The 144,179-nt window shown below is 33.7% G+C and overlaps 11 protein-coding genes and 4 long non-coding RNA genes across 18 annotated transcripts in view; 5 read left to right on the plus strand and 10 right to left on the minus strand.

Moving 5' to 3' along the window:
• Nucleotides 1-8,486: 8,486 nt before the first annotated feature.
• Nucleotides 8,487-9,448, minus strand: LOC115957110 (zinc finger protein ZAT11-like). Its single transcript, XM_031075339.1, has 2 exons — nucleotides 9,190-9,448; nucleotides 8,487-8,683 (listed from the first exon to the last, which is right to left on the minus strand). The coding sequence occupies exons 1-2, from the start codon at nucleotides 9,446-9,448 to the stop codon at nucleotides 8,487-8,489; spliced, it is 456 nt and encodes a 151-aa protein (XP_030931199.1).
• Nucleotides 9,449-27,375: 17,927 nt separating this feature from the next.
• Nucleotides 27,376-28,007, plus strand: LOC115955160. Its single transcript, XR_004084056.1, has 2 exons — nucleotides 27,376-27,590; nucleotides 27,691-28,007. It is a non-coding gene; the product is annotated as an uncharacterized LOC115955160 (long non-coding RNA).
• Nucleotides 28,008-28,763: 756 nt separating this feature from the next.
• Nucleotides 28,764-33,472, minus strand: LOC115955159. 2 transcript variants are annotated; one of them, XM_031073213.1, is made up of 9 exons: nucleotides 33,212-33,472; nucleotides 32,256-32,396; nucleotides 31,948-32,139; nucleotides 31,564-31,827; nucleotides 31,088-31,122; nucleotides 30,915-31,007; nucleotides 30,487-30,661; nucleotides 29,840-30,393; nucleotides 28,764-29,717 (listed from the first exon to the last, which is right to left on the minus strand). In XM_031073213.1, exons 1-9 carry the CDS (start codon nucleotides 33,249-33,251, stop codon nucleotides 29,037-29,039), a joined length of 2,175 nt encoding a protein of 724 aa, XP_030929073.1. In that variant the 5' UTR covers nucleotides 33,252-33,472; the 3' UTR covers nucleotides 28,764-29,036. The 2 variants fall into 2 exon arrangements, with proteins under 2 accessions (XP_030929073.1, XP_030929072.1); XM_031073212.1 differs by having other exon boundaries at nucleotides 32,256-32,399.
• Nucleotides 33,473-35,785: 2,313 nt separating this feature from the next.
• Nucleotides 35,786-42,204, minus strand: LOC115958165. Its single transcript, XM_031076553.1, has 3 exons — nucleotides 42,058-42,204; nucleotides 36,968-41,850; nucleotides 35,786-36,124 (listed from the first exon to the last, which is right to left on the minus strand). The coding sequence occupies exon 2, from the start codon at nucleotides 41,837-41,839 to the stop codon at nucleotides 36,977-36,979; it is 4,863 nt and encodes a 1,620-aa protein (XP_030932413.1). The 5' UTR covers nucleotides 41,840-41,850; nucleotides 42,058-42,204; the 3' UTR covers nucleotides 35,786-36,124; nucleotides 36,968-36,976.
• Nucleotides 42,205-49,191: 6,987 nt separating this feature from the next.
• On the minus strand, nucleotides 49,192-52,620 carry LOC115954679 (probable RNA-binding protein ARP1). 2 transcript variants are annotated; one of them, XM_031072598.1, is made up of 6 exons: nucleotides 52,078-52,620; nucleotides 51,789-51,948; nucleotides 51,122-51,254; nucleotides 50,853-50,895; nucleotides 50,409-50,637; nucleotides 49,192-49,542 (listed from the first exon to the last, which is right to left on the minus strand). In XM_031072598.1, exons 1-6 carry the CDS (start codon nucleotides 52,261-52,263, stop codon nucleotides 49,502-49,504), a joined length of 792 nt encoding a protein of 263 aa, XP_030928458.1. In that variant the 5' UTR covers nucleotides 52,264-52,620; the 3' UTR covers nucleotides 49,192-49,501. The 2 variants fall into 2 exon arrangements, with proteins under 2 accessions (XP_030928458.1, XP_030928459.1); XM_031072599.1 differs by having other exon boundaries at nucleotides 49,192-49,562.
• A 12,220-nt stretch (nucleotides 52,621-64,840) lies between these two features.
• LOC115958488 (nuclear transcription factor Y subunit B-1-like) lies at nucleotides 64,841-74,586 on the minus strand. Its single transcript, XM_031076899.1, has 8 exons — nucleotides 74,404-74,586; nucleotides 73,954-74,218; nucleotides 73,696-73,825; nucleotides 73,414-73,419; nucleotides 73,209-73,292; nucleotides 73,037-73,075; nucleotides 66,193-66,266; nucleotides 64,841-65,189 (listed from the first exon to the last, which is right to left on the minus strand). Exons 2-7 carry the CDS (start codon nucleotides 74,175-74,177, stop codon nucleotides 66,246-66,248), a joined length of 504 nt encoding a protein of 167 aa, XP_030932759.1. The 5' UTR covers nucleotides 74,178-74,218; nucleotides 74,404-74,586; the 3' UTR covers nucleotides 64,841-65,189; nucleotides 66,193-66,245.
• A 15,530-nt stretch (nucleotides 74,587-90,116) lies between these two features.
• LOC115958408 lies at nucleotides 90,117-90,641 on the minus strand. The gene is made up of 2 exons (XR_004084524.1): nucleotides 90,573-90,641; nucleotides 90,117-90,451 (listed from the first exon to the last, which is right to left on the minus strand). It is a non-coding gene; the product is annotated as an uncharacterized LOC115958408 (long non-coding RNA).
• Nucleotides 90,642-93,688: 3,047 nt separating this feature from the next.
• On the plus strand, nucleotides 93,689-95,344 carry LOC115957416. The gene is made up of 2 exons (XR_004084355.1): nucleotides 93,689-93,981; nucleotides 94,891-95,344. It is a non-coding gene; the product is annotated as an uncharacterized LOC115957416 (long non-coding RNA).
• Nucleotides 95,345-96,172: 828 nt separating this feature from the next.
• On the minus strand, nucleotides 96,173-98,557 carry LOC115954546. The gene is made up of 4 exons (XR_004083922.1): nucleotides 97,256-98,557; nucleotides 97,105-97,159; nucleotides 96,539-96,805; nucleotides 96,173-96,438 (listed from the first exon to the last, which is right to left on the minus strand). It is a non-coding gene; the product is annotated as an uncharacterized LOC115954546 (long non-coding RNA).
• Nucleotides 98,558-99,511: 954 nt separating this feature from the next.
• Nucleotides 99,512-104,001, minus strand: LOC115955452. 2 transcript variants are annotated; one of them, XM_031073573.1, is made up of 8 exons: nucleotides 103,828-104,001; nucleotides 103,257-103,734; nucleotides 103,037-103,154; nucleotides 101,919-102,040; nucleotides 101,303-101,388; nucleotides 100,309-100,418; nucleotides 100,182-100,217; nucleotides 99,512-99,960 (listed from the first exon to the last, which is right to left on the minus strand). In XM_031073573.1, the coding sequence occupies exons 1-8, from the start codon at nucleotides 103,919-103,921 to the stop codon at nucleotides 99,904-99,906; spliced, it is 1,101 nt and encodes a 366-aa protein (XP_030929433.1). In that variant the 5' UTR covers nucleotides 103,922-104,001; the 3' UTR covers nucleotides 99,512-99,903. The 2 variants fall into 2 exon arrangements, with proteins under 2 accessions (XP_030929433.1, XP_030929434.1); XM_031073574.1 differs by having other exon boundaries at nucleotides 100,182-100,214; nucleotides 103,828-104,000.
• Nucleotides 104,002-104,069: 68 nt separating this feature from the next.
• On the plus strand, nucleotides 104,070-113,669 carry LOC115955453 (FAD synthetase 2, chloroplastic-like). Its single transcript, XM_031073575.1, has 5 exons — nucleotides 104,070-104,291; nucleotides 104,894-104,946; nucleotides 105,060-105,195; nucleotides 112,852-113,027; nucleotides 113,133-113,669. The coding sequence occupies exons 1-5, from the start codon at nucleotides 104,146-104,148 to the stop codon at nucleotides 113,642-113,644; spliced, it is 1,023 nt and encodes a 340-aa protein (XP_030929435.1). The 5' UTR covers nucleotides 104,070-104,145; the 3' UTR covers nucleotides 113,645-113,669.
• A 2,312-nt stretch (nucleotides 113,670-115,981) lies between these two features.
• On the plus strand, nucleotides 115,982-117,583 carry LOC115957111. Its single transcript, XM_031075340.1, has 2 exons — nucleotides 115,982-117,009; nucleotides 117,331-117,583. The coding sequence occupies exons 1-2, from the start codon at nucleotides 115,982-115,984 to the stop codon at nucleotides 117,581-117,583; spliced, it is 1,281 nt and encodes a 426-aa protein (XP_030931200.1).
• A 2,429-nt stretch (nucleotides 117,584-120,012) lies between these two features.
• On the plus strand, nucleotides 120,013-120,435 carry LOC115957112 (50S ribosomal protein L7/L12-like). The gene has a single exon (XM_031075341.1). The coding sequence runs from the start codon at nucleotides 120,013-120,015 to the stop codon at nucleotides 120,433-120,435; it is 423 nt and encodes a 140-aa protein (XP_030931201.1).
• Nucleotides 120,436-124,878: 4,443 nt separating this feature from the next.
• Nucleotides 124,879-129,652, minus strand: LOC115957356 (protein NRT1/ PTR FAMILY 2.6-like). The gene is made up of 4 exons (XM_031075580.1): nucleotides 129,498-129,652; nucleotides 129,191-129,408; nucleotides 127,027-127,565; nucleotides 124,879-125,790 (listed from the first exon to the last, which is right to left on the minus strand). The coding sequence occupies exons 1-4, from the start codon at nucleotides 129,625-129,627 to the stop codon at nucleotides 124,953-124,955; spliced, it is 1,725 nt and encodes a 574-aa protein (XP_030931440.1). The 5' UTR covers nucleotides 129,628-129,652; the 3' UTR covers nucleotides 124,879-124,952.
• Nucleotides 129,653-140,405: 10,753 nt separating this feature from the next.
• The window catches only part of LOC115957113 (protein NRT1/ PTR FAMILY 2.7-like), a 4,623-nt gene continuing 849 nt past the window's right edge, over nucleotides 140,406-144,179 (minus strand). The window contains exons 3-4 of the mRNA XM_031075342.1: nucleotides 142,130-142,671; nucleotides 140,406-141,304 (exon numbers count right to left, since the gene is read on the minus strand). Coding sequence (XP_030931202.1) covers nucleotides 140,467-141,304; nucleotides 142,130-142,671 — 1,380 coding nt within the window. The 3' untranslated portion in view covers nucleotides 140,406-140,466. The remainder of the gene's footprint in view (nucleotides 141,305-142,129; nucleotides 142,672-144,179) is intronic.

Genomic DNA, 144,179 nt, shown 5'->3' on the forward strand with positions numbered 1-144,179 from the left:
TTGAACAATGCTTTAACGGGGTTAACCTCTTTTAGAGGAAATTGCCTAAAGTTTGGCAATTTTGCTAAAGAGCTTTATGGGGGGCCTTAAAGCTGAAAAGAACTTGGAGACTAAAGTTGAATTTAGGACTTTTAGAAGGAAAAAAAGGTCTATAATTCATTGTTCTTGGTATTTAATTCTCTTTAGAGAACTAAATAGAAATCTAAAGACTACATGTAATGAAAACAACATAACCTTTTTATTAAATTTACAAGCACGCATGAAAATAGTTAAGTTCCTCAACTAAATCAAGAGAATTTCAAAATGATAAGGACACAGATTCTTTTATCTCAACAATATATTTGGCATATGTGCCTATCTACACTCCAATTTCTTCCTGTCAAGTCCAAATGCATAACTTCACATGGCTAGTAGAATATGTATTGGAAAGTAACAATATCTAAAAAAATAAAATAAAATAAAACCCTAAAAACTTAAAACATGAAAGCTTGATTAAAAGGTTACAGATTCATACCTCCTTATGGCTAGTAGAATATGCATTACGAGATAAATTAAAAACAAACCTAGGCTAGGAACATTTATAAGATGGTTATTATTTTGAAAACAATTTATGTATATATATACACACACATGTATATTAGGGATGACAATGGGGCGGGGCGGGGCGGGGCCGAAGGATGGGGTCTTCGCCCCCACCCCGCATTGATTTTTCTTACCCCATCCCTACCCCGCCCCACATGATGGGGAAAATTTCTTGCCCCATCCCCGCCCCTTAAGGCCCCACGAAGCCCTGCCCCACTCCGTAAAACTTTATTTCTTGTTAATTTTTCCTACAACTATTACCATTTTTTCAAATAAAATGACATGTTTCAATAATAAAAATATACTTGAACCCAATAAATGTTATAAATTACTAAGTAGAGTGCATTTTTTTTTTTTTTTTTTTTACTTTGAACATAGAATTATATTGAAAAAAGGGACTGAAGCCCAAAAACTTGCAAAAAGCGAGGATACTAGCAAACAGCAACCCTCCAAAAAATAAAATAAAATAAAATAAACAAATTTTGTCCAAACAAAGAAAAACTATAAGAAGTATTGGTTGTCTTTTTTTCCTACGCATGTTTAAAAACTAGCACACTCAGGTCCTCCCATTTTGTGACTATTTCATAGAGAATGGGACAAAGTCTCAAACATTTACCATATAAGTTATAACAGTCAAATGCCCACACACACACAATGACACAAACACAAATATTTAGAGTCTCATACTCAGGCCCAGACTTGTACCGCATTTAAAAAAAGAAAAATTATGTTCATAATGAAAAGTAAGTTGAGAAAGATGTATGAATCATGAATGAAATCAGTAATTCAATAGTATATAAATTTGTTTCTAATAAAGACAAAAGAAAACGTTAAAATTTGTACCTTATTTCTAGCTTTGCTAGAGAGAAAAAAGAGGTAGAGAGTTACGTTAGGTAGAATAAAATAAGCTGATGATATTTTTGTTTAAACAGTAGGATTTTAAGGTATGAAAAAATTACAATTTAACCCTTATTAATGTAGGGCGGGGCGGGGGGGGGGGTTGGGTGGATCTAAAAAGTGTAAACCCATCCCCACCCTGCCCCAGGGTGTGGGTCTAAAATCTCGCTCCATCCCACCATCTTTGAGGGGCGGGGAAAACCCACACGGGACGAAGCGGGGAGGGGTGGGTCAAAGCGGGGCAGGGCAAAATTGCCATCCCTAATGTATATAAAAGCTTTTTATAACTAAAAACCTAAAAATGGAAAGATTGATCAAAAGGTTGAAGCATTCACTAATTTTCCCATAATATCTTATAGCTCAAAGATTCTAGCACAAACTAATTAGAATTGGCCACATGTATAATGCATAAATACGTATATATTTATATATATATATATATATACTTATATGAGATGAGTTCAAGTGACACCTAGTGTAACTTTTTTAAACCTTCAGATTTAAGTAGATCCAACAGTTAAAAAAAGACCCTCATTATTACTTCCTCCGTCCCACTTTATTTGTCCTTTATTTCATTTTGGGACGTCCCAAAATATTGTCCTGTTTCTAAAAATAAAAGTCATTAATTTACTAATGTTCTTATTATACCCCTATTAATTTACTAGTTCAAATTTTTAATAAATTTATTTAAGAGTAGTTTTGGAAACTTATACATTTTTAAAAGGTAGACAAAATAATAAATGATGTTCCCTTAAAAATTTTGACACTTCAAACAGGACAAACAAAGTAGGACGGAGGGAGTACATATATTCTTATTAGGATCTCATTAATTACCATAATTTATTACATTCTAAACCTATCTCTAAACCCAAAAACATTTGACGTCTGACTCTCTCTCTCTCTCTCTGTCTCCTCCACCATTGCTCCTCCACTATTGTTCCACCTCTATAGTTTGCCCAAAAAAATAAAAAAAAACCATGATTGAAAAAGGAAATCAAAATGAAACAGATAAATATCAAAACAGAAACTAACTATTAATGCTTTAAGGAAATCAAAATTGAAAAAGCTGTCACTTAATTACCTTTATCAGGATTTTCGTGCGTTGTAAACAAAACGAGACAATCTAAAACTGAAAAAGAAAACAAATAATAAACGAAAAGAAGGATGTATGTATTTGAGTGACAACGCATCCAGTTCCAGGTTCAATTTCATTTAATCATGGCTCAAAGTTTTTGGTTAAGACTAATTAAACTGAAAAATAATAAATCAACACATAATCTTGACGAATCAAATAAAGTATATATGATTTAGGATTCTATACAAGGTAAAGTGCTTATCAACTTCCTTCAGAGTTCAAACATAAAAATATTCATTCTTCTTCATTTTCCTCTCTATTCAATATCTAACAATTCTAACAAATTCATATATATATATATATATATATATATAAATAACTCAGCCTTTCTAATCAGTTTGTTACGTATCATCATATATAATCTATGAGAAAAGGCATCCTGTTGTGAAATTTTAAAGTACTTGTAAGTGTATGAACCGTACTGAAGTATAGTCTAACAAGAACGAGATCGAACCCACAGGGACTTGAATGAACGTAAGAAAATTAAACAAATCTTAACCAAATAAATCCTAATCTAGTTTACTAAAAATTGTTTTTTCTAAGATTAAATAAAATAAGCAAATAATTAAACTAAGCAAAGATATAATATAAAGCAGTAAAGAGATGTAAACAATCTAGAAAAAGGAATTAAGGTTTTGGAATCCGCCTTGTAAGTCATATCAACATATATTTATGATTATTAATTTTTCCCAACTTACTACATGATAATCTAGAAGTCAATCTTGCTATCATGGAAAATATTCTCAATAAATCCTTATTTTAAAAATCAAAAGCATGTTCTTCTTCGCTTCTTAAGTATAAAATCAAATCATCAATTGTATCCGTAGTTAAACAAATCACAAGATATATCCAATTCTAAAAATCAAATTATAAATTGTACCTATTGACAGACAAATCACAAGCGATATCAAATTTTATAATCAAGAATTAATAAACCAAACATTCAATTAATTAAGATAAATCCTAAATCATGAGAAAAACATGATTGAACTCATATCTAGAATCTCATCTTAGTCAACTAATATGAAGCAAGAATAATTTAAATCATTAAAGAACAACTATTGTGGGAAAAATCAAATTACATAAATATTACTGATAATCCTTAACAAGATTTCATCTTCAACCCTAATTATAAATTTAGCTACTCATAGTAATTGAAATAAAACATAAGAATAAAATACTAAACATTAAACTAGAAAAATAATTAAAACTAAATGTCACGGAAGAGGTAGCCACAGCCCTCAACCCTCAGCTCTAGCACTAGGCTCCTTGAATTTTGCCCTAAAGAGTCTTTATATAGGCCAAGGAATCTTGTTACAAGTTAAATTCCCGTTTGGAGAAAATTCCAGATTTTTAGGCTTCAATTAACCGACAATTTTGGCCCATTAAACGTCAGAATTCGGATTTTTGGTAAACTATAAAGTTGTAGCCCTTTAAGTTAACTTTCCAGCCCAACTTTAATCATCGTAATTGGACATCTGAGTCGAAAGTTATGCCAAAAATACTAACTGATGTGCAGGCTGGAATCCTAATCCGAATTGGACTTGAATTTGATGCAAATTTCATTTGATTCTTTACTCCAATTGGACTTAAATTTAATTGGTTGGCCTTTTTTAACTTCATCATGGCCCTTGTAAAAGTAAAGTCCATTAGTTTTCTTTTTTGCACAAATCCACTTATTTAATTCCATTCTCCTACAAAAAACAAATTCACGCAATAAGATTTAATTAAGCACAAAATTGATTATTCAACATTATTCCAAAACCAAATATAAAATGCATGAATTAACTCAAAATAAGTATGATAATACTTTCTAATAATGATATATATATGTAAAATTAAGCTATTATCAATACACATCACGTCCTAATAGAGAGTTTTGACTTTGACTGCCATGTATAAAATAAATTTTATGGTTGTACTTGTAGCACGCCCATTATCATTGTTTGGCTTGGGATTTTTTTTTTTTTTTTCCTTGCTGGCAACCCGTAGAGGTGGAACAATGGTGGAGGAGACAAACAGAGAGAGAGTCAGTCATCAAACGTTTTTGGGTTTAGAGATAGGTTTAGAATGTAATAAATGAGAGTAATTAATGAGATCCTATTAAGAATATTTATAATAATGAGTGTCTTGTTTTAACCGTTGGATCTACTTAAATTCAAAGGTTTAAAAAATGTGTAACTTTAAAGAGTTACAATAGGTGTAACTTAAACTCATCTCTCTCTCTCTCTCTCTCTCTCTCTCTCTCTCTCTCTCTCTCTCTATATATATATATATATATATATTTTTTTTTTTTTACATGTTGCTGCTTATTTTTGGGGAAAAATCCTAATCCCCTCTTTATCTATGTGTGAATTAAAATATATAACTACCAAGCAATAGCAATATTATGGGAAAAAAAAAAATTCAGCAAGCACCACATAAACACAACCACACAAGAATACCCAATCTTACGTGGAAAACCCTCCGATGTAGAGGAAAAAACGACAGGATAGTTTCGAAAAATATCTATTATGAAATAGAGATTACAACTATCAAGTTTATACTAAACTTGAATCCACAATAAATTATATATACAACAAATAAATCTCAAAAAGTAAATAAAATCTCACCACAAAGCCACTAGCAAAATCTTCATTTGAATACTCTAATTCTCCATAGTTGTAGCATTCAAAAACTTCATGAAAACTCTACCAATTTATCTTCCTTATGTGTAAGCTGAGCAAAGAAAAATATCTCATTTTTCTTTTTCACTCTCTCACACTCTTATCGTGGTTCTCTCTATCTTTTCAGACTGCACCTCTTAAGTTGAAGCTCTCTCTATTCTGTGTTTCGTGCTCACTCTGAAACTCACACTAAAATGGCCAAATATGGCTCTCTTGCGTCAGCCCTCCACTCAGGCCGAATGAGCCTTGCCTTTTGCTACTTTCTTTTCTTTCTTCCTTCAGCGCGTGTTAGACATGCCTTGCGTCAGCTTTGCATTAAACCATAAGCTGATTTTGTGGGGCTTGAGAAGACATGCTCATGAATGAGCTTTGACAAGAATGGCAAGCAAGTGGGCTGGACCCACTAGATGCCACGGACCCACATATATATATCAATTACCAAACTTTTTTTTTTTTTTTTGATAGAACAAAGTACAATAAATAAAAAACCATGCTCATGATCTGAACAATGAATAAAACTTGGTTCAGCCTTCATGATCAACATATTCAAGCATAATAAATCACATTTCCAATAAAAATACCCATGCTCATGATCTGAACAATGAATAAAACTTGGTTAAGTTCAATTGCTATAGGAACTATACACTTAAAAAAAAAATGGCCATGCTAATGGGTGCTTTTAAAGTATTGGTTAACAATCTAATTAAATAAAGTTTTTATAAGAAAAGAAAAAAATAAATAATATTTTGATAAATTTTTTTATTTTCCATAAAAATGATGTCAAAATTATCTTAACTTAATCAATACTTTAAGAACACTTACATTTTTCATAAAAAAAATAAAAATTAATACCGTGTACTCCACTAATGAACCTCTATCATTTGTTCTCCAAAAAAAACCCATATCATTAAACGCTGTGATAATTTCTAGCATCCATAATTACTGCCTGGTAGTCTGGTAGACAAAAAAATAAAAGAAAGAAAGAGTGCTGGGTCCTTTTGTGCACGTCTTACGAAAGACATGCATACAAGGGCCTAAGAAAAACACTTGGACCAAAATCAAGTGGCTTTGAAGACTTGTCCTAGTCGTGATGAACTAATATTCTGATATTCTCCACGGGATTGAGAGAGACAGGGCGAGAGAGATGGTTTATCAACTACTACTGTCTTTGTGTAATCTATATCTTTGACTTCTTGATTCTCAAAAAAAATATATATTATCTTTGACTTCTTCATTAAGCTTGGCCGATAGTGCGTGGCCTCACTCGCTTTTTTTTTTTTTTGAAGGACGTGGCATCACTCGCTTGTCAGTAAAAGATCTGCCATGTTCGATATTACTGGATACTAAGAGCAACCATAACATCAGTTTATGAATAGTGTTTTAAAATATAAAAAGTACTTAATTTTATATATTTTAATCTAAAAGCCTTTCACATCAGTTTTTGTAAAAATGTCTAAATATGCACAATAATTTTGAAAATAAACAGTAATTGTGTTACGTATATATATACATGGTTACTGTTTAACGTGTAAATGATTTTTTTATTCTTTTCTCTCTCTCCTCTCTTCATCTCACTCTCTTTTCCTTTCTCTCTCCTCTCACGATTACTGTTCACAGTGTTAAAAAAATGAATATTTTATTTGAATAAATATGTATAATAGACAAACTGATATAAGCGTTTTGTAAAAATAGGTGTATAAAATAGAAAAAGTAGGTTCTAGATGTGTAAAATGAAAAAAATTTTGCACATACTGATGTGGATGCTCTAATAACAAGATAAATAAACGAGTATCTACTACAGTAATTGTCATACACAACCTAATATAAAATATAACTTTAATTCCTTTTTTTCATGCCTAATTTACTTTACTCAATTGCAAAATCTACTTCAATACGAGCTCGTTTTATTATGATTGGGTTTCCCCATAATCTTGGTCAACTATAAATATACATTTCATAGCATAAAAAAAAATATATATATATATATATATATATATATATATTACCAATTCATAGTTAATTTAAACATGTAATTTGAATCTTTAAAATAATTTAGAAAAATAAAGCAAATGTAAAAATATTATGAAGTTGTTTACGGCTATACATGAACTCAATGTTATAAATGCTTCTAAAATTTACATGAACTCAATGTTATAAATGCTTCTAAAATTTCATGTGGACATTTTTACTTTTTAAAGTTGTTAAAAATTTGGAAACTTGCTGTTGAGGCACTAAAGTAGGCACATAAACATAGTGTTTTTTTTTTTTTTTTTTTTTTTTTTCGGAGTCCTAAAAATGTACTATTAGGTTGGACTCATTATTATGTAATAAAAGTGTTCCTGTGTGAATATAAAATTGTCTTCTTATTGACAAACTAATAAATATAACAAGTAAAAAATAGAGTGCTTGACAATTTTTGAGAAGGTCAAGGGGGAGGGGCTACTTTTTAATATATATATATATATATATATATATAGTATCATTTTGATCGTTCATAACGTTTGATTAAAAGAAATATTGTCCCCTGACAATGTAAATAAGCCTACTACAATATATATTGATTTTGACGTGACTTCAATTTGTTTGAATTGTTTTGAAAACCATAACAATGTAAAGCATGAGATTTTTACACTTGTTGCATCATCTTTCCCCATTTCCTATACACTTTCTCAGGGGTCAAACATGCATGGGTGTCACTAAAAAGCATAAGTGGGAGAAAAATGTACCATTGATAGAACAAAGAGGGCCGAAACTTTCTGATTTTATAGTATACTCAACTCCCAGTTGCCTTATCACCGAAAAGGTAAAAACACACCCGACCATGCCATTAATAATCATGCTTCAATTTTCTTGATAATCATACCATTAAGATACTCACAAGCATTACATAACAGATCCTTACTCAATTCCCATTTGCTTTGTCACCAAAAAATTAAAAACACACCCAACCGTGCCATTAATAATCATGTTGCAATTTTCTTAATAATCACACCATTAAGATAATCGCAAGCATTACATAACAGGTCCTTTTACTAGGGGTTACAATCTTTTGACGAAGCTAAACAATACACAATGTGAGAGTTTTTTATTCATATAGCCTACGCATAAGTAGAAGAGAAAACCAAACCATAAAACAACCAAAAAAGGCAGTAGTACTATAGTAGTAGACAGATCCCATGCATAGTAATCATTGCCAATATCTATTCCTAAGGAGCAGGCTGATTCAAATCAATCAGCAAAGGAGCAGTAGTGTTTCCATTCCTTACAGCAGCAGGCTCATCGGTTGGAGGAGGATATAGGCCCCGCCATGGACGCTCGGGGTGCTGGTTCATGTGAACACCCAGAGCATTTTTAGAGACGAAACGTTTTCCACAAACCACACAGGCCTCTGGAGCATGATGACCTGGAGAAAACACATTACCATATATCAGTCTGTTTTTTTCATATCAATGTTCTATAACCAACATTCTTCTTCTTCTTTAAAATATCAGTGTACACTAAATGTCATTAGGGTGCGTGTTAACTTTTTTTTTTTTGATGAGGGGTGCGTGTTAACTGAAGATAAAACGAACTGGGTTAAGAATGACAATGATTCCTTAGATATCTGAAAGGATGTGGATGGAGCATGACAAATGACACATTGCTGGGGTATTGGAAACGCAAAATTTTCTACCTTTGTTGAGGTAGTATAGATGATGTACTAATTAATAAAAATGGTGTCAGACTCACAAGAAAATAATGATCTTATCTTAATTACAACTTAGTTGTGGAAAAACTTGAAATTTTTTATGTCTCTAACATTAATTGATCTATTCTTAAAAATATGCTGGTACGGAACACCCATAGTAATTAGTGTTAAATTAATTGGCGAAGAAAGAAAAGCTACAGTGTCTCATGCAAGAGACTCACCGGCTGGAGGAGGATATAGGCCCCGCCATGGACGCTTAGGGTGCTGGTTCATGTGACCACCCAGAGCGTTTTTAGAGACGAAACGTTTTCCACAAACCACACAGTCCCAGGTCTCATCACCGTACCCGCCGGGGCCACCACTGGAAAAACCAGTCTCAGCATAACCAGTAGTAGTCTCAGTGAAGACAGATTCAATAGGCTTATCTTCTTCGTCCTTCTTGTGATGGAAAAGGTGGTGGTGGTGCTTCTCTTCAGCCATGGAATTGGAGATTAAGGTTGAGTTAACAAAACTAGAGTTAAAATTAAGGAGAGAAAACAAAAAGAAAGAAAGAAAAGAGAGATAGTTGATGACGAAGTTTTGGGGTAGGGAGGTTGGTATTAATAATAGGGGAGTAGAGATAGTGGCCACTGGCCAATTGCCACATGTTCATTTGCTAGGAGAGCAGCATCAGTGTCTGTACGTACATGCGTAAGATCGACTGAGTATGAGTCAGAGTGAGATACATACAGAAACAGCGAGCGCGTGAAGATACTCTCTCTGTGCCGTTTTCTTTCTATTTCGTATTTCCCCTTCTTTCTTTCCCTTTTTTTATTTTTTATTTTTTTTCTTCTGTTACCGACTTACCGTCACTGTATTTGACAACTAGAGGTAACGATAAGAATTCCGCCACACATAAATCAAAGCGGTTGTGACATCATTGTTTGATTGTTATTATTTTTTTATTTTTTTTGGTGTAGCTTGTGTCCAGTGGTTGGTGTCGCTGGACAGGAAGCAATTCCCTTTCTTTTTTGGTCTTTTAAGTTTTATAATTTTTTTTTCACTGTCCTTCCATTCATAACTCCATTAATTATTAAAAATTAAAATTTTAAAACTAAAAAATTATTATAAATGTAAAAAAAAAAAAAATACAAATTACAATCTTTTAAGTTTGGTTGATTGTATATTTTAGTAAAAGGACCTGTTATGTAATGCTTGCGATTATCTTAGTGGTATGATTATTAAGAAAATTGCAACATGATTATTAATTGCACGGTTGGGTGTGTTTCTATTTTTTTTTTGGTGACAAAGAAAGTGGGAGTTGGGTATACTCCAAAGTCAGAAAGTTTCACCCCTCTTTGTTCTATCAATGGTACATTTTTTTTTTAAACTATGCTTCTTAGTGACACCCATGTTTGACCCCTGAGAAAGTGTATAGGAAATGGGGAAATATGGTGAAAGTGTAAAAATCTCATGCTTTACATTGTTATGGTTTTCAAAACAATTCGAACAAATTGAACTCACGTCAAAATCAATATATATTGGAGTAGGCCTATTTACATCGTCAAGGGACAATATTTCTTTTAATTGCAAACAATTTCTCAAAAATTCTCAAGCAGTACCACCGGGCCTTGTTGCCCAAGTGGTACCCGGTTTCTCAAGTAATCACTAGCTCAGAGGTTTGATCCCCCGAAATAAACAATTACCAAGCAAAAGAAAAAAAAAATGTAAAGCATGAGATGTAAAGCATGTGCAAGCACTGTAGCGAAAACAATGCACCAAGCAAAAGAAAAAAAAAATGTAAAGCATGAGATGTAAAGCATGTGCAAGCACTGTAGCGAAAACAATGCTTTGGTTTCGTGAGTCTTTTTTTTTTTTTTGTTTGTTTTGTGCTTTTTGTTTTTTTGTCTTTTCTTTCTTCTTTATATACAGTGCTTTTGGTTTAGTTAACCGGCACTAAAGTTGCAATCCCTAAATTTTTTTTTTTTTTTAAATATTTATATAAACTAGTATATATATTGTTATACTGATGCCACAATATTTTCACAATTATTGACTAGCACTATAGCTACAGTGCCTAAAGTTTTTTTTTTTTTTTCCCAATAATCAGTTTGTGTTTTTTTTCTTTTAAATATTTATGTAAGCTGGTATATATACTGTTATACTGACACAACAAATTTCACAATATTTTCACAATTATTGACATGTCAATTTCTTATAAGTCGAAATAAAATATGAGACTGTGACCAACCACAATTAAAAATAAATGTTTTGTGAAAATGTTACAGTACTTATTGTGCAGTGCTTTTGTTTTATCGCAAATGCCCGTATGCACGGTAGCTACAGTGCTTTTGGTTTAATTAACTGGCACGGTAGCTACAACGCCTAAAGTTTTTTTTTTTTTTTTTTCTTCCTAGTAATCGGTTTGTGTGTTTTTAAAAATATATATATTTATGTAAGCTGGTATATATATTTTTGTACTGACACAACAAATTTCACAATATTTTTACAATTATTGACGTGTCAATTTCTTACAAGTCGAAATAAAATAATAAAATATGAGACTGTGACCAACCACAACTAAAAATAAATGTTTTGAGAATATGTTACAACACTTATTGTACAGTGCTTTTGGTTTTCAATTGACATGGTATACAGTGCCTAATTTTTTTTTTTTTTTTTAGTAATTGGTTTGTGTTTGTGTTTTTTTTTTTTTTTAATATTTATGTAAGTTGATATATATATTGTTATATTGACACAACAAATTTCACAATTACTGACGTGTCAATTTCTTACAAGTCGAAATAAAATAATAAAAAATGAGACCATGACCAACAACAACTAAAAATAAATGTTTCGAGAAAATGTTACAACACTTATTGTTATCACAATATTTTCACAATTGTTGAGATCTCAGTTTTTTATAGATCAAATAATTTCTACAGCGCCTAAAATTTTTTTTTTGGTTCCAGTTATCGATTTGTGTTTTTTTTATTATTTTCTTTTAAATATTTATGTAATCTAGCATATCTATTAACTATATAAAAGGAGCCAAAGGCTCATGAATAGTGTTTTATTGGTTTATTCAATTAGTGAGGTGCACTTTTTTTTTTTTTTCCTTCAAGTATGCCAGTTGGTTTGAGCTTTGTTTTTTGTTTTTTTAAGATCTTTATATGTTTACTTTGTACTTGTAATGCAAGTTTTCATTGTAAATACACAAAAGTGGTTAATATTATATATATTTGCACAAAAAATGGTAAATATTGTACAAATTTTGTAAATGTGTACAAAATTTAAAAAATTTTTTGTGCCTACAATATAAATTTATATTGTAATTAAGTACAATGTATACATAAAGATATTGTGAAAATGTTGTGACACATGTGTCAATTCCTTATGAGTCAAAATAAATTAAAATAAAATAATAAAATATCATACCGAGATTTAGCACAACTAAAAATGTCGTAACATATTGTTGTTATTACAATATATTCACAACTAATGAGGTGTAAGTTATAGGTCAAAATAAAATAATAAAATATTGAACTGGGATCCGTCACGATATTATACGAATGAGATTAACTTTTTATGACATAATTATCAAAATTCTTAAAATTAATCTCTCTTTTGATTAATGTAAATCTCTATGTATTTTAAAAATCAAATGATTTATATTTTTATTTTGTGATACAAATAAAATTTAGAATAGATCTTAATCACTACATTTTTTCTGTGGCTGTCTTAACTAGTTTATATAAAAATTAGCTATGCCGCTACAGTGTTTTGGCACTGTGCACTCAGTATGTTTGCACTGTGCAAGCACTGTAGCTGCAACAGTGCATTGGTTTCATGAGTCTTTTTTTTTTTTTTGGGTTTGTTTTGTGCTTTTTGTTTTTTTTGTCTTTTCCTTCTTCTTTATATACAGTGCTTTTGGTTTAGTTAATCGATGCTGGAGCTACAGTCCCTAAAGTTTTTTTTTTTTTTTTTTTTTAATATTTATGTAAGCTGATATATATATATATATATATATATATGTTATACTGACGCAAAAAATTTCACAATTATTGACTGGCAATATAGCTACAGTGCCTAAAGTTTTTTTTTTTCAATAATCGGTTTATTTTTATTTATTTTTTTTTAATATTTATGTTGGTATATATATTGTTATACTGCTACAATTTTTTTTTCTTTTCCAGTAATCAGTTTGTGTGTATTTTCATTTTTATTTTTTTAAATATTTATGTAAGCTGCTACAATTTTTTTTTTCTTTTCCAGTAATCAGTTTGTGTGTTTTTTATTTTTATTTTTTAAAATATTTATGTAAGCTGGTATATATATTGTTATACTGACATAACAAATTTCACAATATTTTCACAATTATTAACTTATGAGAATGCGCTAAAACACTGTAGCTACAGTGCTTTGATTTCGTGAGTCACTTTTTTTCCCAAGTTTTGAACAGTAACTACAGTGCCAAGTGGCACTGTAGCTACATTTTTTTTTTCCCTTAGTAATTGGTTTGTGTTTTTTTTTTTTTTTTTCCTTTTAAATATTTATGTAAGCTGATATATATATTGTTATACTGACACAACAAATTTCACAATATTTTCACAATTATTGATGTGTAAATTTCTTACAAGTCGAAATAAAATAATAAAATATGAAACTGTGACCAGCCACAACTAAAAATAAATGTTTTGAGAAAATGTTACAACACTTATTGTGCAGTGCTTTTGGTTTATTCAACTGGCACGGTAGCTATAGTGTATAAAGTTTTTTTAGAAAATATTACAACACTTATTGTACAGTGCTTTTGGTTTATTCAACTGACACAGTAGTTATGGTGCCTGAAGTTTTTTTTTTTTTTTTTAAATATTTATGTAAGCTGATATATATTGTTATACGTACTGACACAACAAATTTCACAATATTTTCCCAATTATTGACGTGTCAATTTCTTACAAGCCGAAATAAAATAATAAAATATGAAACTGACCAACCACAACTAAAAATAAATGTTTTGAGAAAATGTTACAACACTTATTGTGTAGTGTTTTTGGTTTATTCAACTGGCAAGGTAGCAACATTGCCTAAAGTTTTTTTTTTTTTTTTTTTTTTTTTTTTTTTTTTTTTTTTTTTTTTTTTTTTTTTTTTTTTCCAGTAATTGGTTTGTGTGTTTTTTTTTTAATATTTATGTAAGCTAGTATATATATTGTTATACTGACATAACAAATTTCACAAAATTTTCACAATTATTGATGTGTCAATTTCTTACAAGTTAAAATAAAATAATAAAATATGAGACTGTGACCAACCACAACTAAAAATAAATGTTTTGAGAAAATGTTACAACACTTATTATTATCACAATATTTTCACAATTGTTGAGATCTCAGTTTCTTATAGATCAAATAAAAAAATGTTAAGTCCACAACATTTTAACATTTTTTTCTACAGTGCCTAAAGTTGTTGTTGTTGTTGGTTTTTTTTTTTTTTTTTTTAAATTTTTATTTAAACTGACACATCTATTAACTATATAAAAAGAGCCAAAAGCTTATGAATAGTATTTTTTTGGTTTATTCAATTAGTGAGGTGCACTTTCTCTCTCTCTCTTTTTTTTTTTTTTTTTTTTAAAGATCTTTATATGTTTACTTTGTACTTGCAATGCAACTTTACATTGTAAATACACAAAAGTGATTAATCTTATACACATTTGCACAAAAAATGGTAAATATTGTACAAATTTTGTAAATGTGTACAAAATTTGCCATTTTTTTTTTTTTTTGTGTCTACAATATAAATTTACGTTATAATTAAGTACAATGTATATATAGAGATATTATGAAAATGTTGCGACGCATGTGTCAATTCCTTATGGGGCAAAATAAAATAATAAAATATTATACCGAGATCTAGCACAACTAAAAATATTGTGACATTTTGTTGTTATTACAATACATTCACAACTATTGAGGTGTAAGTTATAGGTCAAAATAAAATAATAAAATATTGAATTGGGATCTATCACGGTCTTATATGAATGAGATTAACTTTTTATGACATAATTATCAAAATTCTTAAAATTAATGTCTCTTTTGATTAATGTAAATCTTTATGTATTTTAAAAATCAAATGATTTATATCTTTATTTTGTGATACAAATAAAATCTAAAATTGACCATAATCACTACTTTTTTTTCCCATGGCTAGCACATGGCTTGCACGTGCTGCCCTGAATAGTCTTATACATAAAAGTGTCAATGCCCCTACAGTGTTTTGCCACTGTGCATCCAACGTTTTTCACTGTTCATATACATTGCAATTTTGGTGAGTCCCTTTATTTTGTCTTTTTGTGAAGCCAAAATGGTTCGTTTGGCTGAAATGTGAAAACCAAATAAAAAAGAAAAGAAAAAGAAGGCAGAGATAGAGGGTGAGAGGGCTAGAGAGTTCTGGAATTTGGAACTCTCTTTGCCTCTCAACCTCTATTTTTCTCTCTTTCTCAATGTTTAGAGAATTTTTGGAACCAGAGAGCAAGCCATGGTTGCCGATGGCTTTTTTTGGACGTCTATGGTGGTATATTGGCCGATCTGAATAGAGCAAAGGGGGATGCGTAGACCGGAGTGAGGGAAGGCTTTGAGTTGAAAGGTATGATCTTTTGCTTTCTTCCTTTTTGCTTCTATATACTTTGATTTTATTTATTTATTTCTTTCTTTCTTCTAGATTTTTGATATGTGTTATGGGTAGGTGTGGAAATGTTTCTCAGAAAAGCACAAACTCTGTGACTCACTATTTACTTATCTTCTTCTTCTCTCTCTTTACACATGAAGATTCAAAAAAAAAAAAAAAGTGGAGCTCAAACGCTGTTTGTGATATCTGGGGATTGGTGGATGTGCGAGAGATAGACAGTTGTAGGTTTGAAACTCTGTTTTATTTACTTATTTTTTGGTTTTTGGTACTACAAAATCATGGTTTCTGGGAAAATTAGGGACTATTGGAATTAAACAGAAGGAAATTGAGGATTTTTGGTTTTCGACTGATTTGAGTTTTTGTATGAAATTTGATTTTTTACTCGGATGGGTCAAAATATTTTGTGTTATATGTAGATTATATGAATGAAAGTTTGGATTTTTTTTTTAGTATGATTGGTTGAATTTGTGTTGTGTTTGCTATACATAGGTGTTCTTTGAATTTATCTTTGCGTGTGGGGTTCACAATTTGGATTTTTACTCAGATTAGATAATTTTGTGTGTTAATATTTGCTATTAGATGTTCTTTTGTCATATCATGTATATAATTATGTATGTATATGAATGAAAGTTTGGGTTTTTTTTTTTTTAATTATTATTTTTTATTTATACTAATATCCAATTAATTTGGTGTATACAAGCGTTCTTTCTGCCGATTAGGATTGGTTTTTCATAAATGAATCACTGTAATCTGTAATCTTCAGTAGAATGCCTTTTTGCTTGTTGGAGATAAAGAGATTAGAGGCTCTATCTCTGATTTGAAAGGGGCCCTCTGGTTTGCCACAAGCTTCAGTTAGTCAGGGTTTTGGCTAACAACCCACTGTGCTCCTTGAGATGGCATTGTGATAAAAAAATTTGTGACCTATTCTTTATATTTTCATGGTTTTGTTGAATGTTATAGGCTTTTGAGGGTTTTAGATTTAGAGGTTTTTGTTTTTGTTCACACTCACTGTCATCAATCTGAGGTTTGTGATTCCCTGCACTAGATTCCTAGGCTTCAACAGAGCAAGATTGAGTTGTAATTTGCATGTTTTCTTTGATTTCAATTTTAAATGCTTAAAAATTTCAATATATGAAGAATGGGCTTAGTTTATTTTTGTTTTGTGTATAACTAATTGTTTAGATTTTATTTGATATGACTAGGCATGACTTTGTGTAATTGAACAATCATCTTGATTCAACCAATGGATGAATTACTGTTGTTTATACCCTTATTTTGATTGATCAGAAACCTCTACCTTAATTTTGGCCAAGTAATATGATCATTGTTTGATGGTTTATCTTTATGGCTTTGTTTAGAATTGTATATCCTTGTTGTTTATACTTTTTACTCTCCATTGTCTCAATTGTTTATTTTATATTTTTGTTATATGACTTAGTGGTTTTATGTGACTCCCTTGTCAGATAAAGGTAAAATACCACTATCATTATCAATTTTTAGGTTCCTTTAACAGATTATACTTCTCCAATGCAAACAAATTAGTTTGCTTACTTGTTCAGTTTGAATATTCTTACTGATTGTTTTTTTTTTTTTTTTTAAATTGCAATGGTTGAACAAATTGTTTAGGAAGAGAAGCAATGGCAGACTGCCTTTTGAAAATGCACATTATAAATTATAGATTTTGCTTTTAGCATTTGCTTGACTAGTTACTCTTTAAAATATATTTGTTTCTCATTTTAAATGATAAAAATGTTAGAATTTAATCAAAGTAAGTCATGATAGAGTCAACGCATCATTTGTTGTGAATATTTGTAATGGTGTTTTTTAGGTGCGTTTGCACATATAGCACAACTATACGCGCTCCTCCAACCACCTCCTTCTGTTTTCCACTCCTTTATTGCCAACTTTCCCTACAACCACAAGTTCTCTCTTACAAAATCTTTTATGTGTATTGTGTACAAATATTTTTCATTTGCCATTTCTTTTCATTTTTTGGTGACAAAGCAACTGGGAGTTGGGTATACTCCAAAGTCAGAAAGTTTCACCCCTCTTTGTTCTATTAATGGTACATTTATTAAATTATGCTTCTTAGTGACACCCATGTTTGACATCTGAGAAAGTGTATAGGAAATGGGGAAATATGGTGAAAGTGTAAAAATCTCATGCAGGCCTATTTACATCGTCAAGGGACAATATTTCTTTTAATCGCGAATAATTTCTCAAAAATTCTCATGCAGTAGTACTAGTAGTACTAAAATGCAGTAGAGTTTATTTGTCCCACTTAACACAAAAGAAAATCTACTTTTTTTCCTTGTTATATATATTAGCTTTTGTCAACAAGAAGACAAGTTTACGTTCTCACAGCAACGCTTTCATTTCATAATAATGGGTCCAGCTTCATTGTACATTTTTTTTTGCACTACTTTGCCAACTAGGACTGGGAAAAAAATGATACTAAATAGGACTTTGAAACCCAAAAAAAAAAAAAAAAAACACTTTAAAGAACTAATGTTTATGTGCCTACTTTAGCGCCTCAAAACAGTTGGTTTACGAATTTTAACAACTTCAAGAAGTAAAAATGACTACATGAAATTTTAGAAGCATTCAAGGCATTGAGTTGCAAATAGCCGTATACAATTTCATGTGTATTTTTATAATCTTAATATTTTTATATTACTTTATTTTAAAGATTCAAATTACATGTCTAAATTGTGTGTATTTAGATTAATCCCTTGATTTAATTGTTATTAGCTATGAATTGATAATTATTATTTTTACTTTAATGCTACGAAATATATATTTATAGTTAATTGAGATTATGGGGAAACCCGTGTTGGGCTTTGAGGAGCCTAGTTATGTTTGATCCGGTTGACGACCCGACCCGACCCGAATAATGTTGCGTGGTTTTTTAATGAGAGATTTTCTAAGACTTAGTCTATGGAGTGGAGGCTTGGGCCGACAAGCTGAATCCTGTGCACAGGATGTAGAAAACATATTTTGGTGATTAGGGTTTTGTTGTTGTAGTTTTTGAGAGAGAAAAAAAAAATTGTACCGCCACACTCTGTATTTTTTTCCTGATAATAGTAAAATCTCTGCAACTCCATGGACGTAGGCAAATTGCTGAACTACATAAATACTATCTTAATTGTGCGTGTGATTATTTTTCTTCAGTGTGTGTTTTCTCTATTTTGTTTCTCACAAATTTGGGAATTTTAGGTTAATTCCCTACAACCCGATCGTATTAACAAGTCCATATCATTTTCTAAACGAGCTCGTATAAAGTTATATTTTATATTAGATTGTGTACGACAATTACTTTAGCCAATAGTCATTTATTTATTTTGTTATCATGTATCAATTAATATTTCTTAGCTTAATTTTATCTTTTAATCTTGCCCCCGACTTGAAATCCTAACTCTACCAATATATATATATATATATAGATCTGCGTTATACATATAATATATATCATCCATATCAAATGAGGTATGCTTGACACCAGCATATTGAAGCACAACATCAATTAATTGCATTCTTTTAATCATTTAGAGTAATGTTCATGGCGCAAAAAGGCAAACCATCAAGATCTAAATGAAGAAAGCTCTTCATCATCAAGAAATACTGAAATTGCTGTCATTTTGTTAGGAACTTGCTTGATATTCTGGAAGTAGACATCAATGGTTCATGTACCTTTAATTTACTTATGAAGGCTTCATCACAAATGATCTTGGCAAAAGGTCCAATAAAGGAGTATTGCCAATGGTGCTATATCATGGTGAAGTGCACGGTTCAAATGGGCAAGAATGTGGAGGCTAATTCTCATAGATGAGTGTGCAGGGTTGACATGTGATTTCCATGGATGGCGTACAAGAGGCCCATGGATGACATGTTGGTAATGGAAGAAGCTCGTAATGGAAGAAGCCCATAATGTAAGGGGAGCAAATAAGACTTTGTCAAAGCCCACATAGAGGCAGAAACACTCGTGAGGGGGAAATTGTTGGGAATATGAGTGTGAGTAAAGTTTCACATTGGATAATAATTAGAATGGAGAGTGGTTAATCTATTAATACTAAATAACCGAAGCCATGGACTTTTTGTTGACTTCATGAAAGCTTGCCACATCAGTTTTGCAAGGATTTGAATGGAAGGGGCATGCCGTGGGAGATAATCCTGGAGTCAGGTTTAAGGTTGTGAAGGTATCCAGTGTGTTTCTGCTTGTTCTCTTTAAGGAGAAAAAGGAAAAGCCAAGGTCTTAGGCTTACTGGGTGGAGGCAGGCTCATCTTTGTCTGCTCTCTCTTCTCACTCCATCTTGTTCTTTATTTAAATGATACTTGTAGGCTGTAGCAGCTATTCAGTAAGATTGAATTTTGTGAGAAAGTCTTTATTAGCTACTGTAGAACCTGGTTCTGTTTGTCCTAAAGAAATGAAATTTTGGAAAGTTAGGGTGGAGATATTTTTAACCGAGGCTTTTTCTCTATGGTTCTCATGTTGCTCAACTTGGGATACTTTGTCATTTAATATTTTTACTTTGGCATGATAATGATATGTTCTTATTTCAAATGGGTTGCCAGCTTATCGTCCTTAGGGCATCCTCCTACAATTTGAATGGAACTAGATTTTTATCTTTTATAAAATTTCCACTTTGGATCTAAAAAATTTGGTTATATAATGCCGCCCAAAGTTGTGGTCAGCTGCAGGTGACATTGTTTTAGAGCTGTAGATATTTATATTAGGAGAAATTATACGGTTCTCATGGTGAACCATGTCACTTGCCCATCATTCCACTAAAAGACTCTCACTTGTTTAAAATTGATGAATTAGTAATTAGTTTCTTTTTTTTTAAAAAAAAAAAAAAATCTAACTCAACAATTTAATACAGGTAGGAATTTTTATATAGAATGGTGGACAAATGACATGATCCACTATGAAAATTTTATAATTTCTCCTATTTTAGTGGGCTTTCTTGTCGCAATTTTGGGATTAATTTTGGGATTTGCAATATACTAGTATGACAATCCTCTTAAGAAAAAGTAGACTAAAATGTTAAGTGCCTATAATTTTTCAAAATGTAATTACAACTCATCATTTCAATTTTGATATCTGTTTAATATCTACCTTCCATCCATTCATGTCAATAATGAGAAAACTCCTCAGAATTTGTAGTCTTCTTGGTAACAGCCGGTGTTGTTGCAGTACCTAAGATTATTATACTTAACCTCTTTCCAGTCTCCGTTTCCCCCCTAACACCATTTTCCTCCCCTAAAATCAATACCCCAAACAGGATGTCGATTGACAATATTGTCTTTGAGAACTCAATCACTGCAAACCAGGTATTATCATTACAAAAACCCAAATCTTCAAGGTCATGATTCACATTTAAGGTATGTTTGGGATCTGCTTATTTTACTGAAATTGAAAACTTTTTGCTGAAATTACTATAGATAAAGGTAAAAGTTAGCTAAAATAATACAGTGAGACCCATGAATAGTAACAAAAATAAGCTAAATAGTAAAAGAAGTTGGTAAAAATAATCTTGCCAAATAGACACTTAGCAAAACCCCAAATTTTTCCTTCTCTTTGATTGCAAATGACTCCAACTCTCACAAACGATTTGTTCTTCCATAGCAGAACATGGTGGATGGATCGAAGGGTTCGCCCCCTTCCCATTCCAAAGTTTTTATATTTGTTGAGTTTTACTTTACAAACGATGTGTGTGTTGACATTAACAACTTGATTAGGAGAGAGAAATAAGAGAGAATGGGATGCAAATGAAAGAATTTATAAGCCCATTTTTAATCATTTTAAATTAAAAGGAATTAGAGAAAATGTTAAATGTAACGCATATTAATGAATTTTTTACTGAAGTCACTGTAATATCTTTTCTTCATCTTCTTTTTTTTTTTTGTTTTTTTTTTTTGTTTTTAAGTAAATACTTAAAATTATAATTCTATTTTAAAAAAATGGCAAAGTGATACTGTTGTTATAAAAAGATGGTTTGGAACACTGCTGATCTCTAAAGCTTACATATTGAGCATTTTTAGTCTATAACTAGTATTATGCCCGTGCAATACATGGCTTAATAAAAGAATCATATATAAATTTTTAAAAATATATATGTTTTGATAATATAATTAAATTTAATAACAAATAAAATAGTAAAAATATTTTAAAGTTTATAGCAAGTTTTAAATTTTTAAAAGTTCTTAGTAGTAAACCGGCGTTACATGGCTTATAACATGAATAATTTTATTAAGAAACACTAATTAATGATTGAAGAGAAATGCTAAACCTGGTCAGACTAAGACATAACTTTTACTTGTTCAAATAACAATTAAAGTGAAGTAGGGTGAGGAAAAACAAATAATAATTATAACATACCGGCATAATAACATTTATATTTAATTATAATGAAGCATTTGCATCTTAAAGTGTCAAATTAATATCAACACTAAACATGCTAAGATGTTTATGTTAATTAATGTAAATAAGCATAAATTAATATCAACATCTAACACTCTACTATTGCATGAATTATGATTAAAATTGACCTAATATTTTTACTTTAACCCCAAGAAATTATCTCGAATTTACTAATTAAAACTACCCAAATTTATAATAATAATATTAAAAAAAAGATTGAAAGCAAAATTCTCTATAACAATAACACACTCGTAAATATATAGACACAAAGAACTTTTGAATTCAATAATTACAAACAATATAAATTTCTAAACATTAAAAAAAAAATCTGGAATTAGAGTTAAAGTAAAAACACTTACATGAAAATTGAATTAATTTTGACATCAAGGAGAAGGTAGTGAAGTCATAGAGATTTCACAACACCTTAAATATCCATTGTTTTTACATCACCCTTTTTATATTTAATCAATTTTCTATCTTCATTCTTTGTGGAGTGATATTCATTATCATGGTTTTGGGTGCTCAAATCTTAGTCTCATGGCTATCGGTGGGATCTACACATATTGGAAAACATATCTTCCAAAAAGTAAATAAGATTTTTGTATATATCTGAAGACCATAATAAGCATATAAATTATATCAAAGTTAACAAAAATAACTTAAACAAAAGGCAACCCGCACACAAAACATATTCAATTTGATGAAAAAAACAATAAAGAAGGGAATTTTATGAAAAAACAAACAGAAGAAGGCAAATACATACGTGCAAGTTTCATAAGCAAGGTAAGTATGAGAAGGAAAGAATACATTAAGAAACCGTACGTTAGGAAAATGGAAAAATAAAATAAACCGTATATATACCCGCACTTTTATATTAGATAATTTTAAGTTGTGAAAAAGTTGATAATTTGATGTGAACAAAAAAAAAAAAAAAAAAAGAGTTTAAGTAATTAAGAAGCTTACATTAATTACATATATATATATATATATATATTTTTTTTTTTGACTTTATCTCAAAAAAATAGTTAATGTTATTAGACTGTTATTATAATTTTTTTTAGTTTACATTAAAGTTAATACATATTAGCTATTTTTTTTGTTAATTTATCCCAAAAAAAAATTAAGAAGAAAAAATAATACTTTTAAATTTGTTACTTTATTATTAGGAAATAGATGATGTGGGGCCCAAATAATTTATAGGCCAGGCCCATTCGCCCTTAGAGAGTCCGAAGGCCCGAGCCAAGGAGAACTACGGCCCAAGCTCTACAATATAGAGCACCTAACAGTTTTGTGATGTAGCCGAGGACAACTCAGTCCTCGGCAGATCCAAAACCCCACCAGAAGAAGAAGGGTAAAACTGGTATAGGGCCAAACTTAAAAGAGAATCAAGGAATATCCGGGACAGCTGCTCTCATTGCCATTCAATGCGCTGCCCCTGACAGAGCCGTACTCTCCAGCTTTATCAACCATCCCCAACAATTCCGGGATTGGACTGATGGGACAAATGTCAGTTTTGTAAAAATTGACCCTACACATGGACGAAGGACAACGAATGCAGGCTAGTATAAAAGAAGAAGCAAATGAATCTGATGGAGGGGGGGCGATCTCAAAAAAAGAAAGACTCCATAGGGGGAAACACCCTAATAATATGTGCAGACCATAAAAGGACCCGCCGTCGGGTAATCTAGGAAGACCTTAATGGTCCTCGGACCAAGTCCGAGGAGCCCAATCACAGTGGACGCCACGCTTCACGGCTTAAATGGTCAAACCCAACTCTTTTCTTTTACTGGAATCCCTCTAAAATCGAGCCTGGAACATCGCCCCGTGACCAACGGCTAGCTTTTCAAGCCCACTCTCTACAAATCATATTGTGAGGGATCTTTCATGCGCGAGCCCAACATCCTTATTGGGCCGCCAGAGAACTGTGTCCTTACAGATGATGTAGGATAAATTTTTATCCAAAAAAAGAAAGAATTTTTTTTTAGTTTACATTAAATTTAATACATATTGGCTATTTTTTTTTGTTACTTTATACAAAAATAAAAAAATAAAAAATAATTGAGAAGAAAAAATAATACTTTTAAATTTGTTACTTTATTATTAGGAAATAGATGATGTAGGATAAATTTTTATCCCAAAAAAAAAAAAACTAACATAAGCTAAGAATAAAATTGTTACTTTATAAAATTTATAAAAAAAAAGAAAAAAAGAAAAAGAAAAAGAAAAAGCTCGTTAGAATACTTATTGTTACTTTATCCAAAGAAGTTGATAAGATAAAAAAAATAATAATAATAAAATAAAACTTTTTGTTTTTATCTGAAAACTTAGTGCAATTTGGTGCAGTCACTTGACACAACAATTATATATATATATATATCTGTGTGTGTGTGTGTGTTTTAAAATCTAACAAAATTTCTGCAATTTGGTGAAGTCACTTGGCGCAACCATGGTTTCTAAGTCAAACTTTTATTATATAGTATATGATGTTTCAAATGAGCATTATCAGTCTCTAATCTATATTTAAAAAAATGAGCATTTATTTATTTTTTAAATAAACTTACAAAATATCATTTCCAAACCTATATATGTTTAGCACTTTTATGCAATTTAACCTATATATATGTTATAGGTGTAAGGACTAAATTTGGCTCCCTAGCCCAAAAGATGAATGGACTCAGGTCCCAAAAAATCCAAAATAATGAATTTGTAGAGAGTGGGTTGGAAAACTGAGCTAAAATGAATTAGACAACAAATAAAGTAAGTTCCAATGATAAGAACAAAAAGATAGATTAATTTAACCCCAAAGAAAATCATTCTCTGAACAGTCCGAAGAGATCAGTTCTTATATATTTCTACTAAATTTGATTACAAATTTGGTTCTTGATTGCTACATCAAAGTAATAAGAGCCTTACACTTGTTGATCATCTGGACCTTCACTTGAGTGCCTGTCCTATCGGACATCCACCCTACCTTTCTGTGAGTTGCAGTGGCCAAGGTAACGCTGTTCGCCTGTCATCTCCACATTAATGCGGCTAGAAAAGTAGCTTCCTTGCATTTAATGCGGCAGTTATGGTCTACCCCTGGACATCCTATATTCTCTTCCTTCTCCCGGCTTTGTGAGGCTCATCCTTACTACCAATATTCGTTTGGAGTGATTCCTCATTATGGATAGGGTGCACGTTGGGCCCATATTTGGTACGTCCGAGGAGACATTCTTCCTCGGACGTCTTTTTAAATAAGTTTGGACTTATCAGGGTTGGGCTGGAAGTCTTTTTGGCGCCCCATTTTCTCCTCAGTCGTGGCTGGACTCTGTATGGGGCCTAAGGCCCATTGTTTGACTTGGGAATTTTACCCTTGCATTACTTTATCCCCAAAAAAAAATTAAGAAGAAAAAATAATACTTTTAAATTTGTTACTTTATTATTAGGAAATAGATGATGTAGGATAAATTTTTATCCAAAAAAAGAAAGAATTTTTTTTTAGTTTACATTAAATTTAATACATATTGGCTATTTTTTTTGTTACTTTATACAAAAATAAAAAAATAATTGAGAAGAAAAAATAATACTTTTAAATTTGTTACTTTATTATTAGGAAATAGATGATGTAGGATAAATTTTTATCCCAAAAAAAAAACTAACATAAGCTAAGAGTAAAATTGTTACTTTATAAAATTTTAAAAAAGAAAAAGAAAAAGAAGAAGCTCGTTAGAACACTTATTGTTACTTTATCCAAAGAAATTGATAAGATAAAAAAAAAATAATAATAAAATAAAATTTTTTTTTTTTATCTAAAAATTTAGTGCAATTTGGTACAGCCACTTGACACAACAATTATATATATATATGTGTGTGTGTGTGTGTTTTAAAATCTAACAAAATTTCTGCAATTTGATAAAACTACTTGGCGCAACCATGGTTTCTAAGTCAAACTTTTATTATATAGTATATGATGTTTCAAATGAGCATTATCAGTCTCTAATCTATATTTAAAAAAATGAGCATTTATTTATTTTTTAAATAAACTTACAAAATATCATTTCCAAACCTATATATGTTTAGCACTTTTACGCAATTTTAACCTATATATATGTTATAGGTGTAAGGACCAAATTTGGCTCCCTAGCCCAAAAGATGAATGGACTCAGGTCCCAAAAAATCCAAAATAATGAATTTGTAGAGAGTAGGTTGTAAAACTGAGCTAAAATGAATTAGACAACAAATAAAGTAGGTTCCAATGATAAGAACAGAAAGATAAATTGATTTAACCCCAAAGAAAATCATTCTCGGAACAGTCCGAAGAGATCAGTTCTTATATATTTCTACTAAATTTGATTACAAATTTGGTTCCTGATTGCTACAGTATTTCTCTCTTAATTTCTCGATTCCCACTCCATGGAGGATCTCTTCCATTATATAGTTCTCCTTAAACGATCTTAACCCTTTACTTGTTGATCATCCAAGCCACTACTTGAGTACTTGTCCCATCGGACACCTTCCTAACCCCTCTGTACGTTGGAACAGCTAATGCAACACTGTTTAGGGGTCTTTTTCACATTAATGCAGCTAGAAAGTTAGCTGTAGAGCATTTAATGCAGTGGTAGCAGCTTTCTCTTGAGATATTTCATGGCCTCCTTATGTCCTGTTCCTTCTAAATATTTATCCACAGTAGTGGAGTAGTCCGGACCGTTGCCCTCGATGTCAGACCGCCCCTTATGACCTCGGCTTTGCCCTGCTGAGGAAGTATTCCTCCTCGGACAGTCTTCTCGGATGGTTATGATCAAGCCTCACCTCTTTACTTACTAACACAGGTTCTTAGGAAGGTGTTTAACTGTCCTCGAACTATTCATGTCCTCGAATTGGGCCTCTGGCCCAATACATATGTAGATGTGCACTCTTAGGCCTATCGTCCCTACAATAGGTATAGAAAATAGTAATATCTACTACTCAAATTGATATTCATCAATCTAAAAAAATATTTATTATGCAATGAAGTGACTAATTACAATTAGAATACATTGCAATTTATATCCCTAAAGTTAAAGGTATTTAGATTTTACACTCTAAAATTTCAGAATTTAAATTTTATCTCCTAAATTTTAGGATTATTTGAATTTTACTTCTTAAAGGTTAAAGATGTTTAAATTCTATACCTTAAATTAAAAGATATAATTTGCAATTTACCCCTACAATTTGTCAATTTTTTTCTCAAAAAATAAAAAAACTCCTAACTCTTAACATTTTTTTAATTAAAAAATAATAATAATAGCAGGGAGGGATAAATTGACAAGTTTGCCCCGTTCCCAGGCGCAGGCGTTGATTTGTGAATCTATTGGGATCGGGATTGACTGAGTTTAGTGATTTCTCTCAACTCTTAACTACTGTACTTAGCTTCTCTTTTCCCAGGGCAAGCTAAGCAGACTAGCAGAGAGTGTGTGTGTGTGTGTGTGTAAGGAGAAAGCATGAGTGGAGAAGAGGCGGCGGGGCCCCCAGGCCCAAAGGCCCTACGTCTGCTGTATTTCGTTGGCGCTGGATGTAACCAATTTCTCATTTTCCCTTTTATCTTACATATATTTAGGAGTAATGAAATTGCTGTTGTTTGTGTTTTTTTTGATGAAATTGTTTTTACTTTCAGTCATATGCACGGCTGCAATCAACAAGTGGCGAGAACTGGAGCGAAAGGCAGTCCTAAAGAAAGAGCAGCAATTGCCTCCAACTCCAAATTCTCCTGATACGGTACAATAAGCCGTCGATTAATCATCCCAACTCTTGTCTTTTTTTCTTCTTTTTTTGGGTTGTGGTTTCGGGATCTAATAATAGCACACAATTTCAATTTATGTCTTTTCACCGTTGTTTTCTGATTATAACATATGATTATGACGATGAACTGAGAGACTCTTCTCATGGATTTGAGTATTTTACTTATTAGTCAATATTTGTAGCTTTTTTTTTTTTGCCGTTTCCTTAGTGTAAGGACTCTGTGTGGCAGTGTCTCCGAGGTTAGCTCTTATTCTATTTTTGCAATGATCAAAGGAAAAGAACTCGTCACATCTGCCTTGTATTCAAAAGGATACTCAATTAAGGTTCTTTGTTTTTGTTTATAAAACTCATATCAACCGGGTATATACCCGATGATGTAGAACTCTGCACACACAACACACAGCTCAACCAATTCATTCAATATGTTATCAATCTAGGAATCACACTTACCATTATAATTATTGGCTTCACTTTTTTGGTTAATAATAGTAATAAGAACAGCTAATGAGCTATTAGCTGAAAGCCTAGATGTGAGGAAAGAAAGACACTTATCCTATATGTATTAAAAATCTAAACTTTATCTTAAAAAAAAATGAAGTTTTCCCTGTTTCTAGTTAAAAACAGTGTCAAATATTAACAACCAGAATGAAAATTTTTAGAAATCTATGACAACTCCAAACATAAGGGATTTGCATTTTACATCTATCCTAGGACAACTCCAAACATGATTCCATAATAAAACCACAACGGCAAGCATGCTAAGATCTCAAATTATACACGAGTAATATGAAGAACTGAGACATATCTGTGAGATTTATGATGGAATTATCCAATATAGCCATTTCCAAACACACATGGACAGCAAACATCTCTGGTTACAGCTTTTGAGAGAACTCAAAATGTCTATGCTAAAAAGTAATTATTGTCCCTTAGAAGAGTAATAATTGTTGTAAAACAGATAAGCTGCAATGGCTTTAGCCAGTTCCTTCTAGTCCTACAAAACAAAAAATTGGTGCCTACTCTACCAGACTACCCACCTTCTGAATTGTTGACTTCGTTGGCCACTCAAATATACTTCTATTGCAAATGAAACCTATGGCAGTCAAGGAGAACTTGTGCTCTGCACAATCTCAGCAAAGTGAAAATAAATTCAGAAAATCCTTATATTATTGTCATAATCAATGATGACAATGTCATCCAAGAAAAATAAGATACCAATGGTTATTGATGCTGAAGAGGGAATGAGAGGTCCCTTTTCTTCGTAAGGTCTATCACCACGTCATGATAGAGATCAGTGGCTCCAATATGTCTACTATAAGTATCAACTCGATTCCTGACACCATATAAGTTTTCCTTTTCATCTTCATGAAGTATATGCAAATTTGTTTCTGCAGATTTTATACTGGCATCTTCATGCTTTCTTGAAGACTGCTTGTTTCTTTTCATAAATCCTTGGATTCCTTTGTCTTCTGCCTTTGAAGTAGATAGGAGGCCAAGTTCTGCTGCTTGATGCCTCTCATTACCCACTTTCTTAGGCTTCAAGCAATCCTTGGTCCTTATTCTGTAGGGTGAATTATTCTGAGCTCTGGAAGTTGTGGCAAAACAATCTTTCATGGGACCAGGAAAAGTAGATACTTCAAGGAATTCATTTCCTGCTTCCTCAAACTGCACAGGATTTGAAGGCCTGATGAGTAAAGCAGGACTCGACGCTCTAATTTGCTCAGAACCAATGTTCATGTTCTTATTAGTCCCCCTTAATGTTCTTGGAGATTGAAGCTTGCCATATCTTGTTCTCTTTGAAGCTCCATCGGGGTTAGTACCAGTTCCACCTTTAGTCAAAGTACTTTGTAGACCTGAATGAAACTGTTGACCTTGATTCACCATTGGCATCATTTGAGTTTCCTGTCAATTAAAAACAAAATAAATCTAAAAAACATAGCATATCTTTTTAAAAAATGACTAGTTCAAAGAGAAACTCAAAATGATATCCACTGTAATTAGTACAAAAATAAGCAAAAACTAACCGCATCAAAGAATCCAATCTTTGGTGATGGCCTTCTAAGACCCGAAGGCCTAGTCTTTCTCGAAACATCTGAAGGATCAGAGTTAATTTCTGCTAAAATTTTCTTGGCCTGAATTGAGGGACTTTTTTCCTGACCTTTATATCCAGCATGGGGTTCATCAGGTTGATGAGTCTCCATGCCTGATGCGTGAAAGGTATTACGGTCAAATAATACCTCTCTACAAGTAGTATCAAAACTTGCGTTGGAGTTATTTGGTCCTTGATTCACAGCGATTGACAATGATTCCGAGGAACCATCAATGGAGCTAGCAGGTGATGTACAAGAGGAAGAATTTGACATGGATAACAAACAAGTAGGGTAATTGGAATATTCCAGCTCAGTTTTGTTTGTTGTAGTATATTTTGGAGGAGTTTTATAGGTAGAACCAGTGGCCACCAAATTGACATTACTGTTACCAGTTGTCCTCAAAGATGTTGGAGGGGGTGTAATAGATCGACGTAAACTAATTGATGATTTGCCCAAAGGAGGCTTTTTTGTACGAGTCAAACAGTGCCCTGTAACAAATCCATGAACTTTTAATTCCAAATCAAAGCCAATGAAAAAGTCAATTCAGTTTTGAACAATGTGATATTGCTGGTAATTCTCACCAGATGTGGCTTCCACAGATTGAGTTTTCAATTTGACATGGTTTGCACCCAAAGAAGCCCTTGAAATTTGGCTAGCCTTTGCTGATATCTTCGGTGGCTTAAGAGATGATGATAGATGCAGTTCTTTACTTCTAGCAGCATGCTTTGGATTGAATTCTCCACTCCCAGCACCATGCTTTAATTAATTAAAGTCAGTTCTATAATTTTTTTCAAAAAAATTGATCTTGGTTAATACTAGCGCATGTTCACCTATGCATCATACGAGGTCAAGGCTCACCACCTGCAGATCCCTTCAATGACTGCAAAACTTACCACTAGCATCAGCTATTGCCCATTTTGTTCTAAGCTTCTCGGATAATGCATAGGTGAGTAGTGTATGCAACAGTACAAAAAATGAAACTAATTCAATCTAAACAACTAATACATACCTGAGCTTGTAGGGGAACAGAAGCTTCACTTGTGACCCTCTCTAATCCATGCCTGGTGATGCTTTTTCCTCTGGAAGGCAGCGTGGGTTTCATCTGAAAATATCAAATACAGCGAGTCCTCAAAGCTAATGTTTACCATCATCGTATGAATGACTATCATGACAATAACCTACCCGAATTTGAGAGGAAGCATCCACTTTTGTTGACGCTGAAAAGAACCAGTCAGCAGAAGCATATTTTTAGTTTTTACTATTATCAATGGACAAAATAAGAAGGCAAATATATTCTAAACAGAACACTAGTGACAATCAACCAGTCTTTTGGTGTACATATACAGAGAATGAGGATTAACTATGTAATGCACACATGTATATAAAGTCTTTTGGTGTACATATACAGAGAATGAGGATTAACTATGTAATGCACACGAATATAAAATAACTAGTTCAAGTAAAAGTGGCATGAACAAATACTTCTTTCTAAATTCTCAACAAGCATGTACAAAAACTGGCCAATGAGCTCTAGCTTAACAGGCATCTCCTCCTCTTGTATATTCTAGGTGGAGGGTGAGATCGTGGATTGAAGACTCATTAGGTGCATGTGTAACATATCAATAGAAAAAAAGGTACAAAAACTGCAGTTTACTTACAGTGGACATTTTTCACGCGTCTTCCTCTTTGTAAATTGGAACTAGAAATTGCAACATTGGATACTTGAGTTGACATTTTTGCAGATGCTCTTATATCTTCAAACAGATCAATCTCAAGGCTTGTTAGAGGGGAACCATCAGTTTCTACTGTAGAGTTTGATTCAACAGACCTCCACATTTCTTCAATCCTAGGCGTTGGGCGTGAGTCATGAGGCTTCTTAAATCCCTTATTCATCATAGACAACTCCTCTGGCTCCAGAACTCCTAAGCATCCATAAAATAACATTCTTGAGCAAAGATACACAATAAACCAGAAATATATAGTGCAAGGCAATATTGATAGAAAGTTTATATAATCATTTCTCATCTAGAAATAAAGTCTACCTGCACTAGTGAAAAATGCACTATCCCAAGCCAAACTTTTGCGCAGATTACATTCACCAGTTCTACTTGTCTTTTCAGCTTCCAAGGACTCAGAAGGCACAACCTTTTGTTCCCCATTCCCAATTGTGTCAAGTGAATTTCCCATATCACTTAATTTAAGAGTCTGAAACAACTCTTCCGGATCCAGAACTCCTGAGCATGTAGAGAACATGTCTAAAACTACAATTTTTTTTTTTTTTCCAAATATATACAGGATAATCTTCATTAATAGTACTCAAAAACCAGTTTTTTCATCTTAGTAAACATACCTGGACTAGTGAAAAAGGCACTATCCCATGCCAAACTCTTGCGTAAATTATACTTTGTGTTTGGTTGTAAAGATTCCTGGTCCTTAGGACTCCCGGTCTTAAACCGCATAAAGCCATCAACTTTCTGTCTAGCATCTGGAGCTGCTGCCAATTTTTTGAGTTCAAGCAAAAATTGGTTTCAAGTTTCAACACAAGTAGAAATATGGAGGCAGGATTGACAAATAGATAGAATAAGCAATAATGAATTACTGACTATCAAAATCACTAAAACTTTCTTTTTCCTTTCAACTAAGCCATGTTGGGCACCTGTTTATTCATTCAGCAAACAAATGCAGCAAGGGCAAGCCAAATAAAAAAAGAAAGAAACATAAATGCAATTCATCAATATAACCATCCATTTTTTCATACATAGTAATATGAGCTATAAGGTGAAAACATTCAAGTGGCAATAAAGGAAAACTGGAAAAGGCACTGGGAATGAACAAGTTGTCCCAACATATATTACTAATCAACCATAGCAGTAATTCTTGACGCTCTTGTCAAAGCTAATCAGCTAAATGTTAAACTCACATAATTAGACAAAAATATTGAAAACCCGAGTTAGCCGCATTCGATAGATTCAATATTTTACACAAAACTATGATAAAAACTACCACCATTATCAAACTAATGATTAGTTACCGAGAAAGGTTTAATGAAAGAAAAGAAATTGAATAGAATTTCCATTGTTTGGACTTTGGACCTGATATGTCTGATATATGATTATGACACACACACACACAAAACAAAGCAGATTAATAAGAAAGAAAGAAAGAAAATTGTATACAGCAGAAAGTGGATACCATAATATCCAAAGACCCTTTTAAAATCAAAAGAAAGATGAAAAGAAAGAACCACATATGGTTCTTTTCCTTTATGACTGTGTAAGAGTGAGTGAGTTAGAGAGAGAATGAGACCTGGGAATTGACGTTCTTGATAACTATTTTCTGATGCCATAGCAAATAATTGGAGTTCTTCTTCTGCTTTAAGATTCTTCTATTCTTGAAAACTATCCATTGAGATTTGAGAGTGATAGAGAGACAGAAAAAAAAAATTGTGGGTTGAGAGGGAAAATTTTAAATTTTTAGTCAAAGCAAAGTTGTTATTTTTGGTAATAGAAATTAATGAATTGAGAGTGATTAGTGGAGAGGTATGAAACGGCTATTATGAATTTATGAATGATATATAGTATATACATATTTCTCGTTTCTTCTAAAACTAATGAGTGGCGGGTAAGCTTAAGTATTTGGAGCTTGAATTTTTTTTTTTTTTTTTTTTTTGAGAGAAAGGTAGAAAGAGCTTGAATTGAATTATGGGAAACGTTTTCACAGAAAAAAAAAAAGTGACACAAGAGGCACGGGTCCTTTAAAAAAGTCAAAAATGTGTCTGCGTGAAAACGTAGACGTAATCCAAATGCTACCATAGTCAACACATAAATAGTGACTATGGAGTATAATCTACGGCTCTTCTTGTATCGTTGTGAAATGTTTTCAGATAGAAAATATTTTCATCATAACTAAAATGAAATGGATACTGTTCACGGTTTTTTTATTTTATTTTTTTAAAATTGGGCCAGTTGTATTAATATTGCAAGGATTGTATAATGTTCAAATCTTCCATGTGAATTTGGACTATAGTGAGAAAATCTAAACCTTCATAAATGCACTAATTCCTATATTATTTTTTTAGACTTATGCGTTGTTTGGTACGATAAAAAACACAAATCAACCAAAATCGTTTTCAGTTTTAATGGAAAACAATAGAATTAATATTACATCCCCAATAGACCATCACAAATAAATTCCACAACGCAAAAAGCTCTTCTAATTGCAATTTCTTTCTTTGCCCACTCTAAAACAACCACTGAATGTTATAAATTGGTCGTTGATTTTTTTTTTTTTTGTTTTCAAATGACATTTTTAAACTCAAATCATTTTTTACCCACTTAAGTTTTGCTTATATTTTGAATTTGGGGGACTAATTTTCAATTCAAGGCTTTCAAATTGTTCAAAAAAAAATTTTATTTTCCGATTTGGGGTGTTTTCCTGAATGAAAGTTTTTATTCATATAATTATTTGGAATTATAAAATGTGGGGGCCGTTTTTGTTGTGGAGTGAGAAACTCTTGTACTCCCATTCCATTTTTTTACGTGCGTCCCACAACGAAGAAGACTCCTTCCTCCCTCTACCTTATAAGCGTGAGCTGAAGAGAAAGGAGTAGGCAGAGAGGGAAAGGAGATTTCTTCGATGTGGGACGCATGTAAAAAAGTGAAGTGTGAGTACAAGAGTTTCCCACTCCACAACAAAAACGGCCCCTCATAAAAAAAATGTTAATGTTTTAGATGAGATTTACAAGACTAGAAGAGAAAAAGTATTTAACTATTTATTACAAGAGATACTTTTTTTTTTTTTTTTTTTTTTTTTTTTTTTTGAATCAAGAGATACCTTATTGAGAGTTACATTTGGGGAAACTAGAATACACTGATTGTGACCTGTCCTGTAATGAGAGAAGTTCTGATAATTGCAAAAGAGAGGAATCTGAACAAGGTGGTCATACTCATCTTCCACTTGTATCAGTTGTATGAGGAAAGGAGCCATGATATTTAGAAGAATTGGTCAGGCTGATTGGACAGCCAAAGCTGTGATGCACTATGCCAGGACTCAGATCAACAAATTGCACAAGGTTTACTAGCATATGTTGCTCAGTAACTATAACATGGAACTTTTAATTTTGGTTGATTTTCTTATCTGACTCCGGAAAAATGCTTGTATAAAAAAAAGTGAATAAACATTAAGGTAGGTGTTGATCATATGTCATTTGGATCTCTAATTTATACTAACATTTATATTTTTGCGGTTTAGTCCTGATAATGTTTACATGCCCGTCAATACACAAATGTTAAAGGCTATAGGTAGACAAGGATTGGGCTTAAAATAAAAAAATAAAAAAATAAAATAAAAAATAAAAATTTACTGCTTTGTTTGGATGAACTTATTTCACCTCCAGCGAGAATGTACAACTTTTTAAAACATTGCATTTTTTAAGGTGCGGTTATACTTATTCACAATAAGCAAATTAAGCTCAGAATATATGGTCAAGGATAAGAAGGTCCTCCCTCAATTAAGTTAATCGTTTCAGGGCCAATCTGATATTGAAATGAAGTACTATTTCCACAAACCTGACTGTAGTACACTAGTCACATATAATAGAGAAGAAAAAGAGGATTTAACTTACCAAGTTGTTATTATGAAAATGCTATCTGATTATATAAAACATCAAGAATATAATTTACATACTTCTCTGATCTATTTTTGCAGTAACTAATGTTATTATAACACTTTCATGATAAACATAAAATCTCATGAAACCATCAAATTCAGTGTGACCGCAATCCATCAAATATCCCAAAGCAATGGTGATGCTTGAAAAGCTAAGCTCGGCGACAAAACCATGTTATCTTCACCATGGTTTTGACAGTGATAATCGTAATATAAAGAGAAATATGAGACCTATTTGATAATAAGAGAACATGACCCATACCCAAAATCTTATAGCCGCCAAGGATAACAATCATTTGGAAAGGTCAGTTAACATTTCTGTACAATGATTACATCATTACATGGATCATGCAAAAGCTTACAGAGCAAAGCAAAATTACTCATCTCGGATAAAAACAAAACAAGAAGAAACCAGAGCAGAATAATTACGAGATAACCAGATGAATTAACAGTCTGGGTTACCTTCTTCAGCAGCTCATTCAGATAATTATGTGCTATGCATCATCATCAATATCATTACATCCACCTTTTCTCTTCGGCATCTCTCTTCCCCTATAATAAAAGTGATTTAAATAGGTATGTAAGCATATAGAAAACCACATCTAAAGGATATAGAAGATAAGAATTAGATATGAAAGTGCACCACCACATGAACTTCAATCAACATGGCAGAATTCAGTCCAAAAAAGAAGCAGATTTCAGTAGCTCATTAGCTCATCATTCTCTACATCATGATAATAATAATGTGACTAAATTTTATGCTCGCCATCAACATATCACAACCCTCCCCTTTTTCCAGGTTTGGGACCAACTATGAACAAAATATGACACTAAAAACAAACACAAGCAGAGTTTTTTTTTTTTTTTTTCCTTTTTTGGCAAGCATCGATCAATTAGGTGTCTAGGCTCATAAATTGGTGCATGGACCCCCCCAAAAAGAGGGTGGGGGGGGGGGGGGGAACCAAGAAAAAGTAACAAAAATGAAAGGAAGAATGTTAAGCAAAAGGCAATAGTAAACACAGAAGTCTATTCAGGCACTGATCACATTCTCAATGGTTGTAGTAACAGAGTAACAACCACCAAAGAGACCCCCCCTAATTATATATATTTATCAATCACATAAAAAACAGCCTAACCAAATTGTCCGGAGATCCTTTTTCCTTTCACTTTTGTTCCAACTGTAAAAAGGCATAAAATGATCTCTTTCCTCTCTCCCAATTTAGACACTTTCAACTAACACCCACCCGAGTCTAAGTCTAGCGAACAGCTATATGGAGTTATTATTATCTTTCACCCTTTCAGAATTGAAAATGATAACCAGTGGTACTTAAGCAAACATGGGAGAAACCCAAAACATCATTGATATCAAAATCTGATTCAGATGTAGATATATACCTGAAATTTTCAAACTAGATTAACTTCAAGAGAAGAAAGATCAAGTTGCATCTCATGGTCCTGGGATGTGTCCATTGGAGAAGCTTTGAAGAGAGCAGATGGAGTGTAGTTAAGCTGGTAATTTACTACCGTTGGTCCAAAAATGTTGAACCTTCCAGCACTACTATAAGCAATTTCTGCATCAGAAGACTTCTTAAAAACCACTCTAGCACGGCTCATATCACGATCAACTTCTGTTTCAGATAACTTCAAAGGTCCAAACCGCCTAAACATCTTGTTCAGGTTTGTTTCTGAAGGAACAGAGTTCACCTCGGAGAAGTTCATAAGAATTTCAGCCGGTGAGTTCTCATCCACATAGCCAACAGGTTTCTCAGCTGCCACAGCATCATTACCTTCCGAATATCGCTTCCTGGAATATGGCCTACGGTTCACTTGAATGGGTTTAAGTTCAACAGGGACAATTTGATACTCTCTCTTTTTGTTTCTACGTGAAGGCTGCTCTTCAGAACCATTTTGGATGACCCTGTCTGTCCAGTAAGTATCACTCATATCCTCAAACTCAAATGTTTCAGGTGACCCAGCAACAGCATGAGATGCTTTTTTTCTTTTACCAGTGACTTTATCAGTAGCCAACAACTCCCTCTCAGAATATTGGCCTGATACTATTGAATTCCTAAAATCAGAGAAGAAACTAACAATAACATTCAAGAAACCGTATCCTTTCAGGGGATCTTGTGCAGCCATCTGAAATTGTGATAGCAAATCATCTAGTGATGAATACTCTGTTGAAACAATCATCCTCCCTCTTTGGGCATCCTCAGAATCTTGAAGGGAAACATCAGCTTCATCCCCGGCAGTTATATCATAGTTTCCATCTAGCTTCTGGAACTTCTCACTGTTACACTTCAGGATAGAAGGAGACCCAGTCAGTTGGCTTGCAACTCTCCGGATACAGTCACCAATTTTAAAGGACGGCTTGGGTAAAGGAGGTGGTGTCGTATTTGAAACTTTTGCAAAGGAAATAGTTTTCCTCCCTTCTTGTGGCCCATAGTCATCATGGTAATCTAAAACCTTCCGTTTTTTGGCAGAGGATGGTGAAACCAAAGTACCAGTGGTATTTTCATCCAACAAATTATCACCATCTGAAGAATCTATCGCCCCACTCATTAACTCTGACAAGCTTCTCTCTTTCTTTTTGTAAAATAAACCATCCTTCAAATTATGTTTACGTTTATTGGAAGGGCTGTTACGGCTTTTCAAAATCTCCTGTCCAGAGGAAGTTAGCTCAGCATCCTTATAAAGAGTAGTGGCGTGCTCACTCACATCACTCGAATGCATTCTCTCCCCAGAAACTGAAGTATCTGTGTCATTTTCCAACAACTGTCCACAAAATTGGAATTCAGGCAAACTACAGTATCCCTTTAAACGATAGAAGGCCAGCAACTGAGCCTTGGCTATCATAAGCTCCAACCGATCACTGCCTCCAGATGGGAAATGTGCCAAGGCTTTTGTGTATTCAATTAATTTATCAGGTTCAAAGAAATCAGCACTTGCAGATCTGTCCACTCCATCTCTTGTACTTGATTCTTGCCGGATCCCAGTGTTCTCAACAACCTGGAATTTAATATTGTCATAGGCATCTTTTGGTATGCAAGAGCATGCTAGCCCAAACTCTACTCGTCTTGAGACTTCTTCCAAAGCACAATCAACAGCATTCTGAAATGTTTCTGAATTGCTCTGCTTCTCTATGTGGGAGAAATGTGTTCGAAAGGGCTTTAACTGAGATGCTTCATTCCAAGCAAATGTTCGATCCCCAAAATATGCTACCAAAAAACAGTCCTTTTTCTGATGTTTCAATGCCTTCTCAGATGAATCCGATGGATCAAATATTTGCCCAGGCCACCATGGATGACTTCTCACTTTACCCCAGACTAAATCTGATACAACGAACTCACCTTCATTTTCTGGTGGCAGCTGATAACTAGCTTGATGAACTGAAACAGTACCTCCTGGATTCAGAGCTGCACGTTTAACAAATTTCTCATTGTCGCCTTTTGACTGTTCAGTATCAGTATTGTCTTCCTCATCTTCAATTTCCTGCTCTCCATGAAAACCAACATGTTCAGCCTCCATCACTTGACCTTCAATTCCAACCTGTGGCCCAGGTCTTGAGTCAACCTGAGCAAGATCACCAGCCATACTCCTGTCTAAGCACTCTTCAAACTCTACAGATCCCAGTACTTCAATGTTGGAATTTAAAACCTCCTCAGTGTCCAATGGAGCAATGACTTGGGTATCTGTTTCAACATTTGGATTTAAAATAACATTTCCATCCAATGCTACCACTTCAGCATCAGCTTCAGCAACTACTTGAGTTGGCTGGTCTGAGGATGTTGCATCAGCACATCCCATGCTACTGTCTAAGCACTCTTCAAACTCAACAGATCCTGGTACCTCATTGTTGGAATTTATAACCTCCTCAGTGTCCATCGGAGCAATATCCCCTCTGTCAATGACTTGGGTATCTGTTTCAACATTTGGGTTTAAAAGAACATTTCCATCCACTGCTGCCACTTCAGCTACAACTTGAGTTGGCTGGTCTGAGGATGTTGCATCTGCACATTCCATGCTCCTGTCTAAGCACTCTTCAAACCCCACAGATCCTCCTACTTCAATGTTGGAATTTAAAATTTCCTCAGTGTCCATTGGAACAGTTTCACCTCTGTCAATGACTTGGATATCCATTTCAACATTTGGATTTAGAAGACCATTTCCATCCACTGCTGCCACATCAGCTTCAGCTTCAACTTCAGTGACTACTTGAGTTCGCTGGTCTGAGGACGCCACATCTGCACATTCAGCATTGACAACCTGTGGTTTAACTTCAGTCTCTGGCCCTACATCAGAATCAAGCTGAGAAAGACCACCAGCCACACCCTGTTCTAAGCATTCTTCAGACTCCAATGGTTTATCTTTTTCAGCAGACCCTGGAACTTCAACATTGGAATCTTGGACTGCTTCACAGTCCACCAGAGCAGTTTCTCTTCTGTTGATTACTTGAGCAGTTTCTGAGCAAGACGATTTCATCTCAACGGTGTTTGGAACTTCAACATTTGGAACTGAAATCTTGTCATCCTTAGCTGCAGTATCCACAACAATAGCTACTTGAGTTGATGTTGAATCTGAAGATACATTCCCATGACTTGCAGTGCTCATACAAATTGTCTCAACCTTTACTAAATGCTCAACCTTTTCTAATCCTGCATGTAAACAAACTGGCGCAGAATCAATACCATTGTCAACTTCCATCTCTTGCCCTATATTTGAATTAACCTGAGCAGAGCTTTTGTCTATGCATTCTTCAAGCTTAAAATGCTGGTCTGATTCAGAGTTCAAAGGACCCTTATCATCCGTTACCATATCATCACCTCTAACAACTACTTGATTTGACAGATGTGAAGATACTGGATCAGAAGATACATGACTGTGATTTTCAAAGCTCCCACCCACTTTTTCAACCTTTTTCTGCTGCTCCTCCACTGAACGAATAGATTTTTTGTCAAAAGCAGCAGTTTCCATTCCTTCAACTTTGGAATGCAAGACATCTTCTTTATCCCTTCCTACAACTTCCCCTGTAGCAGAACATTTGCTTTCTTCATCCAATGATTTGGGATTTACAACATCTTTTTCTGTTCCTCCACAGATTGTCCTTACCATTGAACTTTGATCTCTTCCAGAACTAGAAACAACACCTTCCAAATCACTAGTGCCAGAAGCATCAACTTTGGGATTCAATCCCTCCACACTAACTGCCGCTGAGGATTTTTCCTCAACAACTAGGGTCTGTAAACTTGAATTTTTCACAATTGTTGAAGTACATATAACAGTAGCATTAATTCCAGGATTCCAAACTTCGTCACCCAAAACACCAACTTTTTGTTTCTTCAATTTATTGGCTGCATCAACCCCATCCTCAGCCAACTCCCCACCTTCCTCAGCACCATCCACAACCAATCCTCTCTCTATATCCACAGAAACAGAAGAATCCCTAGCCCCATTTTCAATTATAATAGCATTCCTTGCTTTATCATCCGAAACCCCAACTTCCTGTGAATTCCTATCCTCAATAGAATCACCTCCATCACCAACTTCTTCCCTACCTGTATCTGCACCCTTCTCAGCCATTTCTTGCTCTAAACCCTCCTCCCTGGCAACCACAACAATTTCCTCTACGTGAACAACTTTTGTTTCTTCACATGTGGAACCCACAACTGACAAAGAACCACTAACCCCACTTACAATTACAGCATTTCGATCTTTGTCATCCAAAGCTCCGACGTCCCGTGATGTCACATCATCAATTCCATTACCACTCCCACCCATTTCCTTCCCTCTTTCCACAGCACCCTCGACTGCTCCTCCCTCTATATTCCCCTCCTCCCTCACCACAACCCCAACCTCCTCCACCATGTCAATTGGGGTTCTTTCCTCTCGGGACTCCACTACCCCTGAAGATCCTTCAACCTCAGTCTTGCTTCCAACATTTGACACTTCCCCTCCCTTTAAACCCAATTCACTAACTACAACATCTCCCTCCAATGATTTAACACCTCCCTCTAAGCCCGTCTCTTCCTCCACCACCATGCCCCGTCCCGCCTCCCCACCAGTACAAACACCATCTACATACACATCAGACCCCAAAACCTCCACCATAATATCATCACCCCCATTGCAACCCCCACCATCCCCTACTCCCTCAGACAAAGACCCCTCAACTAGTTTCCCACTAGCTACATGCTCACTAACTATCACAGTAGTAGCAGACTCAGAAACACTTTTCACACATAAATCCTTGTCCTTGTTCTCATCCATAAAAACAGTATCTGGGTCAATTTCAAAACCATCAAAAACAGCTTCTTTGACAACAAAATTTTTAAAATTTTTCACAAACTCATAAACCCTAATGACAGAAATGTACAAATCTAATCATACAAATCAACAAAGATGATAGATTATGTAAAGCTTAGCATAAAGATTCAAACTTTATCAGAAAACAAAACTAGTTAAAGGGTTAAGATAGTTTTAAGTACCTTGTTAGATCCTCTGGAAATGAAAACTCACTGGGTTTGGGGTTTAAACAACGATAAATGGATTCGGAGAAAGGGAGAGTACTGGGCAAAGGTGGGTGTACTTTCTCGCAGAGAGAGAGAGAGAGAGAGAGATCTAAAAAATTAAATAAAAAATATAGTAATAATAAAAGAGGTCGAATATAATGCGTCCTTGTCCTTTTCACTTTCCAGTGATTGGTCAGCACTTACAGCTTTGTTAAAATTTTCTAGGGAAGTGCAGGGGGAGATACTTTGTGTTTCACAAACAATAGATGACAGTCCAATAGTGTGAGACCACGTTTTGGGCACCAACTTTAGCATGCGAAAATGGCTGTCTTGTTTTGCCAACGTGGCATAAAGTCAATGGATTTCAACCAGAATGAGCTACGTGTCATGTTAGAAGACTTATGTCCCTTGGGGTAAATTTTCAAATGTGCTTGAGATTGAGAGCAAGTTTTCTTTTTTTTTTTTAACACACATACACACAAGGGGAGAGCAAGTTTATTCTAAGATTACAATTTTTGCCTTGTCACGTTTGCATAATTTTTTTTCTCTATCACATTTATTCTATTATTTATAGTTTGTCATATTAGAGTTGTGGCATAAAAGATTGTGGTCTTAGATTTTCTCTTGAAAAGGTAATCTCTTGAAGTTAAAAACTTCTATCTAGTTCTTTTGTACATTAGACCAAAACATTGAGTCAACATACAAATACACACATTATAAGACATGTATCACGCTTGTGTCATCTCCCATGCATAAAAGCACTATAGACAAGCCAAACTCATCCCATAGAGTAACCACATGTCATCACTTGCCTCACAACATGTGATTAATTTATAGGGAAGCAATTGCAGAAGATAATTTTCATTAGTTGAAGAGGTGATGTAGTCTTATTGTAGCATCTTGTCCTTGATTGTTAATTTGTTATTGAATGCTAGTCACAAAATAAAAGCATACTTAGATATGACAATTGAAAATCAAATTAATCACCTCACATTCACTTATGACCTCTTTAATCTTATTGCACTAAGTGTCATTACTACTCAAATAACAACTGGATTTGGAAATTTTTTAAATAAGTTATCTGTTTTATCAATCTCAAATTGATATAGTTATCTAGATACACACATTTTGTTACACACTTTGACACAACTTGCACATTTGTTAATTTGTGTTTGCGTTACCTCAATTTCACATAGGGACCACCACTGGTACTTATGAATAGTAATTCAATCATCACTTAACACATATACTAGTTGCGGCAAGATGTGTGCAATAGTGTCTCTCCAAACTTTTTTCCATCGCTGCAAGTGCATATAGACTAGCAGGTTCAGGATGACATTTCTTTCCCTGAAGCACACTAGCCACTTTTGCTTTCACGTTACTTGCAGCATCATGTATGACTCGATATCCAAAAATGTAATACAAAATTTGAAGTGGATGCCATCAGTCATGCCATAGAGTTATGTTCTTGCCAACAACCATCATAAAACATAGAAGGGACCTAGCTAAATTTATGAGTTTACTCTATCCCCCGAGTGCAACTCATGTGATATTTTACATTCTACAAGCTCCTTCCTTTCAATAAACTTTGCTTCACTTAAAGTTATCCAAATTGAGCTCACTTGTGCAAACATATTCCATATATGTTTCATTATTCTAATCCTCAATCCTTTTCAACCTAAACCGTCGTTTCTTCTCTTAGAATATGCACTAGATTTAATGCCACTTTTATTTTCTACTAGTGAGTGTTCAATACCAATCCAAAGGAACTATTAAGCTTCAGTTAAATGGCTATGACCTTTAGAAATACCAGTTAAATGGCTATGATCTTCTTTAGAAATATGAAAAATAGTCTACTTGAGGAAACCAGTTGAACCCTCCTAGTAAAAGGAGAGGGTAGCTTATGAGACCACCTCTCATACCATATGAAGCTTACACATATTGTGAGAAAGAGGTCTCATGAGCGCGTTTTATAAGATAATTTTTCCAACAAAATACGTGAGTTAAATTTAAAAGTGATATTATGTAGTAAGGGATTACAAGCTTGTGTACTTAATCTTCCTAAAACAATTGGTACACCCAAGTACCTTATTGGTAGAGCCCTTTCATTGAATTTTAGAATTATAGTCAGTTTCTTCCCATTTTGTGATACTATAGCATTAAAACTAAGACTCTTTTTAGGATTTGCAACTAAACCATGAAGTTTTTTTTTTTTTTTTTTTCATTAACAAAAAATATAAAGTTTTTTGAACTCTTCTTGAGCTTTACTTCTAAAAACTGAAAAATGCTAGGATCACAAAAACTTACTCAATATTTGCCATAACTCATCACGTGGTGAGTTGTGAGTCACCACTCACAACTCACCACATGGCGAGTTGTGACAAAAATTATGTAAGTTTTTGTGGTCTTAGCATTGCTCGTTGCTCCTAAAAAGTTGATAGAAGATTTGTCACCACCTCAAAATATCAATCAATCCTCAACAAGACAGCAACATACAAAGGGTGAAGACTAAATTCTTTTACTTCCTGAACTCTGACTTCCTCTTCAGACTTGATAGGACCCTCTATAGTTATAACTTAAAACAAATAAATAAGGTGACAATGGATCATCTTTCCTTAAGCTCTTCATGCTCCTAAAAATCCAACTAGACTTCCATTTACAACCATAGTGAATATTGGTGGTGTTATACATTTCCTGACCTAATTTACAAACCTTGGTGCCAGACAACAGATAAGCAATGTAGGATGAGTCCTAACTTTTATTTTTATTTTTTGAGAAAGAAGTCCTAACTATTATAATTAATCAATTATATGCTTTCCTAAGATTTACCTTGATTGTGGACCTTAATTTTGCTTTCTTTATGGTAGTCCTTTATAATCTCTTGGGCAATAGGAACATTTTCTACAATGCTTCCGTTGGGCACAAAATCCTTCTAATTATGGTATTAATCTGCTGGCAAATATTTTCATAATGCAATTTATAAAATATATTAGAACAAGACATGGCTCTAAGATACCTTATAGAATGAGGATTTCGAAGTTTAGAAACTAGTGTGTTTATGACAGTGGTATTCATCTCAGTTACTGCTGCTTTATCTCTACTTAATGACAATACGGATTTTTTGTACTTCTTGTTCTAGAATCTTCTTTTACATCAATGTTGACAGGTCACTTTGGAAAGTGCCTTTTAAGATTCTGAGTGACTCTATTTTTGCTAAGTAATATATATATATATATATATATATATATATATATATATATATATTTATGCTGCTTTTACGTATTGGTAATTATCAAATGAAATTAAATTGTTTGGCATATACGGAAAAAAAGAGTAATTCTACGTACATAAACTATTTTATAATACTTTTACAAATGATTGATGTGGTAAATTCTTATTAGTTTTAAACAAAGAGTAATTCTACTAACAAATGTTTATCAATAATTATTTGAAAAATATTAAAACCACATTAATAATTTATAAAAATGTTATAAAACAATTTGTGTTACTCCTAAAAAAAATCCCACATTTCTAATCCATATAGGCTATTATCGTTTTTTTGAGAAAAGTTTAAAATTGTACAAAATGACCAATTGGGCTAAGTTTTTCTCTCAAAAGGGTGGACTCTCCTTTTGACCCAACTTTTTTTGGGGGACTTGGTAGTGAATTTAACATTAAAATTGTGAGAACCAGGTTGGGCCTAAGATTTAACCCATTTATGAAACTTAGACCACATGCCAAGGTTTAGCTGTTTTGCTGGAGAATTTGGGCAGGGTAGATTAAATGGGCTGTAGGATTTGTTACATTTGTATAAGGCTCACCAATGCAGAATTGTGGCATTGAGGCTGAACCCTGGGATGACTTTTCAGGGCCTTGAACTTGCTTAAGAGAAAGGCAAAAATGGCCCATTACCATCAATTTTGGAAATAATTTGCTCAGAAACACTGTTTCTGAACTATATAGCAATCTACCACTTTTTCGGGCCTATAACGGCGTTTTCCTGAAAAAAATTTTATAAGTCCCATAACAGGTTCAAGGGGCCCTATAGTGGCGTTTTTAAGCCCTGTAGTGACGTTTTTGGGCCCTATAGCGGCGTTTTCCTGCAAAAAATTTTTTATAAGTCCCCATAACAGATTCAAGGGGCCCTATAGTGGCGTTTTTTAAGCCCTATAGTGACGTTTTCGGGCCCTATAGCGGCGTTTTCGGAAAAAGTGGTATTTCCCTAATTATTTCCGAAACAGTGCTCTGTTGCTAAATATTTCAAAAATTAATGCTAATGGGCCATTTTTGCCTAAGAGAAAGGGTTCTTCAACAGAATGGGCCTAATTAACTGTGTCACTCATAAATGTTTAAATATGTAAGTGTCTTTGACCCTTACGTCCGCTCGCTGTTTCATGTGGATGTCACTAAGGGTGTATTTGTTTAGAAGTGAAATAAGGTGGATAGAAAATTTTGGAGAAAAAGTGAAAATGAAATTTTTTTTTTTTGTTGTATGTTTAATTGGATGGGAAGGAAGAATAATAAATGATGGGACCTAACTGTTTTCTCTTTGGGCTCACGAAAAGTTTATTCTCCAAAATAAAGAGAAAACTTGGTGTGAAAAATATGATGGCTTAATAACTAAAATTTCCATATGCAAGTTGCACGTGGGCTTAACATTGCTGCTGTGGTTTTTTTTTTTGCAATAGCCTTTGGCTAAAAGTTTCTATTTTTTTTAACAGCCTTTTGCTTTATTGGGCGTTCCCCCCCTCCCCTTTTTCCCTTTTTTTTTTTTTTTTTTTTTTTTTTTCAATTTCTTGGAGCCGGGCATGGAGCTTCGTTTTGTTTTTCTTCTTTTCTTTTCTCTCTCTCTCTTTTTTTTTTTTTTTTTTTTTGTGGATGCTTGTCACTTTTTTATTTTAATTGTGCATAATTTTTTAACAAGAGTATATGAGTAAATTTATACAAACTCACTTTTTTTATCCCTCTATTTTTTCACTCTCAACCAAACAAAATAGAGGAAAATTAAAATCTTCTCTATCTTCTCACTTTTCTATCCTCCCACTTTCCACTTCTCCAACCAAACGGAACCTAATTGATGGCAACATTGTTATCGAAGAGAGCTGAGAGACAGAACCGAATCACTGATGAAAATGTTAATTCAACTTAATTGATAATCCAATTTCTTATACATCAAAGCATGAATTACAGATTTTCCTCAATTTATTCATCAATTTCATTTGTCTTACAAATTAGTTGCACATCTAGTAGATTTTAGGATTTTCTTCTACATGATTGAATGAAACAAAAAAAAAAAAAAAACACTAGGAATTAATAGTTTAATATGCGAATCTTAACAAAATTAAAGAGACAAAATTATGATGTGACAACTTAACTGCGATATAATTGATTGTGAGTGATAGAGAAAAAGTAACAAATCCATATGAAAATGATAGTTGACCAGGACATCATATAATCAATCTTTGAGAGTTTTATTGCAAGTTTGTTGTAAATAGTTGATTTAGTGCTTGTTGGTAGATGTGACAGTTGAATGGAACTTATGATGACAGTTTGTAAAACTCTTGATGTGTGTACTGTGTAGTAGCATTACAAAACAAAACATTAGGTCAAGAGTCTAGTCCTTCATGTCTAGCAAAATGTCAATCCTATTGACAAAGTCCATCCAAATCCTGCTAATTTCTGGAGCCAATCCTAGTTTAGATGATAGATATGATCACGATGAAGTATTACGGAAGCATGGTGGTTTTTATGGTATAGTTTCAAGTGATAGGTGTCAAGCAGAATAAATACACCGAGTGCATGTATTGCGAGTGCAACTTGCTCATATAAATGTGGATTCTACATGCAGAATCCAAAATATGAGACCCACTTTTTACTTGGGTAAATTATAAATTACACTTCTAAAATTTGAGAGTGATTAGATTTTACACTTGAAAGTTTCAGAATTTAGATTTTACCTCCGGAAGTTTGAGGTGTCTGGATTTCACACCATGACGTTTCAGAATTTGAATTTTACTCTCTAAAGTTTAGGGTTGTTTGGATTTTACATCCTTGAATTCTGAAACTTTATGATGTAAAATCCAAATACTCCAAAACTCTAAAGAGTAAAATTCAAACACTTCTAAAATCTAGGGGGTAAAATCAAAATTTGAAAATGTCAGGGTGTAAAATCCAAATATTACCAAACTTTAAGAGGTCAAATTCAAATTCTGAAACTTTAAGGTGTAAAGTTCAATTATTCCTAAACTTTAGGGATGTAATTTGTAATTTACTCTTTACTTTTATATGAGGAATATGTAATACACTAGTTTAATTTCACATAATCCATTTTGTTCTCTCCCAAATCATTGCCATATTTATCGGCTAAATGATGGGATCGAGGTCAACCTTCTTAACTTTGTGCATTTTTTTTTTTTGATTGGATGAATAACTATTGTGTTTATTCTTATTCACCACCAGTCACCACAGTTATTAATTATTTCTTTACAAGGGGTTGATTCAACCACCTAAAAAACCGTTGAGCAGTCATTTCCAAGCTTTTTTTTTTTTTTTTTCATTGTAATTATCAGAATTCTCATGGTTGTTGAGACAAGGTCACAGCTAACTCTTTTTTTTTTTTTTTAAACTCATTTTGGTTATGGTTAACTTGTATTCTTTGATATTATAAGTAGAAATGATTGCACTAGATTGATTATGCCTTGATGCATGGAGTTGCTCTGTTGCAAAGAGAACATGATACCATTTTTTTTTTTTTTTTTGGTATTAGGAAGAGCTGGAATAATATATAACCACAAAAGTCTCCCAAAGCAATTCTATATTTCCTCCGCAACAATCAGCCAAAGCAAAGCCTAACTAGAGGAGAATTACAAACAATAAGTTTAGTAACACTTTTTTTCCCCACAAAGGTTAAGACGGTAGGCATGTTATGATTCGTACGCAATAAAGTAGTATTTTAATGGTTAACACATACGATATTGCACGAATCACAATTATTATCTTAGAAATTTGTAGTCATGAACTTTTATGTCTGTCTGTAGCGTTACTCAACTACAAACATATAAATGCATGCGGAGTATTAGGTATGAGAGAGAGAGAGAGAGAGAGATGTAATTATTTGAAGATGCAGGCTTTATGAAGCAAAGTTCACTGGATCCATCAAAAGAAACCCATCAGATATGGGTAATCACAGGTACACATGGACTTCAGTTACATTTTTCTTAATGGTTCACAGCTCAAGCTTAGATGTTAGAGAGAGAGAGAGAATGAGAATGAAAGAATCTTATAAAGCTTGCATCTAATTAGAATAAGAATAAAAAATGAAAAAAAAAAAATTGGAAAGAAGAGCCACAACAGATCAGATAATAATGTTGCTCTGAGCAGCCACCACCTTCCCCTTTGTTATTGCCAACTAAGTGCCCTTTTAGCCAACCTTTTTGAAGCTCTCTCCTGCGCCAATTGTACCTATTCCACAGCCAAGCAAACTATCCTTGTAATATCAGTTCACATTTATTAAAATACTGCCTCAAACTCAATGTGCCCGCTAATCTAACATAGTAAATTAACCCCCATTGGAGCTTCATTGCTATATTTATTTTCAATATGTTGAAACAAATAACAAAACGGAAGGAAGGTTGAAAAGGTTAGAAATCAAATTACCATCCAGCATTTCAGAAAAGGTAAAATTATTGCTTACAAAATACACGCAAACACTTTTTTTGCACTGAACTCGTGACTTGAACTTACAATCAAAATTTTCATACACACGAGCACTTTTTTGCACAACGACTTGAACTTGAAATCATGATTTTCATACACACAAACATTTTTTTTTTTTTTTGCCAGCGAAAAAAAAAAATGTTTATGTACAATAATGTGCGTAAGATCAACACTACTTCTAAAGAAATTATATTTTATTTCTCATTCTTTCAATGGTCTAAAAGAATTTGATTCATAAAATATGTAGGAGACAAAATCCAAGAGATTTGTCCGGAGTTGGCATTGATTTGGCAGCCTATACTTCATGCAAATGTGGCTAAGCTCCTATTGGTCAAATTAACCCTATAAATAAAAACTTTTTTTTTAAAATTATTATATTATTTTTCTAGTTTCCAAATAAAAGCAAAATCCTTAAATGAAAAGACATTTTGGTCCACCAAGCCACGTGGGTTCGTGACGGGCCAGTTGGCAGTTGCTAAACCCAAATCAAAGACAGACAGGCCCACGTGACACCAATGATTTCTTCTTGATTTCTTTTTTAAGACATTGACTTTGACTACTAGGTAATGGTACGGTGTGGAGCAAACACAGCATAAATCAATGTGTCTTACCTGTGTTGGGAGCAATAGATGCTGGTTTTGACATGATGGCAGGGACTGTGGCAATGGGGCCCGTTGTGGTTGGCGAGAAGATGTGAGCAGGTAGGCCCATTGTCTGTGATTGATGGTAATGATAATAAGGGTACATGGGCATCAATGTGTTGGCACCTACCATAGCTTGCCCTGGATACACTTGAGAGTAATGGCCATTCATATAGGTCCCTCCATTGTAGCTTAGCTTCTGTGTACCATTAGAGACAAATTAACAACATACCTAACATGCTCAACCCTTTAATTAACCCAAAAAAAAAAAAAAAAAAAACAGTGCATTAATTAGTTCTTAAAACAATAACTAGGACAATGGTGTGAGTTTTCCTTCATTGATTGATTCCCAAACCAAAACATTAAGATGTTATTGTTAGGTGGTCCAAATTCAATTGTATAAGATCCACTTACATGGTTGTAACTGATATCAGTAGCAATGTATGTAGGAGAGTACCTGAAAATAAGGTAATCAAGGAAATCATAGCATAAGAGACTGTCCATTTCTAAAATGTACATATAAATTATTTCACACAAAATCTAACTCACAACAGTAACTATCTCATTTATGGAATATATGCGTATTATATGGGCCCCACAGTATATGACTATAGAGTGACGAAACGAAACATGTCTTATACATAAGATACCTTCTATACAAATCCATTCACAAGTGGACATACCCATAGAAAGGAACCGGCTGATGATGGTGATGCTGATGATGATGAAAGGGTGAAGGCGGTGTCCCCGCCGGATAGTACCACTGCACGTGATTTGCCGGTGCAGCTGACGTGGCCCTCAATCCAACATTTGATCCTTCATGATGTAAATCAAACAACATTAGACTCCATGATGGTCACATTTATAAAAAGTGCCATTATTATTAATATTTTCCTCTTCAAACCTCACAATTGAAAGAAGAATAGGAAAAAATAAAAATAAAAGTTTCCCATTTGGATTTTAGATTATCATTTTCTCATTAGTTACTCATTCCATTTCACACAAGATAAAAATTGGTAAAATGACATATTTTAATAAAACGAAATAAATATAACAATTTTTTAGAATGTTTTTAATGTTCGTTTGGATTAACCTTTTTCCAAAAAATTTAAAGTTGACAAAAATACATTTATACTTGGAAAAAAAGAAACTTTAAAAATAAATTAATTAATTAAAAAAAAAAAAAAAAAGCTAATCCAAATAGACTGTGTTTTTTTTTTTTTTTTTTGGGGTTAAGCCAAACTTACACGACTCATATTGATTTAGGAATTGTATGAATATTATTGTATTTTACTTTGTTTTAGTAAAATGTAAAACTTTCTGACATAATGTTGAATGACTAAAGGATACCTTGTTGAGGAGGAGGAGGAGGAGGAGGAGGGGTGGAATTAGAGGACCTTGGGCGCCTGGCTCCAAGTGAAGCCAAGTTGCAGTTAGCTCTGCGGCCATTGATGATGGGTGTGGCATCCTCGCAAGCCTTTTTAGCTGCTTCGGGCTCCTTGAACGTAACCTACAAAATAATAATAATAATAATAATAATAATAACACAGATACAATTAATACCATATATGTGACAATGACAAGACACCACCATGCACAAGAAAAAAAATTAACAAAGATCTACCAAACAAACACTTACGAATCCATAGCCCTTGGATCTGCCAGTGGCCTTATCAGTGATAATCACAGCCTCCAAAATCTCACCGTACTTCTCAAAGTGTTCTCTCATGGCCTCCTTCGGAGTTTCCCATGCTAAACCTCCAACAAACACTTTGGTTAGTGTTGTGTCCCCAAACTGCCCCATAATATTGCTGCTCATAGTCATATTCTCTCTTCTCCAGACAACCCAATAAGTGAACAAAATCACTCAAAGATTAATACCCAACAAGTGAAAAGTTGTTACAGACTATGTATATATATATATATACACAACTCAAGAACTCAGCTAAACCTTAGTCTCAATTATCTGTGTTTTTTTTTTTTTTTTTTTGAGAGTGTAAAGTTTGAATCTTTGTCTGTGTTTTTGACAGAGAGAGAGAATTGAGAGGCTGGTTCTGTGGGGGAGAGAAGAGGGAAGGTTTATAAGGGGAAGGAGTGAAAAGAAAGTACAGGGTGTGGTTGGAATAAAAAAATGAGGGGAAAACATAGAGACAGAGAGGCAGACAGGTAGACTTGGCGTAAGGCTATGAGTATGACCAACGTGATCTCTCACACACACTTCTTCATCTTCCATTAAAAAAACAAAAACTTGGTCGACAATATTTTTGTTTGGAGTCATAGTAATGAGTACCTTAGGATATTGGTTAATAATTCAAGTAAAAAAAATTTTTATGGGAAAAGAAAAAAAAAATCAATTAATATTTTGATAGTTTTTTTCTTTTCCTATAAAAGTAATGTCAAAATTTTCCTAAAATTGATTATTAACTAATACTCTAAGGGCACTCATTAACATTTCTCTTTTGTCAAAGTAATATGAAATGTCATTATATTCGTTGTATTTATTAGTCATGTTGTTTTGGATTAAGTTGCATTTGTATTTTTGAAGTGAGAGATAAGGTTATAAAAAGTAATTATCTTTTATTATAAATAAAACATTAATATGTTTCTTTTCAGTATATGCGAGATTCAATAACATGTTACTTGCTCGAGTATTGTATATTTTATTTTATTTTATTTAAAAATCAATACATTATTAATTGGATTAACTAAAATCAATTTTAAATTAAATTAAATTATATCTAACTAAGCATTCCAAGGTACAAGAAAGTGACAAACTCATTTTAATTGTCCCTTCATTTTCTCTTTGTGTAGTTATGTGAGATTCAAATCTAAGACTTGCATGGTTTTTGTCATACTCCTACCCCACCCCTAATTGACCATTTATAAGTTCAAAACGTATCAATAATCCAGCTGCCTAAAATTTATGAAGATTTTAGGCAAATATATTTTGCATATAATGCTTTAATGAATTGAAAAGATGGAATCATGGAATGATTATTTTAACATGAACCCTTTTCTCTTTGATTACTTTTCATTTTCTAATGCAACCTTTTAGGTTTTAGCATGGATGAGGGCTGGAAATAATATAGAACATATAAGATCCCCTTGCACCTTTTGGTGGTTAATATTCTTGCCGATCAACGAAACTATTTCTTTTCAGAAAAAGTTAAAGTATGTCATAAAAATATTGGTTTAAGTACTTTTAGAAACTTTTTAAAGTTTTAAAGGAAATGTGACTTTTTATATTTCCTATAGAAATGGTGTTAAAATTTTTCTAAAATTGTATAAAAATAAATAAAATTTTTCTAAAATTGTTTATTAGCAATTATTTTAAGAGTAATTATAGAATATTCTCGGAGTACCATAAATGTACACTCGACCATCTCACATAATTGTGAGTCCTACTAATTAAATTCATAGTGAGACTTACAATTTCTTATTCTAAAGATACCCATTAATATGACCTTTTCTTTTTAACAAATTTCATGTAAATTTTGTTCTCTCACTCATTTAACTTCCTTCACTTGTACATTTCCTCAATAAATTGTCACTTTCCACTTGTTTTGCTCTTAAATATGCTGAGCTAGATATTGCATCTTTTAAATTTGGCACTCATCTGCTTGTTGGTACTCTAGCACGTGCTTTGATTTTTCTTATCGACAATTGTCATGAATTCATCATAATCTTACAAACAATGCTAACGTTTCTTATAAAGACTAATTAATCTGTGGACATTGACGTGTGGTGGCACAATGTGCCATAGTACTAATCACCAGACACTACCAAAGATATTTAAATGAATTAAAACAGAAAGAGCAGTTGCTAGCTGTGACTAGGCTGGAAATGTTTGTACTTTGTATTCATAGAAGAGAAATTGAAGTGTGCAAGGGGAAAAAAAAAAAACCTCCCAAATTTCCAAATAATTCTTCAACCATTCCATTTCAATGGCAACAAAAATTATGAATACAGGACTTAATTTAAGAGAATACAAAACTGGACAGTTTGTGTCCAATGCATTAGTGTACTAAACACATTGGGATACAGATATACGTCCAAAAGTGGACATATGTCCACATCTTAACGTGTTCAGGGCAACTAATGCAGTGGATACAATCTCAATCCTACAAAATTAGAATAAAAGTTTATTTTATTTTAACCTAAACATTTCTTGAAGCAACTCCATTAGTCCATTTATCTCACAAAGAAGTAAAAGAAAAAGAAATAAAAATAAAAGAAGAAGCAAATAATATATTCACTTTATCCCAAATTGTTTGACTACCAAGAAAAAATTTATTTTTTTAATGGCACATTACTAATATAATATCTTTTAAATTTAAAAAAGTACTATTTTTCCTTATAAATTGTTGCAACAAATAGAGGAAAATTTATTTTAATCATGATTCTCCTTATAAAAAAATGAATAACGTTGAGCTACATAATTCTCAGCATAAAATTGATCTTGTGAATTTAAAATTTTAAATAAAGAATTATAAAATTTTAAATAATGACTTAAAAGAAGAAAAGTAGTATCACTATTTAGGAATAAAACAGAGTAATTAATTAGACGAGTGGAGTGCGGTAGTTGGTAAAACCGTACATTAAAAATGGTGGGGTCCCCAAAAATTAACGAATTTAACGTACGCGTTGTGTTGTTTTAGAATGGTGGTCGGCGAATACGTTAAACGGCCCATAGTTTCAGAAACGGCCACGCGCTGAGAAGATACCTTCTTGTGGAATATTATCAGCCCAACGTCATCAACATGATTCCACTTTCATTGTGTACCCAATTATGGCGTGCCACATCATCTGTGCCGAGGAGTATTTGAGGTCAAGATGACAAAATAGTTTTAATTTTTAAACTATATACCCAAATAACCATATTTTCAAACTGTAAAATACTATTCTTTTGAAATTTCATATTAGTTATTACTGAGATTGTGTTTTGCCGACTGATTGACATTAGCAATATTGAGTTTTATATGTATATTTGTGTAAAATTTATTAAAAAAAAACTCAAGTGGCAAAATATGCATAATTAATGTTAATATCGTCAAGTTTCCAATTGAACTTGACATCAATAATAGCGAATTCTAAAATAAGGGTATTTTGCTAAATAGTTTAAAATTTGGACTGTTTGACTATATAGTTCAAAAATTAAGGCTAAACTTTCATTTTTCCTAGTATTTTTTTTTTTTTTGAGAAATAAACACACACACAAAAGGGAGAGGGAAAGAAGTTCTAACTTTTAACATAAAGGCACACAACAACTCCACTCAAAAGTCATGGTAACTTTTAAAGGAGGGTGGAGCAAGTTATACTATACACGACATACTCTCTTAAGCAATGTGAGACAATTACTCTTTTTTTTTTCTTTTTTTGAGAAACAAACACACACACACGCACACACACATAAGAGAGAGAGAAATGAATTTTAACACAAAAACACATCACAACTCCACTCAAAAGTCATGGTAACTTTTAAGAGAGGGTGAGACAAGTTATATTACACACAACATACTCTCCTAAGCAATATGAGACAATTACCCATTCTTTTTTTGATAAACAAACACACACACATACACAAGGGAAAGAAAAAAAGGGTTTTAAAATAAAGACACACCACAACTTCATTCTAACTTTTTTTGATATAAAATGCTTGTTTGATTATAAGTTAACTTATTGCTTATTTTTAATATTATTTGGCAGTTTTATGTGAATCATATACTTATTTTATTTGATTTTGCTTATTTTTCCTATTATTGCAAATCCCATATGAATCATGTCTACAAAATTATATTTAGGTTTTATCATTTAAACAAAAGCCAAATTATTAAGCCATTAAGTTGTGGCATGTCTTAATGTTTTTAAGAGAGGCATTTAGAGTTTAAATATTTTCTTCACCGATTTAACCATCAAATTATAGAAAAGAATATTTTTAGAGAAAAAGAAGAGGAAGAAAGGTGTGGCAAAATATGATTGGCAAAAATATGTGTTGGCAAGTAATTGTTGTTTGTAAAGTGTAGTTTGTTTCCACGTTCAAACAAATTTCTTGTATTGTATTGTAGGCAGCGAAACGGTCAAAGTCAGATGAAAGATACGAGACTCTGAGGTGCATCAACCTCAACGTTACTTTACCAGTTTACCTGACTCTACCTGATCACGTGGACCCTACGGTTCAGTATGGTATTACTGGGTCCCACTTTGAATGTGATTCAGTGACTCAGCACCACTGACATTATACTACTGTACGAGAAGAGTCAAGTCCACGCGCGGAACAACCAAGCGTCTGAGACTCACGCTCCAATTTTGGGTTTTTTTGTCTTGCCCAAATTTGGCAATACATGCATGCATATATACCAATACTGTATGTACCATTCAAATACGGCCATGGTTGGCCCAGGCTGTTCCAGAACAGTAAGGACTAGTAGTGAGTAGTGTCTGTGTCTCACAGGAAATGAAATCATTCTCACATATTCTATACACAATGCTGCTATTTCTTTAAATATTTTTGTACCTTTAATTTTTATAAAAGAGAGAGGAAAATAGATATGAGACTTCATTCATGCACACATTTTGTGCAAGTAAAACTTGGGACAGTGTGGGATACTGGGATTAATGGTCACAATGAAGCTAAGGATTCATGAGGTACTGAAATGAAATCATTCTTTTATGTATTCTACAAAATGTTTCTATTTCTCCAATCCAATGATCTTGAGGTGATACCTAGGCGATCTTTTCTTGTACTTCTTATACTTATCTTGTATGTGTAAGATAAGAGAAATATGCACATACATTTGAAGATGTTAAATTATCGATTGTTTCAAAATTTAAACTACTGTAATATAGTAAATTTAATCATTTATCTACATACTTCTAAGTTCTAACACTTCTCCTCATTTATGGGCTTAAACTTTTTTTTTTAATAAACGGGTCTAACACGTGAGATTTATGGGCTTAAACTTTCTTTCCTCTCTCACATTCTGATGGTATTCACTCATTAAATTCATAGTATGATTTATCATAAATATGAGAGGAGAGAGCACCATTTCACTATAATCCGAAAGTACTTAAGTATTTTCCAAGTGTAGAAAACAGGAATCAAACTCCGGACTTTCCACTCTGATACCATGTTAAATTACTAATTATAAAAAATTCTGGACATCCATGATAAATTTTTTTACTAAAAGATAAAAGGCTATTGAGCACAACCTATGCGTTGAAGTAAGTTAAGTGAGTTCACGATAATTACTTTTTATCAAACCGTTAATACACAAGCAATTTTATTAAGGTAGGTTTCGAACCTAAATTTCTTATTGACGACAACATACTACTGAAATTATTAAATGTTTGCACCACATATGTTAATACTTGATTTGAATTGTCATGGATATATATATCAGTAACAATTTATAACCTCTGACTTTGAAATATATAGTCGTGACCTTATTTATTATATTTTAAATATGATTGTTTGATCATAACAAAACAATATTATTGTCTATATGCTATCAAAATATATATATATATATATATATATTATTGTCTATAATCACCAATTTTTTTAGATACGTGCTAACTGCATTACATATGACTCTGAATTAATGTATTGTGGTAGTCATGTTAGGGAAGATAATAGAGACTTGACCTTTTGTGACTATGAGGTTGAGACTTGAGAAAAAGACGATGATGGAACTATTAATTTTGCATTATCTTACTATCTGATTTTGTTGGAGAATCTTCAATCTATAGCATGATTGGATGCACGTTATTCACTAGTTTTTTTCTTCTTCGTACCGCGTACGTGATTAATGGCTCATTTCAAGATTGAATAATTTCGGGCGTAAATTAAGGAGAAAAATAATTTTTTTTTAAATTTAAAACAAGATAATTGAAAGAGAAATGCTATATATAAAATATTTTCACCACAAATCTTAAATAGCAAGTTATTATTAACTGTTGATATAAAAAAGTAATTTAAGTGGTAAATTCAAATTAGAATTAGTAACAACTTACTATCTAATGTTTGTTGTAAAAATATTGTGAATGTTGCAATTTTCTAATTGAAAATGCTTGCTTATTTCAAACGAAAAAAATAGTTTGATAGTAAACATTTTTTTCATCGCCCGTGAGGGGTGGGAGGTCCCCTCATTTTGTGTGTCAGTGTAGAAACAAGAAAGAAAAAAGATAAGAAGATAAGACCAGAACAAACAATTTTTATTTTATGTCTCACACTCTGTCGTGTGAGAGAAATGTTATATATCTCCGAGATATCTAATACTTTTCCAGAATAAGACTTTACAAGCTAGGAGTGAACAAATTTTATGATAATCATAATTTATGTAGCATAATCTCTTAAAGTCAAAATTAAGTTATATATGGAATAAGCCTGTACTGAAAATACACAATTTTATTACTTTTTAATTAACAAAGATTTTGAAAATCCAACTATTAAATTACACATTCTCTTTATTTTTACCATGTAGAGAATCTTGTGTCGATTACATGTGATTTATTATATGGTCTATAAATCAATATTTTATGCATAATTTTGAGTGAAACAAAAAAATTTAAATATTTTTTAAATAAAAGAGTTATTAATCACTCATTATTTTGATATATTGTAAGTTTGGATATATTGTATAATGAGTTAATGTAATCCTACTGTAGATTCTTCAAAATTATATCTAATAAAAAGTTATTAACAAATAATGTAATTTTGATAAAAAAAAATTACACTGGTAATACAATCCAATAGTTGGAATAGCACTATTTAGTGTTATTTTAATAATATCCCCAAATATCATCAACTTACTGTTAAAATCAACTCAAAATAAACACAGTATTTTAAAAAAAAAAAAAAAAAACTTTAAATTGAGGGGATTTGACTCCCAAAGCTAACCTCACTAATTGGAGTGAAATGCCGACCATATGGTCATTGTCAACTAATTAATTATCAATCGAAATGTAATGCCCCATTACATGGCAGTTTCTTCAAGTAAAGACAACTGAACAGTAAAATTTTGAAATCCAAAGCTTTTAAATTTAAAATCCTGGTGAAGTTGCTCTTAATTAACCTTTTTTTTTTTTTTTTTTTAATTTAGAATTTGAGTTTGTGTTTAAAATACATACGAGTTGTATACTTTTTTTTTTTTTTTTTTTTTTAATAACAATCCAGACTTTCATTAAAGAAAAAAACTAAAAAACAACATAAGAACAATCAGCCTGCAAATATCAGCAATACTGACATGGAGGTTGGACTTATTACAAGAAAATGACCTTTTAAGACTACCCGTCAGCTTATCAGAAGTATGAGCTACACCATTACAGTGTCTACTAATCCAACAAAATTTACAACTCAGGTTATACATGAGTTGTATACATGTATAACATGTGTCCACTGCTACTATATTGTTTTAGATGCGTACAGCAAATAGAAAATATTGTAGGACCTCATAGATCTACGTCTATCTCACGTGAAATTCACATGTACGAGAATAATAAGTTGTCCAAATAATGCAGACACCATAATTATTTGATGAAAATGTGGTCTCATCTAACAAGCCTAAATAACAAGCCTTCTCGTACATGTGAATTTTCACCACATATATATGTAAAAGTAAAACAGAGTCGCTATTGTTCCTGTTGTATAATCTATTGCCGTAATTTATCTGACAAATAAAGTGTAATATTGATGTTACTTTTTATGACCTTTATCAATTGGACAAACCCCAAATTACAAAATAATAAGTTAAAAACAGTAAGAAAATTTTATAATTTAAGAAGTCAAACATTTTAAATATGAAGTGTGAGTTTGGCAACCGATTAAAAAGCTAGTTTTTTGTTTAAATTATTTATTGTTTGCGGGTCCATACTACTTATTGTCTTAAATTTATTTCAAATAATAAGATTTTTAATTTTTTAAGAAATAAATTAGTTAGTTTTTAACATTTTTTTTCTCATATTATAAAAATAAACTACTAAAAATAAATAATTTTTAATCGGACACGAAACTGATTGCACTTGTTCACATTTTAAGTGTCTTGACATTAATAAATTGGAATTGGTAGTAGTCATCAACTTGGTTTTATAAAACAATCTAGCTAGTAGCTAATAAAATCCTACTTTGCTTGAAGTTTGAACTTTGAACAAGTATATGAGTTTGGAAAATAATTATAAGTTAGATTTTTGGCTTATTTTATATATTTTTTGCAGGTCTCATACTATTTTTTTTTTCTCAATTTTATTTTAAATAATTTAACTTTTAATTTTTTTAAAATAAACTAACTTTCAACTTTTTGTCTTACGTTATGCAAATAAACTATCACAAATAAACAATTCCCTAAACACTCCGATTGCACTTGTTCTCTTAAATTAACAACGTATCTTTTTCACCATAACCTCATATATATGAAAATATAACAACTATAATAAAATATAATATTAAAGTGAAACAAACATTTCTTGAAAAATTCCCATAATATTAAATAAACCAGGTAAAATAAAGACGTAAGATTTTGGTAGTAATCAAGCGCGTGAATCGGCAGTGATATGGGGACAGCGTGAATGCATTGACGCAAGAAGAATAAAAGAGCATGGAGGTCATGCCTTTGTTGTCTCTCTCTCTCTCTCTCATTGCAAATTGCAAATGCAAATGCAATACAGTAAGTAAGTACTATATATTTACCCAAAAAAAAGTAAGTACTATATACACTTCGGGTTCAGCGAATATAAGATTAGATGATAGGCCACGTGTGGACTGCCAGCTGTTCTGGACTAAATCTCTCTTCCTACCTCTCTCACCTGAAAAAACACACACACACTCTCTCTCTCTCTCTCTCTCTCTATGGGGATTATAACGTGGCCAGCTGTATACCAACCGGGAGTACATTTGGTGAATACAATACATTCCAGGGTGAGAAATCAAAGAAAAAAAATAAAAAATCTTATTGCAACTTTTTTGCAAAAATTATGATGTGACAGAATATAATTGATGAAGAAAAAATTATAAGTTAATACGTAAACAATAGACAATTATTCAATTTGTCATATTAAAATTATGGTAAAAATTTTTTAAATAGTTTATGATCCTAACATGCTCGAAATCAAAATTCAGTATGTTTTTTGAGTTTTGACCAAGAAAACAAAAATCAGTGCGTAGATTTTTAGCGTATTCAAGGGATCGAGGTGTGGTGAGGTCTGGCACACTTTGGTACAAAACAAATGAATTTATTTAGTGTAAGTTGAGGCATCTCTAAGGGGTGCTTGTGGTATGAGCTGGACCCTCTCAGGGTATGAGCTGGAGGCCAAGGTTAACAATTTTCTTTCTTGCGCTTGCTTCTATTAACATGATCCATCAATAATGTCAATGTGCATCTAGTTCCTAGTAGCACCAAGATTTGATTTGTGTGCATTGTATATGGCAGAATCATATAATATTCTTCCACTGCTCTCTGTACTGTATACTCTGTAAATGTTTGTAAAGACTTTACCATGCAATTCATTTTTTTTTTTATTAAAATTTTATTTTCCAAGTTTAATTAAAATACGGTTGTACAAACAGGATCATCACAACCCTCTATTTGTGTCACTCTATAATGATAGAAGCATCTTACATTATACCCATTGAACCACATTGGCCAAAACTCGTCTTAAAAGATTGATCTATAGGTAATATGCATAATAACAATTTTGTTAATAATATTATAGCTCAATCAATTGACAATTCTTAGTATTCTTACCATAGAGACATTCATGATCGAAATTTATTATATATTCTAGATTAGTTTCTCCCGAATTTTACTTTATCTATCATTGTTGGGTTATATTTGCCATGGTGTTTTGGGGTGCCCATAAAAAGGAGTAATTCTTTCTAGTTTCTACACGTAGAGAGGACAAAGTGGGTGGTGTTGGGGTTTGAGCTGGCCAGCTCGTGCAGGCAAGAAATGATGGTCACGTCGTGGGGTGTGTGAGGGAGAGAAACATAAGATAATCACAAAACATTTTCAGAGGTGTACTCATGTACTTCTTCCAATGGGGTTCTTCAAATTTGATCAGAGAAAAGAAAAAAGAGACCCAAAAATATGATGTGACCACCACACCCCTCTCTCTTTTGTATTATCCCATAGACACGTGTGTATGTAACGTGACAACTTCCTCACTGGCCAACTAATGAGTTTTTCACGTGCTACTGCGTGTGCCCCTCGTGAAATATGTATAATAATAGTCCTCGACTTGATTGTGAGACTTGTGTTTGTTTTTGAATGTGAGACAGATATGGTTAGCTGATACCTAATTCATTTGAAGTCTCTTCCAAATGGCTACAAAAAACTTGAACACAAGACTACAAGAGGTTTGCTGATTAACCAGTACAGTAGGGGTGGACCAATTTGATATTACTCAGCTGAGAGTAAAACTGTGAAAGTAATTTACAGCTTTGTGATATTTCAAAATAATTACAAACGTCATACATACTTCATGCTTGTATTGTTCGATAGTGACTAAGATGAACGATGGACCATTAAAAGAGTTTTTAAAATGCACTCTCCCAAGGGAAGTCTGTGTTGCTCTAAGTCAATTTTGAATCAAAATCACTACAGTCCAGAATGAGTATTTCGGTTTTCCTTGAAAGAGACAGTGTTTCATGTTAAACCTTTGCTGCCTTTATGGCCCAAATCTGATGTTTTGAAATAACAAAAAACATATTTTCCGTTGTTTCTACTGCAGCAGCTCTCATTAAACAACCACAGACGAAGGCTGAGTAAGACTCACGATTAAACTTATCATATAATCGGGACCAGCTTTCACTCTGAAATTGGATAAATAAAATTCCTGGGGCCTAAAAACCTTTTTTGCTCTCCCTTCCCTTAAAACAAGTAAATTAAAAATTGTGGTCTCACTCATAATCGAACATAATCTCATCTCCAATCTCACGAGTTATCCCAGAGCTTTCAACTTTACGATGTTATACTCAAACCACAAAATGAGACACTTTTTACACCAGAACTGCCAATTGCCAACTTGGGCAGTCTAGACTTTACTGCTCTCCGTTATTTAGTATATAAACAACAAAGTAAATAAGAAAGATTAAAAAGATTGATTTGTAGACGGTATTGTCATCCCTTGTCAATCAAATTTAGCTGTAGGATGATAAAGTATTTGTCCTGTAAATACAAGATGGTTTCTTCACCTACTTTGGAATCCCTAGCTTGTACTTATCATACCCTTATTATGATACTCTTGCAAGTAGGGATGGCCATACCCATTGGGTAATGGATATCCTACCCTACCTGATCCAAATGTTTTGGGTAATACCCGATTTTTTACGAGTAGAACCTAAACGGGTAGGGTATGGATATTACCCGAATAGTTCGGGTAGGGTATGGATATTATCCATACCCGACCCCTAAAAAAAAAAAAAAAAACACACCGAAGTCTCACTTTCACTCACACAGTCACACACTCTCTCTCTCACCTAAGCCTCCATCCTCACCATCACTCTCTTTGTTTCTCTCACCCGAGCTTCCATGGCCCAGTACCTTGAACTCATCACTCCGATCACCAGCCCCGTGTGGAACAAGCGCTTCAAGATCCCCCTTACACACCCAGCCTTCGAAGTCGAATTCTACGTCCAAGACAACGACGTGTTTGGCGTCGATTTAATCGTCATCGCCATCGTCTCCGCTCGTCGGATCCTCTCCGACGAAACCATTAGTGAATAGCTGCCGATACTCAACTCACTCGGCAAGCCTCCAAAACTGGACGCATCGCTCCTACTCGAAATGAGGTTCACAAAATGCGAGGACAACCTGATATACCGGTGCAGCATCACAACTAGTCTGGACCATTTCAGAGGCTAAAACTCCTACTTCCTAGTTCAGAAAGGCGGGTCAATCACGCTCTACCAAGACGCGCACGTGCCGAAGTCACTGTTGCTGGAGTCGCTTGTGGTTAGTTTTTAAGGGTTTTTTTTTTTTGGTTTGAAAAAGGTAAGAGTTTTTAAGTTAAAATGTTTTTGGATTTTAAAAAGAAAAAATTAAATGGGTTTCGGGTAGGGTATGGATATCCATGGATAATAAATTCGAGTAAGAATTGGATATGGATAATAATGGGTATTGGTATCTGGATATCCATGGGCAAACATTTCGGGTAGGATATGGGTATACCCGATTCATACCCTATCCATGACCATCCCTACTTGCAAGGAACCGAAATCAGAGATTGAAAATGCATTGGTTAGCATTCATAGACCTCTAGAGGCAATCCTACATTGCTAGAAAGAATGAGAGATAGAATGCCACTTTCTTTTATATATATATATATATATTTATTTATTTTTTTTGGGGGGGGGGGGGGGGGGGTATGATAGGCAAATAGAAAACTTTATCAATCGTCCAAAACAAACAAAACATAAGGGTAGGTCCTCTCATCAAACCTCCATATATTTCGGCATTTGAAATTGTCAGGCAACTCAATTAGATAGATCCAAATTTACAGTGCTTATCAGACTATTAAATCTGTTCTGGTGAAGGGACCAATCCTAAACGCCCTGGCCCAACAACCAAAACAAAAGCCCCAGAAATATGTAGTATTTCGAATGAGAAAGATAAATCCACTTTTGAAAAAAAAAAAGCTACTGGTGCTGAAACTAAACAATTTTACCCGCATTAGAATCTGAAAAGATAGTTCTGGAAAATCTAGAACTCACTACTCAATTCCTTGCATAGAATGAACAACCACATGTTGTCCCTGCACCTGCAAGATCCCAGAAAACTGGTTATTAGAATCCAACTAGACACTGCACCACCTAAACCCTCTAAACACCAAACAAAATGCATCATTTTAAGTTTACACATAAGGAGTTATCACAAAAATTTATAATGCCACAAATAGAATCACACTGTTTCTAAGAGAAACCTATGTGAAATTGAAATAATTTCATTTTTATGAGATATAGAATAACTTCAACAAAATAAAATGAAAATGAAAAAAAATTATTTCTTGAAAGCAATAGGCACGATAGAAGCAGCCAATGAATATTGGTTTACTCGCTTACAATCTTACTTAGTAGCATATCTACCATCCTGCAAGTAGCCTTTGTTACCAATCTGAACTTTTGAAACAGCCAATATGATTTTAATAACCCCGAAAAAACATTTCTACTGCCAGCTACTTCAGTAACATGCTGCATGTTCTAATTCAGGAACAATCGTATTAATAAGAAATTAGCCCCTCAAATAAAAAAAAATGTAGACTTATGCACTGAAAAAGCCAGCTTCTATAAAGCATAGTTCAGTCTGCCATGGAGGTTACAGCAACAAACTAAAAAAGCTCTGTCAGATGATCTTCCTATCTTGATTAACAAATCAAACAGAAGGGGAAATAAAATGGGATAATTAAGGTACTGCAAAGGGATGGTATTTCCATCACCAAACAATCACAGAACGGCTTGAGTTCAGCCAGCCAAATCCCCTCCCCTAAAAATATTACATAAAGAGAGTAATCGAACTATGTTGTGTGCAAAATTATTACATTTGAGAGAAATTGTACTATGTTATGTATGTGTCAAAATATGCCATGTGTAATATAAATAAATAAGTTACAAATAAAGGTTACTTGTCATTAATGATTTTTGCCATTCAACTTAAAGCCAGAAGAAGTCATTTGAAATAATTAAATGAAACATGGATAAATCTCAGAAACAAAGAACCCAAGAAAAAACTTATAATTCCTAATTTGCAATGAAAGGGTCCATTACCCAATTTGGTCCTGCCAAAACAGGATGCTGGGAGGGAAGATCTGGATATGGCCCTAACCTTCAGCATCAGCAAACTGAACACAAGGGAAACATTCAAGTTATCAATTACTAATAATGATGACTTCACCACAAGTATGAAGATCAGAGGAACTAAGACATATATTTATGTATAACTAGAGGCCCATAGCAATGTAGTGGCATGTTATGAAGAAGAAAAAAAATAAATGGATAAGACACAAGTCCCTCTATATACAACAGTCAATGAGAAATCTTTTCAGCTAAAATGTCTGCACAAAACCCAAACCACACAATTCTAAGCCTTATTAGTCTTCTCAAAATCACATCCAACGACAGTGCCAAAATCATACAAATCTAGAAACATTCATTTGAAACCAAAATGTACATCATTCTTCCATGCACAGAAAAATTCTTGAACTGAGACTGCAATATATACCACATTAAATAATAAAGGACCTAATCTAAAGTTGCAGGACATAATTGCGTAGTGCTATTGTATGGATTGCCAGGGATAAACTACTGCTTGTCCAAAAAACTTAAAAGTATTATGAAATTGTGAATTTAATCATTTAACCATTACTCTAACACTCCCCCATAATATGTGGGGCCCAATCCATGGCTTTTTAAATTTTTAAATGAGAGGTAGAGTGGTGAACTCAAGACCATCTCATTTGATGTTGTACAAATTTGTAACAATGTGAAAGAAAAGAGGATAGAGAAGATCTAAGAGTATTACGTGGTTTGGCCACTTGAGCTATATCCACGGAACAAGAGCTCAAAAGACTATATCTTCTTCATTCACTTAAGCAGTGAAACATTAAAAAAAAAAAAAAAACCATTTTTATAATAGGAATTACATACACAAATCAATCACAGTTTTGAATGATTGCTTCAATCCTACAATTACCTCTAGCAATCAATTTCTTGATTTATTCCAATCTAATGATTTTCTCCAATAATCAATGCATCGATTTGTACTTCAATAATATGGAAAGTAAATAATTTGTTACATGTCCCCTCGTGCATGGAATCCTTGATGAAATGCAAACTCACAATGGCTTCTATGGCCAGAATAATTGAAGGATCCACTTGGATCAAAAACCTAAAATATGATCAGAAGAAAAAGATTTGACAATTTTTTGATTGGAAATAAAAGATCTGTTAGGAGCAGGGGAAAAAAAAGGATTTGAAAATTTGTGGAGTGGTGAGTTTAATTTAGGTATGGGTCTTGTGATGGTGAGTTTGGTTTTAGTTGTTTAGGTCCGGTTGGTTATTGTAGGTAAAAATGCAAAAGCAATGACAAGAAGAAGAAAACAAAAAGGCAAGAGAAAGAAAATGGCACAAAATCAACTGACTTGTGAGAGCACTAGTTCTTTGATACCATTTTGAGAATTGTGATATTGTGAGAGACAAAAGAGAAGAGTGAAGATATGAGAGCTTTACATGGTTCGACCACTTGAACTGCATCCACAAAACAAGAGCTCAAAAGGCTACTTCTTCTTCATTCACTTAGACGACAATACATTATAATAGAACCTATTTTTATAATGGGAATTACATTATTGGCTTCAATCACATAATTTTCTCTGGCAATCAATTTCTTGATTTATTCCAATTCCATGATTTTCTCCAATAGTCAATGCCTTGATTTGTTATTCAATAATATGTAAGTATAAACTTTCTTACAAATAACAAAATAAATTACCACTTTTTCCAAAAGCTTAAGCTGTTAGAAAATGGTGAATTTAATCATTTAACCGGTACTCTAATAGCCAATAAGGCTAATCATGTTAAAGAAATGCTATTGATTTTACTTTGAATTTAAAGATTGTAGCATTAAAGGCTGGGAAGCACGGGTGCGGATTCGGGTTTGGGTGCAAGTGCGGCGGTATACGTTTATTAATAAATTTTTATTTATATTTTCTATATATTGCTAAGCATATTTTTTCATATAATGGTAAAAATACACCAATTTAAGTGCAACAGTAGATAATAAAATGAATACTGAATACAGAACCATTACAAGATGTTCAGAAATTAGAATACAAGATCGAAAGTTTGAAACTAAAACTAAATAAATACAGAGATATTTTCTTTTTGCTGGTTTTGGAAATCTTGTGTTTAGAAGTTTTTCTGTTAAATGTTAAAACTAGTAGAAGAAAAAGAATTGAAGCAAACGGCAGCGTTTTATCTTTTATGACAGAAGAACTAAAGCAACTAAAGCTAAAGATGACGTCATTTGTTTAAATGAAAAGAAGCAGGAATTAGAAGAAACGATGTCGTATAACTTAAATGATGTACATGTTCAGCACGTGAATGATTTAAGTTGCACATATATATACACTTATTTTGGCCCATATCAGACCGATCTGGGGCCTGTTTCAGACCGAATCGGAAATGGAAAAAAAAAAAGGGCCACGGACTCGCGTGCAGCCACGTCCATGGCCACACGGCGTGTCCGTGCATATCGGACTTGGGTGCGCTGGCCCAAGCGGCACACCCGTGCTTCCTAGATTAATGGTTAAATCGAGGAACTAATTAACTATAACTTATGCATGACATTCCTAGAAGAGCATCACAAAAACAATGTATTAACCTACTTAAAGCATGGAAACTATTACAATAAAACCCAAGGCAATAGGGCTTTCTTGTCCTCGGTGACAAGGATCTCATTCTTCTTTTTTGGTAGGTGCGAAAAGGATCTCATTCATCAGCCTAAGCATGACATTGATGTATACAGATGTGCAAAAAATTACCAAGGATAGTTATTTTCTGTTCACATCTGCCACAATTTTGCCTATTGTTGAGCTACACAATTTTCTTCTACATGCAATCTGTTAGGGAAAATTATGCCTTGTACAGTTACATCCTTAAATTTCATTTCCTTCTCTAGAAATCAAAAGAATAGAACAATTGTGATAATTTGAAAGCTTGTTACTGGACACCTATTCAAAATATCATCTAAAGATGCAACCCTAAACAGAAAGTTATGATCAACCCCTTTCTAGAGTTCATGCTACCACTGAAAAGAGGACAATCTCTTAGCAGGGAAAGAAAAGAGATTGTTCTAAAAGCATTCAACCGCATATCCTAAAAGAAGTTTGAAGCAAATCTTTGGAAACATGACTGCACAAGCTTTTGCTGTTTCAAACACCATTTTCTTATTCAAAAAGACACTCAAATCTAATTTCTTGACCCCTACAAACAAACACTTGTGGTTAGCAATGGCAACAGGGCAGGATGGGGCAATGTTGGATTAGGGATACCCCATCTTCACCTTGTTTCCCCCTTCGGAGTGGGAGAATCACATGCGGGGTGGGAGCAGGCAGCTCTGGGGTGAGATGGGTCAGTTGTGGAAGTATTAAGAGAGAGCACATGTTTTGGAGGATGAAAATAGAATACATATAAAAAAGTAAATTTTATATATATATATATATATATATATATATTTATTTATATATCCTCACATTTGAGTAAAACCCGTCTCACTCCCATTGTCATCCCTACTTGTGGTGCCAATAAGTTATAAGTCAACTGGTACTTCCTCTTACCATAATAATGTAGTGAAGGATGAAGTTATGAATTCAAGACGCATTGGGCATGTGTAACTTACCAAATATTTTATATATATATATATATATATAAAAAATAAAAAAAAAAAAAAAAAGAAAAAGAAAAAAGAAAAACCCACTTATGGTGCACCTTAAACCTTTTCTCCCCTAGAGACCTTATAAACTTTGTCCTATAGAACAGATCAAAACTCTTATGTCTTAAATCCACATTAAAAATAACATCTTGAACCAAAAATGAAATAAACCTTCCCTGCCATTAACATAGCCAACCACCATCAATTGGAAAAAAAAAAAAAAAAAAAAAAAAATGAAGCGAGGACAAGACAACCACATATTTGTGAGAATAGAGAAAATCCTCAAGATCTCATTGATACAAACATCCTGTAGAACAAAGGTTGGAAGATCTCTTATTTTAGACCTTCGTAGCTAAGGACCTCTCCTCTTTTTCTAATAAAATTCAGTATTATTTATTATTTAAAAAAAAAAAAAAACTAAATCCAAGTCTTAGATGGAATTCTAGAACCAAGATGGGATTTCTCATACCAATTAGGGGAGGGAGGAAAGAATTCTATTACATCTATGGCATTAGAAAAGTTCTTCACTTCAGACCAAACGAAACTAAAGCACCTTAAAGCACTTCCCTAAGACTAAAACGTTTGATCAACTCAGGCCAATGGTCTATCGCCTAAATGGCACTCCATGCCAGCTTGTGGTGAGAGATCTTGGGTTCTATTACACAAAGGGGGCGTTTGGTTTGCTTTGATGTACCCTTGATGTGATGCACATTACGATGATGTGACATTAAGATTTTTAGTTTATTTTATTTTTTCTAACATTACCATAATCTAAAATTACAAAATATATTACATCACCTTAATCTCATCACCTTCCTAAACAATGTAATGTTGTATTCTTGTATTAAGATTACATTAATATAAGATTACAATAATGTAAAATTACGGTGTACTGTAACATCAAGGCAAACCAAACGCTCTCAAAGTGTTTTGAGTCAGTCCACCAAGCAAAGAAGAAATGTTTGATCTAGTTAGGAAAACCATCTAATGTTTATGCCCCCAATGCACCAGATCTTTTTTGATAAATTGTTATAACAAGTGGAGGAAAGGGGATTTGAACCTTGGTTCTCCTTATAAAGGATACCAATCAACACCGCCGAGCTACAAGGCTCTTGGCACCCCATGCACCAGATTGTAATGATGCTGCATTCACATTGCTGAAACAAAGACTAGCATTTGTCAGCAACTGACAGAACACAGGGCCAAAGTCAGTTTAGCTTAGTTCCCTGAAGCATTAAAATATATCTATCCAAATTAGTCATAGAAAGCAAATTACTCAAATATTTCACCCTCAAATACACATGATTTAGAACCCTTGAATCTCCCAAACTATTCCAAGAACATTAGGATAATAATGTCTATTAAAAGGCATGTAATCACAACACGAGAAGAATTGACAAGATTGTAAACTTTAGTTTTGTTAGTGTCAGAACAAAATTAAATATAAACATACAGCAGAATTTATAAGATGCCTCCAGTCAAATTGGACAACAAGTGAAAATGAAAATTCTTCAGAGGAGAAGATGATATAAATCAAATTTATAGTCCATGGAATAGCTAAAATGCACTGGTCCTCTTTGTAGCTCTTTGGATTGATTACATGCACCAAGTATCAAGTCATTGGGTTGAGAGCTTGTGAGAGAGAGCAATGAGAGAATAGCTAAAATGCAAATAAAAATTATGAGACTAAGGGTCTGTTTGGATAGAACTTATTTTGCTGAAATTGAAAACTGAAAACACTGTGGCAAAATAATTTTTAAATATGTGAATAGTGATATGGAACTCATTTTTAATGAAAAGATTGCTGAAAAATGTAATTTGTGAGACCCGTAAACAATATATGAAAACACTGTCCATAGCTGACTTGTCAACAATTACCGGCTGAACAGAAAAAAGAAAAAAAGAAAAACCAGCTGAACAAAAAAAAAAAAGAGAGAAAACGCAACATTGAAAACGCAGACTTGAGATAATCTCTATCCAAACACATACTAAGTGTGAGTTTGAATACTGCTTATTTTGCTGAAAACTAAAAACTGAAAACAATAAAAAAATAATTTTTGGATTACTTTTCACACCAAAAACACTGTTCATTTACCTATTTGCACTGTTTATGGGATAGGCGCTGGTTTAAAAAAAACAAAAAAAAGGGGGCAAAAACGCGTCTCAATCCAAACACTCTCTAAGATGTCCTCAAATTCTTTAGTGACCCAAGAACAAAGGTCTAGAATAATGCAAGAAAGAGGGAAAATGTTGCATCTAATTCAAGCCTTTATTTACTACAAAACATGTAAACTCATATTCTACAATTCTGTTTTAGACTTGTTTACATACATTAAGGATTTCTTCCATTACTGAATCTTCAATCAGCAAAAGATTCTGATATGAAAATGAACAAAAATGACAATTCAAGTTTTAGGCAAAGAGGGTCCTAATTTTTTATTTATTTATAGGTAATTGTACTTTATCAAATCTAAAAAGACGTATACAGGAAGTATACAGAGGTTTAGAAAACAAAAGGAAACCAAAGAAAGAAAGGAAAGCTATAAGATTAGTGACTTAAGTTCAATGAGTCTAAGAACTCCATCAAAGAGGAGGCTGAGAGAGTAAAAGAGGGCAACAGCAACTCATAAAGAGTTTTCAGGAAGAGAAACTTGAGATTCAGCACAGATAGCTCCTTCCCCTCAAATTTCCACTGATTTCTTTCTCTCCAAATGCACCCAGAATACAAGCAGTCCCTGCCCCCCATACAGTTCCATACCTACGGCACCTCATCACTCAACTCCAAGAATCCAGCAATTCATTGACTGAATTCAGCATTACCCAAACATTGTATAATGTAGACTACTAAAACATTGTATAGTGTAGGCTACTACATCTTCTCTGTCCATGTTTAGCTATTTCACAAGCATGAATATGGAGATGACAAAAAAAGTTTTTGACTTTCAGCCAAGGTTCCTCTTTGAATGTAAGAGAAGCTAAGCAGGAAATATTTAATCATATATGCCAAGAAATAAACTATATCTCTGAATTCCAACCCATATTTGAGTAATTCTATTCTGATTTTTAGAAGAACAACAAATATATGTGCTTTTTTTTTTGGGGGGGGGGGGGGAGTAAGTAACGCACACACAATTACAGACACAGAGAGAGAGAGAGAGAGAGAGAGAGAGAGAGAGTTACTTGGGAGTTAATGTAGTTCAATGACGCATGATGCGCAAACTGCAATATGGGTTCACCAGCAATGCAAGAAGTAGACAATACAGTAAGCTAATATTCGAGAGCTTCATTTATAAGATCACATAATGCATGGACATGTCAAATAAAGAAAATTCTTAAGACTGCAAGTTTGTACCTGCGGATTTTGAGCAACCAGACCTCCAACCGCGTCTCTTTTTGCAGAAGAATCTCCACCCCTAGCAGACCCTTTGGAGTCACCCTAATGGAATTCATGGTTAACCAATAATGTTATTCCTAATCTTACATGAAAAACTTTATAACTCAAACTTAACCAAACCAAGTGACTTCATAATTAACTGTAGAAAAGTGGGTTGACTTACTTCTAACTGTGACGCCGTGATCATCCCAATCCCAATGAAATCCATCATACAAAGAACGAAAGAAAAACTCAATAGATTGAACAGACAGAGAATAACAGTACATAATCTCAATTGGTCTCAATAATTCGTATAAATAAAAGTTTGATTATATCCACATTTCATCCATATTTTTTGACAACTAGAACATACAAGTCAATAATTCAAATCAAATCAAATCCTTTGAATCAAACAAAATAAAAGCATACACTAAAGAAGAAGGGAAAAAAACCCAAATTCATTTACCTCCCTATACCTAGCTAGGTAAACCTTCAGGGGTTCGATATAGTCCTCGAACCCTAACGTGGCCATTGCCCACAACAAATCATCACCATTAATGGTCTTCCTCTTCTCCTTCTGGCACTTATCGCTCGCTCTATACACACACACAAATCACGAAAAAAAAAATTTCAAAACCCTAGAAAATCAAACAATCACAATTCACATCTCAATTTTCAAAACACGAAAACCGAATCAAAACGACGAAAGGAACGAATTACAGACTCGCTAGTGATGAAGCTGATGAATTCAGAGACGCATTCTTGCATGGTGTCCTTGGCGTCCTTAGCGATCTTGCCATTAGCCGGCAACGCCTTCTTCATGATCCTGCTTATGTTGGCGATCGGCAAATACCGGTCCTGCTCTCGCACCCCGCCCGTCGAGCGCGGGCTCTGCTCTCCGCCGCTGTCGTGGCTCCCGCCGGCCGGACTCGTCGGAGCCTCCGCCATTCCACGCTCGCAGCAAAAATTCAAAACCCTAGAACAGATCACTGCATTCACACATTCCAAAAACACACACACACACACACACAATAATAAAATTCAGCAATCTGATTCTATACACAAAACACTCCAATACAAATACATAGGTGTGGAGATGTGAAACCCTAGGTCCGCCATGGATGGAGATTTAGAGAGAGAAAGAGAGGTTAGAGAGAGAGAGAGAGAGAGGTACCTGAAGTGGTTTTAGTTAGTTTTGTATTTGGCGCGCGTTGAAGAGAGAGAGAGAGAGGAGAGGAGAGGAGGGAGGGGTTGGATTGGTGGAATTGAAATTTTATTTTATTTATAAAAACAAAAGGATTTTAAGGGGGAGAGAGTGATCGGACGCTGGAGAAGATAGAGAGAGAATGAGAATGAGAAAAAGAGAGAGTTTGATCAAAGAGGGAGAGCTTTTTGGCTTTATGCTTATCACTACCGTTCGTTGCTTTTTTTTTTTTTTTTTTTTTTTAATTTATTTTCTTAAATGTATTTTCCTTTTTGAACATGTCAAATATAGGTATAGGAGAAACAACATTTGAAAAATAAAAATAAAAATCCTATATATTTTTTTTATAAGAAAAATCCTATAGTTTTATTCTTTGAATATACTTTAAACCACATATACTAAAATGGGATACTCTTTAAAGTTTAAATTGAATACTTACACAAATATACAAAAAAAAAAAGTACAGTTTTAATATGTTCTAAGAATAAAATTATGGGGTTTTTTTTTAATGAACTTTCTCTCAAAATATACTAGTTCATTCAATTGATAAATTTTTTTTTTTTTTTAATAATCTATAGACTATATAAAAAATTAATTAGTATTTTGATATGATGGTAAATAGTGTTATCATAGAATGATTCAAAATTCTATATATATAAATATATATATATATATATATAAAATCAAATATACATTACTATTTTTCAATTACGCTTTTTACTAGTATATATTTTGGAAGATTTGTATAATACTAGACCCATCACATAGCACACGCGCTTTGTGTGTGCAATAATTTTTTTTAGATTAGTGTTATAATGTTTAAAAGTGATATATAAATAATTGTGTATATTTTTTTTTTAAAGAAAAAAGTAAGGTAATGTGGAATAATATTTAAAAATGAGACAGAGATAATGTCCTAAATTTTAGGGTAAATGAAGAAGATAAAAGAAAAAGCCTAAAATTTAGGAAAAATAAATTACTCTTTTAACTAGTTTGTGTTTTTTAGTTTAAAATTATTTAACTAAAAGATAGGGGTATTTTAGAGAGTTTAAGAATTTGTATAAAAGTATTTTAATACCCAAAATGTTGAAATCCAAATAGGGAATCCTGTTATTAATAGTATAGATTTAATTATATGTTATATTTGGGTTCATTTAAAAAAAATAGATATGAACCTTATTGCTTTGTAGATTTTGAACCCAAATATCTTATATTTAAGAAAAGCTTTACTAATTTTTTTTTTAGGGAAAAAAAGTTTTATGGAATACTAATTGAATTAACTGAAACTCACATATTGGTTCAATTTTTTATTGTTAATATGCATGTAATATGATAATGAAATTCAAAGAATAGTTATGGATATTCTCAGTTTGATTGCTTTTTAAGATTGTGTTAATCAAATAGGCAGTACCTAAGGCTAGGACACAAAGTGGGGGATTCACTAACCATTTAGCAAGTTTAAGCCATAAAGGATGTTTCGTTATTTGGTTGTGCAATAGGTAGAGAGCCTAGAATGGGTATAGAAAACAAATGATATATAGGACAAGCACCACCAAGGCCAACTGGCTGTAGTTCAGAATGCCAACTTTGTCTAAAGAAGGTTTTTGAAGTTAAACTAAACAATATTTAGAGAAAGATATATTAGCTACTTTGAAATGGGTGTGTGTGAAAAATAAGAAAAGAAAGTGATCGGCATAAGAGAGAGAGAGAGCATTGTTGAATGAGACATCTCACTGGAATCGAATATCCAGAACAATTCTAGGACAAGTCTACAACCCCTCCCACTAACATTTGGGAAGGGTTAACACTACAAGTCTACAACCACCGATATGTAAGTCAAGGCTGCTAAGACGCTAAGCCAGAAGAGTATTGCTATGGAAACAACAAAAATTCACAACATTCTCAAAATTAACATACTAAAAAATTTAAATAGAAGATTGTGATGGACCCATGTGTGAGTTGGCATACTAGTTTAAGAATGTTGTGACATTTTGTTATATCTTTGGCATTGCTCAAGCTTGAATCCTTTAACATTAGCAAGCCACGCAGGCTCATTCACAACCCTATCAATTTTCTCAAGCTTTATGTGGTTTTATTTGATCCACAAAGTGCAAGATATTTTAGAGCTCCTCCACCTAGCAAAATTTAAGAAGTGGTGGCATTAGCATTGGACTAGCGTATAAAATGCATGAGCTACGAGAAAGTGTCTCTTTCTATAGAGCGGGCCTCTCACAAAGAGAGGGTGTTAAGTTAAAAAAACACCCATCATTATCATGTAGGTAGTATACAGAGAAAATTCACAACATACATCATAGTACCCTCACCAAACGTTCAAATATTAACCAAGGACAACTAATGGCAAATGTAAAAATCCCTGGTCCATCACAAGCAGTCCCAGCGCACAGACAAAGAAGCAGGACTCTCACATGTTTGGTGCGGTTGGAGCTGAAAAGGGCACTAGACCCTTTATAGACTCGAAATTTACATACTGGTGTAGACAGTGGCAATCAAGTCCCTCACTCCTTCCTAGCAATGTGGTCCAATGTGTGCTTGAGAATATCAAAAGGTAAACAATAATGCTCCACCTTTCATACAGCATCACATAACGGAAAACCTTCTAGAATTACTCTCTCCATGATCTCTTTCTGTACAAGAAGAAGAAGAATGATCATTTCATTGTCTCTCCATGTTTTTTTGAAAAGAATAAGAAAACATGGACATATAGAGCTTAAATGATGGTCCATAGTTTCAATTTCCAGAAGGTTTTTCTTACTTATCTATCCCTGTACCATTGTACATTCAACAGTTGCACAGATAAATACACTTTTATGGACAGTGCAAGTAACAAAGAATATACATGCTCACCTGAATTAATGCGGTGATCATCCCAGGAACATCCTGCATTCCTGCTTTTAATTCAAAATAAAACAATCATGAAAAAATCAGCAACTCACAGCAGCTCAAAGCTCTAAATCTAGTTAAACTCTTAGAAATTCACACACCTTGAATTGCTTCTCTTCCCATGATATCTCCTCCTGAGTTTTTGAAATAATTGATTCCCAAGAACTTGGAACTAAAATTGTCTCCATATGTTGCAAAAGCCTCAAGCTATCTGTAATACAACAGTACATTAATAAAATGATTTCAGCAATGGTACCAAGAACTTTCTTGTAATCTACTGTTACTTTTGGGTAAAGCTTTTGCCACAAGATTAAATTCCGGAAGAAAAAACAGCCCTCATCACATTGTAACTGAGATGGGAAACAATAAGGTATCAAACTGGTGAAAAATGTAATTGGCAGATTTCAAGTTTTCTGACATTATGAAACAAATTAATAACCTTTTCCGTGCTGAAAGCAGAAAATGGTGATCCACAAGTTAGACAAAACCTGGAGTTTAATAGAGTGGTTTTCTAAGGAAACGTTGTCCATGCTGATAGCAGTAAATGGTGATCCAAAAAGTTAGACACAACCTAGAGTATAAGAGAATGGGTTTTCTAAGGAAAGAGCATATATGTGTCGAGGGGATATATGAAACTAAAGAAAAATGGAAAAGTGAAACAATAGATAAGACTCATATCTTGAAGCCACAACATAAATATAGTATGGTTCATATGACAATCCTGACTGTCCATTTCAACCATTTTGCACAAACTAAACAGTAAACAGCTAAGTTGTTGAAAATGCGTGAATAGTGAAAAATATCAATGCACAGATTGAATGGCGTTTTTAGAAAAATGCATGGTAAATTAAGTACAAATGCATTAAAGCCCTCAACTAAAATATATCTTCTGGTCAAAGCTACATATAAAATTTATTATAAATCAATGTCCAAATCGTCATTCTTGGACCATAATAGTCGAGCATTTGAAAAAATGCATTAATTTTTATATATCTCATAATTGAAATTGTAGGCAATTCACACACTTAAGTTAAAACTAGTTTCTGTAATAACAGTTCTATAGTCAGTATGCTAAATAAACCCTCCTGCAGATTAGGATTCTGTTTTTCTAGTTCTTTATTGCATGCAGGCCCGGCTCAACAATTTTGGGGGCCTTAGGCGAAAATTTTAAGTGGATTCTTTTTTTAACTTTAAAGTCTAAATTTGTACAAATAAAAATTAATTTATTACATGGTTCAATAAATTAGTATCACTATAATACAAATGAGTTGATATAATATACATCAAATAATTAATTGGTGTGATAATTTATAATAATTGATAAAGTAAGAGTTTGCATTAAAAAAAAATGTGATAACTTATTAATTAGTGTGGGGTCGTGTGGGGCCAGCTTAGTTTAGGCCTTGTGATGTGTTGGCACTTGTGGACAAGACTGCACAATGCTATGTGCACTATGCAATCTTATCCTATCAAGTTGTGTGCACTATTATTGTGCACTATTTTGCATTTTAAGATACAATATGGTTTTTTTAATGCATTTTATTGACCAATAAAAGTACCTAAAATATTTTTTTTGTAATTAAAATATATAGATAAATATATATATATATATATTTTTTTTTTACAAGTGGGGGGGCCAAAATAGGTAACTAACAATAAATTTTCAACTATCTAGTTAGGAGGCAATGTTTGCAAACTATATTTTTTACTAGCATCTCGAGTCTAAGAGACTTGATTTTGGCCTATAAATCAAATCTCAAAGACTCGATTTCCATGGTCTGATGTGACATCTTTTTCCACGTGGTCCTGAAAATCGAGTCTCTAACACTCGATTTACAAACCAAAAAAATTTAAAATAATTTGAAGTCTCAGAGTGAGAGAAAGAGCGACCCAAAAGCTCTCAAGCTCAAATTCAACCCAAACCCCAAATCTCAAAAACCCAGTCAAGTTCAATAGCCCATCTTCCGTCGACGAAGTAGGGGCTCACGTGGTCCTTGGGTCGCGCGGCCTGGGGCTCGCAAGCAGCCCCTGGGTCGCGCCGCCTGGGGCTCTCACGCAGCCCCTGGGTCGCGCCGCCTGGGGCTCGCATCGCCCTTGGGTCGCGTCGCCCCTAGGTCACGCATCTAGTGGTTGCGGTGGCGATGACCTAGGCATCTGGTGGTTGCAGTGGTGTTTTTGTTTCTTGGATTGAAGCATGAGAAAGAGAGAGCAGCCTTTTTGGGTTTCTTTTCTTCTTCGGCTTCTTTCTTTCTTTTCTTTTTTTTCTAGCTCTTGGCTCTGATTTCTTTGTTTGTGTTGTTGTTCTGATAGTTTATCTTCTTAGAAATCGAGTCTCTAAGACTCAATTTCCAGGTGGATGCCATGTGGAAAATGTGCCAACTCAGACACGATCAAAACATAAAAATCGACCCTCAAAGACTCGATTTATGGACCCTAAATCGAGTCTCTTAGACTCGAGATGCTAGTAAAAAATATAGTTTGCAAACATTGTCTCCTAACTAGATAGTTGAAAATTTATTGTTAGTTACCTATTTTGGCCAAGTGGGGGCCTTTTTTTATTTGGGGGCCTTATGCAATTGCATCAATTGCTTATATGGTTCAGCCGGCCCTGATTGCATGCCAATTCAACTTTATATAAACCAACTTCTCCAACCTGAGAACAATCTCATAATAGGATTCACATAAAGCTAAGTCCAATTACAATTAAATTGTCAAATATGAACCACAGATGGTGAAACAGTAGGATTTTTCAAACCAATAGAAATAGGAAAAAATGCAACTTGGTGAACAAACTTCTACTAAAATTTAACCAAATTTCAACTGAGTTACTTGAACATTTCTTAAATTCTTAGCCACTTACCTCTCGACAAACAACAAAAAAGTATCTGATCACCATCATTTGACAACAATAGCTCAGTCACTGAAAAAGGCCTCAACTTTTCAAGAGGCTTCCTAAGCCTGTCGAGAAAAAAAAAATCAATAAAAAGTGTCTTATTTTTGCTTCAACAAATGCAACATAAATTTCTCTTCTTTCCCTCAATTTTCTTACCAAACAAACAAAACACACAGCACACTAACCTCACCCAATTCGAGTACTTAGCATTCGCCACATCCCTCCCGCGACCCACCATGGCCAAATGAGCACCATTTCCTCTAACCCCAAATGCAGGAATCACATAACTCCCAACATAAACATACACATCAAGAGCTCAACACACTCTTTCATCATCATCATAAAAATGTTGTAAAATAGTTTGTGTCGATAGCATTACTCTTATAGATTTTGAACCCAAATATCTTATATTTAAGAAAAGCTTTACGAAATTAAAGTTTTACGGAGTATTAATTGAATTAACTAGAACTCGTTCAAGAAAGAGAGGAGAAATGGTTGGGACGTTGTCATTTTTATTTCATTACCATATTACATGCATAAATATTAATATGAAATTTTCATCCTCTGTTAAAATTGGCTTCTTAAAAAATAAAAATAAAAAAGCAATGAGAGAAAAACTCGATGTATTACTGTTGCCAAACCAGATCAAGCCATGTGTACTAGACATTATAATTATAACAAATCAACCGAGTAAAACCAAACAAACACAAATGTTCCTCAAAAAAGCAACCATACACAAAAAAAGCAACCAAACACAAATGTTCCTCAAAAAAGCAACCAAACACAAATGTTCCTCAAAAAAACAACCAAACCCCATTACCTACTCATTCTATCTCGTTCATTAAAACATATGAACTCTAAAAAAAAAAAAACCACATAAAGCTTGCAGAGCTGGCGCCACCATCTTCTTCACCTTCTCGCTTTCACAGTACCTCAAAAAAAAAAAAATTAGAAAGAACAAAACAAAACAAAACAAAAATACAAATTCCAAAAAAAAGGTGGTAGACGAGTATTACCATTAATCGAGCAACTCGATGCAATATTGATTTGCCTTTTTTCTGATTCCGTCATACTTCTTCGCCGATGCAATAATTTCCACTCGTTCACTCCATCCGTACTCGTCACGTAAGAAGACGAGAGCCTTAACCTCCTTCCGAGAAGAGACTGTTACTTGGTTCCTTCTCGAAAAATAACGAGCAAGCTTGTTCAACTCGGTTCTCGCCGTGCCAATGACGATAGAGCGCGCAGCATCATTGGCCGTACGTGCCTGTGCTCTTCTCAACCGTTTTTTGAAGGTCGCAACCTGCTTCAGCTTTTTAATACCGTTCCACTTTTCGGTATTCATCTATGTCTTGAGCTTTCTCTCTCGTACGTCTCTTCTTTCTTTTCCTTCTTTTGATTCTATTTTTCTGTCACCGAGCGGCAAGAATAGCAAACTAACCATTGGCATTTTTATAGTATAATTGCATAAAGTACGAAGAGTATGGGTTGGGTCCGGTCCGGTCCGGTTATTTTATATTAATAACCGTTGCAATAGTAACTTAAAAATAGTAAATTATTTTATTTTATATTAAAAGTCGTTGCAATAGTAACTTAAAAATAGTAAATTATTACATTAATAATAATTAGTTATAATAATTTATAATTTTCAGTTGCAATAGAGATTTTAATACTAAATTGAATTTAGAAAATTTTTTGCAATAACTTAAATTGAAGAAATCAATTTTTTTTTAATAACTTAAATTGAAGAAATCAATTTTTTTTAATAACTTAAATTGAAGAAACCATTGTAATAACTTGATACCAATTATATATTTTGCGATATATTATAATAGATCGAAATTTCAAAGAGATGGCTTATTGCAACAAATTTAACATTGCAATAACTAAAATATCAATTATTTTACAATCTATTGCAATGACAAACATGAAGCTGCAATGAATATATTATTACAATGATCTAATTCCAATTATTTTACAATCTATTGTAAGAAAAAATATGAAAAATTTAACTATTACAATAAATATACCGTTGCAATAATTTGAACCCAAATTATTTTTGTCAATTCTTTACAATCTATTGTAATAAAATTCATGAAATAATAGCCTATTGCTACAAGATATTCGAAGTAATAAATTGTTTATTGCAATTGCAAATATATTATTACATCAAAATTTTCATTAAAATATTTAAGGTTTATTGCAACAAAATTTTTTTGTAGTACAAACTTATTACCTCAAATTTTATTGCAACACTTGGCATAAACTATTGCAATGACTTCGATGTTATTGCAACGATTTTTTTTGTTGTAATAAACATTTTTTGTTGTAGTGTGAATGCCATTTTCGTTTGCAAATATCGCTATCCCATCTATCTTGGTCTGCTCCGCAAAGATTTTCACCCTTTCGTACCAGCCATACTCTTCACGGAGGAAGATCATAGCCTTAACATCCTTCCTGCTAGTCACCACCAGTTTCCTCTTCTCCTTAAAAAACCGGGCAGCCTTGTTGAAATCTTCTCTTGCGGTGCCAATTATTGCAGGACGTAGGGGATCATTAACATCTAGTTCGTGCCCATTATCCCACCAAGCCTTGATTTCCGTAATGGACTGCAGTTTCATGACGCATTCCATATCTTGTAGATTCATCTCTCTTCTTCTTCTCTTCTTTTCTCTGTATCGCTTCTTTCTTCTTCTTTTCTTTTCTCTCTCTGTGTTGCTTCTTTCTTTTTCTTTTTCTTTTGGTTTTCTCACTGGCATGCATGAAATAAGGCTTCTGTGACCACAAGTCATTTTCCATCAAGTCACTTTCCAGATCCGTTGCAAGCAATAGTAGAGTGCCATTTCAGCTTGCAATCGGATCCCAATTAATGATGATATGCGAAGGGAAATTCTTACCTGGAAGGTGACCTTGTAGTCCCAACCAATAAGAACAACACAAGTCTGATAAAAATGCTGACATCATTTAAATTATGCAGCTCAGCAACCATAGCTAAATGACATTAGTGTGCTGGTCTTCCGTTAACATTAGGCGTTAGCAAAGCTGTTTTCAAAAAATTTCGAGACCACTTACTGGATAATACCAGAAATGCAACATTTTCTAATATATAAATTAACTAATGCCAAGAGGTTCCAATATACTACAAACTAAGAGCATAGTATTAGAAAAGAGAGAGAGAGACGAATGTGGAATTGATAAAATTCTGTATCTTTTTATTGAATTGAATAATGGTTACAGTGATTTATATATATATATATATATATATATATATATATATATATAGGGGATTAGAGGAACTAACTAACTGACTAATCACCCTCCAAAACTAACTAACAGAATTACACAACTAACAGAGGTAACAACTTGTCACGTGTTGTCCACATGCCAGGTACTAGAGCTATACACAGTAATACAAAACTACATGTAGTATGCTCACTGTCGTTTCTTCTTTCTATTCTTCTTTGTAGCATCTTGACACTCTGTAACTGGTCTTGATTTGCTGCTATCTTTACACATAGAATTCAACCGTTGTAACTATTACCTTGTAGAAACTAGATTTCACATATTCCCCCTTTAAAAAATTTGTTAGAGATAGCAGATCTAAACTGTACAAGTTTGTTATATGGACAAAGATCAACTTCAAAATTCCAATTTTAATTTCTATCAAATAGCTTAGTCAGTTTCCATAAGGAGCAACTAAATCCTTCATAATCCAAATGGAAAAAGATAAATTTGATTTTAGTTCATCCTATCTTTCCTTTCTTCCATTTTCTCTGGAACCAAACAAAAGCTAAGAACTTCATTGATGATTCAGAGCAGTAAAGACAGAAACGTAAAACAACACCTAATTGAGTAAGTGTGTTACACACTTACTGAGCTTTTGAAAGGAGAAAAAAAATCGCACAGTAATGGAAACAGCAAAACGAAAATTATTAGAAAAAACAAATAAATGTTCTTCAAAAAAAGAAAAAAACAAATAAATAACGTCTTCTATTCTTTGCTACATTCTCTCGGCAGCCAAACAGTGGTTAATTAAGACATTTACAATTGATTCCACCTCCAATTTCTGGGCAATCAAACAGAGGCTAATACTAATATACATGTTCAGTAATTTAGAAACAAGGTGAAAGACTGGAAAAACACACACACACAAACCTTGACGGTGAGATCAGTTTGCTTGTTATAGAGAATGAAATTGAGGTAGTTTTCCAGGGAAATCTTCTCTATCCTCATTTTCACTTTCGAGCTCATCCCATTCCATAACCATAATGGCAAGGCGGGGACTGGGGAGAAGAGGCTTTCAGTGTGACTGTGGCTGTTTCGGACTGGGAAAGAGCTACAAGAAAGTGATTTTCATTTTTATGTTTCAAAGGAGAAGTGAAATATGAGAAACAAGTGATGGATTGATATTTGAAATTTGAAATTAAGGCAGGTCCTGAAAATTTTTGAAAACAGTTTGCTAACGCCCAATGTTAACGGAAGACCAGCACACTAACGTCATTTAGCTATGGTTGCTGAGCTGCATAATTTAAATGATGTCAGCATTTTTATCTGACTTGTGTTGTTCTTATTGGTTGGGACTACAAGGTTAGCTTGGTGACCTTGTAGTCCAGGACTAGGTAAGACTTTTCTGGATATAAGAGAGACATATTCAGTTCTTTAAATCCTAACAGCTATTTTATGGTTTAAGGGTCTAGATTCTGCCATGTCAATAAGTATTTTTAGTGGAATGTTGACATGACAGAATCTAGACTCTTAAACCATAAAAGAGTGGTTATGATTTAAAGAAATCTACTGGTAGAGTACCCTAATAAATTTAGAGAATCTGAATCTGAGAGGAACAGGTAAAAAAAAAGAGTTATGCTAGCATCACTGAATTGGCCACAATTTTGTGTCACAACTTGCCACGTGGCAAGTTGTGATTGGTAAAGGTGTGTTGGTGGGTCATATGGGGACACAATTTTGTCAATCACAACTCACTATTTGATGTGTTGTGGTGCAAAATTGTGCCTAATTCGATGGTCTTAGCATTACTCAAAATATAGTGTAAAAGTTAGATAGCAAAAAGTTGAGGGTTAAAAAAAATTTTATTTAAGGATTGAGATTAAAAGTGTCTTTTGCAATTTTTAATCTCAACCGTTGATGTACTATTACATGATGCAATAACTCTACTTATTACAACGGATCTCAAACCTTCTTGATAAACGAACATTTATTTCCAAATAACATGTACAATACTATAGAGGTGAATTGCATTAGGTGCTGCATTCTATTAGACGATTACATTGAAACAACTCTTTCCAAATTTGAAGATGGGCCACTTTTCCTTGGTCATCTCATCTCTATCATTTGCATCTCATCGTGGCCATTGCGGCTGATGGCTTTTGCCAATGTCCCAACCATTTCTCCTCTCTTTCCTTCCTCTTTTTTGGAATCTCTCTCATCAGTCTTGCCATACAGTCATTGTAGGTTTTTTCGATTGGATCGGTAGGTGGTAGATTGGGGTGGCTTGTGGTGGTTTTGTGTGGGTGGTGTATGGGTGATATGGTTCTTGATTTCTGCCATGGGTAATAGCTTAAAGGGCTGATGGGTAAAGCAATGTAAAAGGATTAGGCCTTTTATGATGACTTACATCAATTAATTGCATGGCTCCATGCTTCTTGATTTGGAGATGTAGAATCTGCACCAACTCAAGATGATGACGCAAAGCAACCAATTCATAACCTTATAATTACATATTAAAGCTCCCAATAAACTCTAATTCAATCGATTTCTTTTATAACTACATAAAGCATAAAAAATAATTAATTAAATTCTTTCTGATTATAAATTAAGTTTTATTTTTAAATAAGTTTAATCAATTTTTCATTAAAATGCTTAAACAAATGCATCTAAATCCATCTGGTGTTGGATGAAGGAGGGGGTCTCTTCCATGAGTTCCAAGCCAATATTAATATGAAATTTTCATCATCCATTAAAATTGGCTTCTTAAAAAAAAAAAAAATTGGCTTAAGTATCATTGCTATTTTACTTTACAGTATGTGTACAAAAATAGTTTTGTTCCGCTAATTTTTAGGGGAGGTAAAGAATTAGTGCTGATAAGTAAAATAGCAATGAGAGAGAAACTCGACGTATTACTGTTGCCAAACCAGATCAAGCCACGTGTACTCTGACCATCGAACTGTGACTGTGTCTCCATACTTTTCAAACCCAAAACCCAAACAAAACCCTCTCCTCCACAGCACCACACCAAACAAACACCAGGCCCACCACCGCACAACCACCAAAACCCATAACCCGCCACCACCCCACCACCCCACAACCCACACCACAAACCCAGCAACAACGCACTTCGTACTTTTCAAACTCCAAACCCTAACAAAACCCTCTCTTCCACGGCACCACACCACCAAACACCAGACCCATCACCGCACCTCCGCCTCAAAAACCCCATACAAACCGACTCAAAAAGAGGGAAGTAAGAAAGAGAAAGAGAGGCTAGACATTATAATTATAACAAATCAACCGAGTAAAACCAAACAAACACAAATGTTCCTCAAAAAACCAACCTATCACAAATGTTCCTCAAAAAACCAACCAAACCCCATTACCTACTCATTCTATCTCGTTCATTGAAACATATGAACCCTAAAAAAAAAGAAAAAGAACCACATAAAGCTTGCAGAGCCGGCGCCACCATCTTCTTCACCTTCTCACTTTCACAGTACCTCAAAAAAAAAAAAAAAATAGAAAGAACAAAACAAAAAATACAAATTCCAAAAAAAAGGTGGCAGACGATTATTACCATTAATTGAGCAACTCGATGCAATATTGATTTGCTTTTTTTCTGATTCCGTCGTACTTCTTCACCAATACAATAATTTCCACTCGTCCACTCCATTCGTACTCGACACGTAAGAAGACGAGAGCCTTAACCTCCTTCCGGGAAGAGACTGTTACTTGGTTCCTTCTCGAAAAATAACGAGCAAGCTTGTTCAACTCGGTTCTCGCCGTGCCAATGACGATAGAGTGCGCAGCATCATTGGCCGTACGTGCCTGTGCTCTTCTCAACCATTTTTTAAGGGTCGCAACCTGCTTCAGCTTTTTAATACCGTTCCACTTTTCGGTATTCATCTCTGTCTTGAGCTTTCTCTCTCGTACGTCTCTTCTTTCTTTTCCTTTTTCTGATTCTGTTTTTCTGTCACCGAGCGGCAAGCGTGAATAGCAAACTAACCATTGGCATTATTTTATAGTATAATTGCATAAAGTACGAAGAGTATGGGTCCAGTCCGGTCCGGTTATTTTATAGTATAATTGTCGCTATTTTTTTTTTTTTGAAACATAATTGTTGCTATTTAATATGATAATGGTTATTTAATTTGCTCAAAAAAAAAAAATGATAATGGTTAGTTTATGCTTTTGAATAGCAAAATGTATGATAACTTTTGCTTGGTTAATTCTAAAATTTAATATATATATTTTTTTTTCTTTTTTTGTTATGGGTTGTCCATAAGGAGTCATGGACGTGTTGCATTACTTTTACTTGCATGAAACTCCGGTTTAAAGTTAACCACATGATGGTATATTTGTACTAGGTCCAAAATAATAAAAAGTAACTTCTATTTAGCAAACATTACATGTATTGAAAAGACACATTATGGGTAATGGCTGGGTGCATGTGAGAGTCCAGCTCCCATAATTGGGAATTACTATAATAAATTGTTAAAACACTTTATTAAATATAGTATATAGTATAGGTGGCATCTGAACTGAAGATTAATTTTCCAGTTTCAAGCTTTGAAAAATTGGTAAAGATCGTATCTTACGTTGCAACTCCCACTCAGGGCCGGCCCAAGCCTAGGCCTAAGGCCCCCACCACAAAAAAAAAAATTGCCCTTCACAAAAAAGGCCCCATCCCATTAAAAGGTCCAAAATTTTATAAAAAATATAAATTTTTTGAAATGGTTATGCACTTTTTATTATTAGTAATATTAGGATATCACAAATTTTATTATAGATTTACAAACTGACACGTTATCAATCACAAAAAAAAAAGAATTTTAATATTCATTAATTACATTATTGAAGCTTCTTGATCACTGTTATTGTCACATTATATTATGAACATTTTGTAGCATTTTTAGTTTTTTCCTTTTTTATTTCTAATACGGCTTAAAAAAAAAATTGCAAATGTGTTAGATCATCAATGATGATTAATTTCCCCTAATAGTTTGAAACTTTAATATTTGTAAACTAATTTACTACAAAGCCACACATCAATTAATATCATAGATTACAAATTATATTATAAATGTAATTAACTGTGTATCGTCATATATTCGAGATAAATTAATTTTCTTTTTAAAAAATAATATATTTTTTTTCTTTTTTTTTTTAATTTATTTTTCAATTATGATATTCAATTCTCTATATGAAATTAACCTTAGTTTTAGTTAGTATTATTCATTAAATTAGGCATATAATACATCAAATTAACCTCAGTTTGAGATGAATATGCTAAAGTTTGAGAAGTTGTAGCATTTATATATAGTGTGTGTTGGAGAGTTCAAATTAAATATTACATACTATTTAAGAATTGGTTTATTTTTATTAAATATTAATTTCGGCAAGGATTTTACGTATGCCTAATTCTTGAGGCTTCCTGGGAGTTTTTTTTTTTTTTTAAAAGAAAAAAAAAAAGAAAAAGAAAAAAGGCTACTAGGGATACAAATATAGTCTTACAAAAAGTTATACTCCTTGACTATCTGTAATGTTAATAAAGATGGGAATTAATTTCAATTTATACAAGATTTCCCACCCAACCCGTAGGGTAAAATTCATAAATTTCATCTTCTCTCATTATCAACAATACCCATGTTAAGATTTAAATCCTAACCGCCTATCTTCTCCAAAAAATAAAATAATAATAATAATATTAAAATCCTAATTATCTACAATTAAGAGTATTGTAATTTAATCAATTGACACATTTTAGTGCAAATTTTTAGAAATCTATGACAACTCCAAACATAAGGGATTTGCATTTTACATCCTATCCTAGGACAACTCCAAACATGATTCTATAATAAAACCACAACGGCAAGCATGCTAAGATCTCAAATTATACACAAGTAATATGAAGAACTGAGACATATCTGTGAGATTTAGGATGAAATTATCTAATATAACCATTTCCAAACACACATGGGCAGCAAACATCTCTGGTTACAGCTTTTGAGAGATCTCAAAATGTCTATACCAAAAAGTAATAATTGTCACTTCAAAGAGAAAAAGAAAAAAAGAGTAATAATTGTTGTAAAAAAGATATTGAATTCAAGAAAAAAAGGTTGTGGAACCCACCAACTAAAAAGAGATTGGCTTGCCTTAACAGCGGAGATCGGCATTATTTTATGAGAAATGTTAACGAGTGTCTTTAGGACACTGGTTAAAAATCTAATTAAAGAAAGTTTTGACATCACTTTTATGAGAATTGAAAAAAACTGTCAAAACATTAATTGCTTCTTTTTCTTTTCCCATAAAAACTTTCTTCAACTGAATTTTTAACCAGTGTCCTAAAGGCACTCATTAGCATGACCATTATTTTATAGCAAACTATGGCATTATTTTATAGCAAACTATGGCATTATTTTATAGTAAGGTTAGGTTAATGTGTGACTTTTAACCTTACATATAAGGAAATATTTTATTAATTTTGTTTTGCTTTTTCACAGGACAGTAAAGACTTTTATGGGAACAAGAGCAAAACATCTGACAAATTATTTTTTTTTTAAAAGACTAAACTACCCTTCACTCATTTCTCCTCGCCCTCCTCCTTGAAAGTTGAAACACAAGTTACACACCTTTAACAAGCTAACCGAAAACAACACTCTACCAGCAAACAACTTCTTACAAAAATTCTCATTAAAAAAATCTTCTTACAAAAATTACATCTCATACAAATTTCAGATGTTACTAGAACAAAACCAGAACATATAATCAATAAAAAAAAATTATGACTTTAATATTTTTAAAAAAGAAATCAATATGGGTTTTAAATACTTGTGAATCTCGGCACCAGAACTTCAAAGCTGAACAACTATCTGTTGCCGACGACAGGAAGGGCCTTGAAATGGGTGAGTCAGCCAGGCATGGTTCATGATCGGGTGTTCCTTGAAGCCATCCCCATTTCGTGCTTGAGTTCTCTTTGATTTCAATGGTCTCTGTCTGTTGAGGGAATGAAAGAAAGAAAGAAAAAATACAGAGAAAGAGATAGGATCTGAGAGAAAATGAAGGAAAGAAAGAAAGAAAAAAACTGTAGTGAAACTGAAAGAGAAGAAACATTTACCACTTGAAGACCAAGTCCTACCTTCGCTGAAACAAGTCTTTCTGAAACAAGCTTTACCTTGGCTGAAACAAGTTCCCTTACACAACAATTTCTGAAAAGTAATGTTGTCCTCACGTGGATACGTGGTAAAAAAAGAGCCACACAACTTCTTTTTTTTTTCTCTTCTTCTTCTTCTTCTTCTTTTTTTTTTTTTTTTTTCGCAAAGGCTTACACAGTACAGTGAATAACTTTTTTTTGACTCTTGGCTGCTTTTTTTTTTTTTGGCTAAACTTACTCTTTGGCTGCTTGCTACAAACAATTATATAAGTTTAATGAATAAATAATGGTAACAATGCAACTTTTTATAAGTATTTGTGAAATTATTTAAGTATTTAATTGTTTTAATTATAATAAAATTTATCATAAGTATTTGTGAAAAACTAAATTTATTGTGAAATTTATTATAAGTATCAATTGTGTCTATGATTCACGTCATGTTTAGTCTGTCACGTAACGTTATTTTATTGGACAAACTAAACACATGTAACATTATTTTGTGACACTTAGGGTATGTTTGGTACACTGAATAAGGATTACGACATGAATTGTAATCTTTACTAGTAGTAATAAGTGTGTTGTAATGTAATAACTAAACATATTCATTAGTTTGGTGGTAAATTATAATATTAGAACGAAACTTAACATTTATTTTTAAGAAATATCTTACTCATACAATTATATCTTCATTAGTTTGCTAGTGATGCAAAAGAGAAATTGGGGGTCATATGTCCCTCGTTCTCTTCCCCATTGTATGTTTTGCTTCTTAATTAATAAAGACTATCGTTTTTGCTCAAAAAAAAAAAAATGTAAACAATATACATCTTCAAGAGGTAAAATCAAAATTTTAAAACTCTAGGAAAAATAAAGATCACATCAATAAAATCTTTAAATTTCAAGTTTTTATTGAGTGTGAATTTTGACAAATACACATTCGCACTACATTTTCTTCTTATAACCTCTATGCTTGTAACCTTTCAAGATGATAAGAGGTCAATAAGTATCAAGAAAATAAAATCTTGTTTCTTGCAACAATGACCAATTCCTTTTGAGTCTACATTTTCTATTTGTATATGTGATGGCACGAGCTTAAGTCATTGCATTTTTTATTCCTGGTCCTATACCACTAGCCTTATCATAGTAAGTATGTGAGAGGCCCCACCCTTAGTCCACCAACTTTTTGTTGGGACAAACCCGCGTGAATTAGTGGGGTTGTGTTGGTGCCCCGTTATATTTCCCCATAGATTTAAGGTCTTACATGGAGTTGACATATATTTTATTTAAATAATAAAATCCAAAATGAAAGAAATAAAAATATTTTATTGATCAGTAGTGGGTTAGAGGTGTTAGAGATTTAGTGTCCTAAGACAATAAAACATAAATAGTAATTTTTAAAATTATTTTAAGTTTAAAAATAGTATCTCACTATTTTGTGTTTCAAATGTGGTAAGAAGACCGGTTTGCTTTGGATTGAAAAAGTGTCATGATACATGATATGATATGGGACATTAGATTTCAATTTTAGTGAAACACTATTATTTCTATGGAAAAAATTTCTATTTTTTCAAGAATGCATGATATTCATTGGCATAATATCGTCAAAATGATAATATAACACCGACAAAAATAAAAAGTTGACAAACATCATATTGGTGATTTTTTAAGCAAAAGACCTAACATTTCAAATAAAATATTGGGTTTAATCCCATATCTATTGAAGTACAATTTTTCATTTTCTTTTCACCATTTGAGGAAGTTGAGTTTTCCTTCTCCTTCTCCTTCTCCTTCTCCTTCTCCGAACATGTAGAGATATTATGACCAACATGCTTACAAAACCCACAAGTTCTCTTTTGCTTTCCCAATTCTTTTCCACCTTTCATTCTTTTTTGCTTTGGGCGACCTTTTGTCTCTGAGAGCGGAGGACAATGAACAAAACAATCTCCATCAATAGTATCATTAGCATTAGCATCAACCATATTTTCCTTGTCCACTAAATTTTCATCACTCAACACTATCAATTCTTTTCCACCTAATGATGTTTCGCGACACCAACGTGGTGGAAGATACAAAGATGGAATTTGGTAACAATCTTTGTGAATGAATACACTAAGTGTGTGACGACAAAGTATACCCCAAAATTCAAAATTCTTGCAACTACAACTAGTCATCTCACCATCCCATAAGACCAAGTGTTTTTGACTAGCTTTTTCTTCATAATATTGCAACACTAATTCAATACCATTTTCTTGAAGCACCGAATATTGTGTGGCTCTTCCAAATTCCTCTTGAAAAATTTTGAAAGTATAGGGTGTCAACACACTATGTGCTTGTTCTTCTATTGGTGACCAAGGCATAAGGCGTAAGGGTACCACTAGCTTGAGCCTTACAAGCTTGAGCTCAAGGCATAATGGTATCACTACTACACATGTTTAGTAGTGGTACCCTTATGTGTAGTAGTGGTACCCTTATGCCTTGAGCTCAAGCTTGTAAGGCATAAGGGGGGCGCTTCTCTAAGCGATGTGGGACGGAAGTTGTAAAAGCACAAAGTGCATAAGTATGACTCTCACGTTGCCTAGAGGACAAAGCTGTGAGGTCCTCGGATCCAAAGCGGACAAATAGCTTGAGGGTGGGGACCAAATCCCCCCCCCCCCCCCCACACACACACACACACACACACACACACACACACACAAATATCATAGATTACAAATTAGATTATAAATGTAATTAACTATGTATCGTCATCTATTCAAAATAAATTTTTTTTTTTTAAATAATATATATTTTTTCTTTTTGTTAAATTTATTTTTAAATTATAATATTCAATTCTCTATATGAAATTAATCTTAGTTTTAGACTTTTAGTTAGTATTATTTATTAAATTATGCATATAATACATCAAATTAATCTCAGTTTGAGATGAATGTGCTGAAGTTTGAGAAGTTGTAGCATTTATATATAGTGTGTGTTGGAGAGTTCACATTAAATATTATATACTATTTAGGAATTGATTTATTTTTATTAAATATTAATTTCGGCAAGGATTTTACCTATGGCTAATTCTTGAGGCTTCTTGTGGAGTTTTTAAAGTGAGATTAAATTCAATAAAAATAGAGGGTAAAACTTTTAGTTTACACCAAACAATCAAAACATACCACATCAAACTTTTACTTAAAATAATTGTAAAATCAATGAATCCTAAAACCCCTAATAACATCTCTAGAAGCAAATAAACAAAACCTGTTTCTAAAATCTCAATAGTCAATACTTCTTCGGCTCCTGCGTCTCCTGCCAATCCTCGCCGGAACAACGTTTGCCACCGCACTACCTCACCGGACCTCCTTCCGCCGCCGCACTACCTCGCCGGACCTAGGTGATTTGTACTTGTTCTCAAAATTTTTTGGGTTTTGCTATATTTTGATTGATTTAGCCGTTGCTATATTTTGATATCTTCACGGTTTGGATATGTCGCTATTTTGAAATAAGGACAGATATGGGTTTGATCCTAGCAGGGACGAATTTTTTTTTTTTTTTTTTTTGCTGTTTTGGTTCATGCTATTTTGGTTTTCCAACTTCATTATTTGAGTTCTTCCATTCTTTGGCTGCGTTGAGGCATATATGGAAATTCAAATTGATAGATATAGGTTAAGGATTGACTTCTTGAGAAATTGCTTACAAGCTGTTTGTCAAAATGCCTGACAGAAATATTTTTGTGACACGAAGACTTTGAAAGTGTATTTTTAGGATAAAACCTGCAATATATTTTCTGGTTTAATATCAGTCAAAAAATAGGCTAGTAAAGAAGCCAAATTTCTTAAATTGTTGAGATGACAATGAGCATGCCTCTTACCAAACTTGTCTAGCTAGTTGAACAGCTTATCCTCTTGTGAGTCTTTTATGGAGCTTAGATTAAAAGTATTTAGGACATGGACTCAAGATAGTTAGCCACGATTGGCCTCAGGTTTATTGATTAATTGGAGCTATTGGTTAGGATCCAAAGTTGAAGGATTGGCCATATAATCTTACCAAACTCATTGAAAAGCTGTACTAGCATTTTTAGCATGTGCAATGATCTCTCTGTAAATTATAATGTTTATTGTGGGTAATGCAATAGAGTTATATGTTGATAACTGGCAGAGGTTGAAAATTCTGGAAATTTTCCCTTTCATCTCTTGTCCTTGGAAACCCAAATTCTATGGATAAGTAGCATAGGATACATTATTTGTTATTTTCCCACTCAACAATATGTGGCTCATTTTGTTTTTATTTTTTGGTAATTCAGGTAATTTTATGAAAAACACACGGAGTCTAAAGATTCATGTCAAGACATTACACCCTTTGTTACAACTCACCAGCCAATCTAATGAACAAGAATCAAAGGAGACAAGACCAAACAAGGGAGAGACTACAAGTAGAGACAAGCTTGATCACTATTTAGATTAAGACAAAACAGTTGTGGCTGAGCAGGGTGTTCAAATGAACCTTGCCCTTGTTGTTGGTTCATGGAATGAATCTGAACTTCCAAGAAGAAGAATGCAATTAAGGAAGGACAGCCCTTTGAATGAGAATCTTGATACTATTAAAGGCGGAGTCAATAGTGTTAAGGATCTATGTTTATTACAATCTTGTGTAGCCTCCTTGTTGTATGTTCCATTTTAGATTGCTTCCTTGTATTAGCAATGAGAAATTATGTTGCTAAAAATATCAATGAAAAATTATGTTCTGTTTGTTGCTAAGACTGTATTCTTCATTAATTTTTTCTTCTTGTTTACACTTGTTACGACACTAGACTAAAAAGACCATCTTCTCAAGTATGAGATTCCAAATATTTTTATATTTAAATTTAGAACCCAAAAGCAGTCCCAATTGTTTCAAAGGCAGATTGGATACTTTGCACCCTAGAATAGGAGCCAATGCTTTTGTTTTTGGTGGTTTCCCCAGATTTATTTTTAAAACAGAAATTGCTTTGAAGCACAGCAAAATACACTCAGATTTTGAAGTTGTTCCAGGTCCTTTCCACAAAATATCAACGTATCATTTGCAGATAAAAGGTGGAATACCATCAGCTTATCATTATTGTTGCTTCCAACTGAGAATCCAGCAAGATGCTGTCCCTCCACTGCTCTATCCAGCAACTTATTATGTACCCATCACTATTAAAAATTACAATGGTGACAAAGGATTTGAATAAATATCTGAACTCTCTTATTTATTGTGCAGCTGCATTGTTCTATGCTTTCTATTTTTTTTGCCTTAGATGGCCATTGTATCTGATATCTAATGAAACTGAATTGTTGACTATGCCGGAATGCTTAAAGCAATAAGACAGTCTACTGAATTTTCAATGTTAAAGGCGCTACATATGCTGAGATCATGTCCTGCATTTTGTGATTCTTCCCCTGGGAAATCAGCATATTCATTAATTAGCATTCTGGCAAAGTAAAGAAATTAATGTTTGGCAGTGTTTCCATTTCAGCTTTTACACCAGAGCAGTTGGTAGAGAAGTATAGCAACATTACATTCCTTCTTTACTGTCTGATTTTGATCTTCATTGTTGCCTTAATTTTCAGGAAGGTGTAAATATAAAACCCTGTCACAATTGAATACAATGTAACTTTGGAATTTTGAATACATCTCCAAAAGCTTTTAATACATATCTTCCATGTAATATAAAACCTGTCACATTTTTTCTGAAAGTTTTTGATGAAGCGTGACTTCGTCAGTCGAATGGTACGTACCCAGACGGGTCCAAATTCTTGCTTGGATATCTGTATAAACGAGGGAACTTCTTCTATAAGGGTGGTCACCGGTGTGGTGCCTACCACAACGCCTGCGATGCCAAAGTCAGAACGAGAAAGTGTATTATAAAATGAAATAAAATAGCAAAAATGGCAACCAGTATCTTGTTTGTGTATCTATCTTATCTGTACCTTTTGTTGGCAGTGTGGGGGGCTTTATATACGTTGCGTTGGATTCTAGCCGTTGTGATTGGGATTGTGATGTTAATGTCTTCCTTTGGTAACGCCTCCTGCCTTGTAATGGAGTTTTAATGTGCCTTCAACGGTCTGTACAGTTGGTTTTGTAACCGTCCGAGGCATTATTGGTGGCATTGAATGATCTAGCTGTCTTCATCAATGACATAGGCACTGGTTATGCTCTTCTCTAGGGAATGGTCTCGTCAGTCTTTCTTATCTCATCTGTAGCCAATTTCGTCAGTCCCATCAGTTTTAAATCTAAAATGCATTCATGTGAAATAAAACCAATGAAATTCAAAATATAGGAAGCTGATTCTCTCCACCACAATTAAAATAGTATATAACCAAAAACTGTTGTTAGGTAATCCATTTTCTTTGAACAAATATTGTCTGTGCTTCACTTCTCTTGGAATTGTTAGTGAGTGACATCTAACAATCCTGTGTAAAAGAACGTATAACCAAATTAAAAACATATTAGAATGAACACAATTGAAAAAAAAAAAAAAAAAAAGAATGGGGACCTTGAGGCATAGAAGTTGATGTTGTAGGAGGATACCGCATAGATGACAAAGAGTCCTAAGGATGTTTAACAAATAAAAGGAATGAATAAATATTGATTATAAAATCTAGTTGAAAAAATATATTAATAATAAAATCAAATACATCTTGTACCTATATAGAACTTATGGATGGACAAGTTCTTCTCACATGGCCTTGCAAATGCTACATTTTCTTTTCTTTGTTGGTTGGTTTTCTTTTGGATTCTTTTGTCTTAATGATTTAGGTCTTCCCTTAGATAGAACATACGAAGGGTCTTGTAAAGCACTTGGAAGATTTGATAATACTTGGTTGTTTAGTATAGTATTATCAGAACTTACTAAATCATCAACATCACGCATGGCTAGAAGCTCCACATGAACCTTCTGTAGAGCTAGGTCAAGATGTTTATATTTCTTCATTGACTGTGACCCTACCTCTGCAACTTTCAAAAAAATGAAACAGTAAACTATTTCTCATCAAAGTGGAAGAAATTTGTGGCTCCACCTATATGACATCACCAGATATGTCATGTATAATATTATTCTTGGCCTTGATTGTCCATCTTTCTAAAATATAATATAGGGGAAGAAAGTCCACAAGAGATTTTTTTTCACAAAAACAGTAAGGATGTGCCTACAAAGAATTCCAATAAATTCAAATATATGGCATGTACAAATAGCATTTTTTTTTTTCCTCAGAAATTTCAAATAACACTTCATAAATTGGACTTTCTTTCCCATGAGGTGCCACTTTATATATTTTCTTCACTCTTTCTTTATGATATTTGGATGCCTTGTATTTTTTACTACAAAATAACTCTTCTTTTAAATTTTATAAATATCTTTCTTGTATAAACTTTTGCCGCCTCTCCTTCCATCTTGTAACATGTTTTCAAAATTGGCATTGAAGTTTTTTTCTTTACATCTTGTTGTTTCTCTTTCAGATAACGTGCATTTAAGGCTTTCTCATATTGATGCACAAAATCACTTATCATTGTACTTGAATGAACATAACCTTTAAAGAATTTATTCATGCTTTCACTCCTTTGAGTTGTAGACATCCCAGCACAAAAGCTCCTACGTAAATAAGCTGGAATCCATTTTTCACGTCGCATATAATGATTTATCATCCAATCATTATCCCCCAACCCATACTTCTCTACAAGCTCACTCCATTCTAACTCAAACTCTTTAATAGTGATTGTATCATGAATGCAATGGTGAAATTCTCCTTGAAAAAGTGGGTATTTATTATAGATATGAGCCAATTTTTTTGGAACTTTCTATAAAATATTCCACATACATAATCTATGAATTGTATTCGGTAATATCTCTGCAATTGCCTTACCCATAGCCTTGTCATCATCTTTGATAATTGTAGAAGGAGCACGTCCAAGCAATGACTCAAGCCAAGTCTTCAACAACCATGTATAAGATTCTTCTGTTTCATTCACAAGCATGTAAATATTAGTATAAATTCGGGTACTAATTTTAGCAATTTTCTCTAAAATTACACTTTGCCCCTCTTTAATAATATCATTAATTATTTTAAGAGTAATGCTATTGCCACAAACTTTTCTACAATATTTTTATAAACTGTTGATGTAGAAAATTCATATTGGTTCGCACTTAGCTCACTGCTTACACCACTTTTTGACTTACTAATAACCACTTACTACATCAACAATTTGTAAAAAATTTTGTAGCTCTAGCATTCCTCCTAGTAAAGATCATAAAAAAGTCAATAGATCTAAAATCTAAAACAAAATATACAAGCTCAAAAAATTAGCACAACAACAAAAATTATCAATAGTAAATCTAAAACAAAATAAGCCCAATTAACCAATTTTACTTGACACAAAAGCCTGGCTCTTTAAAAATTTTAAATAAAATTATTCTTCCTTACTCAACATCAAAGTCACACACACCCAAAAAAAAAATCCCTCAAAAAAAAAAAAAAATCCCTCAAACAATTAAGTAGTAGTAGAACCAAAGGTCGGAGCTGCCGCACATAGCCAACAACAGACTCGCCCCCATAATTATAAATCCTGACTCCGATTGTGATGGACCCATGTGTGAGTTCACATACTAGTTTAAAAATGTTGTGACATTTTGTTATATCTTTAGCGTTGCTCAAGCTAGAATCCTTTAACATTAGCAAGCCACACAGACTCATTCACATTCCTATCAATTTTCTCAAGCTTTATGTGGTTTCATTTGATTCACAAAGTGCAAGATATTTTAGAGCTCCTCCACCTAAAAAAATTTAAGAAGTGGTGGCATTAGCATTGGACTAACGTATAAAATGCATGAGCTACGAGAAAGTGTTTCTTTCTATAGAGCGGGCCTCCCACAAGGAGGGGTGTTAAGTTAAAAAAAAAAACACATATTTCATTATCATGTTGGAAGTATACAGAGAAAATTTATAACATACATCAAAGTACTCTCACCAAACGTTCAAATATTAACCATGGACAACTAATGGCAAATGTAAAAATCCCCGGTCCATCACAACCAGTCCCAGCGCACACACAAAGAGGGAGGACTCTCACATGTTTAGTGCGGTTGAAGCTGAAAAGAACACTAGACCCTTTATAGACTTGAAATTTACATATTGGTGTAGACTGGCAATCAAGTGACTCACTCCTTCCTAGCAATGTGGTCCAATGTGTGCTTGAGAATATCAAAGTGTAGACAGTGGCAATTAAGTCAGTCCTTCCTAGCAAGGTGGTCCAATGTGTGCTTGAGAATATCAAAAGGTAAACGATAAGGCTCCAACTTTCATACAGCATCACATAACGGAAAACCTTCTAGAATTGCTCTCTCCATGATCTCTTTCTGTACCAGAAGAAGAAGAAGGATCATTTTCATTTTCTCTCCATGTTTTTTTGAAAAGAATAAGAAAACAAGGGCATATAGAGTTTAAATGATGATCCACAGTTTCACTTTCCAGAAGGGTTTTCTTACTTATCTATCCTTGTACTGTTGTACATTCAACAGTTGCACACATAAATACATTTTTATGGACAGTGCAAGTAATGCAGAATATACATGCTCACCTGAATTAATGAGGTGATCATCCCGGGACCATCCTGCTTTTAATTCAAAATAAAACAATCACGAAAAAATCAGCAACTTATAGTAGCTCAAAGCTCTGAATCTAGTTAAACTCTTAGAAATTCACACCTTGAATTGCTTCTCTTCCCATGATATCTCCACCCGAGTTTTTGAAATAATTGATTCCCAAGAACTTGGAACTAATATTGTCTCCACATGTTGCAAATGTCTCAAGCTATCTGTAATACAACAGTACATTAATATAATGATTTCAGCAATAGTACCAAGAACTTTCTTGCAATCTACTATTACTTTTGGGTACGACTTTTGCCACAAGATTAAATTCCAGAAGAAAAAGCAGTCTTCATCACATTGTAATTGAGATGGGAAACCATAAGGTATCAAACTGGTGAAAAATGTAATTGGCAGATTTCAAGTTTTCTTACATTATGACACAAATTAATAACTTTTTCCATGCTGAAAGCAGTAAGTGGTGGTGATCCACAAGTTAGACACAACCTAGAGTATAAGAGACTGGGTTTTCTATGGAAACGCTGTCCATGCTGATAGCAGTAAATGGTGATCCAAAAAGTTAGACACAACCTAGAGTATAAGAGAGTGGGTTTTCTAAGGAAAGAGCATACATGTGTTGAGGGGGTATATGAAACTAAAGAAAAATGGAAAAGTGAATCAATAGATAAGACTCATATCTTGAAGCCGTAAAATAAAAATAGTATGGTTCATATGAAAATACTGACTGTCCATTTCAACAATGTTGCACAAACTAAACAGTAAACAGCTAATTTGTTGAAACTGCGTGATAGTGAAAATATCAATGCACAGACCGAATGCATTAAAGCCCTCAACTAAAATAAATCTTCTGGTCAAAGCTACATATAAAAAATATTACAAATCAGTGTCCAAATCATCATTCTTGGACCATAATAATTGAGCATTTGGAATTCCTATGAGATTGAAACTTGTCCTAGCAACAAGAAGAGAACCCACAGCCGGACATGTACAGATTCTAAAAGCAAAGAAGATATGCTCTGTGCTCACTCAACTGCTCACTCAACTGGCAATTGCCATCCCAGGAAAAATTACAGGAAGTTAAAAAATTTACTTGTGATGAATGCTTCTTCCCAAGTTTCATGCTTTGACCAAGAAGGTGCAACTTCCCGAAATGAGATTCCCTTGCTCAAGCATACTCTGCAGAATTGTAAAATAGCAAAATCAAAAATAACAAATTCTATAAATAAGCATCTTATTCCCCTTTTCTTATTGATTTAGCTACCCATTAACATTGGGTGAAGCAAAATGGAAACTGAACTAGGACAAGTTGAATGCCAAGATATTGCCTAGACTTATCCAAGTGCCCAATCCTCAACCCTGAATAGCACAGATGCTCACTCAACAAGAATTTAACAATGCTACTGGGAAAATTTTTTGGATGCTTCATAGTTGTAATTCCATTAAAATAAATGTGATAGAAAACTCCACACAAGAGACAATCTGATATTTAAGTTCACTCTCAACATGATCTATGGAGATTTGAGAAAGCTTCTAAGTCTTCCCTTGCAAAAAAGATGGAAACATTGACAGTGAGCAGGTTTTTGTGGACGTAAATCTGAATGAGAGATGACCACAATTTGGGACAATGGTGCTAACTGAAATCTTCGTATGTAAGACATAAATTTACAACAAAAAGTAAGTACACTTGAAAACAAGAAAAGACTTACTCAATAACTATTTGGCGAATAATTCCAGGAAGGACACCATCACCAATAGGAGCCGTTTGTACTTCAAAAGCACATGTATCATTGCGGTCATTCAAGTAGTCTCTTTTAGCTTCATCAATATCCTGTAAACACCTTCCGTAAAAAAATTATAATTATAAAACTAATACCAAATGGCAGGGAACATACAACAATACATGCAATCCTGATATTGATAAGATTCTCATAAGTCAAGTGCTATTCTAAGAATATGAAGAGAAAGCAACAGTGCCAGCTAATACCAAGCCACCTTGTCATTTAAAACTTGCTTTGATGAGTATTTTTTATCTACAAGTTCCAAGTGGAAAAAGAGAGTGTCAATGTCATGGGAATAAGCATTCTAAAAGTATTTGAAATTTGGAACCCATGCAAAGCTCCAAAAGACAGTAAAGCATAAACACCCTCTTTTTCTTATGAATAGGACTATCGCTCTAGTGCAAAGACAATATCCTAACTTTTGTACATCAGACATTCTAAGAAACAAAGGTAATCACCTTTCAATTCCCTTAATAAAAAGATTTCCCTATATATTTCCAAAATCAATGATGGTGGTTGTACAATTCCTAGGCAAGGTAAAATAAGTTGTGAGTGGTTTTATAACTATTCAAAAGTGAATTTCAAAACAAGTCAATAAGAGAATTCAAATGATTTGCAGATTATACAATAATTTGAAAAAATGCATTCATTTATATATATATATATATATATATATATACACACATATAATAGACATAGTAGGCAATTCAGACTTACTTGAAAACTAATTGCTGTTAAAATAGTTTTATATAGTCACTACACAAACCCTGATTTTCTAGTTCTTTATTGCATGCCAATTTAACTCTGTAAAAACCAACTTCTCCAACCTGAGAAAAGTCTCATGATAGGATTCACATTAAGTTAAGTCCAATGACAATTAAATGGTTAAATATGAACCAAAAACAGTTAAACAGTAGGATTTTCCAATCAATAGAAATAGGAACAAATGCTACTTGGTGAACAATCTCCCACTAAAATTAAACCAAATTTCAACTGAGATAAGCAGTCACAATAATTGAGCGTTTCTTAAATTCTTAGCCACTCACCTTTCGACAAACAACGAAAAAGTTTGTAACACATCCTTCAAGTATCTGATCACCATCATTTGACAACAAGAGCTCAGTCACTGCAAAAGGCCTCAACTTTTCAAGAGGCTTCCTAAGCCTGCCAAGAAAACAAAAACAAATAAAAAGTGTCTTATTTTTTGCTTCAACAATGTGACATAAATTTCTTTCCTTTCCCTCAACAAAAAACATGCACACTGACCTCACCCAATCCGAGTACTTAGCATTCGCCACATCCCTCCCGCGACCCACCACGGCCAAACGAGCACCATTTCCTCGAACCCCAAATGCAGGAACCACATAACTCCCAACATAAACATACACATCAAGAGCTTGACACACTCTTCCATCATCATCATCATCCACATTCCCTATTCCACTCAATCTCTCAATATTCCCACTAACAAGCGTGGTAACCGACAATTCCTCCCCATCACTCCTCCTCTCCTTCATCGCAATTGGCAACATTTTACTCATCGAATCGTTAACAAGCGCCCGAAATGGACCCATTGTAAATTGCGGCAGTGAATGCATAATCATACTACTATTGTTTTGTTTGAACAAAAGCTGTGGAGTCGAATTCGATAGAATTCTTATCGACTCAGCTAGCCTTTTCACGTGCCTTTCCCAGAACAAAAGGCACGAGGCATTGTTGTGAGTTCGAGTGGTAGTGTAAGCGCCTGAAATTTTATTTATTTAATTAATTAATTAATTTGGTAAGCAAATAGCAACTAACTAAACACAGCGTTTTGATCTGAGAAATTAAGAGGTACCTGGATGTGATTCGAGGAAAGTTGTTATGGGAGGAACGTCGGAGGAGTGCAATACGACGCCGTTGCTGAACAGAAACCTCGAACTGGTACTCATTTTTGCTTTCTGGTCTTGACTTGTGAGAGAGAGTCAACTTGGAGTCTTTATTTATAGTTTACCGTTTGTCATATTTTTCCAAAGTGAAACGACGTAGTTTAGGGCTTTATATATTAGGATATATTAAGCAAAACCTAGAAATTTGTTATTTCTTTTTAAAAATTTTATCTCCGCTCTCTCTAATCAGTCTCTCTCTCTCTCTCTCTCTCTCTCCTCTCACGGCGATGCCCACGGCGCCGTTTGCCATCGGAAATGTCGCCGTTCTCCCTCGCGCCGCCGTTAAACTTCGGCCACGTGGGGCCGTTTTCCGCCAGCTACATCGGCGTTCAACGTCTCGACCTCTTCTCTGTTCAATCACCAGTGAACTAAGGTACGCACGCACGCACTCAAGGATAACTATAAATACCTATGCTTTTTAGCTCTTAATTATACAAATTCCTGTGCTTTCTGATTGTTTATTTGTTTAAACGGTGAGTTTGAGAGGCACTAGAAGTAAAAATCCTCTAAATCTGCCTTCTACAGTTCTACTAATAACTTACTGTATTAACTTGCTGAAAATTTTTATTTTCTTTCTTTAAAAATTCAAACACATGATTGCAACAATAAAAATACCGTCTTTCGGCGAGCTGGGGATAATTAAATTCATATACTTATGTGTTCGAATTTAATTGAAAATTCTAAGATACTGCACCTAAGGAACAAGTTGCGGTTTCGAGTCTAGCAATCAGAAAGTTAGGAATATATGCTCTACTTTCTCATTTAGAAGTTTAGGAAACAAATAATTATGATTCTGTAACTTTTTAAGTATTAGCACATCAGAAGGTTCCTCGGGATGATTTGGTGGTTGCAATCAAAAAGGTTCTAAATTCTAGTTCTAATGTGGGAATCATTGCGCTAGATACGTATTGCTTCGTATCATATTTTGGTGTGGAATCTGATTTGCTTCTCTCTTTTTTTCGTTTGTGCCCGAAGCCAACAAGAAGAGGATCGTGAGGTTCCATCGCAAGGATTGCCCCCGGTGGCAGGTTTCTTTCATCCTATATTTTACCATCTATTTATTATTTCTAAACAGAAAAACCTATTGTGCTTTCGTTCCGTATGGCTTTTTAGTATTTGAACCCATGATTATCATCTCTAGGAGGAATAGTAGCATTGGGAAAGTTTGATGCCCTTCACATCGGTCATCGAGAACTTGCAATTCAAGCAGCAAAGGTTGGACCTCCATTTCTTTTGTCATTTGTTGGAATCGCAGAGGTGCTTGGTTGGGAACCTAGGTATGGATGTTATATATCTTTATTATTCATTTATTTGAATTCTTCTTTCCCAATATTTATGGAGTCGTTATCAATTGCCTTTGTTCTGTGCTTTATTGCTTATTAGGCTCTCATTGTTGAGGTACACAAAATTGGTTTTGTATCATGACAGAAGTAAAAATGGTTGAGGGATGACTATTTGCATAATTTTTTTGCTTCTATGGTTAATATACAAAGCAAAATCACTAGTATATTCTGTGGTTTTGTGCACTTGTTGGTAATTTTTGACTATTATGGACTGATCAGTTGAGTTGAAACCACCTACGGCTACTTGCATCCAGAAAAGGGTTAAGAAGTTATCTTACTTTAAGCTTGACAGGGTGGTGGCTACAACTTTACAAACTTTGGATTCAGCACCAGATAGTTTTAAGAGATTAGTACCAAAGTTAAGATAACAAATTTATTACCAATTCCGTTTCAGGGGTTTTCAAGGTCTATGGCATTGGTAACAGACCTATTAATTTTGTTTTTTCTTTGTAGAGGAAGACCGAAAATAACAATAATTGAAGTAGTAAAAAAGGACTTGGCAATTGAAGGCGTGCTGGTTATCTTAGTTTTCTTTTTTTTTTGATAAGTAACATAAGAATATTATTAATAATAGAAAAGGTGCCAAACCGAGTACATTGGGGATGTACTATGGGGGCACAAATTAGGAAACAAAAGTACAATGGTCAAGAAAAATAGGAAATGAAGAACAAGAAAAATGAGAAAAGACCACACTCCATTCAAAGAGAGTGTGCAAGAACGAAGACTTAATCTCTAACAAGGAACGCTCACAACCCTCAAAGCTTCTAGCATTCCTTTGACGCCAAATACACCAAATCAAGCAATGAGGCGCTAATTTCCAAACATCAATGTGACGATGTCTCTCGAACTTTTTTGGCCAAGCCTCAAACAACTCAAGAATCATATGAGGCATAACCCATTGAATACCAAACAGGCAGAAAACCAAGGACCATAACTCCCAAGCTATGGAGCAATGAAGTAGAAGATGATCCACTGACTCCCCACAACTCTTACACATATAGCACCAGTCAAGCACTATCACACGTCTTTTACAAAGATTGTTTGTTGTCAAGATCTTACCTAAGGAAGCAGACCAAGAAAAGAATGCCACCCTTGGAGGAACCTTCGAGTGCCATATCATTCTCCATGGAAAGGAAACAAGATTAGTAGGGTAGAAGGAGTTATAATATCCTCTAACCTCAAAACCTTTATTCCTTGCAAGCTTCCAACAAACCTTATCCGGGCCAAACCCCTGCACTGTCGAAGAATAGACCAACCCCATAAACCGATCAAAGGCTTCTTCTTCCCAATCTTGTGGTGGACGACGAAATTGCACATTCTAGTGAAACCTCCCAGCAGACCAACCCATAACTTCAGCCACTGAGGAATCCTTTGACCTACTAATACTATAAAGTTTCGGAAAGGCCTCTTGGAGAGTACAATCCCCACACCACACATGCTTTCAAAATTTCACTCTAGTACCATCCTCCACATCATATACAAGGAGTTTAGAGAAATTCAACCAGCCACTTCTAATGTATTTCCATAGGCTGACCCTATAAGGACTTGTCACCTTTTTCGTACACCAACCACCCCAAATATTTCCATGTTTTGCCTCTATAACCCTCCTCCATAAAGCATCAGTCTCCATGCCATAGCTCCACAACCATTTTCCTAGCAAGGCAGAATTAAAGCTTCCCAACCTTCTAATACCCAACCCTCCAACCTACAAAGGCTTACAGACCTTTGCCCAATTAACTAAGTGTATTTTAGGTTCATTATCAATCCCATTCCATAGAAAATCTCTCTGTAATTTCTCCATACGCTTTGCCACCTTACCCAGTAAAGGAAGAAGGGAAAGAAAGTAAGTAGGTAAAGATGAGAGTGAGCTTTTAATGAGTGTCACCTTACCCCCTTTAGATAAATACATTCTCTTCCAACCTGCTAATCTCCTCTCCATTCTCTCTAGGATAGGATTCCAAACAGATAAATCCTTAAACTTTGCACCTAATGGAAGGCCCAAATATTTCAAGGGCAGAGAAGACTGCCCACACCCCAACAGACCAACCAAAGCCTCCAAATTAAGCACCCCACCAACAGGTACTAACTTAGATTTTCCCAAATTAATACGAAGCCCTGATACTTCCTCAAATCTAGCAAGAATCGCCCTCAAATTAGCAATCTGGGAAGTATTAGCATCACAAAAAATCAACGTGTCATCTACAAATAAAAGATGAGACACCATCACTGATGGACCAGCCGTATTACCCACAAAGAAGCCTGAGAATTGCCCAGCGGAGGCAGTCACATCCAACATACGACTTAATGCCTCCATCACAATATCAAACAACAATGGAGATAATGGATCCCCTTGTCGAAGCCCCCTAGAACTTCCAAAGAAATCAGATGGGCTACCATTGATCAGAATGGAAAACTTTACAGTTGAAATGCAATACCTAATCCATTTTCTCCATCTTTCTGAGAAACCACAACGCTGAAGCATATACATTAAAAAATCCCAACTCACATGATCATACGCCTTCTCCACATTCTCCACATCCAATTTACACAACACACCTGGAACTCTTGACTTTAATCTACTATCAATACATTCAGAAGCAATCAATATGGAGTCCAAAATCTGTCTGCCCTTCACAAAAGCATTTTGTGAATCTGAAATAAGCCCATGCGCCACCCTACGAAGCCGATTAGCCAACACCTTAGAAATAATCTTATAAACCCCCCCAACTAAGCTAATAGGCCGAAAGTCCTTAACCTCCATAGCATCCACTTTCTTGGGAATAAGGGCAAGAAACGACGCATTAAGACTCTTCTCAAACACTGCCTGAGTATGAAAATTGTGGAATACAACCATAATTTATGTTTTCAAAACACACCAACAAGATTGAAAGAATGCCATAGAAAAGCCATCTGGGCCAGGTGCCTTATCACCATTAAAATCATTAATCACCCCAAACACCTCTTCCTCCTCAAAAGGCCGATCTAGCCAACTTGCATCTTTCACTGAGATACTAGAAAAGTCCACTTCATCTAGGACAGGTCTATGAGCTACATCCTCAAAATAAAGCTGCCTATAGAACTAAGAGTACAGTTTGCTATAGCTACCAGGTTCGAAGATGACTCCCCATCCACCATAAGCCTATCAATAAAATTAACCCTCCTATGAGAATTAGCTATACGATGAAAGAATTTGGTATTCCTGTCTCCTTCTCTAATACAAAGGACTCTAGACTTCTGCCTCCAACAGATTTCCTCCATCAAAATCACTTTTTCTAAATCACCTCGAACTCTCTCCAATTACAGCCTTTTCTCCTCTAATAAAATACGACTTTCTTCAATCATCTCTAAATCACTAAGATCTTTCCACAATTTTCTCACTTGATCTTCAACATGTCCAAAAACCTCCACATTCCATTTTTTCAAATCATTTTTCAAGAGTTTCAGTTTATTGGCCAAAACAAAACTCGGAGCTCCTAGGACATTATAAGAATCCCACCAAGATCGCACCTTCTCCACAAAACCCTCATCTTTAAGCCACATATTTTCAAATCTAAATGGCCTCCTACCTCTCTGAAAAGAACCACCTTCAAGCGCAATCGGGAAGTGATCAGATAACAGCCTAGGCATGCGTCATTGAGAGACAGATGGAAACTTATCCTCCCAATCTGCAGAAAATAAAAATCTGTCCAGCCTAGCCTTCGAAGCAACTTCACGAAAATTAGCCCAAGTGAAGTCTCCCCCTTGAAGCGGAATATCAATGAGGCCTTTCTCAGAAATAAAATGGGAAAAGTCCCGCATAGCAGCAGTAAAAGAGGTAGAACCAGAGCGCTCAGAAGGGAATCTTACCACGTTAAAGTCACCACCCACACGCCATGGAACATTCCACCAACTGCTCAAACCAAATAATTCCTCCCATAAAAACCTTCTGTCTCTCGAAGAATTAGGACCATATACGTCCGTAAACGCCCATACAAACTGGTCACACACACTTGTAAATTTACAAGAAATTGAAAATCGCCCCACTGTTTCCTCCACTTTATTCACCACCCTTGTATCCCACATCAGAAGCACCCCTCTAGAAGCTCCATAAGAGCCTAGATAAGACCAATCCACATGTTGACCACCCCACAAACTACGAATCACGGCTCTAGTTATTAACTCCATTTTAGTTTCTTGAAGACAAATAACATTTGGCCCCCATTTCCTAACCAGATTTCGAACCCATAACCTTTTATCCCTATCATTCAGCCCTCTAACATTCCAAGAAATAATCTTCAAATTCATTGATGAACCACCACAGCCCTCTCCTTACAGTCCTAGACTTCGTTGAACCAGCCTCAACATTCCAAGAGGTTAATAAATTTTTCAACTCCTGTTGACCTTTCTGCCCCGACTTGCCCTGCTTCATTTGATCATTTACTGCATGAAGCTTTTTATTCTTTTTCCTGGCCTCTATAGCTAACAACAATCCCGTAATTTGCTCCTCAAAACCTTCCAAAGAAGTGCCCACTGATTTCCTAAAAGCCTTAATCCGATTGGATACCCATTGTGATAAATGATTACTATCTACCATCTTCGACTTCTTACACCCAACCCCCAGCTCAGAACAATACTCCGACTCCAAGGGAACTTCTGTGGCCAGAGGTACCACAACTAAAGGCTTGCCACTACACTTCCAAGTCATCGACCTCTCATCAAGTTCCCACATCTCATCCTCTGACCCAGTAACAATAGACAAAGAATCTACTAACCCATCACACTCCTTTGCCTAGCTAACTATCTGACCTTCATTGATAAAAGATTCATTACTTGTTATAGTCTCTACATCCGTGGCTGAGCAATCCGACATACTCTTTGGAGATCGATATAGAGACAGAGGAAGCACTATTTGCCGACCATCACGCAATCTTAGCATCCACTCTTTTGAGTTACCCCATGATTTTTCCAAATCACCTACCAATTCCCTAATAGTGGGACAAGAGTGAAATACCCCCTTAACATCATCAGACTCTTGTATTGTCACCCTTTCCTCCGGACCCAAAGATTCCTTATCCTCACCCTTCGTCTCAGCCAGAGATGACGGATTCATCACCAGATTTTCTATTGTGTCCCCAAACAACAGCACCACCGCCTCCGTCGGCTCCAAAGAAGCACATATCGGTGCTGAGGATGACGAACCCAGCTCGCATGTAGCCTGGGCCACTTCCTCTGTCAATATCGGCAAGGTGTGAGATTGGGTAAGCCAGCTCGGACTCACCGGATCGCTAAACCCACTCCCTCTTGAGACTTCCGGTACCGGTACGGCAGACCTTGAGCCCAAAGTGACCATCGGAGGACTCGCCATCCTCCTTGGTGGTAGGAAAGCAGTCGCAGAACTCACAGGGTGCACCGTAGAGCTCGTGCCACTCAAATTTGAGCTTGGGCCAGAGGATTGTGACACAATATTGCCTTCCGCGACCTTTGGGCCTGTAGTAACTGGGCTGGGATTCTTTTGGGGTTGCTTGGAACAATCCCCTGCCTCAAAAGTAAACAGGCTTGTCAACAGTGGGCCTGAACAACTCTTAGTACTACCCAGCCTAGGTACATGGGCTTCTGGAGGCCTAAGGTCCACTCTTTTAATATCATCCTGGGCAGAATTGGCCCCACGTGCTACCCGCTTTATACTTCGCTTATCACCCCTATAACGTAGCCAAGATACCCGCCTCTTTCCAAACTCATTTACTTCCACAGTCAAAACTTTCCCCAACCAGCTAGACCTCCTAACTGGACTCTCCCTTCCAGACTCAACGTCTTTCAAATTCAAATTATACCAAGGAGATCTGAATTTATTTTGTTCCTGAAATTTCTCCTTAATCTTAGTCTCCCCATTAATACCAAAGTCTCTCCTCTCCACACCACCCATGGCAATCGGAATAGCGTTTTCAGCCGGAACTTCAATAGCCACCACCTGATTACAAGGTTCTTCTCTCCGAGGCAGCACTGTGTTCTCTACTGCTTGAAACTTGTCCTTCTCTCTAATGGAGGGCTGCTGCGTATGCTTCCTTACTTGCACAGAAGCTTTTACCGTTTCAACAAATGACCGAGAAGGGTGAATCTCAAAACTCACGTTCGGCTTGTACAGTAAAGCTTTTGGACCACCTAACGCATAATGGGAAGGTTCCAACATTCTCCTTAATTCAATCCCAAAGGCCCTCCAACCTTGTAGTACCTTGCTTGTAGGAATAATGATAGATCTTCTCATTCCGCCTACTTTGAGCTCTGTTACTAACAAATATTGGCCAAACGAATTAGAACCCCGTTGCACTGTGTAGGCAGTGTCTCCTTCCCTGAGCGTGAAAAAGTGTTTGGGGTTAACCCCAATCACCGTGTGTACCAAGCTATGCAATAACCAACGTGCTGCATTCTTACCCATCAAAACTGATTGCATGAAATACTTCCCCCTTTCGAAAATCTTAAGGGAGAAAAAGTTCCCCCCTTCCTCAACCACCAACTGAAACAACTTCGATTGAATAAAAAAACTGCGAAATCCACCCATACTGATCTAAAAACAGAAGTAAAAAAAACTGAGAACAATATTTCCGACTAATTTGAGGTAGCCGGGCCTCTCACAAAATCATGGAAAAAACATTTGTTCAGAACACATGATTTCTCTCTAGAGCATGGGGACAGATAGAAACTAGTTGTAAATCATGAAGTCAATTTCAGAAGAAAGCCATGTAAATCATGTCAATTTCAGAAGAAACTAGTTGAACCTATTTCTGAAATAGGTTCAACAGAAAGGGTTACCAAACAAGCAGCTCTTTCTTAGTTTTCTTATCATGATCCGGTTCATAGGAGATGTTAGGTTACTAAATTTTGGTGAGAGTGGATCTGAAGATATCTTACAATCATGTAGACAAAAAGTATTATATAATTTTCTTGAAAGTTATGCTTGGGAATAAGTGGAAATATAGAGGCTTATGTCTTTCCTCAGCTGCTCAGCATTTTCATAAATAGTTCTGCTAGAGCCTTTTATCAGCACTTAAAGGGGATCTATGAAGAAAATCATGTATCCATTATTTTTTAATGTTGTTTTCTTGTAACTTGTAGGTTGATTCTTATGCCCAACATGGCATTATTTTCTTTCTGAAGCATACACAGATCATCACTATTTGATCTTAGTGATGTAGGGACAGCCCATAGGTTTGGATTGTTTACAGTTGATAATGCGAGTTTATCAATAATGGATGGGAAAATTTTAAAGCTGGTTATGTTTTGAAGGGTTCCATGGGTTAATATGATCATTTTTACCTCAATATTTACTATTTTTTTTTTCTTTTTCATGTAAGTAGGTCAAAATTTGCAAAATTGAGTCAATTTCAATTACAAGTATTTAGAACTTTATACTAATAATTTCTGGAAATTGCCACTTTTCTTAATATTTATTGTAAAACTATATATATATTATGGGAAATAAATGTGAGTCATCCTTATGGTTTTGCGAAAATTATTGCCTTGCATTTGCAGTGCCCCTTCCTCCTATACATTTTTCCTGATATTCAAGTTCTGAACAATTTCATTGATTAAATTAAAAATTTTAAATTACTTTAGGTCTCCCATAGTTGCCAAATGTGATCGGATGCGAGTTCTTTCCTCTTGGGCCCCATACTGTAATAACATGATTCCAGCAGAGTTTCAAGTTGAATTTTCAAGTGTTCGACATCTCACTCCTCGACAATTTGTTGAGAAGTTGGCAAAAGAGCTTGGAGTACGTGGAGTTGTTGCAGGTAAATATGATTAAGGATCCAATTGCTATCATTGTGCACCTTTTATGAGTCAAAAATACTCTTGATATACGCTGAATTAGATGCTGTGATGGGAAATTTTGACAGGTGAAAATTACCGATTTGGATATAGAGCTGCTGGCGATGCATTAGAGCTGGTGAGGCTGTGTGAAGAGTATGGTTTGGGGGCTTACATTATAGGTTCTGTTATGGACAAGAAACAATATGCCAGAAATATGAACTCCAGTGATTCAAAAGAGAGAGGACAAGTCTCATCAACTCGTGTTCGTCGTGCCCTTGCCGTAGGGGATATGAGATATGTTTCAGAGCTTTTGGGTCGTAAACATCGGCTTATATTGATGGCAAAGGACCAGGAAGGATTTACCAGCAACAAAAGTAGGGTGTCAGCTCCGAAGTCCTGTTTGTTAAATCTAGCACCAAAGGAGGGTCTATATGAGAAGTGCTCTCTTTTTATTGGTGAGGACAACCTAGTACCATGTAAAGTAGTTATTGACACAAAGCATGTTCATATTGAAATGGATGAGATAGGTACATTTAATATTGTCGGTAATCAAGACTTGCGGCTCTTATGTATTGAATTTGGTGATTCAGGAACTTGATTCAATTAATACTTTTTTTCCATATTCAATTTTCTTTCTGTAAAATATATGCAGATGAGAAGTTTTATCCACACTCTAAAATGAATTGGTACTTCTGTTGCTGCATGCGTGATGGGCAATATGCAATTATTTAGCACCTTATGCAGAATATATTCATAGCTAGTTCATCAATTCAGAATTAATTGATTTGTTTCTCAGGTGAAACTAAGATGTTATACATTAATGTAAGGAATTTCTTTTCTAAGTACAGATTAAAGAGAAGTCAAATTATAGTCGGTTTTTGCTGGCTTGGTTAGCTGGAAGTGTATTTTTTCATTTGCAACAGACCTTGTGTGTACGGGTCCCCTCAGTTGTATTACCGCATCCTAATGCTTCAATACAGTTCTTGTATTTGCCTCTGCGGGGATGAGGATGAGAGATTCTAACCCCATACCCGTCTTGCAGTCATCCCTACATCTATGTATGCAGAAAAAGGGCTCCATTTTCTACACTAAAAAAGAATTAATGTTTAATATGTTATATAAACTTAGAAATGCGTCTTTGATAATCCAGGGTGAGTAAAAGTGTTTTCTTTTTCAGTGTGTTGTTGCACTTCTGAAAATATTTGCAAGCTAAAAAAAATTTTCATCTTAAAACCCATAAGATCCACTGGCAAAAACTCAAAAACCAAGCAGAACCACAGCCAAAAAAAACCCATCAGACAGTGGTGGAGTTAGGATTTTAGTTCAAAATAATTCTCTTGCAAAGAAATATTTTTTTATTTGGGATGAATCTGTTTGTTTCGGCATTAACATTTTATGGAAAATAAAATTTTCAAAAAACATTGTCTAAAAAAGTATTTCATTTTCCTATGTTTGGTATTGACCTTAAAATGAGTTGGAAAGCTATTTTTTGACTTTTCTTATTTAGTTTTGTGTGAGATATAGTTGTTTTCCTTATTTAGCTTTGTGTAGATAGGATTGTTTTTTAGAAAATTTTAACCAAAAAAAGATCTATCTCATACCAAGCTAAATAAGGGAAATTAAGAGAATGTGTTTATTTGACTTTTTTTTTTCCTGGTACTACCAAATACAAGAAAAATGCAAAAACATATCTTTAAATAAGAGCTTTCATTGAAACAAATGAAATGTTAGTCTTTTGTTGGTGTTGTTAAATTTCCAATTATTTGTCAATGCTTGATTAAATTTAAAATTTAAAATGAAAATTATGGAGTGATTTAATATTTGGACTTAGGAGTGATAGTCGTGGAAAGAAAAAAAAGAGATTTTAAACATATATTAAAAAAATAAAATAAATGATGGTGAATTTATTTGGTAAATGTTTATAGCAAACTAAGGAATTTTTTTGAATACTCAAAAACTTTATTATATATCAATATTATATATCATGGACTTCCATTTTGTCAAATATTATTAAAGTTTTAAAAACATAATGGCAACCATCGGGCGTGAGTTAAGCCAGATAGTACCTCTACATGCTCTAAGTGCATAGAGCAGGAGAGAGGTAAGGTATTTATATAGTAATATTTCAAAAAAGTTCAACAAATAAATAAAAATAAATAATGCCATATTAATTGATAAAAAATGTAGATTGTCAAAGACTCCAAGAAAAATGTTAGAATCATAACAAAATTCATAAATTTTGCCACAACTCGTTACATATAACAAGTTGAGCGTGTTGTGGTAAAAGTTTATATATATATATATATATATTTTTTTAAAAAAAAAAAGTAATGGTAAAGTATTTTGAATTTTTTTTAATGATATATCAATATTATATTTGGCCCCTCTAACCAAAATTTTTAGTTCCACCCATGCCCGCAATCATGGACTCCCATTTTGTCAAATATTATTAAAGTTTTAAAAACATAATGGCAACCACCGGGTGTAAGTTAAGCCAGATAGTACCTCTACATGCTTTAAGTGCATAGAGGAGGAGAGAGTTAAGGTATTATATAGTAATATTTCAAAAAAGTTCAATAAATAGATAAAAATAAATAATGCCATATTAATTGATAAAAAATGCAAATTATCAAAAACTCCAAAAAAAAAATGTTAGAATCATAACAAAATTCATAATTTTTACTGCATCTCGTCACGTATGAAAAGTATAGCCTAATGGTAAAAGATTTTATTTTTATTTTATTTTTATAAAAAGTAATGATAAAAGATGTGTAAATAATTGGAGTCTTAATTTAAAGACCGTGTCATTTGTCCGTAGCACATTTGACAAACCGTATAAAAACCCGAAACGGCACCTAGTGTTCTTGACCGTTGTCTTTGAAAATTGAAACTTCCACATATAGAAACTCCAACAAAGCCTTCCATTTAAGAAACAATGGCACCATTTCGAAGTGGCGCTTCGTCCCCAACAATCATCTCGCATCCCAAAGTTCACCAATGGCACCTATTCATCCATATAAAAACCCAACTCTCAAACCCCAATAATTCACACCAACGAAAACGAGACTCTTCAGTTTCCAAACCACCAAAAATGGCTGATCCTTCTTCTCCTCCCATTAGGGATTCAATCTCACAAGAGGAATTCAACATGTTCCACACCATAGACCGTACCCTCTTCACTCGCTTGGTTTTCAACCTTGGCCGTGACCCTGCCGAGGCCACCCAAGTCATGGCACTTTGGCTTTGGCTCGAGAAAGTTGGTGAAGAAATCGACATGGTGTACTCCAAAATATTGTCCTTGCCAGACACTATACTCAACGCACTAGTCGATGAGTCTGTCATGGCCTTGACTTGCATTGAGAGTGACCAGTTTCGTTTCTCTTCTGATAGTACCTCTGACATGATCCCCTTGATTCAAAGCCTAACAAAAACTGGGATCTCACTCCGTTTCTTCCATGACAATCGCATTGGCATTATTCGTGGTGTCACTAAGATTATCAATGAGGTTTGCGTGAGAGCCTTCGAGGACATAGTGAAACTTGCACAAGCAAACAAGAGTGCCCAAGAAAGCACTGGCATTGGGTTTGAGTTTGACAAGCCGGGGAACTATCATAGTGCAATTCTGAACCCCTTGTCTTCTGCTTTGTATTACAACTCTTCTGGGGTTGTTGGGGTTCAATCTCCTAACGTTGGGGTTTCACAGTTTTTGGATTTGGCTCCTCACGTGCCTGTGAGTGGAGGAGGGCTGCCTTTGGAGGTTTCTCGCGGTTTTGATCCTTATGATCTTTCGTTTCAGAGACAGATTTTGAACAATGAAATTGGTGAGGTTTTGAGTCGCATAAAGTCGAGTAGCCCTAGTGATGAGGAAGCGAAAGAAGTCCCTCCAGATGAGAGAACTATTTTCTTGACTTTCTCTAAAGGGTACCCCATTACAGAGAATGAAGTTCGAGAGTTCTTCACTAGGTATCCTCTATCTAAACAAAATTGTTCTTTTAACTTTATTTTCCATTAAAAATGTGTATATATTAGATTCAATTCCTAGGACACCTTAATGATTTATTTAAAAAGATAACATTATTTGTATTACATTGATAATATAGTCATTTATTTGAATTCAATTGAAAAACATGTGTTATATTGATAAATTATATGCGTTTGAATTTAATTAGAAAATATAAGATATATGCTATGATACCTAAATTTAAATTAATAAAAAAATTAAGTGGGGTTTAATGTATTTATAAACTATTTGACTTATCTTTCTTATTTTTTGTTATTTTGAAGGAAATTTGGAGATTTCATTGAAGACATTTTCATGCAAGAGGTTCTACCAGAGGAGCAACCACTTTATGCACGTCTTGTTGTTCCTGTAGCTTCCTTCATTGAAGTGGTCCTTGACCATAAGAACAAAGCGAAATTCTCCATCAATGGGAAGCATGTTTGGGCTCGGAAATATGTGCGTAAGAACAAGTCTCCAGCAAAGTCATCTCCATCAGCGTCCCAACCTACTTCACCAGCGGCAGCAGAACAATCTTAACTTTGGTTTTTTAAGATATTGTCAATATTTTATAGAGTGGATATATCTGGTTTTGTATCTTATTTCTTATTACTTATACTTTGGGTTTTGATTGGTTTGAGTATTACTATATAATAGTCATGTACCGGGATATAATTATATGTAAGAGATTTTGTAATATTATCTAATGATATATTATAATATGAAAATGTGTGTGTGAGATTTTGCTTCGATGATTGTCTGCTTAAAAAGGTTACTGAAATTCTTTACGATGTGTCATACTTTGAAGTTGAAAACCATAGAAATAGAATAGTCAATAACTAGACAACACTTTATGTTCCATAGAAAATTCACTTGTAAAAGAAGTTGAGAAGCAATTTTGTAGTGATGATTGACAGTATATATAATGTAATTGTTATCTGTATATATTAAGAGGATTCAGAAAGTTAGTTATTACTTTTTTTCCTGTTAGAAATACCCCTAAATTAATTAACCAACAAATAAAAAATGGAGTTAAAATAGTAAATTGGCAAAAGAAAGTTAGTTTTTTTTTTTTTTCTTCTGTCAAAAATACCCTTACCTAAAACTTAAAAATGGGATTAAAATAATAAATTCCTACTTTTACGTTGAAATGCATTTCTACTTCTATTCAATAGCATAAAAAACTCCCCACGTGTTGTTAAAAAAAAAAAAAAAAAAACTCCCCAATGATGTCAAAAAAGAAAAAAGAAAAAAAAGAAACATGTACAAAACTTCCCCACTTTTCTTCTCAAAAAAAGAACTTTCCACTACTCATGTTTTTTAGAAAACCGCGTTTTTAGAAACGCAGCTCTAGGTCCCCGCAAGAGGCTATAGCCTCACCGCATAGGCTGTGTTTAGAAATGTGGCTATAAAAACGCAGCCATAGCCTATAGCTACGTTTTTATTGGCTATAGCTGCGTTTTTCAAGCGCAGCTATAACCCTCTTTTTTTGTAGTGGTACGTTTGTAAGAAAATAACTACCCCTCCAATACAATAAGCAAAACTATCCCACGATAAAAAAAAAAAAAACAAAAAAGGGTGTTAGTTTAAATAATTTTCATCAGAACTTCTCATAAAAAAAGAACTTCTCGATTGAAATAGAAAAAGAACTTTCCACTACAATCCAAGTATAAGTTTTTCATCACACTCTTAGGTTTTTTTTTTGTAATTGAAAAATGTAATAATTCCAAAGTATAATAAATACTTTAAATTAATCCTTACCTAAAAAATAAAAAAGCCTCTGAGCACGCACGTGAGCGCGTGGTCAGAGGCTAGTTATTATTATTATTGTTGTTGTTGTTTTTATTTTTATTTTTTATTTTTTTTAATTGCTTACTGTTAAAAGTGAATATTGACCCTCGCAGTGGCCAATTCATGACTTAAATTTGGCTTTCCCAATTGTGATGGTGTATAATACTAATGATAATGACGTGTGAGATGAATGTTATTATAATCATGTTATGTTAAAAGTATGTCTGGGAAATAAAAAGTACAAAAAAAAAAAAAATTGTAACAAAAGATAGAAATTGTAAAAAAAAATTATAATCATGTTACGTGTCTCTGCAATTTACACACCTTGTTATTGGGCATTGCTTATATAAAGCTCAATCAGGTGCTTCGAGTCTTCGACTGTCAAATTCAACTTTATTTTACCCATTTTCCTTTTCATTTCACCTACCCCTTTCCATTGTCATCGTAGAATTCGGCACTTCTACTTTTGAATTTACACTTATTCCATATTCCTCTAATATTTTGTTGGTAAACCTATGTTATTATGTTGGATGTTTGAACTTTTTAGAGCTAAAAAGAAGAGAACAAAAAAAAAAAAAAAAAAAATCACAAAGCTCTTTAGGGAGGTTGTTTGAAAACCTCAAAATTAACTTCAAGGAGGTCGCTTAGGAAAATCCTTCAATCTGTAGAACACCTACATTATCGAAACTCATAAAGACAAACGATTTATTAAACTCATATGTATATATATATTTATATAAAACCGAAGTCTCTGAAACTCCCACAGTTTTTCACGTCAGCACAATATTTAAAAAAAAAAACTTTTCACAAAATATAAAACTTTGGCTAAATTGCAAAGTACACCCCTAACGTTTGGGGGTGATTGAATTTTACACCCCAACGTTTTAGAACTTTGATTTTACACCCCAACGTTTGGTTCCATTAGCAAATCACACCCCGGTTAGATTTTGCTGTTAATTGCCAAGTCATCTTGCTGACGTGTTTTTTTTTTTTTTTTTGCCAAATAAACTCAAAACAACACAGTTGCAATGGAAATGATGTGATGACTTGGCACATGCTAAATGACATCGTTTTGCCCAAAGAGAAAACAAATAGAAAATCTAAAAATCCTAAATCTAAACCCATGAACTAGCCCTTAGCTCCCTAACCCACGAACCAGCCCTCCCTTCCTAACCCTTATGAACCTAGACCACCCATCGGCTCTGCAACCAGCTCCTTGCATCGTGAACCACCAAGACCTCACCAAGCTCGAACGCAACGACTACTCCGTCCTCTGGAGGCACAAGATGGGCCTCGACAAGTACGACCCAGCAGTCTTCGGGCTCGGCCCATCCTCGGCTTCCGGATCCAGAGTCGGGTCGGGCGAGGAGGCTAAAGCCGTGGAGAAGAGCGCATTCGATTTGAAGTTGGAGAAGTACGATGCGGCGGCAAAGATCAAAATCATAAAGGAGGTGAGAACTTTCACGGATTTGGGGTTGAAGGAGGCCAAGGAATTGGTCGAGAAAGTCCCTGTGGTGTTGAAGAAAGGTCTCACCAAAGAAGCGGCTGATCCGATTCTCACTAAGCTCAAGGAATTGGGTGCCACTGTGGTATTGGAATAAAGATTGATTTTTGTTTTTGTTTTTTTTTTTTAATGTTTAAACGTAGAATAATGGTTGTTCTTAGATTAATGAGAAATGAGAAATTCTGGGGTTTTTTAGGAAGGGAAGCGTTGGGTTCATGGGTTTGGGAGCTAAGGGCTGGTTTAGATTTAAGATTTTTAGATTTTCTGTTTCTTTTCTCTTTGGGCAAAACGGTGCCATTTAGCATGTGCCAACTCATCACATCATTTCCATTGCAACTGTGTTATTTTGAGCTTATTTGGCAAAAAAAAAAAAAAAAAAAAAAAACACGTCAGCAAGATGACTTGGCAGTTAACAGCAAAATCTAACCGAGGGTGTGATTTGCTAATGGAACCAAACGTTAGGGTGTAAAATCAAAGTTTTGAAACGTTGGGGTGTAAAATCCAATCACCCCCAAATATTAGGGTGTACTTTGCAATTTAGCCTAAAACTTTTCTAAAACCCAATAAACGCAAAACCCACTCAATCAATACCCACCATACTCACAAACCCTATTTCTCCTTCCTCAGACCCTATTTCTCCTAATCCCCTTCTCCTTTCCCGATTCACCCACAACCACCACAACTCAGCAGACAGCAGCAGCAGCACCACCCATAACAACTGCAAACTCTTTGGATCGAAGAAGAGCCTTTCTCTTTCTTACAGTGTATCCGAGTTCCTTCCTTCCTCACCTATCTAAGTTCCTTCCTTCTTGTCTTCCTTTCCTTACAGAACGTGACTGTTTTGGTTGAGGTATCTCTCCACTCTTTTGCTTGATGATTTTTGTTTCCCTTATTACATTTTGTTATATGGATTGGTAGTAATGGTTTGCTGCTTGGTTTTGAACACACAACTCAGTTTCTGAGATTATAAGGAAGACAAACACACATTCAAAATTGAATCTATATTATTGGTCCGAGAGTTTGGGTCTTTGACAGAGATATAATGATTAATTGAGAAATAGAGAGAGAGAGAGAGAGAGAGAGAGAGAGAGAGAGAGAAGCCCAGGAAAATTGATACGGATATGGACTCTTTGAGTCTCATCTATATCTCTGCGTTGTTCTTGTGCATTGGCAAATCAGAGAATTGTTGAGTGTGCTTTGGAAAATCAGAGAATTGTGGGTCAACTTTCATCCAAAACATTGTATTTTGCTACAAGCTGTTCGGTTTTACTTCCAAAATATAATGTAAAAGTCAGTCTTTTACAAAGCCATAGTACTTTCCTAGGTTCTTTTATTTTTATACTTTCCTTCCTACTGTTTTTCTTTTCTGTGTTTTATTTTTATGTTTAAAGGAGGTTTTAATTTATGAAATAAGCTATAGGTGGGATTAATAACCAATTAGTTGTGGTGAAATTGTCCTTCTGGCTTAGGCAACCATGCCCACTGACCGATTGGAAATAACTTGGAATGTAAATGTTCAAAGCCCTGTTGTTTTGCAACTTATCTTTTGGAATCCAAGTAGGATAGGCTTAGCAGAGGTGCAGACATTGTAATTGTTTGTTCAATTAGAAATAACAATGAATTGCTTTGTTGTGGTGTGGATGATTGTTTTGATTCTTGTGGTTTTTAATTGGATCTTTGTCCTTTGGTTCAATTTTGACAAACGCTACAGAAAAACCGCCAATACTGTCACATGCTGTATTTTACAACTACAACCATAGTGTCATGTTTTTTCACCAGTTGAGTATAATACGATTGGACACTTACACTATTGCACACTCTAAGTCTAATAGAAATTCTTACTCTCCCATCCCATATACCAATTTTATTGTTTATTTATTTTGTTATTAAAATATTTGTCTTTCTTACAAATAAACAATATTGGATATGATGTTGATAGTTTGCTATTTCAGTAAAGCACTGATTCATAGCTTTCATATATATGAATGCATGCTAATTATTGGATTAAATCTTAAATAATTGTTGATGCATTTGTGTCACTTGGATTGAAGGTTCAGAAAAGTGCATTTTTGAGGTATGACTTATTTGGGTGTATATTTTAAATTATTGAGAAGATAATCATATTGACAGATTAATAAGAATATATTAGTAAGTGCATTTTTCCATAGAGGATGTATTATGTATATTGGAAGCTTCAAGGAGGCTGAAAATAATTATAAATGAATCATTACAATTCCATTAGTCAATACATTTTTCAGGTGTTTGAGAAAATTATGAATTGAGATGAAGATTACGAATAAATTGAGCATCCCATTTTAGAAATTGGGCCAACATGTATTTGCTTCTGATAATAATCTCTCATTCTTTGTAGGTTTTTTTGTTTTTGTTTTTTTTGTTTGTTTGTTAAGAAACCTCCCCCTTTGTAGTTGGTTGACCAATCGTTAATTCTATTAATGATGGATTTAGAATGTTAGGTTAGTTGGGTGATAACATGGTTTTAGGTTGCAGAAGCATCTAACAATGATTTATCATATATATTTTGAATTTGAGGTATTGCAACTGCTACAAATGCTTAGTCACATAAAAAGATTAATAGAGAAAGACAAGGATATGTAGTTTGTTATTCAACTGAAGATATGGCTGATAGAGTGAATCAAGGCAAGTTATTCTTTTTGGCAAATTGTCAATTGAGCCAAAAGCAATTTCTAAATTGAGTTCTATTTGCAATATTGTACTTTATGTATATACTAATGTTTCTCCTATGATTTTCAATTCCAATTTAGTAAAAATTAATTTGCTAACATCTCTTATACAGGTTCTCTTAAATGCTGAGCCACCATGTTCAGTCTTGATTTCCTCTTATGTGACTCCTATGAATTTGTTGTGCTAGAGAGAAATCATGGTCCAGTCCCAGTACTTTGTGATCATGGTTCAGTGTATCAAGAGTCTTTTTTTTTTTTTTTTCATTAATATTTTTTGCAGTGCATTTGCATCAAGTAGAATTCATGTTTGTGATTTCAGCCAATCTGATGTAGATATGGGAATAAGGAAAAAGTATACCACTAATGCTTGGGAAGCCTAAGTATACCATTGATAATTGTCAATTATCATTGTTGCATATGTTATGTGCTAAACTGAAGTATTAAATATATATAGACCATATGAGTTTGTAAGTTTCATTTTTTTTTTTCTTTGGTTGAGACTTGAGATAATGAGTTCATTTCCAAAGTAGTATTGTTAATCATAAATTGAAAATTTTCATAATTGTTCTTCTTTTCCTTCTTCTTCTTCTTCTTATTTATTTATTTTTTACTATAAACAAATGCAAGTATATTTTCAGTTATTGAATAATTAATGTTCTGTTGTAGGTTATTGAATTATTTCTGCCTCATATTATCAATGTAAGCTGTTTTCAAAGTTTTAACAAATAACAATCTTCTCAAGATTTGCATCCCTTAGTGACGATGGGGCAAGTTGCTAATTGTGATTTAATTTGCATCCCTTTGGATTTCCTATGGATAACCATTTGAAAAGCTATTTTTCTACATTGTCATTTTAATCTATATTTTAAAATTTTACTTTTTATAGTTACATATAGTCAATCAGGAAAAGGACCTATATCTTCAATCTCTTTTTACCATTCTATGGTCCTTATGGAACCATAGAAATCAAGTGGTTCATGATGGGAAGACCCCAAATCTGATAAATATTGTTCTCACTCACTGCCAAATCTCCTATATGCAGGTACCAAGAGGCCTTTAGAAATGGACAGTCCTAATATCAAGATCACAGCATACCAACTCATAAAGATGTCTCCAATAGGGATTGGCAACTCATTATCAAAGTAGTTTGTTGAAGGAGAAGGAAATTGAAATAGAGTGGCTATGCATATGAAGCAAAGGACTTGAAGGGAGATCTAATATTAGTGGGGGAGCCTAGCAGTGTGTCAACATCTTACCTAGCAGCATTTCAGGATGCAATTATGGAGGTTGCAATAAAAGCTAGAGACCTTGGATTTAGACTAATTTTGTTTGTTAGTGATTGCAAAAGGATTGAATAGGTTTGCAATGGAAGAAGTTAACCAAGATTGCAGGAACAACCTATGATGACAGACTTGCATTTTCTAACTTAATAAGGTTTAACTTTTCACACCATTTTTGTACCAAAAACTATCATGTGTAATGTGTTAGAAGTAGCTTCAATTCTCTAGCTATTCATTATTTAACCCATTACTGTTGGATCTCTCCAAATCTTATGTTATATAACTTGTGTCCTGTAACTGTTATCTATGGTATAAAAAAAAAAAAAAAAAGAAGAAGAAGAAGAAGGAAAGAGTTACATATAGTCTTCAACTATGTTAATTAGAACTATTTAGAATTTAATAAAGGGATCCAACACTAAATAAATTTTGAACAAATTAGGATTGAGGTTGTGTAAAAAATTCTAACTAAATTAGGTAAGCTATTTTTTTTACAAATAGTCCAATTTCATTTTTTTATTTATTCAAACTTATTAACCATCAATTATTTATAAATATATATCTTCACAACTAGTCCGTGCATCGCACAGGTTAGCGACTAGTTATTTATAAAAACAATTACAATCTTCATGATTTTAGAGAGCTAGCCCTGAAGGCCCATTATGGTCCTCAACATTTTGATACTTAAACATCTTGGCACAAATTAGAAAGTAGCCAAAATTCACCACTCCTATTACTACCAACATCCAATACACATTATCAAGTCTTCCATCATTAATATTGTTTGGTAACCATCCCGTGATTCGCTCTACCAAACTTGTAATTGCCGGACTAAGATATAACCCAATTGCGAGTAATAACGAGACCATAGCAGTGGATGTACTTTTTAGTGACTTTGGAAATTCTTGATAATACAATCCAACTGATCCTGGGAAATGAAATCCCTCACCAATACCCACAATGCCTAGTGGTACCACAAGCCATAGCGCTGACATGGACACAACCAAGCTAGGCTGACCCATGAGGTGATGGGTTCGGGCCACGTGGAGTCGTTTAGATTCAATTAAGGCAGCCCCCACCAAACCAAATATAGTGATGATGTGGCCAATTCCAATACGTTGGAGAGGTGTCAATGTTCGACGAGCTAGATTTCGCCACGTGGGGAGGAGGAAACGATCAATAATAAGGATTGAGATGATTGTAGCTAAGATGTTGAAGAATAGAAATGTTCCAGCTGGGATTTTGAAATGGGGCCCAAGGTGTCGATCCATAGTTAGTGCTTGAAGGGTTACGAGGCTAGACAAAATTCCTACTGAAATACCCAAGAAAATTCCAGTAGACCATAATGGGATAATTCGGATTAGGGTTTTGAGATCTTCCACTTCTTCCACGGTACATAGCTTCCATGATCTTGCATACAAGCCATTTAATTGTCTATCACCTTCAGTTTTAAGTGCTGCAAGATTTAAGAATCTGCAAAAAAATGAATGAAGAACCTTAACAACTTAGAGAAACTGTATCAGTTTGTACAAAACTTTTGTCTATTTTGCAAGAAAAAACATATTTTTTCTATTTTACACATCCATTTTTACAAAACACTTACATCAGTTTATCTATTTTATTTAAATAATAATATTTCTTTAATTTTTTATTATACCAAACAAACCACTACCCACATGGCCCCATCCTTCTTTTTCTTTCTTTGTTGTGAGAAGAAGATAGATGAGAGAGCAACCTAACGAGGAGAGAGAAAAAAAGAATAAAAAAATCATTTGCACATGAACAGTAACCATGCATATATACACTATTCCTGTTCATTTGCAAAGTAGTTTTGTATATTTGCACATTTTTACAAGTACTGATGTGGGTGTTTTTTGAGTTAAAATGTGCAAAATTGAACACTTTTTGTATTTTGCAAATTTTTGCAACCACTGTTGTGGTTGCTCTTAAAGTGACTACCCCAATGATCAAATTTAAATAATTATGATATTGATGGGAATAGCCAGGATATTTAATATATTCCTAGTTAATATTGTCATTTACCTACTACCACTCATTCTCTTTCCATTTGATTATCTTATTTGTACTTTATTTTTTTAGAAACAAATACACACACAAGAGAGAGGAAAATAGGTTTTAACATAAAGACACACCACAATTTCACTCAAAAGTCATGGTAACTTTAAGGGAAGGTGGGGCAAGTTATACTACACACAACACATCCTCTTAAGTTATGTGAGACAATTACCCTTTTTTTTATATTATATTTTATTTCCAGTAATTTAATTAACTTTAAATAAATAAGTCAAATTTTTAAGTTTTAAAATTAAAGAATACTTGGGAAAGAGTTTAATGGTGAAACATGCAGTAAGAAACACCCATACAAATACTGATACAACTGTGTGCAAGTATTATTATTATTATTATTTTTAAATTGACAAGTTTCACGTGCAACCAATAAATTCTGCGTCCACTTTCACCTATTATTGTGATTGAAAATAATGTTCTTAATTTGAATATAACATATAACTAGAGACCTATACTGTAGTTATTCATAAATTTAGTTATTCAACAAGAATCTCTATTATATTCTGTTTAATTTATATATTTATTAAATTTTTTTAAGTGACATACCATATTTACCAAAAAAAATATTGACATGTATACAGTTAAAATATAATTTCAAAAAATAGTTATAGTGATTAATACCTGAAACTCTTAGTTGGTAAATTGTCTTCCATCTTTGACGCTTCAGTGAATCCAAAATAATAATCCTGCCTTCCAACAGTTTTTAGTATTTTTCTCTTTCGAATTGCTGCAACCATGACACGAGCTATGCTTGTGAAAGGGCTTCCATTTGGTTTAATTTGGCGATAAAATCGCTTTCCCAATACAAATAAGACTAGGCCAATAGCATTTGCAATGACACATATTCCAAACCCTAATCCCCAACTCACATTGTCCTGGATATAGACAATGGCAGAGAAGCTGATTGCATTAGCAAAATACAAGGCGAAAAAATACCAATTAAAGAAAGTTGCTTGATCATTGGGCTTGTCAAATTGTCCAGCTCCCATAGTTGCAATTGTGAAGCGTGTGCCTCCAAGGCCTAGTGAAGCAAGCAGTAAGGTCATGTAGAGGACTCCGTATTGAAGATTTGATGGGGCTTCACATGTGTGTGAGCCAACTGCACATCCCGGTGGCCTCAAGGACTGTATTGTAGCCGTTATGGTGAACATGATCATACCCTGAATTCTCAAGAGGACGAGAAAAAATATAATGAAAAAAAAAATCGAGTTTAAATTTAATCTATGATAGGCTTTCATTGACCTATTTTTTCCTCAAAAAAGAGATTACATGAAAATGAATTCTTTCCATGTAATTGAGGCCTATAGGCTATACCAGTCCAAAAATGAAAAAATAGGTAAACATGTATACGCCCTTATGACAAGTTTAGTTTATGATAGGCGTTCGAATTAGTTTTTGTTGAAACTTGAAAATTAACAAAAATACCATTTTATCTAGAAAAGGCAAAGCTTTATAAGGATTTACTCAAGCAAATAAGTTAGTGAAAAAAGATAATCCAAATACACTTTGTAAAGCTTATTTTTGGAGGTTTATTTTGTACAAAAAATGAGGTCGACGTAAACAAATAAAAATAAATAAATTGATCCCAAATTATTAAATTCGTCTAGGTGAAGATATTAGCCATGCCAAAGTTCGAGTGCAGAGGGCCCAAAAGTTAGACTATAACAAGAAGAAAAAGTTCGATTTGGAAAGTACTATATATAAATGCGAAGTTTCCTTCAGAATTGTAGAAAATTACTTTTGTAGAGTTTTTTTTTTTCTTATTTTGTTTTGTTTAGTCACAAGCCTACCTACTCTATAAGGACGTATTCTTACTCTTTCTTTGATAATGTGGGATTAAAGCCCACAAGACCGATATGTTATTTTCCTTAATTTTGCTAAGTGAATAAAGAAGATGAGCGGATGAGACTTATAGTATTAATCTCAAGCCCAACCAAAAGTGATCTATCCCTTAAGGTAGTTTATACACTTATAAGTATTCTTCCTTAAAATTTATTTATATCAACATATTTTGTGTATTTTTTTTAATTGTGTAAAAATATACATGAAAAACTTTTTCAACCCGCTTAACCCACACAGTTTTCTCCACCCCGAAGAGGTAACCAAATGGGGGTGGATTTTGGCATTTTGCTCATCTCGTCCCAATGTGTATCTATATTTTTATTTAAATTGTATAAATAATTTGATCTTTTTTATTCATCTTATTTTTTATATACATATATTTTTTTTATCATCCCTAACAACACTTGTTTTCTCCATCTCTTAACACTCTCTCTCGAATGTTGTTCACGCCATATTCAAGGAGGCCCAACTTAATATCAATTTGCAAATCCTATAGTGAAATTGAGATTGCTTAACCTTGGAAGTTAATTCACCTGTAGGAAACAATATCTATCATATAGTTTGATTCTATCTATGTATTGAATTTATTTTATTAAATTTTTTATATAGACTTGCTCTCGATCTCTTTTAGGACTAATTAACCAAACCTTTAAATGAAATTAGTCGTGAAGTTGCAACATAAGATTATATCTGCAATTCGCATTCAAAAAATTATGAGGCGAATGTAATATGTTTTTCACCACCATATGATATTCTTTTTTTGCTTTATAATAAGTTCCATAACTATGATTCTTGAAAAAAGAAGGGTTCCATAACTAAAGTGCATGAACAAAAAGTTTCGATTGATTATTAGATTAAAAGTTGAAAATATTCTAATAATATAACTCTTTAAACACTCCCAAAAAAAAAAAAAAAAAAAAATAATCAACGTTAATTTATATACCAGTAAGGAAACAAAGGTGAAGAAGGCAACGACAGGGAAAGAGCCTAAGAAAGAGTCGGCAATGATGGCACCGGCAACTGGAAAGAGACAATTGCTACCCTGTACAACGTTAGAAATTTTTGTAGCGGTAATGCTTTTCACGTTATACTCTGTTATTAGATATACTATCAAATTCGATGCCCATCCACCAGCTACTAGGGAAAGCCCAAATAGAGTTCCTGCTTAAAACAGTGTACAATGCTATATTTAGATCTACTTAGGTAGTTTTATTTACAAAACACACACACACACACAGAAAGATAGAGACCTGTAATGAATGGGAAGGTAATCCAGCCTCCTTGTTTGGACTCGTTAGATGCTTGTTCAGCTTCTTCATTGGGTGTAGTCAAGGCATAAAGCTCCCTTTCAGAGTGTTGTGATGATTCCACGCGTTCCATTCTTTCTCTGAACTAGATTTCAGCTAAGATGCTATGTAGGAAAGTATACTCTCGGTGTCCTATTATTTATATAGGAAGTAAGGTCCTCTCTCTCTCACGCTTTAAGCAATGACTTCATTACCCTTCCCACCCACCCAAAAAAAGGGACAAAATTTACCATGGTAAGTTGGTAACCAAAAAAAAAAAAAAAAAAACAAACAAACAAACAAAAAGGGAAATTGAGATGTAATTTTTTTTACTTGAAAGGATAACGCATAATATAAGTGAAGTCAAAGAAAATATCCATGATCAATTTGCAATATAGTGTTAATATATTCCATTATGGTTTACAATTTAGGGTCTGTTTTGATTGAGAAGGAAAGAAGGGAGAGTAGAAAAGAGCAAAGTAGATTTGACTGAAAATAAGTTAATTTTAGGTCAGTTCTATTTTACTCTACTCTACTCCCTATTCCTTCCTTCAATCCAAAAGGATCATTAGTGTTAATAAATTCCATTGTGACTTTTTTGTTGGTTTGTTTGTGTTTTTTTGTTTTTTTTTGTTTTTGTTTTTGTTCTTTGGGAAGAAATTAAAAAGCAATAAAAGGTGCATCGTTAGGTGATGAAAAAGAGTGAGTGTGACCCCCAATTCGAGTCCGGGTATCTATATTTTGAAAAACCTTTCCAGGTTAGCAATTTATCCTACTAGAGTCTACCTGTTGCGAACAGTGATTAATATTTAATTGAAAACTTTAAAGATACGGGTGAAAAACCAAAAAAAAAAAAAGAAAAAAAAGAGTGAGGGTGAAAAACCAAAAAAAAAAAAAGAAAAAAAATAAAAGAGTGAGTGTGTCGGTGTGTGTTTTTATAAGGCTATAAGTTTGTCTTCACACATTAATCCAATTTATCTGCAAGTCAACAGTTGTACGTACGTGCAGTGCTATGATGAATTCCAAGTTGACAATGGCTAGTGGCGAGACATGCATAAAAAATATGTTACTTTTTTATGAGCTAAAGAGGAAGTTTCATTTTGAGTGTGTTCAACGACTAATAAAGGATGGTGATTGTATAACAAGAAGGAAGGATGGTGATTGGTGTGGTGAATGTGGGCTGTGGAAGTCGATGATAAGATTGGTACGTATCCCTTAGCCATTATCTTTTGTCTGCAACATTTGGACTTCAAAAAGTATTTTTTGTTGTCAAAAGCCTGTCGGTGCATCATGCAGAACTAGGATTTCAACTTAGCGGGGTCCAAGGTATAAACAAAAACAAAAAAAAATGCAATTGTCATCAGACTATATATAATTGTGATCTGTCCATTTGTGATAATAATACTTGATTCATTTAATTTGTGATAATATTTGGCTTAATATATAGAGGAGGGCCAAAATTTTGGAGAAAGGAGAACCAAATGAAATTTTTTTTGGACCAATTCAAATCAGGCTAGAATATATATATATATATATATATATATATATATAAGAAAATTTTCTGCAAAGGGACCATTTAAGCCCAAAATGTGGTTCCGTCTGCATGTCACTAGAGTCCATAAATGAATATAGGTATCTGTCATGCATCAGGCTTTATTGCAAGTTATAATTCATTGATTTTCATTTTTCACGCATATGATACTGTCCGCTAGGAACTTGTGATTGTGCTGTCAAAGGAATCATTTGGTAAAAAAAAAAAAAAAAAGTAGTTAATTTTATTGCTTTCAAAGATTAATTGATTTGATTGGATTTCTTTCGAACAGAAAATACGTACTTAACTGTGATAAATTATTTTAATTACTTGGTTTTGTTTATCGAAAAAAAAAATACTTTCAGGCCTCAGGCACTAGAGTTATAATGGTGACTTGTTGAGCAAGAATAAATTTTTGGCATTATGTGATGTTTTCATATCGTTTGATTACATATAACATCTTAGAGAAGAAGAAACTATTTAATATTGGGATAGAAAAGAACTAGATATATAGTATTTGGGGGTTGTAATAAATATTTTCATAATGAGATTTCTAAGTGTGGTTATGTGTATTCAAGTGACCTATTATATAGACCCTTAAAAAATTGTTTATGTTTGTGTTAGGTTGTTCGTGTTGGTTCATTCATGATAATTTCCGTATAATCAATTTCAAGATTATTGGTGTATTTGCTCATTGTAAAAGAGGGATTTGTTCTATACTTGAAATAGCTCAAAGAAATCATTTCTAGGTATTATGTAACCTCAACTGATGCTTGATTTGATTAAGATGCTAACTAGTAAAATTTCTTGTCATCGAATAAGAGATTTGAAATTCACACAAAAAAGTCAATTTCTATTGGAAAATTGGTGAATTCACAAATATTCATTCATGTTAAGATTAATAATACAAATATGACCACAATACTTTAGTGAATTTACAAATATTTAATTATTTCAAATAATTTAAGTGCACAATTATTTTGTATATTTTTAATTGCGTGTGTTATTAAATTAGTTTTTACCTTTAGATGGTTTTTGTTTCAATTGTTATTAAAGCAATTAAGTATGAGGAAGAATATCATATTTCAAATGAATTTTTATTTTTGATAATAAGTATTTCAAATAAATTGTTTCTTATATAAATTTTATAAAAATAACCATCTACATTTCTTTTATATATATAATTACTACACTATCTATAGTATAGATAATTAATAAATACATTTAAATAGATTCACCCAAAAACAACACTCACTTATACATATAAGCGTTTATTATATTTATATATTATTAATATTATATTAATTTAACAACAAACGACAAGTTGAAGAAAAGTCATACATGAAAGTATTGAGAGTCTAAATAGTATTGCATTATTGCTAATAGAATTGCTTTTGCTTTTGAAGATAAACCATACACGTGTAGGACATGGACCAAATTTTAATCTCAAATTTGTCAAATAAATCTTGTCTAAACTTCAAGTCATTAAAGTTTAAACTTCTGGCAGACTAGTGCCTGGGACCGTGGGATAAAGAACTAAAGAAGATAAAAATAACCAAACTAGGTCAAGAAATCACACATGCACCAAGTGTATACATTATTTTCTCACAAACAGAGAGAGAGAGAGAGAGAGAGAGAGAGAGAGAGAGTCACTTCTGGTGGGTGCCGTTGGGTTTTACCTATATGGTATCTATTCAGATGCAGATCTACTAGAGATGTTCGACTTTGTGGCTGGTGATTTTTCTAGAATGAAGAAGAGATCTTCCCGCCGTAAAATTCGAAAGTGCAAAGTCCAAAGGTTTTTCAATGAAAATAGATAAAAAAAAAAAAAAATTAGAATTTTATTTTTTATTTTTTGAGTAGTCACAACAAATCTTAAAAGGTAAATTATTATTGGTTTTTCATTTGAGTCCATTATTAACATCATTTTTTTTTTTTATCTACTTGACACTTTGGCTTAGTTATGAAATTGTTATAAAAATATTGTATTTCTAACCTTTTTTTTTTTTAATTTTAAATCATATCCAAAAATTGGGGGGCTAGTTTCATTGTTCGAGTATTTTCTTAGAAAAATTTAAATTAATAAGGATAATTATCATATTAATATATGCTAATAAATTTTTTTGATTTTTTTTTTTGGGGGGGGGGGGGGGGGGGGGTGGTTGTTGGGGTTAGCCTGTCAGTCTAGATCAACGTGGCTTCACCAAATGATGATTAATTAATGCTTTAATATAAATCATAAATTCATTGTTGGTGAGGTGGAAGGCTGGGTAAGAGAATTCTCTTTCATTCTCAAGGAATGAGACATATACCTTATAGTCTTATACTATTTATATAATAGTATTACATCAACAAGAAAATATCAAGAAAAATAAATATCTTAATTATTTTTTGTTTAAAAGTTGACATATCAGTTTATAAAATTTACAAATAAAAATTGTATTATCCTAATAGCTTTAAAAAAATATAACTGAAGATAAAAATTGTTATTGTTTAATTTATTTTTTTAGTTGGTGGTGCTATTGCCATATAGATCGATGATATATTGTAAATTTATTGTTCCCAACATTAGCCTTTTAAATTTTTTTTTTTTTTTGTTTTCTTCTTGAGTTGGCTCTTTTAGCTTTCCAGTTGAGCTTTACCCGTAGTATGCTTTGAGGATTTTGGTTCACAAAATACTGGCTTATAAGAGTTTACAAAAGTCAGTTGCAAAGTATGGTCTTGATTCGACTTTAAGTATATGATATCATAAAGAATATTTTGTAAACTCTTATAAGCCAGTATTTTGTGAACCATCAGTTGCAAAGTATGGTTGATTAGACTTTAAAGTATGATATCATAAATTAGGTGTCTAGAATCGAACAACATATACTTTTCAATTTAACGGTCCACAGGAAAGTCACATGCAATGGAAGTTGAGAAAGTCCTATCAGTTGATAATGTCCTAAAATTGCTTCTCAATGGCATAATGAGTTATACAACCCTTGAAGTTGAAGTTAAACAAATAAAATCTTCTGTGTTTTCCTTTTCAACCTTACTCTTTAAGACTTCATGTAGACACCCTATTTCGTTCCTCAATTACAATGCATACCTTTTGTGCATGCGTCCCCCCAATGATGAACTAATTGAATGATGTGCATAACTTTATAATCTCTCTCTCATTTGACACGTTTTTATTTTATTTTTCAACTCCTTTATTTATTCATTCATCGTTTTTACTGTCAATCTTTTTTTAAGTGCATTTGAAGCAACCTTTTTTAATCCATGCATGCTTGACTTTTTTCCCCTTTTCCACAAAATCCTCAATTTTAGAAAGTTATATCCAAAAAGGTCAAGTTTTGTTCCTCAAGCTCCTTCTGTTAATTTAACTTAAAAACTATTGCATTTTATTTCAAATATATTGGCAAACCCAGCTTTAATGGTCCACAAGAAAAGGACAAAACAAAACCGAATGGTGAGACGTACATTTTAGGGTACAGTGGACAGACACCTCCCACACTAAGCAAGTCCAGCGTGCCCTCAGCTACACGATTTTTGTCTTGGTTGTCATTCCACTGTTCCAGCCGAGCAGTGGAGGGTGTGCAAACAAAAACGGATAGTAGGTGCGTGGATTTTAGAAAAATTTAAAAAAGAGAGAGTGGAGACCAGATAAGGGCATTTCATGGTAATTAACCCTGATTTTCAAACATTATAATTAGTAGGCCACATCTTCAAACTATATTTTTTACTAGCATCTCGAGTTTAAGAGACTCAATTTGGGGCCTATAAATCGAGTCTTTGAGACTCGATTTACATGGGTTGATCATGTTTGATGTGGTATTTTTTTCCACGTGGCGTCTACATGGAAATCGAGTCTCTAAGACTTGATTTATAACCCATTTTATAATTACAATCATTCATACTCAGAAGACGCAGAAACAAAAACGCAGAAAGAAAGAAAAAAAGAAAGAAAGAGGGAGAGAGAAGAAGAAGAAGAAGAAGAAGAAATGGAGATGCAAGCTCAACCGCCGACCCAGGTCGCGTTGCCCAGGCCGCGTGACTTAGGCTGTGCGACCTAGGCCGTATTGCCCAGGCCGCGTTGCCCAGGCCGCGTGACCAGGCCGCGCTGCGCAGGGTTGTGCGGCCTCCTATCTGATTTGGGTCTCTAGATCTTTCTCTCTCTGATCTGATTGTGCTGAGATTGTTGTGTCTCTGATTTGATTGTGCTGGATTGTTGCGTTTCTTGGATTTCTTAAATTTTTTTTTTTTTTGGTATTTCTAGGAATGGCTAAGAGACTTGAGACTTAAATTTTTTTTTTGGTTTATCAATCGAGTCTTAGAGACTCGATTTCCAGGTAGATGACATGTGGAAAAAAAATATCACATCAGACGTGATCAACCCATGGAAATCGAGTCTTTGAAACTCGATTTATAGGCCAAAATCAAGTCTTTAAGACTTGAGATGCTAGTAAAAAATATAGTTTGAAAACGTGGCCTACTAATTATAATGTTTGAAAATTAGGGTTAATTTCCCATTTTGACCCCAGATAAGGGGGGGAGAAGAAAAGAAAGAAGAAAAACTAGAGAGAACAGAGGATAAACATAGAGACTCCATTTTCACTTGATTTCAGAACTAAGATGTACCTATCGTTTTTCATCTCCTAAAATCATTTTCACCACATCTCTTTGCATTCTAATTTTCAAAAAGCCTTCAAAAAAAAAAAAAAAAACAAAAAACAAAAAAAGACATTGAGAGAGATTGAAATTTCTTGGGAGAAAACCCAGTCCTGAGGGGGGACAAATCTAGAGCCAAGCTAACAATTCCAATATCCAAGTTCTTGCTGTTAGCCAAACCCACACTGTACACAACTAGTTCAACACCTCTCCATCAACCATCGCTGGTGGAGCGTCGTGTGGTGGGAGGACCATCCTTCAGAGAACGCCGTTATCATCGCCATTCATCTCATTGGAGTCATCATCAAACCCGTCCAAGGAATTGCTGGGTATGTTTTCAACCTTTCCACTCTATATTCTTGCGTGTTTTAGTCATTTGAAGCTTGGTTGCCTTGCTGGGTATGTTCTTTTCAGTTTGAATGTTAAAACTCGAAGCTTGGGCTCTCTTGTGACCAAATAACTAAGCTTGGTTGTGATAAAAGAAAGTTAAAAGTAAAAATTGGGGTTAAATCATGTCAGCATGTGATTTCTTAAAAGGGTGGACCCATGCATTGAAAGCTTTTGATGAATACATAGTTTTTTTACACCATAGCTAATCTACAAGTTGCCTAGACCCATTTTGCTTCCAACAAAGTCTATGTTTTCGGTTTCCAAAAATAGAAATAAAAATATACTTTATTTTTTACTTCAAATCAAAACCAAGTCACAAGCTAATTTGATTAAGCCCCACTCTTTTCTTAGAAAAAGTATAATCCCACTGGTTCCCTTAAAATGAAATCTTCTTATGTTGCTCAGATCATGACTTGGAAGAGTTTAAGCTTACGCATGTTTTTTTTTTTTTTTTTTTTTTTTTTTTTTAAATTTATATATATATATATATATTTATATATAGTAGTTGTGATATCAATTCCTTGACATGCTTGTTAGTTTCTTTGCCCTCATTTTGTTTCGTTATTAACTTGCTGCTTCTTTTTATTATCATTATCTCGTCTTATGATTTAGCTTTAGGCCACCATGTCATAAAATCAACTACTTGCTCGATTTGATGTAATGAATTCGATCAATAATATTGTGCCCATTGAACGATTAATTGAACATCAAATAGTCCTTACTTGTTTAGCAAAGACCGGTAGACATACCGGGGGTGCGTGGGTGCCTCATACCTTCCCATGGTGTAATTTGACCCCCGAACTTGTCCTTGGTGGATGTAGACCATTTTTCTTATCCATTGAGTCAATCAAATAAAAAAGAAAGGGTTTTTATTTCTTGTTTTATTTTCCCTTAAAAAAAATAAAATAAGTGGCGACTCCTCAACTTTTTCAGACTCATGATTTTTCTAATAAAAAATACTCTCAAGATCAAACCTTTCTTTTCTTAAAAACCCATCCCGAGAGGCATCACGTGGCCGTGTCCACACCTCATCATATTGATCGACAAATTGCTTTAATGTAGTCTTTGGGCCCACATAACCATAAAAAAAAGACATTCATACTTTCACTACGTTCTGTAGTAGACATTCTTGCCCAAAATGTATTTTTAACATACATATGTTGGTATCCAATGATGTCGCTCCTAATACAACCATTTCAACCATTCATTATCTTGAAGATTATGCACCTCAAGTAATCTTTGCCAATTGTCTTCAAATTCATCACGACTCAAGGAGATATATACAGAGCACTCTATATTCCTCTTAATCGCCTCATATTGAGAATACCCTTCAAATTTCTCAAGAATTTTCTTCATTATATTCCATAAACAAAACCTATGTTTAGTTTAAGGGAATACTATTTCCATTGCCCTTTTCATAGCTTTCTCTTGATCAGTTATAATTGCTTTTGGAGCTCAACCTGAACTGCACTTCGTCAATGATTCAAACAACCAAACAAAAGTATCAACATTCTCGTTTGATATTAGACCACATCCAAGAAGTATTGATTGACCATGATGATTCACTCCTACAAATGGAGCAAATGGAATTTTATATGAATTTAAGTATGTGGTGTCAAATATTATAACATCCCCAAAATATTCACATGTAGCTCTACTTCTTGCATCCGCCCAAAACACATTCCTTAATCGATATCTATCATCCACATCCATTACATAATAAAATCGGTCATCCTTCTCTTGCATTCTAACAAAATAGTCACGAAGTGCTCTAGCACCTCCCATCCCAAGTCGAAGCCGCCTTGCTTTGTCAAAACGATTTCTACAATCTTTCTCTCCAAATGGAAGCTTCTCAAATCCTCATGCTTCAAAAACAATAGATTTATAGTTTTTATTGATCTGAATTCTAGCTTTATCATTTAATTCAAGCCTTCTTTTCACATAAGAATTCATCTTTTTATGACATCTAAAATATCTAGCTTTTCCGGGACTTAAAGTATGGATATGATCAAGCACAAGAGTCGACAATCTAAAACTTTCATCAGGACAACAAGTAGCATTAATCTTTGTCTTGCACCCGAGATATTTTTTTGGTCTTGGTTTAAGAGCATTAGTTGCCTTAATTTTGCCTTGCCTTGATTAACACATGAAAGAGTGAAATATTTTAAATTTTCATCATGTCCAAGTTTAAAGGTTCTCTTCGACACACCAAAAACTGCTTGTTTAGCATATTGCATATAATATGCTCTAACTTCTTCTTCTGAATTAAACATCATTCCAACCTTTGGTTCTAAAATAATTTCATTTCCATCTAAAATATTGTTGATTTCGTGCTCCTTTTCTTCAATCTTTTCAATCTCTAACTTTTGCTCATTTTCCTCCTTATCAGTGACGATTTCTTCATTTGAAGACATGTAGTCTTCATTGTCTAACAATTAGATGATTGTTTTCATTAGAAATACTATTCAATTATCTAGTAAAAAATATAAAAAACTTTAAACTATGTATTGTGCTTAGAAACATTAAAAATAAAATACATGTAGTCGAGGAATTACCAAAAGTAGAAGAATTAGAAACATTAGATAGCATTGTGGGAGCATCATTCTCAGCCATTGTGACAACATTCTCAGCCATGGCTTTGGCGGCTTCTCCAATGATTCCAGCGACTTGTGTGGTGGTGGAATTAGTCGGAGTGTGGCAGGGTGGAGGCATGGGCAAGAGGAAGCAGATTGTGGATTTGGGATCCGAGATCAAAGAGGCAAGGAGAGAGGGAGGGAGGTAGAGGAGATGCAGTGGGGAAGGAGGTAGAAAAGCTTGAGGGTTTTAGAATTCTTTTTTTAGGTTTTTTTAACTCTGAGTTTGATACGTTTTGTGTTTAGGAGGGTTTTTTATTTTTTATTATTATTTTTTTTTAAAATTTGAATTTGTTAATATCTTACGTGGCATTTTAGTTTTTAAAAAACTGACGTGAAGCATGCCACATTAGTAGTTTGTAAAATGTTTGTAGATTAATAGTTTGTGTTTGTAACATTATTCAATTGATTTATTTGGTTTTCTTTTGAACAGAAAAGTACGTACTTAATTAACTGTTATAAATAAATTCAATTACTTGGTTATCTTTAACCAAAAAGAAAAAGTACTCTCAAGCCTCAGCGTGCTTAATTCTCAAATGATCCTAGAGTTATAATGGTGACTTGGTGAGCAAGAATAAATTTTTGGCATTATGTGATGTTTTCATACCGTTTGATTACATAAAAAAAAAATAATAATAATAATAATAAAATAAAAAAATAAAAAAAAATTCTTACAGAAGAAGAAACTGATCCAAAAATTGGATTCTTGACGAAAAAGTTAATGAACTATATGGTATTTGGGTAGTAGTTAATGTTTTCATAATGTGATTTCTGAGTGTGGTTACATGAATTCAAGTAGACCCTTAAAAAATTGTTAATATTTGTGTTAAGTTGTTAGTATTGTTTCATTCATGATAATTTCGGTATAATCAATTTCAAGATTGTTGGTGTATTTTGCTCTTTATAGAAGAGGGATTAATTCTATATGCTTGAAGTAGCTCGAAGAAATATTTTCTATTATGTAAGCTCGACATGTGCTTGATTGATCAAGATGCCAAATTGCCAATCTCGATTGATCCTTAATTGATGCTCGATCAATCAAGAACAACATTTTATTTTCACGTTCTTGTTTCTACTTTCTATTCTAGTTTCAGTTATTTATTTTAACTATACTTAAAAGCACATATTAAAAAAGGATAAAAACATTGCTTCTAAGAGGCTAGAGAGACAACCCGGCCACCAAGTATGACATGAATGATATATAGAATTCTAAATTTGCCGATTCTTTTTTTATTTATTTTATTTATTTTTTATTTTTATACCTAAACGTAGCAAAAGAAACATTTGGCCAGGTTGTTTGTTTAGCATTTGTTGTAAGTACTAAAAATAGAGGACGGTGATTCTACAAATAGGATCTCCGGCCAGTTCTATTCTAGCAATTTAAAATTTGAGAATGGGTGTCAATAGCATTGTAGTTCAATTTGTAATTTTTGCAAATTTAAAATAAGACAGTACTTCTTCTATTGAATCTACACTTATTCCACATTCCACTAATATTTTGTTGGTGAACCTGTGTTATTATTAGCTAATTGGATGTTTGAACTTTTTAGTGCTAAAAAGAAATAAGAGAAAAATCACAAAGCTCTTTAGGTAGTTTACTCGAAAACCCCAAACTTCAAGGAGGTCACTCAGGAAAACTACCCTTCGTTATGAAAACCACCTACATTACCAAATTCATAAATACTAACTGTCATTATTTATAAAAACAATCACAATCTTCATGATTTTAGGGAGCTGGCACCAGAGGTCCATTATTGTCCTCAACATTTTGATACTTAAACATCTTGGCACAAATTAGATAGTAGCCAAAATTCACCACTCCTAATACTGCCAACATCCAATACACATTGTCAAGTCTTCCATCATTAATATTATTTGGTAACCATCCTGTGATTTGTTCCACCAAACCTGTAATTGCCGGACTTAGATATAACCCAATTGCGAGTAATAACGAGACCATAGCAGTGGATGTACTTTTTAATGAATTTGGAAATTCTTGATAATACAATCCAACTGATCCTGGGAAATGGAATCCCTCACCAATGCCCACAATGCCTAGTGGTACCACAAGCCATAGGGCTGACATGGGCACAACCAATCCAGGTTGACCCATGAGCTGATGGGTTCGAACCACATGGAGTCTTCTAGATTCAATTAAGGCAGCCCCCACTAAACCAAATATATTGATGATGTGGCCAATTCCAATACGTTGGAGAGGTGTCAATGTTCGACGGGCTAGATTTCGCCACGTGGGGAGGAGGAAACGATCAACAATAAGGATTGAGATGACTGTAGCTAAGAAGTTGAAGAGTAGAAATGTTCCAGCTGGGATTTTGAAATGGGGCCCAAGGTATCGGTCCATGGTTAGTGCTTGGAGAGTTACGAGGCTAGAAAAATTACCTATTGAGATACCTAAGAAAATTCCAGTAGACCATAATGGGATAATTCGGATTAGGGTTTTGAGATCTTCCACTTCTTCCACTGTACATAGCTTCCATGATCTTGCATACAAGCCATTTAATTGTCTATCACCTTCAGTTTTAAGTGCTCCAAGATTTAAGAATCTGCAAAAAAAAAATATATATATATATATATAAAAATAAAAAGAAGAACCTTAACCACTAAAAGTGACTATCCCAATTATCAAACTTAAAATAATTATGATGTTAATAGGAGTATCCAGGATATTTAATTCCTAGTTAATATTGTCATTTACATTTTTATATAAGATAAAAATTCTACTCTAACCTAATCTAAGTATATATGTATGTGAAGTTCCTTCCTGAAGACTTGAATATTGACAATTACCCTCTCATAATCCACAAGTACTTATATATGTGAATGACCATCGCACCAAAAGTGTACGGTAGCAATATTGTCATTTACCTACTCCCACTCATTCTCTTTCCATTTGATTAGCTTATTTGTACTTGGCTTATTTACTTAAATGTGAGATAAGATTTGATTTCAAGTAATTTAGTTAACTTTAAATAAATAAGTCAGATTTTAAGTTTTTAAATTAAAGAATACTTAGGAAAGAGTTCAATGGTGAAACATGCGCGCAGTAAGAAACACCCATACAATATTGATACAACTGTGTGCAAGTTTTATTATTATTATTATTATTATTATAATAAATTAACAAGTTTCACATGCAACCAATAAATTATGAGTCCACTTTCACCTTTGAATTTAACATATAACTAGAGACCTATACTGTAGTAATTCATAAATTAAGTAGTTATTCAACAAGAATCTCTATTATATTCTGTTTAATTTATATATTTATAAAACTTTTTAAAGTGACATACCATATTTACCAAAAAAAAAAAAAAAAATAGACATGTAGTTAAAATATAATTACAGAAAATAGTTATAGTGATTCATACCTGAAGCTTTTAGTTGGTAAATTGTCTTCCATCTGTAATGCCTCAGTGAATCCAAAATAATAATCCTGCCTTCCAAAAGTTTCCAGTATTTTTCTTTTTTGAATTGCTGCAACTATGACACGAGCTATGCTCGTGAAAGGGCTTCCATTTGGCTTGACTTTGCGATAAAACCGCTTTCCCAATACAAATACGACTAAGCTAATAGCATTTGCAATGACACATATTCCAAACCCTAATCCCCAACTCACATTGTCCTGGATATAGACAATGGCAGTTAAACTGATTGCACTAGCAAAATACAAGCTGAAAAAATACCAGTTAAAGAATATTCCTTGATCATCGGGCTTGTCAAATTGTCCAGCTCCCATAGTTGCAATTGTGAAACGTGTGCCTCCAAGTCCTAGTGAAGCTAGCAGTAAGGTCATGTAGAGGACTCCATATTGAAGATTTGATGGGGCTTCACATGTGTCGTATGAGGCAACTGCACATCCTTGTGGCCTCAAGGATTGTATTGTAGCCGTTAGGGTGAACATTATCATACCCTGAATTCTCAAGAAGACAAGCGGAAATAGAAATGAGTTTAAACTGCTTTTATTGACATACCATTTTTGTTGACGAATATACTAGTAAATGTTTGTAAAAATTTATTCTAAATTATTGTTTAGATTATATGAAAATGAATTCTTTCCTATGCAATTCAGACCCACACCAGTCCAAAAATATGTATACATGTATGTGCACTTATGACAAATATAGTTTAAAATATATAATATTTGGAGCCTATGTGTGCATTCGGATTAGTTTTTCTTGAAAATTGGCAAAAATACCATTTTATCTAGAAAAAAAAGGAGCTTTAAAAAGTTTTACTCAAGCAAATAAATTAACAAAAAAAGCTAATCCAAATACACTTTGTATAGCTTATTTTTGGAGCTTTATTTTGATTAAAAAGTGAGTTGGACAAAAGTATAGTTCTGTGTAGAAAAAAAGAAAAAAGAAAAGAAAAAAAAAAGAGGTTTTAAAAGTTGTACATAAACAACTAAGAAAGAAAAAAATTTTGACGCAAATTTATCTAGCTAGGTGAAGTATAGCCATGCCAAAGTTTGAGTGCAATGGGCACATCAAATTAGCTTATAACAAGAAGAAGAAAAAAAGTTCAATTTGGAAACTATATATAAGTGCCTAATTTCCTTAAAAATTAAATAAAAATTTGTAATTTTTTAGTCACAAGCATACCTACACTAGCTATAAGCACACATTCTTACTCTTTCATTGATAATATAGGATTAAAGCCCACGAGACCAGCCGATATGTTAGTTTAAACAAGTGAGTAAATAAGATGAGTGGATGAGACTATAGTATTAGTCTCAAGCCCACCTAAATCAAAAGTAATCTGTCCCTTTAGATAGTGTATACACTTATAAACATTCATCGATAAAATTTATATGTATCAGCATATTTTGTCTATCGTGTAAAATTTTATATGAAAACTTTTCTGCCCGCCTGATGCGCACAAGTTTCTCCAACTTAAAGAGATGATGAGATGTGGATGGACTTTGCTTGTCTCATCCCCAATGTACACACACACACACACATATATATATATATATATTTTTTTTTTTTTCCTATTATCAATTCACAAATCCTACCTATAGTGAAATTGAGATTTTTGAATTTATTTTATTATACTTTTTCATATAGACTTACTTTCTCTTTTTTGATTATCCTTCCCCTTTGTTTTCATCTCCACTTATTAATGTCAAAACCACTTTATCAAGGATAACAAAATATCTCTAATTTGTCTCATTCCGATTCAATATCTTTCTTATTGTATGTGAGTTTTCCCCAACTATAACCGATCATGCCACATCCCTTTTTTTTTTCTTTTTTTTTTTAATACTAAATATTTTAAAATACATACATAAGGAGAAAATGAGAAAGTCTTAAATAAACTGATAGTGATGTATATCCAAAAAGATCTAACTCTTAGATGAATACTTATAAGTGTATACACTACCTAAAGGGCCTAAAGTATGATTGTACCTTGCAAAAT

This window comes from Quercus lobata, chromosome 8 (genome assembly GCF_001633185.2).
Source record: "Quercus lobata isolate SW786 chromosome 8, ValleyOak3.0 Primary Assembly, whole genome shotgun sequence".
Taxonomy (NCBI): Eukaryota; Viridiplantae; Streptophyta; class Magnoliopsida; order Fagales; family Fagaceae; genus Quercus; species Quercus lobata.

Coding starts and splice junctions, on each gene's coding strand:
- LOC115957356 (XM_031075580.1), bottom strand. CDS start 129,627: ATGGAACGCGTGGAATCATCACAACACTCTGAAAGGGAGCTTTATGCC. Junction 129,409..129,497: donor TACCTTCCCATTCATTACAG/GTCTCTATCTTT, acceptor TGTTTTAAGCAG/GAACTCTATTTGGGCTTTCC. Junction 125,791..127,026: donor TTACCAACTAAGAGTTTCAG/GTATTAATCACT, acceptor ATTTTTTTGCAG/ATTCTTAAATCTTGCAGCAC.
- LOC115954679 (XM_031072598.1), bottom strand. CDS start 52,263: ATGACTATGAGCAGCAATATTATGGGGCAGTTTGGGGACACAACACTA. Junction 51,255..51,788: donor TCCTCCTCCTCCTCAACAAG/GTATCCTTTAGT, acceptor TACATCATGAAG/GATCAAATGTTGGATTGAGG. Junction 50,638..50,852: donor CTGATATCAGTTACAACCAT/GTAAGTGGATCT, acceptor AATGGTACACAG/AAGCTAAGCTACAATGGAGG.
- LOC115955452 (XM_031073573.1), bottom strand. CDS start 103,921: ATGAGTACCAGTTCGAGGTTTCTGTTCAGCAACGGCGTCGTATTGCAC. Junction 103,735..103,827: donor TTTCCTCGAATCACATCCAG/GTACCTCTTAAT, acceptor ATAAAATTTCAG/GCGCTTACACTACCACTCGA. Junction 102,041..103,036: donor TTTTCGTTGTTTGTCGAAAG/GTGAGTGGCTAA, acceptor AGGTGTTTACAG/GATATTGATGAAGCTAAAAG.
- LOC115955453 (XM_031073575.1), top strand. CDS start 104,146: ATGCCCACGGCGCCGTTTGCCATCGGAAATGTCGCCGTTCTCCCTCGC. Junction 104,947..105,059: donor AGGATTGCCCCCGGTGGCAG/GTTTCTTTCATC, acceptor TATCATCTCTAG/GAGGAATAGTAGCATTGGGA. Junction 105,196..112,851: donor GTGCTTGGTTGGGAACCTAG/GTATGGATGTTA, acceptor AAATTACTTTAG/GTCTCCCATAGTTGCCAAAT.
- LOC115955159 (XM_031073212.1), bottom strand. CDS start 33,251: ATGGCATCAGAAAATAGTTATCAAGAACGTCAATTCCCAG. Junction 31,008..31,087: donor ATGCTTCCTCTCAAATTCGG/GTAGGTTATTGT, acceptor TGATATTTTCAG/ATGAAACCCACGCTGCCTTC. Junction 30,394..30,486: donor ATCTGTGGAAGCCACATCTG/GTGAGAATTACC, acceptor GATTTGTTACAG/GGCACTGTTTGACTCGTACA.
- LOC115958488 (XM_031076899.1), bottom strand. CDS start 74,177: ATGGCGGAGGCTCCGACGAGTCCGGCCGGCGGGAGCCACGACAGCGGC. Junction 73,826..73,953: donor ATCAGCTTCATCACTAGCGA/GTCTGTAATTCG, acceptor GTGTGTGTATAG/AGCGAGCGATAAGTGCCAGA. Junction 66,267..73,036: donor TGAACTACATTAACTCCCAA/GTAACTCTCTCT, acceptor CCTTGTGTTCAG/TTTGCTGATGCTGAAGGTTA.
- LOC115958165 (XM_031076553.1), bottom strand. CDS start 41,839: ATGGATGAGAACAAGGACAAGGATTTATGTGTGAAAAGTGTTTCTGAG.
- LOC115957112 (XM_031075341.1), top strand. CDS start 120,013: ATGAACCTAGACCACCCATCGGCTCTGCAACCAGCTCCTTGCATCGTG.
- LOC115957111 (XM_031075340.1), top strand. CDS start 115,982: ATGGCACCATTTCGAAGTGGCGCTTCGTCCCCAACAATCATCTCGCAT. Junction 117,010..117,330: donor GTTCGAGAGTTCTTCACTAG/GTATCCTCTATC, acceptor GTTATTTTGAAG/GAAATTTGGAGATTTCATTG.
- LOC115957110 (XM_031075339.1), bottom strand. CDS start 9,448: ATGGCTGAAGAGAAGCACCACCACCACCTTTTCCATCACAAGAAGGAC. Junction 8,684..9,189: donor CCTATATCCTCCTCCAGCCG/GTGAGTCTCTTG, acceptor TGTTTTCTCCAG/GTCATCATGCTCCAGAGGCC.